Genomic DNA, 132,318 nt, shown 5'->3' on the forward strand with positions numbered 1-132,318 from the left:
AATTATCGGCTTATTGGTATCATGTAAAAATGTAAATATTGGTGCATCCTTACTAAAAAAAATGTATATGTAGATTTTCTAATATTAATAAGTACTGATCATTTTGGACATACAAGTAACTCATAAATAAAAAAGAATATACAGTTATTCCACCATCCTGGCCAATCAGATAAGATCTAGCTGGATCACAAGATTTCTTGGCAGTTTTGTGTGCAATTTGCATCTGATGGTCAGAGAACGGACTGTTAGCGGCCCGTCTGAGGTTAAGAGCAGGTCCTACAGGACTCTGTGTGGCAGCAGCTTTTTGATTATGAGCTGTGAGACACACATACAGAATTCCAGATTTTACGTAATCAGATATTCAGATGCGACCCTACGGAAGCAAAGCAGTTCTCTGTCAGTCTACAGGTCACCAAATTCCCCAAAGCTCAGTTCAGCAGACACCACCAGACTTAATCATAAAGCTTTACAGCTTGAGGAACAAAGTTCATACAGTTCCTGTATACAGCTGTGAAGCTGAAAAAGTTGGTAACACTTTATAATAAAGTTTCATTTGTTAAAGGGGACCTATTATGCCCCTTTTCACAAGATGTAATATGTCTCTGGTGTCCCCAGAATGTGTCTGTGAAGTTTCAGCTCAAAATAGACCACAGATTATTTAATATAGCTTGTCAAATTTGCAGTCAAATGAGCTTCTGCTCCCGGCCCCCTTTTCAGAAGAGGGCGGAGCTTTAACAGCTCACGCTTCGGATACTCAACAACAACAAAGCTGGAGAATCTCACGCAGTCAAAATGACGATCGTCAGTAACGGTGTTCAGCCTTACGTTGTTCAAACCGGAGTCGGACACTGATGGAGAGACTCAGGAAGTAGTTACAACTTTTAGAATGAAACTGGATGTTTCTGAATGGTTAGTGGATAAATTTATGTAGTTGCTGTGGAGTTGATTCAACTCATCGACTAGCATGTACCGTCATGTTTATCTTTTGTGAAAATAGGTCCCCTTTAATATTAGTTGAACAATACTTCTACAGCATTTGTAATCTTAGGGGCTGTTTACACGACACCATTTTCAACTAAAAACTGAAAACTTGTGTGTTCGTGTTTTGGCAGTTAATTTACACAACAACGGCATTTTAGGCGCCTGAAAACGGGTTTCAAAGTGCAAGTTTTTGAAAACTATACCGTAATCATCTTTGTGTAAACTACAAAAATACGCATTTGTGAAAAAGGTAACGCCATGCGCATACCTATTAAATGTTCAGTCTATAGGCTTGTAATGTTTCTTTACAAAGGTATGTTGCCAACTACTGGCCTGGCAACATAATACAGTGTTTTTAGTCATTTTCACAGATCCGTGTGAATGGGGAACGTTTTGACAACATTGTTGTCTGTACGAGAAAAATGCAAAGGAAAAACGTTTCCGTTTTAGTACATCATTTAATACAATCCATGTACCTTCTTCTCTGAGGTGAATATATCCATTGTGTTCGTCGTAACAAGAAATTATTGCGTTCACATCTGTCAACGGTCATTCCGACTGTCATCAGACAAACAGAATTCCGGTTCGGAGACATTTAACTCGGTAAAGAAAGTACACGGATACTTTTTTTAGGATTTCTAGGCATTGTATTTAGTGTTAAGCTTTTGTTAATCTTGATTTCTCACAACTTGTGTGCTTTTTCTGGGCTAGACGGAGTGAATTGTGGTGCTAAAGGAGTCACACAAACGCGCATGTTGCGTATTCATGCACTAAAGACCAACGGCCAAGGTCAGGATTTAGATTTACATTAAATAATACATTAAATTTCGTATTGTATACCCCCAGAACACTTGGAATATACAACACGTGTTGCATGGGATCATTCTGATACTTTCTTCAGAGACATTACATCACATCAAATTGCCACATCCACAATGGCCCTGAGGTTATTTTAATTTGTACTTATTTTAGAAAGATATAAAAGCATAATTGATAGTTTCATCAAATGCATCATAAATAAAACCATCACAAACCCATAAGTCAACCACTGACCCAGCATTACCACACCAGATGCTCCAACGAAAAACAACAGATTTCAATGACAGTAATTAAAGAGGGCTATCAAGACATAGCCAGCACAGACTTGATCTTTGTCCACCAGAAGCGCCCACACAGACAGATTAGAATATCATTAGCATCTACAATAACCAGACTCACATACACAAACAAGCTACTAAGAGACTTCTTTAGGCATTTCCTCAAAAATCCTGCTTCATATTCCACAATAATCACATTCCTTTGAGTCATTCAGAACAGGCCCATCACTCAAAGCAAATGCTCTGATGTTAACATATGATTCCTCACAAGCCATCCCATAACCGCAGTTCTTCAAGTCACGATGGATCTGTTACAAATCAGTATGTAAATGCTAATGTGAATGTGTATGAGAATCTGAAAGCATCTGTGTTCTTCTTTTCCACACTTCCTTCAGTGTGATCGAGAGTAGCGTAACCCTTCAGTTTTGGTGATTAGATTTGATGTACTATCCTTTGTTATTGGAAATCAGGGGGGTTTGCGTAAAGCACTTGCGCCAGTTAAATCATTCACATACATCCTGTCCTGTGTCAAACAAAAGAAGTCATTATCTCTTTCAGACATGTCTTCCTGTTGAAAATGGCAAGGTAACACTCTGGTGTGACCGCCTGACTAGGGCAGAGCACACACACGCATCATGGACCTGATGTTAACATCGCATCTGTCGCCCTATTCTAAAAGGGACAGTTCAGTCAAAAAAAACAAACAAAAAATTGGCATTTATTCACCCTCATGTTGTTCCACTTCCAAACCTATAGGACTTTCTTGTGAGGAAAAAAATATTTTGATGAACGATGAACAATGAGACCCTACTGACTGCGGGGCCATTTACACGACACCTTTTTCAAATAAAAAAGGAAACTAGCTGTTCATTTACACAACAACAGCATTTTGGGGGCCTGAAAACGCAAACTTTTGAAAATGGGATTCAAAGTGCATGTTTTTGAAATTGATACCGTTATCGTGTAAACTACAAAAACGTGAATTTGTGAAAACTGTGATGCCATGCACATGCATATTACATGTTCAGTCTACAGGCACGAAGTGTTTTTAATCATTTTCGTGGATCCGTGTGAACAGGGATTGTTTGTCGTCTGTACGTGAAAAACGCAAAGGAAAAACTTTTCCATTTTTAGTGCATTGTTGTCATAAAAACAGGCCCTTACATTGTATGGACAGAAACATCATTCAAAAGTTTTGGTGAAATATCCATTTAAGTGTATTTGCATGAACTTCAGTCTTCAGAGCATTAGATAAATTCAGATGGTTTACAGTGTTATTCCCAGAAAGTTCATTCCCAACTTCATTAGGGTTTTGGGAGGTTGAGCAATCAGGAAGCTTTACACCTGGGAAGTTCAATGTAAACACACCACACATACACTCCTGTTCAAAACTCTGGATTCAATAAGATTAAAGATAAAGTTCAATAAGATTTAAAAGATACTTTTATTGAGCAAGGGTGCATTAAATTGATCAAAAGTGGCAGTAAAGACATTTATAATGTTACAAAAGATTTCTATTTTAACAAATGCTGTTCTTTTGAACATTTTATTAATCAAAAAAATGATTTCCACAACAATATTAAGCAGCACAACTGTTTTCAACAATGATAATGATATGTTTCTTTATGAGCACCAAGTCAGCATAATGATTTCTGAAGGATCATGTGACACTGAAGACAAAAATAGAATAAAAAATAGAAAAGTTATTTTAAATGGCAATAATATTTTACAATATTAATTTTTACTGCATTTTTGATCAAATAAATGCAACCTTGGTGAGCAACATAAGAGACTTCTTTCAAAAACCTGCCCGAACTTTTGAACTGTAGTGTATATGATCTTTTTAATTAGTACTATACATACTAAATTATGAATGCAAGCAAGCTTAAACTCACCTTCTTGACGCTATTATGTCTCCCTATGACACACTGTGAAGCAGTACAGTGCGGCTGCATGACTTTTGGAAGAGCAAAACAGATCCTTCAAACTCAGTATTAAAACAGATTCTTTATAAATCCATTTAAAACCGTATCTCTCAATGGCAGACACACACTTGAGCAGAAGAGATGCAGTGTATTTCTACATGCGTGTGTGTGTGTACGCAGCTGTACTGGTGTGAGGCTTCATGCTTCAGCCTGTTTCCATGACACTGAGCTTTCCATGAGCTTTTAAGACTTACAAAAGCCTGAATTCTCCGACATCAGGAGAGTTAAAACGAGCCTGCTGCTTTTGAGTCCCATTCACACCAGCTCTAACTGCAGACCCTCTTGCCCTTCAACGTCTGATGGACTTTCCCGACAGGTATGATCGTCAGAAACAGGAAGCTACTTTTTGTCTGCTTAATTTCCTGCCTCACTCCAGGCCCTCTCCTTAAGTGACCAAAAGGACTAAATGCAACTGAGAGCAACAGTGATTGTCCATTTTAAGCAGTGAATTGTTTTCCCCATTCATTTTCTACACCTTTAATACATTTTATAATCCATGAATCAAACCAACGTTGTTGGAGATGAATCAACATTACAAACTGAAAATGAACTGTGAACAGCCCATGAAGAATTGCAAATTTTATGATAAAAAAAATAACAATTATTGACTTGTAGTAATTGATTGAAGAAGCCTAAAATGCAACATAATTAAATGTAAAATATGCAACAATTTAAAATATTTTAAATGTATTAAAATGTATTGTAAAATATTTAAGTACGTAAGTTGTTTGAGATTGTATGGATACTGACTATGATTATGATTATGACATTCGCAATGCTTCATGGAAGTGGGAAGCTCTTTTGGTGCAGTTCTCATTTCCATGGTAACAGCGAATTCCCCGATTGGTTGATCCAAGGAGAATCTGAATCTCTCTTCAAGATTATGAGTAGTTTTTTTCCACAGGGAATATTAAACAACTTGAAAACTGAAACTTGAAACTTGACTTCTAAAGAGAAATATGCTCATTTACCAATCTCTGAGCTCATGGAAAGTTTGTCTTAAAAGGTTGACGTTATCATTGAAACTATTTCTCTATGGAGAAAATGAATGGGATTTGTTTGTAATTCTGAGAAACCTACCATTACACGCCACTGCAATACTAAAAGATGCAAATAGTTCTGCATCTAAAAGAGGTGAAATATTTTATCTTCTACACAGCATTTAAAAATTCAAGACACTTCTTTAAAAAAAAAAAAAAAATTAAAAACATCTTCACTCCAAACCTTTGAATAGTGATCAACCGATATTGATTTTTTTAGAACAGATACCGATAATTTGTGTTTATGTGCCGATAACCGATATACAGAACTGATATTTATTTACTGTTATACTTCTGTTTTTGACACAATTACAACACCACTGAACTGAACAAACCAATTTATTTATAACAATCACTCCCTCCTAGCATAGAAAACAAAACAAATCTTATTTATACACCAATAAATAGAGGGTCTGAAAGTTCAAAAAATAAAAAGCTGCACTGTTACTAAACTGTTTTTGTTGAAAATTAGTAGTCTTTCATGTTAATTTTAATCTTCATATTAAAAAAATTATTTTATTTATAAAAAGCATCAGCAGCAACACTAATGTTAACAATAAGCAAAATAAATGTACAATGTCTAATGTTTTCAAATGAAGAAAATAAATTAAAGACAGGAGTCATATCAACTTTGCAGAAATGTAATACTTCCTTTTAAACTAGAGTTTTAGTAGATTTGTAAGAATAATTCGCTGGATAATGTTAAATAACTGAATAATATTCTCTGGAATATTGGAATATAACAAACAAAACATCGTATTTTATTGCATTTCTCAACTGGTATGTTATATCAGAATTATTAATAATGTTTTTGTCGTTCTAGATTATGAAATATCTGCTGACAAAACGCTGTTTATCTATGCATTTACACAGAACTATACTCAAACTGCGATCGCTCGTGGAGATAACAAATTAATTAATTTCTATAGAGTTGTGTTTACTTGGATGTTTATAAGCGAATTAATGGTTATATAGTAAATGTTTATATAATTACGGTGTTTTAAACAAGTGAATCTTGTTAAAAGTTACATGCGCCGTGGAACATTTCCGGAGCATTTCCTGAGCATCAACCCGCTGAGTGAACAGCAAAATGCAGACGACTTCACGAGACTAATGATGAGCATAGACGACGGAGAGAGAATTAAATTCAGCGCTTTTATTTCCAACATGTGCTCATTCATGGCTGTATTATTTAATTCATGCAAAGTTACATATTTATTGTGAGAGGACTTGACGGATTATCTTATGTGACTCCGTGAGCTTGTCTCTATTTCTTAGAGACAAGCTGCATAAACTAGCTACATTTCAGGCATTTATGTAACATCTAATTTGTGCATTGATGGCTGGTATGTTAAATAAAGTTTACTAATTACAGCAAAGCAGGTAAGTATACTTTACCTGTGTGTTTTTTTTTTTTTTAAACAGTGTCCTGTAAATGGCCCCTAAGTCTTTTGGAACAACGTGATAAAGGTGATGCCAGTATGTGATTTGATAATAATATGACAACAGCACTTGGGATGCAACAATATTGTACATTTTCCATTCACAAACAACTCATTCCTCATGAGATCCAATGCTTCTCACCTCAGATTTTGAGACTAGAAACTCTCATTAACTCCAGCATGACATTAACAAGAAAATGAACGCTGTTTCTATTCAAGGACTCATGCATGATTCAAAAGTCTGAAAATAGAGAGACATTTAGTCATTGTACAGCTGATTAGACAGAGCAGAACAGCAGTGACATATTGAAGAATGGCTAAAACGACTTTGGGAAGTTTCTGTGGGAAATCATCCAAAAGGTTTGATGGATCCGCCGCACAGAGGAAGGGTTTACTTTCCCATGGATGAAACAAGCCCTTTGTATTCCCACTCCTCCGGTGGGCCCTCTGTGGATTTTTCTGAGATAATGTGAGCAAAGACAACCTCATTTATCTCTCTTCTTATGCTGCTTTTGTTTTGGCACCTTCTCACCTGCTCTGGGAAACAACAATCTCACAGTTTGGATGTTAAACATGGTTGGTTGTTGTGGAGAGCTCATAATGACGGTACCTGACGTAGATGCCATAGAACAAGCGAAATATGATACGAAGACCGTATTTGTGACTGAATGTTACTGCTGACACCAGAATAATCAGGCAATGATTTCTCAGGAGACCTGAAATGGCTTGTTATGAACAAGTCTAGAGTCTGAGCTTGGGCCTAGAGAAGATGAAAGACATCAACATCCAACACCCTCCATCTGGTTGCTCCTGTCTCTTGCTCAAGCATTTTGCCCTGCTGTTAGTCTTATCTCTCTTGGACATTTCCTGAGGAGCGGTCTGCACCACTTCCCTCAACAACATTCAGCCCAAACCTTTTGAAGCTTTAGAGAAATTATCTGCTCTCATTAGATTCTGACAGCATCATAAACAATTGGCAGTCCAAAAGCCACTGAGAGTATATGAGGGGTATGAAACACAAAAATCTAAGCCTAAACTTCATCTTTTTTTTTAACTCAAAGGACAGTTGCTGATGGTCAGTATACCAGGGCTAGTTGTCACAGAGACAATATATCAATAATCTATTAAGTGAAAACTCATTTTTGCAAATTCTGTTCTCCAAACTAAAATAGCAATATTATTATCATATCTTTCTATAGCTGTTGTGAAACAATTGAACACAATAAACCACATCAGACAAGAGTCAACAATATAATCAAGGTAGATTTTAACTAAATAGTTTAACTTGTTCTGATTATTCTCCAAACAAGATTGCTCTCAAAACAAGATAATTTTTTTTCCGAAATGTCAGGTCGAGGAACATGGGACAAGATGTCAAGTGTTTAGCAATTAGAAATGTATTTGTTCTTTAACTTGTTTTATTTTGTTTATTTATTTAGCTATTTTGCTTTGTTCACATTCATCGCTTCGTATGTAATGTTAAAAACTATAAAAATTTGAAAATGTACAGCTTAAATATTGCTGAAAAGCCAATAGGAATATTCTATAGTGACAGGCCCATACTGTGTGACAACATGCCCCACTTTAGAGTAAAAAAACAAAAACTGACAACTTGCCCCAGTCTCTGCTATATGTAAACAGATACTATACATTGAGTAATTATAACTTTAAGTGAAGAGTAACTCAGACATACTTAATGAAGCTTTAAGTAAACACTAACTACCTAAAAGCACCATGGTTGTAGTTTGTACCATGGTATGTTTTCTGGTCATTTGTACATAAATACGTACTATCAGTACAAAAATGCAAAGCCATGGAATAGCCTATCAAAGTGTTATGGTATTGCCATCTAATATCGTACAATCACATACTTTTTAAGGGAACTCAGTTATATAAAGATAAACAGAAGTTTTAAATAAACTAAACGGGGCTTCGTTTACTTATTGTATATTGCTGCAATACATTCATCACATATAAATCAAATGACTAAATGTAAAGACGTACTACGTTTGCATGTGATAGTAAACACGCTTAAGGCTACTTATCCAGACTCCTTCTCCTTCTTACCTTCTCGTCGGCAAGGTGATCAGCGCAGGTAGTTCAGTAGCCTACTTTCTCTAAAGTATTCTCCTCTTAAGTTGTGTTGTCGTTTGTCTGTCTCTTTCTTTAAACGTTAAACAGCCCTTCAACACACTCAACGCATCAAGGTGTGTGACATTACTGGAAATAAACTATATTAAAGTTTCTGAAGCGCGCAGCGCTTTAAATCCAATCTGACTGGCACTGGCACGAGCTCCAGCAAGATGGTTCATATAAATATTTTACTACAACGCGTTTTCACGTTATGTTTGGAGGATTGTGATTCACCGAAGACATTCAGTACAGATCGGGCGAGTAAATCCATCCGATCCAAAAGCCCGTGGGAGGAGCTGCGCGCCTCCTCTTCCTCCTCCTCTTGATCAAGCGTCATCAACGCGCTCCTAATAATTAACAGCCCAGAGTATTCGTGATTAGTGCTGTATTTAAGTTCATAAAAGCGATATCTGTTAATTAAGTTTAAACTATAAATGTTTAAATAAAAAACAAACAAAAAAAAAAAAAAACAAGCATCTCAACAGCTCCAGCTTATCAGCAAAGAAAACACTTGAGGTATTTGATTCACCTCAGTGACTCGAATCTTATGAATTTGTTTACTAAAAAGATTCATTTACTGATTCGTTAGGTGTGTTCGTCTGTGTTCATTCACTATTCCCTACATTAGTACACTAATATAGTTTACTTGAGGGAGTGAATGAAAACGAGTGAGCGAATTCGGACTGAGTGTGCTGGAAGGGCTGCCACTTTTGCTAGTGCTTGCTGTTTAATAATCATTTGAAACTTAGCAAACTGGCAGCTCCAGATAAAAAGATTTATCTTAAACTCTGTCATGGAAACTATTTATAAACCTTAATTAAACAATTTAATAATAAATTAAAAAGTAATTTATCCATTAACCTACGCTGTAGCCAGATTGGACCAGCGATTTGGAAAATGGATGGATGGAAAATTCAGCTGCGGGCGACAAGGGAATTCATTCAGCGCACGACTCTCACAGTGCATTATGGGTATTCTCTAGCCATTGAGCGTACATCGGTTTCACACTCGTTATTGCGGTGCATTGTGGGATTGAATGAGTGCATTTTGGACCCCACTACAAATGGCTGTGCCCTCAAATAGTGCTCTATTTAAGGGTATAGGGGGCGATTTTGGACACAGCCTTAGGCGTGAAATGGAGCTGCACAGACAGATCAGTGTATGACATCAACGTACTGCAAGAGCGATTAGAAAGCCCAAAGTATACTTCGGAGTCCGCGTTCTGCGACGGTCCACACACTGTCCATGTGACATCATTTTCGTCATCAGGAGGGTCTGTGGATGTCTGCGCACACTGTCTGTGTGCAGACTGGAGCACTTGAAAACAAAGTCTACTAGATAGAGTGCAGGTGCTGAACACGTCTTTCCGCGCTTACTGCAAAAGGAGTACTGTATATTTTGAAAGGCTCACACGCTCAACTGTGCGCGAGACGGAGCGGAACGTGGAAAATGAAGTATACCCGGGCCTTAATATGTGGCCCTAGCTTTCTGCAGGTTACGTCATTATCCCAGTAGGTGGCGACAAGTGAGTGTCTTATGAATGAGTCATTGATTCATTCAGTCAACTGATTTGTCAAAAAAGTCAATCAGAACTGAAACTTTATTATTAAAAATAAGTTTTTCTATAAATCAGCTGAGATGTGTCAAAAAGGAGTTTAACTAACGATGTGAACGAAATGTTTCGTTCGTTCATTTCGTTCACAAACGAATTCCACTTCATTTAGTTGTTATAAGTGGAGGGTTACTTTAAGTCATGAGTCTTTGATATTAATGATTTGTTGCAAATTATTATTAATAATTAACATTGTTACTAAATATTCAATATTACTAATATATACTAATTGTTGCTAGCGGGGCAAAAGGTGGTGGCGATTCTAGGTGCCCCCAGCCTTAGGAGGGCCCCGCGATTTAATCCGAGGAGGACACCCCAAAGGCCCCCCCACTCCCGAACGTGATTTGAACCGAGAGGGAAACCCCTTCCTCAACCACCACCACCACCACCACCCACCTCGAAACGCAATTTCAACCAAGGGGGAAGAACGGGATTTCAAGGGGGCCCACAGCAACAACCTGCACTGGGGCCCCAGATACCCCAGCTACGGCTTGTACTTACCAGCTAATACTTGACCATGAAAACCCAAATGGAAACTCTTAAAAACAATTTAATGGTTGCTGTGTCTCTGTCCCTCAGCTCTGTCAGTCTTCCTGAACAAAGAGTTTTGTGAAGTAGTGTTTGGAGAGGCCACCTCTGTCAGGCACAGCGGCTACTTATCCAGACTGCATCAGGCAGAGAGCCAGAGCAGAGCATCCACTGCTTCTATTCCAGGATGACAGTGAGAGATTAACCTCTGGCCTGAGCCAAGCTTGCATCACATCCTAATCTATAACAACCTACTGGCGGACTGAAGCCGTCCTTCAGCAAGCGTGACTTTGAGTTAGACACACAAGCCGGGCACAGCTGTATGGGTCACATGTGTATTCTTTTGTGGTATTTTTTTGATGTGTTGAGATGTCAGGATGATCATTCTGCCCATATCAGCTCCAGTCTGCTATGCAAGTCTAGTTTTAAATGGACAAGAACATTCATTCAACAACATTAATTGCTGTCTTGTATATATTATATTATAATATATATATATATATATATATATATATATATATATATATAAGATACATAAAATTATAAGAATAGAATAGAATCGCTTTATATAATATTTGTATTATTGGAATGATGATACCACGTTACATTTATTTATCAAATATAAATAATCATTTGTTTGTTAATTACAACCCTTACATTGTGAAATATCTGTGTAGGAAACCATCAAAACTGGAATAAGCAAAAAAGAAACCATTTCCTCTGTAGATTTTGCGCATGTTTAGACGTGTGAAACTAGCAGCACCTAGTGGTCACATTCGTAGTTGCAGGACCATGCGGTTAAACTCAGAAACTCGTGCAAAACAAAAGTGAGCTGACATTTTCATACTTGTCCACAAGACTTGTTTCGTCTATAGTAGTCAACATTTGAAGTGGATCAAAAAAGTTCATCAAAGTTGTCCTAAGAACTAAGCTGTTCTAAGAAGAAGGTTTTAGGACAACTTTGATGAAAGGTTTTGATCCACTTCAAATGTTGAATACTGTATTTTTACTGTATTTTTGTCTCTCTCACAAGATTGTGACCTGTACAAAGTACTACTGGGTCTTTTAGAATAAATAAAGATTACTGTGATATAAAAAAGCTGTTTCTATTAGCTTAAACTGCTTTACAAAATACTATAGTGTTTACCATAGTAGTCACAACAGAGTATCAGATTCCAATGACTCCTCACAATCATTTATAGTTGGACTATACAGAGATCAGTGACACCATTAAGGTAGAATTTGTTTAAGTTTACAGTTAAGACACAGACCAGACTCCGCCACGACATAGCGATCATATCTGCTCTGGATTTGCTCTGCCTCCAGAGTACAAAGAACAGACAAAATCTTTAACGTGTTGAGAGCGAATTCCTTCTGTGTGACGGAAAAGCTCACAATAGCTGGGCAGCTTCCACTGATCTGAAACTCTGATACAGTAGTCATATACTGCAGAACATTCATTCATAACCTGAAATATCCCACCCAACAGACATAGAGCTACAATGAACAGAAACCCAACTACAATAGTTAAAATGTAGTCAAAATGGAGGTTGGTTTTGATTAAAGTATGTGATTTTGGCAGGCTGGACCCTGGTAATGGGTTATTTATGGATACGTGGATGTAAACAGGACTACAGGAAGAGCATCCTGTCATTTCCCCGGTGCTCATTGTCTATATACATATGAATTCTACATTATTTTTATATATAGGTATACACAAGTTTGGGGTCAGTAAGATTTTTTTTAAAGACATTAATACTTTAATTCAGCAAAGATACATTCAATTGATCAAAAGTGACAGTAAAGACTTTTACCATGTTATACAATTTTGATTTCAAATAAATATGTTCTTTTGAACTTCCTATTCATCAAAGAATCCTGAAAAAACGCCTCAGAAGCAAATAAAAGGGCATAAATGTAGTTGTATCAGTGTCTATAGTGATGAAATAACTCTCTCCTTTTCCCTTTTGTTCACAGCAGTTAATCAGTGACTGTCAGTCTGGGTTAAACCACAAGCTATGCGGATCTAACAACATAATGAGACAAAAAGAAACCCTGACAAGTGAAGCGAGCAGCATTCTTTCAACATTCTGAAGCCTCAGGAATGCCACCGCCATCAGCTGTGTTTTCACTGATCTTTACAAAGTGGCCTGAAGGTGTATACTTTGAAAGCTGTGCTGTTAATGGTTTGTATCTTTGAACAGTGTCATGTTAGATGTTAATGAGGAGCAGCAGCCCGTTCAGCCCACATGCAGATAATGAGATCTGTTTCATGACACACATTTTGAGATCACATCTTAACAATGTCACAAAACCAAATTATCTGAGATTTGCTGTTCAGATTAAAGGTACACTATGTAACTTTTTTGTTCAAAAATAACAAAATTCAAATAATGAGTCAATAGATCATCAATCCTTCTTCCAAAATGGGGTTTTGTCTTACCATGATTACTAGTGTTTATATTTTAGACCTGACGGGATGGTTTTCACGGGAAAATGCGTACATGCGTCACTCGCCCGTGCATGTCTCGTCATATCCGTAAATAAAGAAAAGTTGCTCCGGCTACTTTGACGCGTGTATGTTGAAAAAATGGCATAGTTGTCGCAAGAAGCGAGAAAGGTTGACATGGAGCTTGCTAAATTTCAAACATCCGGGGAATCAAACAGCAAACAGAGGAGAGTCTGCTAGAAAAAAGAAAACACGACAATGCTCGCAATAAAACAAGAATCAACACTGACTGTTCGGAGATTGCGAGAACTGAGGGATTTGAAATGCTGTAAAAGAGATTTTTTTTTTTATTACAACCAAAACAATGTTCTTCTGCAAAATGCATACGGTTTTGTTTTTAACCACTAGAGAGTCAAAGGTTGTAAACAGTTGTCAAAAAATCAGTAGTCTATATTTATTTCTCCTTAGATATTAAATCATTTATATCCTTGATTTTGATTGGTCAATAGCTGTGTTTTATTCACAATAATACAAGGCTATGACCGCTACACACAACAGTTCTGTGTATCACTACACAACACCCTTAGCAACCACTCTTAGCAACGTAAACTGTTTGTTCTCAGTTGATATTGTTAGTTGAAGCTTACTGTATTATGTAGAAGAGTATTGTGAGAAAGAGATCGAGTGAGCGAGTTTATTACCTGCATTCAGATTTAGCATTTTCCTTCAGGTCAGTCCTATGTTCATAATAAAAAATCTGTTTAAATGTCCAATATATTATCTTGTCTTTTTAACAGTTAAGGGGTTTTCCCGTGACTGACAGCACTAGTCAAAGCATTTGTCTTGTTCCGTGTTCACAACAATTCAGTCTTTTCAATGTAAAAGTCTTCGCTACTGACTGACTCACTCATAAAGGCAGTCTTTGCTGCCATCTAATGGGGTAATAATGTAACTTCTGTTGCTGTTCACGGTCAGGGACTATTTTTTTCCCGCGGAAGGAAGGCTTTAGTTAAAGTTTACTTCAGGAAAGCTGAATTAATACATATTTTTGGCTTTAATATTTGTATTGTGTGGTAACCGTTTTATAGAAGAAATATGGTACTCGAGGCTAGTGCTGTATCGTGAATAAGTCACGGCTGAATGGGTTGCAGGCACTCCGCTTCGAGTCGCGCCTAACAACGCCCTTCAGCCGTGACTTATTCACAATACAGCACAGCCTCTCGTACCTTATTGCTTACATATAGGCATTAGGCATATATATATATATATATATACACACATACACACATATACACAAAACATTCTCTAAAATCACACCTTATTTTATTTTATATTATACTATTATATTTAGACAATAAAGACAAAAAACAGTGATTAAGACAATTGTAATATGTGTTTTTTTTACGAGAAGCCAAAGGAGATTTTCCACATTGGTGGACAATAAAGTCAAAGTCAATTCAAATACAAAACATAGAAGTATCCTAAGCTTTGAAAGAGCAACTTCTAAGCTATAAAATGTTCCTCTGGGAATCTTTATGCATTCCAGTGCCTCATGTTTGTAGAACAGGATTCCTGGTGCTATATAAAGAAGAAGATAAATAGTTTATTAGTTTGGAGCATAAAGAACATTTTAAAATAGATGTTGTTTTCTTAAATGGGCACAAATATGAACTATAAAGCATTCTTCACTCTCAAAGTTAGATAAAATCTCTGTCCTGTTTTGTCTGCTGTCCGCTTGCAGGCCTAGACACGATCCACTACTAACGTGGCACACAGAAGAGAGAGGGAGGAGAGATGGACAGGGTGGGGGTGGAAGTAGAATAACCTCTCGTCTTAACCTTACAGATGAAACATGTCTTTTTAGTTACTTTTATAATATAATTGTTAAACTCTCCTTACCAATTAAATACAAATAATAAATAATAAAACCAGATCACCAGATTTTAAACTAAATTACATTTTGCTTCTTGCTAGAATATTTTTATATAGTATAATCAGTTAATCTGTCCCTTTTTTCATATTCACCATTTTCCTTGCATGAAAAAGCACTTTATAGTCATTGTGTGAGCAGGAAAAGGGTCAGTTCCTGCTGCCTTTAGGACCTTGAGGAGAGAGTCCAGTTCCCACAGTAACTGGATCTGGGGGAGGTCTCATAGAACACAGGAACCATTATAATACTCCTTTCCCAACTTCCAGAAGTTTCTTTTCCAGACTATAAAGTCTGCATGAAGGATTTGATGTCAGGGGAAGCCAACAGATCCGAGAGGTTGCAAAAGTTTTCGGAAGCTCTGAGAGGTGAGTAATAGATGCCATTACAGCTGTGATAACATTTTGCATTTAGGCTTCATCAACAGCATGAAAATTTAAAAAAAATATGCAGTATTCCATAATAGAATCCTAACAAAATAACATAACAGAATCCATAACGGAATTCATTCAAAATGTTGAAATGTAAAATAAATGTTTGCATGAGACTTTTATAGTTTTCCTCAAAGATAAGTGTTCATAAGCAGCTAAGTGCTTTGATTTACTGTTTTTGTGTAATGGCTTTTTGCATATGTAACAGTCTCAACTTGCTCCTTCAAGCTTTGACTCGCCCATATAGGCATAATAAAAGTGCATTTTGGTGCGTTTTGCATGGCTGAAGGCAACATTTTGGGCTGTTCATTTGGTAGAAGGGTGGGGGAAAGCAGCACAAACTATTACATGTCTGAAGTCTGATGTTCCCACACTAGTGGAACTTCCTGCCATCCTGGCAGTGCTGATTGGATAACGGTTACCCAGTGTAAGATGACTCCAGGAGCCATGAAATCTGTATATGTGGCTGTTACAGATTTCCCCCCATGAATATATATTTGCATTTTGGGTACATGTGATATTATACATGACTGTTCAAAAGGTTTTGATAAAAAAAAAAAAAAAAAAAAAAAAATTATTCATTAAGGATGCATTCAATTGATCAAAAGTGACAGTAAAGACATTTATAATGTTACAAAAGATTTATATTTCAAATAAATGCTATATTAAGCAGCACATCTGTTTTCAACATTGATAATAATAATAATAAATGTTTCTTAAGCACCAAATCAGCATATTAGAATGATTTCTGAAGGACACTGTGACACTGAAGACTGGAGTAATGATGCTGAAAATTCACCTTTGTCTTCACAGGAATAAATTATATTTTAAAATATAATTTGAAATTGTAATAATTTTCACAATGGACTATATGCACGGAGCGTTATGCAATAATATAAGCCAGCTGGAACACTTCCGGTGAAATGTCACTTGTTGGTGTGCTGAGCATCAATAGTGTAATACTTAGTTTATAATCAGAATATAGTCACTTAAATTGTCAGGCCTAGCATTAATTTAGTTATTTAAACGCAAGACGACATTAAAAAAATAAAGACGTACCTCAGTGTTCCTCCTCTGCAAAATTCAATTCGACCATCAGTTTTCACACTTGAAAACACTAAATGACAGCTTCAGTGATTACAAAGTGAGAGCACGGTGCTCGCTTTCTGTGTAATTCATTCACAAGAAAAGTTATTGTTTTTCATGAGATTTTCTGAGTTTTTCATACTTCACCTTGACAAAATGTATTTTTAAACCTAGTGATTTCATAATGTTCATTATAAAAGGTAATATTATATGTGGTAGCCTAATATTTATTCAAAAGTGAAAAACTATTACAGGAAATGTCTAATATATGCGCAAATAAATGCTCCTCTGCCGCCATCTGCTGGTTATAGTGGTTATATTTTATTTTTAAATAAAAGTGTTTTTTATCAAATGTTGGATTTCCTACATCTTGAAACATTCGGTTTTACAAATGAGGGCAATCTCAGAAGGATGAACAAATAATATTTTTGGTCATCCAATTAAAAATAGCACTTGAAGTGCTGGAAAAATGTTGCGTGTGCGTGTCTAATTACAGACAGCGCGTTTCTTATTCAAACGCTCCCATTAGCTTCATCTTTATTGCAATCAGTAAAACTGGTTTATTGGCAAATTAGGCAAGTGTGATAAAATATTAAAATATAAATACAACATTAAAAGTCAACCATTGATGGTTTTGTGTCGATGTACAGTTAGTACAGAATTACAGTTAACTGGTGCTGTGCCGAATTTCGACCCCCTGCCAGATTATTACCCCCTAGAATTGGTAGGTTTAGGAGTAGGTGTGGGGGAGGGGTTAGGATTAGGGGTGGGGTTAAGATTAGGCAATCAGGTAGCGACTTCAACGAGGGGGGTAATAATTTGGGAGGGGGTCGAAATTTGACACAACACCAGAAATGCCCAAGCTGGCTTAACGAAAACCAATCATATGGTCAACTGAACTGTATTTTAGAATCTCAAATGGTGAGAATAAAAGACGTCTTTCAAAAACATTAAAAATCTTACAGACTCCAAACTTTTGAATGGTAGTGTAAACATTCTTCAAAATATCTATATTTCTCATTTTTAAGCAAAAATATGTTGTGATGAAGGATATTCTGAGAGCGAGTTTGTAGTGAGGTTACAACTGTGCACGTGGCAGTTATGTAACATTTCTGCCTTAAATGTTTTCTGGACTTCCTTTAGCATAGCAGGCCTGTCATTAAAAGTCTATGGAAATTACAGCTTGAAATTACAGCTGTAATATATCTTGCCGCTGCTCTCAGTTCTGTCGTCAGGAACTAAAACAGTCCGCAGCTCTACACATATAGAAAATCATCTCATATAAAATTAACTTCATTGACTAGTTGTTTGCTACCCTTACAGGCTGTAAACTTACCACCTCTAAAATCATGTTGGTGTCAAGCGTGGTTCTTCTGTGCCTATTCGCCACTGTGAGTGCAGACAAGACCCTCAGCAGCCATGCCACCATGTTGGCAGACAACAGCGCCACTTTTGCCTTCAAGCTGTACCAGAACATGGCCAAGGAGAAGGACGTCGAGAACATCTTGATCTCCCCCGTGGTAGTGGCCTCCTCGCTGGGTTTGGTGGCTCTTGGAGGGAAATCCAACACTGCTTCTCAGGTCAAAACCGTCCTGAGTGCCACTACGGTGAAGGATGAGCAGCTACACTCTGGGCTGTCTGAACTTCTCACTGAGGTCAGTAACTCAACGGCACGTAACGTCACCTGGAAGATCAGCAACCGTTTCTACGGGCCCAGCTCTGTTAGCTTCGTCGACGACTTTTTGAAGAGCAGCAAGAAGCATTATAACTACGAGCACTCCAAAATAAACTTCCGTGACAAGCGCAGCGCAGTGAAAGCCATCAACGAATGGGCATCGAAGTCCACCGACGGAAAGCTGCCTGAGGTGACCAAAGATGTAGAGAAGACAGATGGAGCCATGATCATCAACGCCATGTTTTATAAACGTAAGTCTTCTTGATCACCTTTAGAATGGGAAGCAATTTGTAGATTCTTTAAAAACTAAAATGAGACTCTGTTTTGTCTCCAGCACACTGGGATGAGCAGTTCCATCACAAGATGGTAGACAATCGTGGTTTCTTAGTGCACCGCTCCTACACCGTCTCTGTACCCATGATGCATCGCACAGGTGAGGCCGTGGTTAAAGCAGATGTGATCCTGAAACACAAAATGAGACACAAACTTAGTGGTTTAAAACACATTACGGAGAATTAATTATTGTACAATACTACAGTACTGGTTAATTTTTATACAATTTTTTTTTTTTGTCATAGTTCTTGTTTTAAGGGAAATATTCTTTAGTCAATATTTAGTCATTTCATACTCTTTAATTTTAGTCAATAAAATACATTTCCTCACTGTTTTTAACAAAATATTTTACATTTATAAAATATATCAGCAAAAAACTCAAAAATCTGTTTTCAAAACTCACTTACCTTTAGTTACTACAGTAAGCCAATCATTAATATCCAAAACTGCTGTTTGATTTGACAGGAAATTTCAGGCTTTCGTCATTTGCCCTTGCATGTTTACATCATACATTTATGCTGTCTTTCAGGCATTTATGGCTTCTTTGACGACACAACCAACAAGCTTTTAATTCTGGACATGCCGCTGGCGCATAAGATGTCATCTGTGGTGTTTATCATGCCGTACCACGTAGAAGCCCTGGAGAGAGTGGAGAAACTGTTGACACGTCAACAACTGAACACCTGGATCGGTAAGATGGAACAGAGGGCGGTTGCGGTGTCGCTGCCAAAGGTCAGCATGGAAGTCAGCCACAACCTGCAGGTACGAACAGTCTGCAATTTCAGCAAGTGTTTGTGATAAACTCACCTGTAAATTCAGTTACTTATATAACACCACGCGTTCTCGCAGAAACATCTTGCTGAGCTGGGTCTGACCGAAGCTGTGGACAAGACCAAAGCAGATCTGTCCAACATCTCAGGGAAGAAAGACCTCTACCTGTCCAATGTCTTCCATGCCTCCGCCATGGAGTGGGACACAGAGGGAAATCCACCCGATACGAGCATCTTTGGTACCGACAAGCTCAAAAACCCCAAACTCTTCTACGCTGACCATCCCTTCATCTTCTTGGTGAAGGACAACAAGACAAACTCCATTCTTTTCATGGGCAGGCTGGTCCGACCGAAGGGTGAAAAAATGAGGGATGAATTGTAGATTGTTAATTTAAATGTGAGTGTATGTGGTTAATGTGTGTGTGTGTGTGAGCAGATCTGTGGATGTGTGTAAATGGTACACCTGAGTTCGTTCCATTAGATCAGTGGACCACCATGTGCTATCCGTTACGTTTACTTTGAAAATTGATCTTTAGGTGCCTCATAATGTTTTATGTTATAAACAACGCAAGTGTACTAGACAAAGTATCGTAAATTCACACCTGAATCGGTTTCTGAGAAGCGCAGCATGCTTATATTAAGTATGATCTCTATGAAATTTGTTTTAGATCCACACGAACAGCATTTTTGCTCAGGGGTTACTCTTCTTTATTTGCATTTCGACGGCTTGAGTGAATAACTCACTATGCCGAGTGTTTGATTTCCCAAAAAGTCTGTGGATTTTGTTGCACAAAGTGCCTAAAAATTTTACCACTCCATGCTGTAACATTCCTCTCAGAAGTGCACACTTGTGTCTGCACTGAATACTGCGTCTGCACTATACAGCGTGTGATATGAGCCCATGTCTGTACCACGTTAAAGGGATAGTTCACCCAAAAATGAAAATTCTTTCATCATTTACACACCCTTAGTTGTTCCAAACCTGTGTGAATTTATTTCTTCTGTTGAACACAAAAGAAGACATTTTGAAGAATGTCGGTAATTAAACAGTTGATGGACCCCATTGACTTCCATAGTATTTTTTTTTCCATATGGAAGTCAATGGGGTCCATCAACTGTTTGATTACTCATATTCTTCAAAATATCTTCTTTTGTGTTCAGCGGAAGGTTTGGAACAACTTGAAGGTGATTAAATGATGACAGAATTTTCATTTTTGGGTGAACTATCCCTTTAAAGCTTGTATTTACATTGTACCAAAACACAGTTGTCTGAAATGTTGGATTGTTCCTTGATTTTTCAATAAAATCAGCATCACTGAGAACATGTGTGAGTTTTATGTATGCTGTACTTCTTTTAAGGTCAAAGTAAGGTTTGTGGTTATGGTCGGATCTGCATACCATACTACATTTCTGATGTATACAGTAAGTATGATGTGCGCAGTATGCAGATTTTAGTCGCATTTGCCAAAATATTAAGTATACAATAGTGCTTACTGTGTGGAATCATATATCCCATAATGCATTGCGCATGACCTGACTTTGAATTTCACGTGTGATGAATGAATTAGAAATAATGGCTGCATCCAAAATCATACTTCCCTACAATATAGTAGGCGAAAAACAGTATGTGACTAGAGTGGTATGTCCAAATTCACAGTAGGCTACTTATAAGAGTAGGCAAAAAGTACCTGGATGACCTACTTCTTCCGGCAAGATTCTGAAGTGTGCATACAATGGACGCTTTACTATCCCATAAGGCCACGGGAGAGGATTTGTGGTAGGTCACATGACAATGACAACATGGTGAATGTAGACATCCTGATTACATTCATATTACACACATGCATACTATATAGAATGTACTTTTTAGCAGTCGCTAAGTACTTATTTAAAATAAGTACCTACTCAAGAGAGTATGCGATTTCAGACGCAGCCAAAGTCAGACATTTTTAACAGCTTTTTCTTAACCCATTATTTGTTTGTTTTTACACAAAATTTAATTAAAAGTAAAACCTAGCTATTTTTATTTCTAAAAAAACACACAACAGGATGGCACTTTCTGAATTATACATATGCCGTCTGCAATGAAATAAGGCCACGTCACAATTTAGTATAGTACTGTTTGAAACCAAAGGTTTATATTTTTGTCTGCACAAAGCTTTGGCGACATCTAGCGTGATTCACTGGAATTACATCAACGCTCACTGATAATGGCCTGTGAAGCAGCAAAAATACTTGTGATCTGGATGTATCTGATTAGAAAGAAAATCTGTTCCGCCGTAAAAAGAAAGTTGTTTATCGTTCCTCCATCAAGTCCATGGAGAGACTGACTATTCAAAAGAAACAGGTTTGTCTGTGTTCTCACATGTGTAAACTCTGTTATCTGATCAGAGGAGAATGTGTTCAACTTCAACCGACAAAAAAGAATACATGTCACGGTGAAAAATTGCATTGTGGGTAAAAATGGGGGAAAATATCGCTAATTTTCAAGGGGAAACAGCTAAATAATCCCTCTATAATCCCATATAAATATCCCATGATGGACAAACTATTTCTAAAAAAAATTACAATAAGGTCCCATTAGTTAACATTAGTAAATGCATAAACTAACATTTACCAACAATAAGCAATACATTTGTTACAGTATTTATTAATCTTTGTTAATGTTAGCTCAGGTCTGTTAACTAATATTAACAGACACAACTTTTGTTTTTAATAATGCATTAGTAAATGTTGAAAATAACTTTAACTCAGATTAATAATTGCTTTAGTATAAAGCATTTTTAATTGTTAGTTAATGTTAACTAATGTAGTCAAATATTGTAAACAAATGAAACATTATTTTAAAGTGTTAACAAAATATCTGAACAAAAAATAATGCGAAATAAATTCACAGCCAATATAAAATATGTGTAATTAGCACATTTTCTCAGTTCACCTACTATGGTAAAATGCTAATTTTAAACTGTGGGTTAAGTTATTTGTTGGTTTGTTGTTTGTTTGTTACAAAGATATTAATGAAATATAGCAACACTACGTCATCACAAATTATATAATTCTTCATAGATCAATAGTTAATGAACACATGTACATTACAATTAATCAAAATATAATGTACATTAACTATTGATCTTTGAAGCTAATATAATATTGTATATGTGTATGCATTTTTTATATAATAGCAGGCTACACTGTCCTTTCAAAGTGTACTAAATTAGAACAACGAGCACTTCGTTGTATTGAGTTACAGAAGGCTATTGTTTACAGTGCAACTGTATCACACGTAGGCCCGTTCAGATTGGATGGAGCGCTGAATCCGTTACCGTACAGGCAACTCCTCCCTCCGCCCGTCCGACCTATCTGATCTCTCTCTCATCATGGCTCCGGCGGCGGACAGGCCGGGCTACTGGGGAACACCGACCTCAACTCTGGACTGGTGCGAGGAGAATTATGTGGTCTCGTATTACATCGCAGAATTCTGTAAGTACGTTTAAATGCAAAGCTTGTGTTCGGGACACACGGTTTATGGTTGTTTAGAGCGGTAAACACGGATGTTAAAACGGTGAGAGGAATATTGTCGAATCCTACTATGAGAAGGCGTGATTCTTAATATTCATGAGGCAATTATACGCTATTGGACGCTTACGACGCATCGTCAGCACAGCGTAATTAATATTGATGAATCAGTTCTTTCCATTGGAAGGTTTTGAAGCAACGTCAAAATTACGTAATTAATATTAAAAAGCCAAGCCTTGTTCATAGCGAAGTTACCCTTCAACGTCAGCGTAACCTAATTCAAATTCATAAGCAATTGCCATAGTAGGATTCGTAACTGCAGCCGAGGCCAGCGACTCTCTGTCCGCGTTGAACTCGTATCAGAAAGCCCATAACACATAGGAACATCATACGAATGACCGGAAAGAGAATGAATGAAAGCCAGTGTGTGGCGACATTTGGGGAAGAGCATGAGCCGACGATACTGATTTTCAGCGAGTATGAATAGAAAAAACATTCTTTATTTCCCACCACGTAGATGTTTTCTTATGTTAAACGTTATTTAGTTTGCTTTAATCAAAAACTGGCTTTAAGTATGGTCTCAAAATGTGAGAAGTGACTCGAATCAGAGCTGCTAGATTGAAAATCAGTCAGTTGAACGTAGTTATAAAGGACTAACAGTGTAACCAACAACATAACTTTTAACGTTACTGTAATTATGCATGCGAGTTATTAGTGCACTATGATACTTAATAATACTACTTATAGGTAATTTAATTGGATTTTTTTGGTCACTGCTGAAATAAAAACAACATTAAACCAGCCCCTAAGATGATTTGGTGGTCTAGTAACATTAGTCTGCTAAATGATTAAATGTAAATGTAGTTGGTTTTCCAGCCAGATCAGCTGTAAGTACCATTTATTACCATCAGTATTTTTTGTAAGTATAATACACTAATTTGTATATTTCCAAACAGAAAACTAGTAAAGCTAATAAACCACTACTTTCACCATGGCTACAGAGATTTAACTGGAGAAGTTCTAGCTAGATTTCTGTGATTGCTTTGATGCTAACTTTTCTTGACTGCTGATTATATCCCGGATATGAAAGTATGGAAGGACACAATGTACGTAGCCATTGATTAGATCTTTATGTTGTTTGCTCAAGTATGTTTCAGGTCACTTTGATAAGATGCTCAAAGGGCACAAAGTGACAGTTAACGCATTCACACACACTAATACTAATAGAGCTTGAATTCCCTCAGCAATTCACTATGGGTTTTTTGGTTAGTCTGATTATTTGAGTTGGACTTTACAACACACAGTCATATCTCAAACATAAGTTTTAAATGCTTGCTAGAACCAGCTGGAATTTCAGTGCCATTGAGATCAGAGTGGTCTTTAGTGTCCAGCGGAAACCTGTTCCCTCGTGAAGGAATGTGCCAGTGTTCGGTATGATGAGCTGTATATCCAATGAAACAATAGGCCTGTATACACCATGTTAGTTCTTTCTAACATAGGTTTAGTTTTCTTGGACTCAGCAAAGAGGCACAATAGCAGTCTGCCAGCTGCTGGTGGTGCTAAGAGGCCAGTTTGGATGAAGTTCACTCAACTATTGTTCACATCAATTCAAGTGGAAGACTGCTGCAGTTTTTGCTGTTTTTGTTTATTGAGTAACTCAAATACGGCCTAAAGTCGGGATGAAATTGAAGTTAGTCTTTTCTTCCCTATTGTGATGTATATCCAAGTGAAGCATCTTCTCAAACAAGAAAAAATGTAGGGCGTGGCTTGATTTTGACTGTCGGGAATTGATTGGATTGGTTGTGGTTTGCTATTGGTCGATCTCATGTGAGTGACAGGTTGTCCCGCCCTCACACCAGTAAACGTGTCATCAGAGAAGAGAAGAGCTGCAAGAGGGAGGGGAATGATTAAAAAATTAATTATGTGCCCAGATAAATAATTTATAACTTATAATTTATTTGTTTTTTTTTTGCTTTCTCCAGGGAATACCGTCAGTAACCTGATAATGATCCTACCTCCCATTTATGGAGCCATTCAGACGTGTAAAGATGGTTTGGAAATACGCTATGTGTGGTCATTTTTAGGACTCGCTGGTATGAACTGATCCATCATTCACATTATTTTATATATATATATATATATATATGCACAAATCTCAGTTTTTCAAAAGGAGTGACCTTTCCCCCAGATGTGTTTCCTATACAAATAGAGATAAAAAGTTGTTTTAATATTGTCGCTCTTTTCGTCACAGCCGTGGGCATTGGTTCATGGAGCTTTCACATGACACTACAGTATGAAATGCAGGTAAGGTTGAGTTCTCTTCTTCAGCCTTTCAAAGTGTGCATCTTGTTCCCAAGCACATGAAAATCTTATTTCACTTTCATTCTCGTAGCCACAAAGCTGCTTCTCTAACTGTACATGCCCAAAGCAATAGCAGTAATTCACAAGTGACACACAAAAGCTGTCAGTCTCTGCGTTGTTTTTGCTTTTAGTTACTGGATGAGCTGCCGATGATCTACAGCTGCTGCGTCTTTGTCTACTGTCTGTAAGTTGACCTTTCTTACACCTGCAAAGTCACACAGTCTGCTTTCAGTTTTGACCTCTGAATGCTTGTCTTGAGCTTAATGAGGATCAGACATTGTATTTGACAGAAAATGTTTGTTATCATTAAGATTTTTTGGATTTGAAAGAAGCCTTTTATGCTCACCAAGGCTGCATTTATTTGATCGTATATAGTAGGAACAGTAATATTGTATAATAACGGTTTTCTATTTTCATATATTTTAAAATGTAATTTATTCCTGTGATGGCAAAGCTGAATTTTCAGCATCATTGCTCCAGTCTTCAGTGTCACATGATCCTTCAGAAATCATTCTAATATGCCGATTTGCTGCTTATGAAACATTTCTTATTATTATCAATGTTGAAAATGGTGGAGTTGTTTAATATTGTTGTGCTACACTGTTAGGATCAGGATTTCAGGATTCTTTGATGAATAGAAAGTTCAAAAGAACAGCATTTATTTGAAGTAGAACATTTTCTAACATAATAAATGTATTTATTGTCACTTTTGTTTAATTTAATATGTAAAATTTAAAAAGTTTTGATTTCTTAAAAAAACAAAACAAAAAACATACTGACCCCAAACTTTTGAACTTTGAATGATAGTGTATGATTGTAGGTCATTTATTGTGGATGCTTTTCCTCTGAGTTTTTTTTGTGGCTGATCTGAATACATATCTTACATTACAGATACGAGTGCTTCAAGCAAGAGCGTGCTGTTAACTATGTCTCAATTACACTTTTGCTGACCTTCAGTATTATTGTTAGTGTGGTAAGTTTTTCTTTGCTCTTTTACATTTTCTAAAAAATATCCAGTACAGTAGGGCCCAAAAGCAAAAAAAAGAGAAAAAATTAAGTATAAACTTTTTTATTTCAAATAGCATGATGGTAACACTTTACTTAAAGACTCTATGTATAATCAAAGACTTTAGATATACAAAGACGGTGCACTCACATTACTATGAATGGGAGAAAGTGCAACATGCAATAATTAGTCCGCCTTCTTAATAAAAGAGCCAATCGCCAATTGGTAAGTCATTGTGTCACTGCAGCTGCCGTTAGAAGATCTGATTGCCATTGAAACAGGCAATGTTCTGAGATGCATGCATTGGCTGGTCCAGCCTGAAAAATTCCCTTTTTTATCACGATTTGAGCATTTAGAAAAAAAATTTATGAGACAGTTGATTTCATTGGTGATTTCAAATATGAAATTGAATCATAAGCTTGGAAAAAAGCTTTGGAGAATTTGATATTACCCCATTCAAAGAGATAGGAGCTATACTAGCATGACTGAAATAGCTGCCTGAGAGGCATTTCAAAGATGGTTGTCGAGTGAAATGACTTGTCTCAAAGGGACTTTGGTATAATGCATTATAATTATATAGGTATTTATAATGTACATTACAATGTATTATATCTTAAGTATTATAATGTATTATAACTGTGGTTACAGTTATTCATGAGACCATACAATGCATTATAATGTGCATTACAATGCATAATGCATTAAAAATACTTTTATAATGCATTATATAAAAAGGCTTTAAGTAAAGCATTACTAAAGTTATTAACATAATTTGAACTGAAATAAAAAATGATTTAAAAATTAAATAAAAAAACTATACAACATTGTTTATGCCCTTTTTTTAAATGAATAAGACCCCAGATTTTCAATACAGTCTCAGACCCCACTGTATATGTATATATTTATTTTTATTTTTAATTATTATTTCTCATCTCATTTTTCTTTTGCAGGTTTACCTGATATGGAAAGAGCCTGTCTTTCATCAGGTGAGACTCTCACATTAAAGGGATAGTTCAAAATGAAAATTCTGTCATCATTTACTCACCCTGAATTTCTTTCTTCTGCTGAACACAAAAGAAGATATCCAGAAGAATATGGGATTACCAACATTTTTCAAAATATCTTCTTGTGTTCAGCAGAAGAAAGAAATTCATACAGGTTTGGAACAACTTGTGGGTGAGTAATTGATGACAGAGTTTTTATTTTTGGGTGAACTATCCCTTTAAGAACCTCTTTAGTTTGGGTTATCCTACTTAACCATGTCAGGTTTCTTTGAGAGCATAAAAGTGTTGTGTCAAAACAGCTCTTCTGCAGGCAGTGTTTGTTGTCCGTTTCTGTTGTTTAAGGGCATGGCAGTTAGGTGTGGCTCTGTTCATGCTCAGGGTATTGAGTGGTACTTGAGCTTCTGTAAACACACTGCTGTGATGTCTTTTGTTTAGGGGATTTGTTCACTTTCAAATGAAAATAAGCCCAAGCTTTACTCACCCTCAAGCCATCCTAGGTGTATATGACTTTCTTCTTTCTGATGAACACAATCAGAGATATTTTAATAAATATCCTGACGCATCCGAGCAGTGAACAGGGGTCACGAGTATAAGCTGAAGAAACTGCTTCCATCCACATCCATTCATCATATACGTGTACTCCACATGGCTCCAGGGGGTTAATAAAGTCCTTCTGAAGCGAAGCGATGTGTTTGTGTAAAAAAAAAAATCCATATTTAACAAGTTATGAAGTAAAATATCTAGCTTTCGCCAGACCGCCTTCCGTATTCAGCGTACAAAGAAAGTGTAAAAGTCTTGCAGTTTAAAAAGCTTATGCTACATCCTACACCTTCCCTATTCAACTTAAGGAAAAAGTGTAACTGACATGATGCCAGTTTACACTTTCTTCGTAACTTCAATACGGAAGCCGGTTGCTTTCGAAACGCATCGCTTCTCTTCCGAAGGCCTTTATTACCCCCCCGGAGCCGTGTGGAGTACACGTTGGATGGATGTGGATGGATGCACTTTCTTGTGCATCCATCCACATGCCCTGTTCTCTGCCATTATAAAGCTTGGATGCGTCAGGATATTTATTAAAATATCTCCGACTGTAAGTCATATACACCTAGGATGGCTTGAGGGTGAGTAAAGCTTGGGGTAATTTTCATTTGAAAGTGAACGAATTTTAAAACTGCCAGCACAACACATTCACATTAAAAAAAAAAAAAAAAAAAATCACCATTTAAACAATCATATTGGTTACATATCAGACAGTGATGTTAAATATACAGGTTAACAGCTGTTTTATCATTTCCCCAAGGTCATGTATGCCATACTAGTGGCTTTCTTGGTGATTCGCTCAGTTTTCATAGTCACATGGTGAGTGAATGAATCTGTATTTGCTACCCATTTTACTTTCCACAATGTGATGTATTTCTGAGTAAAATAGGATATTTATCAAGACAAAAAGTGGTGGGACTGAATTTAACATTTTCAGCCCACTGAAAAAATAAAATTAAGTTAATACAATTTTTGAAATGGATTATAAACTTTTCCCGCCCAATTTGTAAACAGCCTTGTTCCAAAACAAAAGTATTTTTTCCATTCATTTTTCTCAGAGAGATTTTTAAAAAGTCTTCATTAAAGCGTTAAGTCATGAATGAAACCAAACAGCCATTACACATTTTAATTTGAGGCAAAAAATTATTTAAAAATCAGACAAAAAGGTACAAGACTGTGTACTTAATGGCTTTAATGAGGGAAAGAATTACAAAAAACAACAAATGGCTTGTTTAACAACCTTGTAACTCACAGTTGGTCTTTCAAGGTAAGTTATTGTTTAAAATCAATTCCCCTATGGAGAAAATGAATGGAATTTTTACTTCTGTTGATTGGATTGTGAAAAGTGAGCTTTTCTTATCAGAATAGAGTCAGACTTGAATGCAAGTTTGCTAAAACAATGTCTGTATTATGAAGTTGTGATTGTGTATTAAGGAAGGAAATGCTTTAACATCATGTCTGTGCTTTGCAGGGTCTATCCGTGGCTCAGAGCCCTCGGCTTTACGTCATTAACCGTCTTCCTGTTGGGATTTGTATTATGGAACATTGATAATATCCTGTGTGACTCTCTAAGGTAGTTCTACAGTTACATTGCATTTACATTTAACAGTATATTCATTTGTTTTCACTTACAAGAAAGTGCAAAATTAAACAAAATATTCAAATATTTTATATATTTTATAGTTTTAAAAATCACTATGTAATAATTAATAACATTTTCTAAATACATAAAATGTATAACATTTTGACAAAATTGATACTCTGAAATAGATTGTAATTTTAGTCAACAAAATAACATTTTTGTTTACAAAAAATAAATTAGTTTGCAAGAAAGTGCAAAATTAAAGTAAATATTCATATATTTTATATTTGTATACATATTTTGTAGATTTTTAAAATCTATATTTAATCATTAATATTAAATATTATTAAATTATATATATATTTTGCTCTGAAATGGAATTACATTTTAGTCAACAAAAATCAAATTTTACTTTACAAAAAGTGCAAAATTAAACTAAATATTTTATATATTAATATTACTTAGAATATTATTTAGATCTACTATGTTCATTGTGAGTAACTTTGTTGTTGGCCAAGCAAAATGACAGCAGAAAATGAGAACTGAAGAGCTGATTATTTGTCATTGTTTCATTCAGAGCCACACGCCAGCGACTGCCTCCTGTGATTGGGGCAGTTACGCAACTTCACGCCTGGTGGCACATCCTAACAGGCCTGGGGTCGTATTTACACATACTCCTCAGGTACAAATCTGAGAAAAATGAATGGATTGAATGGATGATGTATGTAAATATGGTTATAATGATTTTTTATTTTTTACCATAGCCTCCAGATTCGGTCAACCTACCTCAAGCACAGACCAAAAGTGACGTTTTTATGTGGTGTTTGGCCGATGCTGCACATTGAATCTCAGAAGGCGAGTTGAAAGGGACCTGAGAAGAGGAAGATGGACCAATCACAGACCTCAGACAGAAAGAGGTCCAGCCAATGAGCTTCAACGGCAGCAGGAAGTGACCAGTGGCTGTCGGTTTGGTTCCCCTGTTCCCCTTCCTGCTCCGTTCGCCAAGTGCATTAATGAGAAAGCTGCCAAACGAAGGAAAGATTTTGTCTTTATTATTGGTTAGATGAAAGTTTTGTAGTGGTCTTGTGATTTTGCACAATGTAACATGTACATAAGTTGTCCTATAAATCGGAGGGTCTAATTAGCGAGAAAGAAGCGGCCAAAATTAGGATTATGTTCTGGTATTTCTTTCTGCCTTCATGAGGGAAAATAATATAGCTTTGTTGGATCATATCTAGTCATATCTATTCATATTTTGTACTTGAACTTAATGTAACTATCTTGAGATTATGCAAAATTTTACTTATCTCTACACTTTTAGAGATTATGAAGGTCAAATGAAACCGATCAGAAAAATGAATGTTAATAAGTAAGATCTTCATCCTGAAGAGGCATTTAGGGATGAGATACATGCACATTTTACTGTAATATGGTCATTTTACTGTGTTTCAGAGATACAATAGCATGTTACATAATTTCATCCATGTTACACATATTACATATTAATATTTGTAATTACAGTAAAACAGATTACCAATAGTCATAAGCTGCTCTGCAAGCAGTCAATAATTCAGTGACTCCCTTGTTTACTTCCAGAATGAATCAGCGTTTTTGAATGAATCGGTTCAATTAATAATTTAGTGACTCACTTGTAAAGACAGTCTCGTTTTTGTTCCTGAATTAATCAGTGTTTTTGAACGAATCAATTGAATGAGTGACTCAAAACACAGATGATTCAAGGAGGTCACTGAACTAACCGCTGTGTAAAATATTTAAGCCTGATCCAGCTTGCCCCTCAAACATTTCAAGCCCCTCATGTGACCAATATGCAATCGAATTGATTTAATTTATTATCATTTTTGGTTAAAAAAAAAAAAAGTGTTGAACATTTTATGAAGGAATTATCATGTATGCTAATTAACACTGAGCTGAGATACTTAAATGTTATACTTGCTGTTACTCAGTCGGGAGTAAATTGATTAAAATCAAGTAAAACCTTGCTAGCGTTAGCAAATGTTCTCATAAACTACATTATATTCTCATCTCTAATTTTGACTACTTGAACTGCCACTGGCCGTGCTTGCTGTCAAAAAGGGAACAGTGAAGGGTGGTTACGAATGAAGTCGTGTATTAATATTGATTCGTCATTTGTTTATTGTGCCAAGTTAATGGTTCACTAAGAACACAGTCATCTCTATGTGAAGCACAGTTGAGAAAGAGAAAAAAAAAAAAAAAAAAAAAAAAACGTATATAATCGGTGAGACGTGAGGTGAGGCACATGTTTCAGATAAAGCGCTGCTGTTGGTTTGGAGTCGTGTTTGTATACCACTGAGGATGCCTTAGATTAAACTATGGTTTATTCCTTGTTGCCTTGATGTCCATTATATCAAATAATTATGAATTACATATCCCATCAAAAATAAAGAGGTCAACATTTTCGCTCATGAGAGTACAAATGAACAAAACAGGAAAATTACTGCCACTATCACAGTTTAGTGCTTAAATCCACTGACGCAGTTGTTTAGATATTAGGCACTACATTTTTGGACCTCTAATCTTGCTTATGACTGAAATGGTGAGTTATAATATGGAATGTTGTGGCTAACCTTCCCAGCACTGCCCTGTAAAGGTCATTGTCCTGTGTAATGATTTATGTACGTTATGTGTGTTTTGTGATTTTTTTTTTTTTTTTTTTTTGCCTCATTAAAATCTCTGTTGCCAATATTGTTAATATTGTTTTACCTTAAAAGGGTTTGTGTTGGTAATCATTTTTAATCAGTAACATTTCCATTTTTGTAAGTCATTGCGTCACTGCAACTGCCGTTAGAGGCTCCGGTTCCTGAAAAATAAGCTTTTTTAATGCTATTCGAGCATTAGAAACAAATTTTGTTGCTGGTTTGAAATATGTTATTTAATTGTGAGTTCGCCAAGCAGTTTTTGAGATTTCAGGATTCCCCCATTCAAACAGATAGGACTTGGTCTTGGATGCCAGAAATAGCTGCCCGGAGGCGTTGCAAATATGGCAGGCAAGTGAACAGACTTTCCTTGAAAGGGACTTTGATGTAGCTACAAACGACGGATGCAGCCTATTACAGCATCTAAAACATAAAAGTATTTATGTATAGATACACAGCTTTAGAAACAAAATTTTTTAAAATATAATTCCATAGTTACATTTTACTATTAGCTTAATATCTTTGGGACCCTGAGCTTAAGCATTTCTCAATAATAATAATAAAAATAATAGGCAGAATAATAGGTATATACAGTGACATTAGTTTTAATTAGCCATTACTATTAAATATAGTTATTTTTAATAATTCATTCAACAAATTTAATGTAGTCTAATCGATTAAATACAATAAAATAATCCCTTTTCCTTAATTCCTCAATTTATTCACTTAATGTAATATGATAAATTCCTCATTTTGTGAACCTGAATGAATTCGGAAACATTTGCACGTGTCTAAAGTTGTTCATAAGCGATAATGCTGTCACGTATCCATTCAGTGTTTATGCAAACATATGAAAATGTAGTCTATGTGTGCAAGAACCACACTTTAAATATGAATACCTACAATTAATGAGTTCAGGTTGGAATGGTAAAACACACCTGGGGCCCGTTTCAGTAAGGAGGTTCAACCAACTCTGAGTTAAAACTTGAACTCTGAGTTGACTTTGAGATGGGAAACTCTGAGTTTTCTGTTTCAGAACAGCTGAATTTAGTTCAATCGACTCTGAGTAGGTTGACTCTGAGTTAAGCGCGTGCACCACGACTATTAAAAGCCATGATCAAAAGGAGCTCCGATATTACGATTCACCATAGCAACAGCACCCAACAAAAAGACGTCTGCATACTTCAGAGTCAATAAAAGTTAAATTCTTATCAATGATATAATTTCAGAGGTGAAAACTGGCAGAACGGTAGGTTAATGAACTAATATTCATTTTCATGGTATCCCACGGCGGGCAACAAAAAATGTAAAATAGGCCTATTAATAATAATTGAAATACATTTTTGTTACTTTGCAAGTTCTTTGCAATAAGTATAAATAGTAATTAGATGTTACTTATACTTTATACTGACACATATATATATTATTTGCACCTCAGTATTGTTGTACATTAACAGGATGCAATAACAACACAGTGTAAATGATTAAATTTATTAAAATTATAAATACTTTTATCATTATTAAACACTTGTTAGGCACTTTACTTCCACTTTTAGAACATTTTCTTCATTTTTACTGAAAATAAATGCCTTTCTGATGCACTGTAAAAAAAAAAAAAAAAAAAAAAAGGGTTTGCTTTTAGGTTTGCTTATCGATAATAAACTTTCATGGGAAGTGCACGTGGATAATCTGTGTCGAAAGGTGCAACAACAAAGAATGTAATTTTTACGGAGGCTCAGACTTTTGTGTCACTCAGAGAGTCATGTTGCTGTTTTATGATGCCTGTATTGAATCCATCTTATTGTATGGTATAGCTGCCTGGTTTGGTAATTTGACAGTTACCCTTAGATCACAGTTGAATTGGCTGGTGCATATGGCAATGAAAGTGGTTGGTCTGGGGTTTACCCCAATCTTCAGTCTATATTCAAAAAAACTGCTTTTAAACAGGCAAGGAAAATGACTCTGGACCCATCTCATGTGCTTTATCCTGAATTTGAACTACTTCCATCTGGTCGACAGTTTCGTACTGCAAGGTTTAGATATAATCGCTATAGAAATTCTTTTGTTCCTTTGGCTACAAGGCTGCTGAACTCTAATTCAAAGGACATGACTGTGTGAATATGTTATTGATGTGGGTGTCTTGTTGTGCAGCTTCACCTCCAAATAAAGTATAAAGTAAAGTACCTACACCACTGAAGCCGTTAGTCATGCTCCTAGTTTTTAACCTTGTGTGACACTGGTGGGCAGAGCTAGTGTAAATTTGCACTTAGTAATAGACACTCCCAATAATCTTGTTAATTTAGATCCCCCCCAGAAAACAAAACTAAATATCTTATACTGTATAATTTTCTTATATAGAAAATGCATCCTGATTTAAGAATTTTTAAAGCAAAAATACTCAGTAAGAAAAGCATTTTTGCAGCGCGAATGAATGAATGAATTATTTAAACATTGCTTGCACTTTAAAAAGGGGGAGGAGAACGAAAGAAACTCTGGGTTTACCGAAGAAAACCTGCTCCTGACCAAGTTAGGTTCACAGAGTAAGTTACCATGGTAATTGCATAAAAGCATAAGTTAAAAGCATAAGTTACCTCTCTTTTAGAAACGGGCTTGACTTACCCTGCTTTCTCGGGTTTGACATACCTCCCATTCTGAAACGGAAAACCCAGAGTTTCCCTCATGTCAGGGTTAACAACTCAGAGTTTTCACTTAACCTCCTTTCTGAAACGGACCCCTGGCTATCTCAAAACAAAAACAAACAAACAAAAAAAACTGGCTGCAGATCATTGTTGTAACAGTAGAGAGCGCCACCACAGTGAATTTTATTCCACACATCTCCAAGTGTGGGTATCTGCAGGTTGGAATAATGGGCCTGACCAAAGGTTGGGGCGTGGAGAAAGGTCTTTATCATTGGTTGTGAAAGCTGTCTCAGGGTGTGGGGAAGGGTTAGTTTCCGTTGTCGGAGTTCACCTTTCGGCAAGCCTCCTTTCAGCAGGCCCATTACTCCGACCTGCAGCTGTCCCTGTCTCCACACTATTGACATGCACACCTGCAGCTGTCTGTCACTGAGTCATTTCCTGGTCTGGAAAATAAGCATGCTTGAACCTGGAGTCTCAGGTAAGCAGGGAATTCTCCATGACGTCAGATAATTTAGGTGAACGCACGTCTTCCGCTGATTAAAGGGATTCTGAATGTATCAAAATAGGAAACTCCTTGACATCATCAGAGTTGTTCTTCAGGCATCCTGGGTAAAAAATAACCCAAAACATATCCAAACATGCATAACTGACAAGTTACAGCAGTATGACATGTTATTCATTTTAAATCATACATTTATTTTTGAATCACATTTTTTTATGCACGCACTGCTAAAGTGACCTGAAAAAAAGTCTAAAAGTGGTGAGAACTTCATCAGTGACAAGTTAAAATATACATTTCCCCCCTCGTATATTCAGGTTCTGTTGTTTGTCATTTAGTTATCCACATCAGAACAGGTACATAGGTAAATCTGTATTTGAGTGGCTTTATACGTGCATACATGCACACACTGTACACAATAAATCTTTATTATTTATTTAGTAAATATAGTATTTATTTTAGGAATGAATAATGATCCCTGAGGGGGAAAAAAATTCCCTGACTCCATCCTGAACCAACAAACTGTCAGCGCCAAGATTTACTGTATGTGTCACCAACACTATTGATAAAACCGATTACATAATAGCAGATGTAGAGGTGTTGGTGCTTGCATCTGTAGGCAAAGGAAGTGATGACCACCTTATTTATAGACAAGCTGTTTCCAATTATTTTGCTGAGATTAGACAATCAGTGAAGTTTGGGGGGTGGGGGGTTAATTTGCAGTATTTCCAGAATCCCTGAATCAGTGGAAGCACTTCTGATAAACAGCTGTTGCTCATGTTTGTGCTATTTTTGAGGGAGAATCAGCAGAATTCTGTATAATACATTATGGTGAAATGTCTTATTTTGGAGCTGGAAGTACATGATTAGTAACCAAAGTATTTAATAAACAAGCACACATGGCGTTGGTGGAACTTTGTGGCTTATGAAAGTTACAATTGTTCTACAGCATCTAGGCTTGGCTATGACTCTGCCCTAGGGCACTACCAGGTTTTTATGACATGTGTTAACTAGATAATTTGGTGAGATATCATGTGAGTCATCTAAATAACCTGTTTCCTATTTCCAAAATCAGATATACAGGCTAAAGGCAACAGTGTCTAGCCTCAACTGTATTTGTGCCTGTTCACACCAGTGTTAAATTTGGCAGCCATTTTTGATTTAGTCTTAGACTTTATCTTCAGACGAAAATGCTCCTTAGTCTTAGTCACATTTTAGTCATTCTTGTCTTTCATATTTTAGTTTAGTCAGCGAAAAGTCACTACTTTTAGTCAAGCTCAGTTACCGACATTAATTTTGATAGCTATTTTATATGTAGTCTTTAGACAAAATAGTCATAATTTTTCTCTTTAGACCAACTCATTTAAGCTTATGAAAAATTTGAATCAAGGTAATAGGCTGTATTGACATTGCACTCGTAGCAGTAGCACTTGTACAGTTCTACATATCCCTTTTCAGTGGTTCTCAAACTTTTTAGAGTGTGGTACCCCCTGAGGGATTTAAAGGGTTAGTTCACCCAAAAATGAAAATTCTGTCATTTATTACTCGCCCTCATGGCGGTCCACACCCGTAAGACCTTCATTAATCTTCGGAACACAAATTAAGATATTTTTGTTTAAATCCGATGGCTCAGTGAGGCCTCCATAGCCAGCAATGACATTTCCTCTCTCAAGATCCATTAATGTACTAAAAACATATTTAAATCAGTTCATGTGAGTACAGTGGTTCAATATTAATATTATAAAGCGACGAGAATATTTTTGGTGCGGCAAAAAAAAACCAAAATAACAACTTATAGTGATAGCCGATTTCAAAACACTGCTTCTGGAAGCTTCGGAGCGTTATGAATCAGCGTATCGAATCAGCAGTTCGGAGCGCCAAAGTCACGTGATTTCAGCAGTTTGGCGGTTTGACACGCGATCCGAATCATGATTCGATACGCTGATTCATAACGCTCCGAAGCTTCCTGAAGCAGTGTTTTGAAATCGGCCATCACTATAATAAGTCGTTATTTTGTTTTTTTGGCGCACCAAAAATATTCTCGTCGCTTTATAATATTAATATTGAACCACTGTACTCACATGAACTGATTTAAATATGATTTAGTACATTAATGGATCTTGAGAGAGGAAATGTCATGGAGGCCTCACTGAGCCATCGGATTTAATCAAAAATATCTTAATTTGTGTTCTGAAGATTAACAAAGGTCTTACGGGTGTGGAACGGCATGAGGGTGAGTAATAAATGACATTATTTTCATTTTTGGGTGAACTAACCCTTTAACATCCTTCTGTGCACCCTCTCATATCCACTTACTGCAGTTACACCTTTTCCATTAAGGGACAATATTTGCCCTCTTAAATCGATTTTTCCAGTGCATTTTTTTACCTTTATAAATACCTTTATAAAATAAATAATGCTTAAAAAAAATTATACCGTAGGTGGCGGTAAGTCACTGTTTTTATGAGTGAATCATCGAGTCATTCATTCTTTCAGTATCAAAGCAAGCGGCTGTATTCATGAATGGGTCATTGAATCATTGACGATTCGTTCAAAGCCGCAGATTCGTTCATGAAACAGTTTGTGTGCTGCAGTTCTGCTGTGGCTTTCGTTGCAAAATAGAGCAAAAATACTGACAATACTGTTTAAAATGTACATCACTTAATATGACCCTTTTGTTTGTTTATTTTGTATCAATGTCACATTTGAAATCGTGTGGATATTCGGGAAACATTGCATTCTTACTCATATAATATGATCAACAAAAACAATAACTCACAGAAGGGTATGTGTTTGTATCGAAGAGAGTTTTAATCTTAAATCTATAGGCTATGCAGTCTGTGTCTATATTTGTTCTTCATGCTAGTAAGTGCTAAATCCCCACTTTGCAGTAGCGGGATTTGCTGGCGTGGATGCAGTCAGTTTTGACCGCGAAAGATGAGGTAATTTGACTGAATGTCGTGTATTTACGGCATTTTACCTGCTAGAAACACATGCTCAGTTTTTATGTTATTTTAAGGTGGAGTAGAATAAAATGTACGGCAAAACTCAGCATTTTGTTAGCGCAATATAGAAAAACTTTAATTTAAGTAGAAAATCTGAAATGAAGATCGCTGAACTGCAGCTTACTTGTCTGTTTTCAGATCATCCGCGCTTTTTCCTCAGTGTAGAGAGAGCTCGTGCGCGTGGTTGCCAGATTGCAAAGATTAAGTAAAACCTGTTCTTTTAACAGAAAAGCTCTGATAGGGGGTTGCTCTGGCAACTGTAAACATGGACGCTCGTAAAAACAGTCTGTAATGTTTTGTTTTTGTCCTTTATTCGACAAAAACAAAAAGTGATTTCAAAAGTAAAGTAAAGTTTTTAGTCTTTTAGCCACATTTCAGTCTCGTCTTTTTTCGTCAACGATATTGCATGTGTTGTTTTAGTCACGTTATCGTTAAATGACACTGGTGTCGTCTCTCATCGTCTAGTCTTAGTCATGGAAAAAAAGGTCGTCAAAGAACATTTTTTGGTCATAGTTTCCGTTAACGAAATTAACACTGGTTCACACAGAACACGTTTTTGCTGTTAAAAATGCTAGATAGGACAGTGTAACAAACAATACGGCAAGCCAAAAGGGTCAAAATTACACTATAGATGTATCACGCTTACATTCAAAACGCCATATTTGATGGCTTCTAAAAATTTTTAGTGCCGAATTTGGACCCTTGTGGCTTTCGATAGTCTTGTGGCAAGCCAAACGGCGTAAAAAGCAGCACTTTTCACAAACACTAAAATGCAATCAAATATAGTGTTTTGGCGATTCACGCACATTTTTTTTTTTTGTCATTTGGAATGAGAACGCCGTATTTGATGGTGCTAAAACCGTCTTAAATGGCATCAAGTACGGCGTTTTGGATGTGAACGCGATTCATCTACAGCGTAATTCTGACCCTTTTGTCTTGCTATAGGAAAACAAAGGAAAGTAGCACAGTGGAATTAACAAACACGTTCTGTGTGAACCTATAAACTGTGAGACAAGCCAAAATTATTTTATTTCTGTTTTAACAGAATATTTAATTCCTTTAAAGGGGAACAGATTGGGTGTGAATGTAGCCTGTTAAAGGATTAGTCCACTTTCAAATAAAGATTTCCTGATAATTTACTCACCCCCATGTCATCCAAGATGTCCATGTCCTTTTTTCTTCAGTTGAAAAGAATTAAAATTACAGTTTCAGTGCAGCTTCACTTTCGGTCATTTTCTAAAAAAAATAAAAATGTATATGCTTTATAAACTACAACTTACGGAACGAAGGCTGCGCCAGTTCCGTTTTTTCCGTAAGTAGAATAGGGAAGGTGTAGGACATACAGCGTAAGCTTTTTGAAGAATACGGAAGGCGGTTTGGTGGAAGCACTTGCGAGGCGATCATTTGTGTTTATAAAGCATATACATTTTTTATTTAGAAAATGACCAATCGTTTCACTAGATAAGACCCTTATTCCTCGTCTGGTATCGTTTAAAGCCCTTTGAAGCTGCACGGAAACTGTAATTTTGACCTTCAACCGTTTGGGGCCAATTGAAGTCCACTATAAGGAGAATAATCCTGGAATGTTTTCATCAAAATACTTAATTTCTTTTCGACTGAAGAAAGAAGGACATGGACATCTTGGATGACATGGGGGTGGACTAATCCTTTAGTCACATAATATTAGTAATATGAAGGATGTTGAGTGCCTGGAGTCTGAGACTGACTTTCTGGTCCATAGTCCATTTAAACCATTGGAGGAATTCAGGGAGTACAGGAAGTAGATGAGGGCTGAGATAGATCTGTAATGCAAGGAGTTGAGTTTATTCATCCGAGAACTATTTTTCAAATATGTGTCTGAGAAGATCAAGGGATATTTGTTTTGTGGACAACTTTTTTGTTTTGTGGACTATATGTAAACTTCTGTTATGTGAAATAGCTTATTCAGGACAGTACTAAATAAAAAAAATAACATGCATTTTATTTGATCCCTCTTATTTTAAAAAAAATAAATAAATAAATAACACTTTGCAGATTCTACAAGGTATATGTAAACTTATGACTTCAACTGTACCTTACACCTCTGCCCTATTTACAGACATAATATCTGCTTTTATGGCCCTGATTTATGGTATTATAAACTATGTTCTCACATCTCATTCTAATAATTTATTTAATGAAACAGATGCATGAACTTTAGTGAAAAAGCAAAACACCTGTAAGGTTCCTGCACAGTGTGTTGAGAGATTCCTCACTGTGTGCTTGTAACAACTATACTAAAAGAAGAAGAAAAAAAGAAAGAAACTCCTCCTGTACCCCACAACACTGCAGGGTCAAATCTTTATATGCACATTTTGGCTTAAACTTTTGCATAGTTCATATACCATGTAATCAGTGTTAGAAACCACAGTGTGCTGCTTGTTTTGACTTGAGCTCGCATTTAATGAAGGTAGTCTGTTTCATGTTTGGATGTCAGGACAGTCTCTGAGAGGGCTGAGTGCACAGCAGACATGGGGAATCTCTGGCTGGGGCTCTTGACTCTGCTGCAGCCTGCTGTTCTGTACGCCTCCCCGCTGCGGCCTGTAGGACTGTCCAGTGATGGCCATCTGGAGTTTGCAGAGGTAATTAGAAAAGAAAAACCACCCATAGATCTTCAAAATATTCAAATCTAGTTTTAAGAAGAAAATCTGGTTGGTGCTTGTCTGTGCAAAACTCACCAGGACAATGCTGGGGTGTTGTGAGTGGTTGCCAGGGTGTTGCTATGTGGATATTAGAGTGTTCCAGGTGTTTGCAGGGTCTCTCCAAGTTAACTATGGATAAAAGCATCTAAATGACTTGTCACTTTTGGATTATTTATTTATTTATTTATTGCATACAAGTCATGCAAAAAAAAAAAAAAAAAAGTCTTGATCTTCTGCTTTGTAATGCAGGAAGATATGTCACATGATGTTTCAAAACAAGTATTTTGTGACTTCATGCTTCACCACAGCATCCCTAAACACAAAGGGAAGTTACTATAGTGTGAAATCAGTGGGAACTTACGTTATTCAAGTATATCTACAGCAGCTGTGTTTGCTGTGTGAAAATGCGGAGGTGGTGTTTTGCGTAAACACATTGAGCTATCGATGATGGTGACTTTTTTTATGAGTGTGTATTACACAAAGAGGATGATTCAAAATACACTGATGTAGTAGTACTGTGCACATGCTAGAATGGGCAGACTATCAAAGTTTTCTGTGTTTGTCTTAAAATCATTTTCAAGTCTATACATTTAGTTTGGCTGAAGGGTATGTTTTCTCAGCATAAAATAAAAGCAGCATCTGTGTATGTGGCATTGTCTCTTCCTGCACTGCGGTGGAATTCTTGAAACAATTATAGTAAACAGCCCTCTGGGCAACAGATTTTTTTGTGAGTGATATTATGTAATTCAAATCATTTTAAAACCTCTCAACTTTAATTTCGGCAATCCATGAAAGCCAAATCTTAAACAGAACAATGAACCTATGACGTGGATGTGACCTTGTGGTTAAACATCATTACTAGCTTAAATATGTTGTTTTATATATTGCTAGGCAGTTGCTAGGGTGTTCTGAGTGGTTGCTACAATCAAAACCCCACATGAGAAAATACCATAGTAAATGTATTTTTTTTTTTTTTTTTATCATTGATAATAATAAGAAGAATTTTTTTCTTGAGCACCAAATCAGCCTAATGATTTCTGAATGATCATTTAACACTGAAGACTGGAGTAAAATTCAGCTTTGCATCACAGGAATAAATTACATTTTAAAATATATTCAAATCGAAAACAGTTATTTTAATTCATAATAATATTTCGCAATATTACTGTTTTTACTGTAGTTTTGATTAAATAAATGCAGCCTTGGTGAGCAGAAGAAACTTCTTTCAAAAACATTAAAATTGTAATGTTTCCAAACTTTTGACAGGTATATATAAAACTAAAGTATAGGCTACTACAGTTTAGCAATTCACTATAGTTAATACAGTATATACTGTGTTATACATTATATGCTAGTATTTAGAAGTGTAAAAAAAACAATGGAGATATAATTAATTTTAAAGTTTTATTAAGTGTTAACAATGAGATTATGTGGTTTTTATAATCAATTAACGCTGCTTTTGTCATTTTTTACAAGATGGACAACATTTGTCACCAAAAAAGTCATTCGGTTTAACCAAAATTCCGGTTTTACCGAATGACACTTTTGGTTATGCCGAATGACGATATTTTCAAACAATGCTAACAGTCTGATATCTAGCTACCTAGTTACCTTGCTAGCTAGCTAACAAAAGGACAATCAAACATTTTTTATTTAGTACAAGTTTTTAAAATATTCTACACCAACAAGTGTAGTAAATACTATAATTTACTACAGTTTAGTATAGTTACAGTATTTATCATGTAAGACAATTTACATAACAGTTGAAATAGTGTGTAGTACAGTTTTGAATCTGTGAATTGTTTTTATTTGTTAATTTCTTCATGAACCACCCAAACGAACCGACTGACTAGAATGAGTTGGATTTTCTAATGCTATATTCATTGTGAGGATTTTATTTGATTCAAGTGATTTTTTTTGGAGTTTATTTAACTGATTCGTTCAGTTCCTCATGTAAGCCTGTAGGTGGTCACAAGCGACTGTCTTATAGAGTTATAAGTGCATAAACGTAGGCCCATTGAATCATTGAATCACTCAAGCAACTCTTAAAAATTTTGTGTTGAACCTGGCAGAAATAAGTCATATTATCTTTTATTAAAACACAAAATCTAGAGACTCCAGAAGCATCAGACAAGTTTTTCCTATAAATGGCAACAAATCACATCTATAATTTTGCCAACCTGTGTTTGACTTTATCAACATAAAAACATCAAATAAATTAATTCAGGCACAAGTCAAGGCACCTTGCATGTAGGAGCGACTTCAATGAATGAAACAAATCAGTGTGTGGAAGCGAGGGAGGATGATTCGTTTACTTTAAGATTTAAAAGATTAAGTTGGAATTTGTTGTCTTGGAGTTTATGCAAAGGCCGCAGAATGTCTGTTTATTTAAATGGATTTGGATGAAACAGGTTTACTTGGGAAAATTCTACAACTATAAACCTGTAACTGGCCGACGGAGGCGTGCAGCAGAACCTGACCCGTTCCAGGCCAAACTGAGGGAGATGCAACACTTCTTTGGCTTGGAAGAGAGTGGAGCTGTGGACCCACAGACCGTAGCAGCCATGAGAAGAGCTCGCTGTGGTCTATCTGATGTTGAGAAGTTCAGAAAGACGATGCGATGGACAAACAGAACACTAACATACAGGTGAGGTTCAGTAATACTCCCGCCAGCAGAACCCACAGCATGATGATGGCTCATATTTTCATATGTTTGTGCTCAGAATCTCCAGATACAGCTCAAAGATGACATCTGTCCAGGTCAAGACAGCATTCAGACAGGCATGGAAACTTTGGGCTCAAGCAGTGCCCTTGAAATTCCACCAGAAGAAAAGGAGTGATGCTGACATCGTCATTTCCTTTAATAACAAAGGTGGGGAAGAAAAGCTGAACTTTGAGTTATGGAGCTGAGTAATAGTCATATGTGTGTGTGTGTGCGTGTACGTGTGTGTGTGCATGTACGTGTGTGGTCCTGGTATTCCCTACGTTATGGGAACCCAATTTCCTCACAAGGATAGTAATACCAGAATTTTTTTTTTTTACTTTTTTGGTCCCCATGAAGAAAACAGCTTATCGTAGGGTTTAGGGTTAGCGGATAGAATATACAATTTTATACAGTATAAAAATCATTATGTCTATGGAAAGTCCCCATAAAGTGTGTGTGTGTGTTTGTGTGTTCAGGAAGCCTAATTTAAAATAAAGTAGTTACTAAAGTTATAGTAATATTTGTGTCATTTAGTCACAATGGACTGATACCATAATTATATAGTAAAAATATTTTTTATATATTGTGTGGCACTTATGGTAGATCATGAAGATGGGTCACCGTTTGATGGTGAGGGAGGCATCCTGGCGCATGCCTTCTTCCCTGGGCCTGGCATTGGAGGTGATGTGCACTTCGATGATGAGGAGACCTGGACAATGAATGCCACTGGTAAAGATGAAGAAGACAGTCGCAACATCTTTTGTTGCAACTCACGTCAATGTTACATGTGTGATAAAGTCCTGACACAATCATGTGAATGTATTTACTCAGTAAATTACAGGTGTGAGCTATACCTTCAAGAGTCTACAATTCAAGGGTTTCTGCTCTGTTAATGTATAATCAAAATGTTTTCTGTGCCGATGTGACATAACACATGATGGGTGATGACACCTGTGCATCTCCTAAAGGCCGAAACCTCCTCACTGTGGCGGTGCATGAGTTTGGACACGCTCTCGGCCTTCCACATTCATCAGATCCTGGAGCAATCATGTTCCCAGCCTATAATTTTGGCTTGCACTCTGTTTTGCAGCTGTCTTTCCAGGACGTCAATGACATACAGGAAATGTACGGTATGGTATGTCTGTGAATATTGTGTCACATTTGAGATATTGAGAAAGAAATGTAAGAACATGCGCAACTCTATTTTCAGTGTCTGGAACACTTTATGTTAAAGGGTTAGTTCACCCAAAAATGCAAATTCTGTCATTAATTTATTTGCCCTCATGTCATTCCACACCCGTAAGACCTTCGTTCATCTTTGTAACACAAATTAAGATATTTTTGATAAAATCTAAGAGGTTTCTGATCCCCCATAGAAAGTACCACATTCAAGGTCTAGAAAGGTAGTAAATACATTGTTAAAATAGTCCATGTGACTATAGTGGTTCAACCTTAATGTTATGAAGTGACGCAAATACTTTTTGTGCGCAAAAACAAAACAAAAATAACGACATTATTCAACAATTTTTTCTCTTACCTGTCATTCTCCTATGCTGTTTACGTTGTAGACACAGTGCAGCGCTTCCGGATTCTACGTCAGAACGCCATTGGGCGACGCTGTACACTTTAGCTGACGCAGGAGCCGGCCAATATTGAGTCTGCGTTCTGACAAAGAACCTGGAAGCGCTGCACTGTGTCTACAACATAAACAGCGCAAAGCATGTTTACATTAAAATACAATGGAAAAGTAGCGCAGTGGAAAGGAGAAACACGTTCTGTGTTTACCTTTTCTGTTTTGCCAAAGGTAAGAGGGCAATAAGTCTGGACAGACTTCCTCCGAAAACACCAGATAAATGTGATCCTACGCTGTCATTTGACGCGGTGACAGGCATGCAACAGGAGCTAGTTTTCTTTAAAAACAGGTAGTGTGGCTCCATATGTGTACATTGATTTTAGAACTCACTAATCTAACGTTAGTTGCACTACAGTGTCTAACTTGACTAGTACGCTTGTTGCAGGTTTATTTGGCGGGTACATCCCAGCTTTGAGCAAATAGGAATCACACTAATAACAAGTTTGTGGCCTGAACTTCCAGCTCACATAGATGCTGCCTATGAGAACACAAACCAAAACAGCATGCTATTTTTCAAAGGTGAGGCTTTCATAGCTCAACATCATAAAGAACTGTTTCACCTAAAACATTAGTAATAGTTCTATCCATATTGTGTCTCACACAGGCTCTCAATACTGGGAAGTGAGCTCTCTCAAAGTAAAGCATGGCTATCCAAGAAACATCTCAGAATTTGCATTCCCATCAACTGTTAGGAGCATCGATGCAGCCTTGTATTTCAGAGAAACACGTCTCACTGATTTCTTCATTGGAGGAGAATGCTGGAGGTACAAGAAATTGAAAAAATTCTCGCTAACAGCTATTGATAATTAACACTGGCTTTTGACAAGCACTTAAATCTCTATTTGAAGGATGTGTTTGTGTTTTCTGCTTTGTGAAGGTTTAATGAAGATGCAGGACAGATGATGGAAGGTTTTCCCAAACCTATTGATCATGAATGGCCAGGAATTGACTCACCTGTGGATGCTGCAGTAGCCCATAATGGTTGGTATCACCTGTGGAACCAATCCCACACAAGCTCAGTTTGACAAATTTAGGGTACGTTTACATGACAATGATGTACTTGACAAGGAAAAGTTTTCCTTTGTGTTTTTCGTGTACAGGCGACAATGTTGTCAAAACGATCCCTGTTCACATGGATCCGCAAAAACGACTAAAAACACTGTATTATGCTGCCAGGCCAGTAGATGGCAATGTCACTTTGTAAATAAACACTACATGCCTATATACTGAACGCGTAATATGCATGTGCATGGCGTCACAGTTTTCACAATTATTTTTTTTTTACATGGAGGCAATAACAATATCATATTCAAAAATCTGCACTTTGAAATCTGTTTACAAAAGTTGCATTTTCAGGCCCCCAAAACGCCATTGTCATGTAAATGAATGTTTCCACAAGTTTCCACAACAGAATCAAAAAAATTAAGTTTTTTTTTCCTCAAAATTGCAAGTTTATAACTTTATAACGCACAATTGTGAATTTATATATAAACTTGATATAAACAATATCCTCAGTGACTCAAATCTGCAAATAATAAGTTGGTCTAGATATTGTCTTTTTTTTTTACTCTTTATAAAATAAAATGTATCTATAAGAATTTTTAGATATTTTACAAATTTGCAAAATTATAAAAAAAAAATACTCAGAAATACTTAACCTTATTTGTTTTGCAATATGCAGTAGATAGATTTTTTTTAAATAACATGTTTAATACTGAAGTGTAAGAAAAATAAAGAAATGTGATGATAATAAAAAAAGAATTGCATATATCTTTATTGTTTTATTATTTCATTATTCAAAATACACCATGAGAGTAAAATTTAACTTTCTATTAAAAAAATGATTTGGTGACCCATATGTGCAAATAATTAGTCATGATATATAGTGCTTTTTTCGAGTGAAAAACAATGAGAATTTAAAACAAAATAGCAGCAAAATTAATTTAGCATTTCTCTGTATTAACCTGCAATATTAAGCCAAACCGAGGCCATATTTTCAGACCTTTGAATAATTTTCTTTATTGTTTTCTAGGACGTGTATATTTCTTCGTAGGACCTCAACAACTGGAATTTGACCCCAAAATCAGACAAGTAACTAAGAGAATGGCTGCAAACACATGGCTTCAGTGCTGAGAAATAACAGGCGGTTGATCAACAACACCACATCATCTATGGTGATGGGAACCAAATTGTAAATTATTTTGTTGCGTCTGCTGTGTCTGTCTTGAGAATTTCCTGTTGCATGACTCCCATTTATTCAAATTTCTCATTAAATGCTTTTGAAATAAATTGCCTCAGCGGCGTATGAAACACACACCCATTTGAGTGATGATGAAAGCCTGTATGTATACACATTCGGTTTATTGTGTCTTTTTTTGTGTGTCTGAATCCCCAAAAGATACAGTGTTGTCTTTCTTAGTGCATGCCGTATATTGCCCTATAAGTTGCAAATGAGTACATACTTCTAACAAATGCTTTTAAGTAGAGTCCATTAGAACCAAAAACATTCTAAACAGCCTGATGTAGTTTTGTACATCAATCTAGTTTATTTTAGTTTAGTTTTAGTACATTATGAATCTGCAAAGAGAGCACAGTACTGCCAAACTGCCAATGATAAAAAATGTGCTAATGTACTAAAATTAAACTAAAATAATGAACTTGCTTGATGAATAAAACTACATCAGGCTGTTCAGAATGTTTTTGGTTCTAATGGACCATTTATTTTTAAGCGTGTGCTTAAAAAAATTCATAGTGATATTTCACTGTAATGAACTGAAGAAGCTACTCCGATCACCAGTAATAATCTTTATATAAAATAAATAAAATATACCCACAAGACATTTAGTGTTGCCTTAATAGGCAGAAACACTGTCAAGAAATAGTTTCAAACCAGTCTATTCTGGTCCAGTTCACAAATGACTAACACAGAGCTGTCACAACTCATCTGCTCATGTCACACATCTCATTACAACACTAAAGGACAAAGAGGATGTTTTGAAGAGATTGGGCTTCCCCTGCTCAAAATGATGCATGAGAAAAAGTTGGATTTTTGTAACAAACGCACCTAAAAAAAAAAAATGGACCAAGTGTTGATGTACAGTAAATAAGTCAGAATCAATGTTGTATACAAAGTTTACTTGTCACTTAACTGAAATCTCTTTGTTTTATTTGACTTTGAAACATTTGATTTATCCTAAATAAAGTAAAAGATGGCAGTCATAGTTTCTAAATTTTACTGTTTAGTTTATAGAAAACATGAATACATTGATTTAATGAAGAGACATACAGTGGGTACGGAAAGTATTCAGACCCCCTTAAATTTTTCACTCTTTGTTATATTGCAGCCATTTGCTAAAATCATTTAAGTTCATTTTTTTTTTTCCTCATTAATGAAGTTTTACCTTCCAACAAGACAATGACCCTAAGCACACAGCTAAAATAACGAAGGAGTGGCTTCACAACAACTCCGTGACTGTTCTTGAATGGCCCAGCCAGAGCCCTGACTTAAACCCAATTGAGCATCTCTGGAGAGACCTAAAAATGGCTGTCCACCAACGTTTACCATCCAACCTGACAGAACTGGAGAGGATCTGCAAATCCAGGTGTGAAAAACTTGTTGCATCTTTCCCAAAAAGACTCATGGCTGTATTAGATCAAAAGGGTGCTTCTACTGAATACTGAGCAAAGGGTCTGAATACTTAGGACCATGTGATATTTCAGTTTTTCTTTTTTAATAAATCTGCAAAAAATGTCAACAATTCTGTGTTTTTCTGTCAATATGGGATGCTGTGTGTACATTAATGAGGGAAAAAAATGAACTTTAGATGATTTTAGCAAATGGCTGCAATATAACAAAGAGTGAAAAATGTAAGGGTGTCTGAATACTTTCCGTACCCACTGTAAATAGTTTTATCTGTGCTTACTATGGTCTAACCACAAAAACCACAGTTCTTACAGTTGCAGTTACTATGCAAGAATTATGGTGAGTTTGTGTAAGACTCCACGTGACCATTGTTACACAATTCTGAGAAAATGCATTTACAGTTTTTTTTTTCAGTTTCTCTGTAAGTTTTATAAAATTTCAAATTCTTGGAATGAAGGAAGATAATACTTTTTATACATTTTGCAATACACTTTGGTGTCTGGTTTGATAAAAAAAAAAATTTAATAACAGAAATGTCTTTAAAAATACATTCAAAAATTCTGTATAAATTCTAAATATAATTTTTATCTATATTTTTTTTCTAAAGTTATATATCAGATTGATGCTTCTATAGAGTATGACATAGAATAAAACCATTTAAACTTAAATCTCAAATGAAATGGCACAATGATCGTTAATTCCATTAATAAAAGTTAGTGTTGATGGGAAAAAAATTATTTATCTAGCATTTTTATATTCTCATATATTGTTAAAATAAGAAAATGTGAATATTATATTATCTGCTCAAATATACAGTATTATTATCAGCTGCAAAATGGAATAATATTTTAGGGAGTCTCTGGGTTGGTCAAGAGTTGTCTACTCCTACACTGTAAAAAATTATTGTTGGTTCAACTTAAAAAAGTTTGTTAGCTGGTTGAATTAAACTTTTGAGTTCGTTGAAATTAAAAATTTGAGTTAATACTACAAAGGAGATTGGTTTAATAAATAGAAACTCAAAATATTGTTATCCAAACCACATTAATTATCTAAGTTAATTTGACAAAAGAAAAAAAAGTTGTGATAACAAATCATGAAAATAATTTTTTACAGTGTAGTGTAAATATTTTTTATATAAATTATTTTTTAATGTAAATGACACAAGGAGATTTAATTATAGGCATTGAAATATTTCCTTTATAGTTTACATGATTTCAATATTAAGTAGAAACTATTGCTAAAACATCTGTGTTTGGAGGTATGTCATTCCCTGATTCCCCTTTTCTGTGGCGGAAGGTGCGATATGTGACTCAATCTCGTATTGCACAACCAGTCCCTTTGTGGAGTATTTAAGAGGGGAGCAAAACACAGACAGCATTCGGTTCTTGAAGGAGAAGCAACATGAAGAGCTTCTACAAGCTGTGCGTTCTTATCGCTTTGGCGGTTTCTGGTTACACCAACCCAATAGCGCCACCTGCTGATAAAGACCAAGAGACCATTGCTGAGGTAATTTGCACACTGAATGTACTGTTAACTAGTTTGTCATCTCTATAAGATACAGTTTGCAAACTAACTTTGATTAATTTTTTTTTTTTTTTTCAGAATTACCTGAATAGATTATATGGCCTGCCAAAGCAGACCTCTTCTGACACTGAAAGACGCTCCAGTGCCATGAGTTTGAGGTTGAAAGAGATGCAGCAGTTTTTTGGACTCACAGTAACAGGCAAGCTGAATGAAGAGACGCTGGATGTGATGAAGAAGTCACGCTGTGGAGTTCCAGATGTTGCGGCATACTCCACTTTTGCAGGGGACTACAAGTGGAAAAAACATGATCTGACCTACAGGTAAGACCTGCTAACACTCGTTTAACACAAAACCATTTAAAAAGGACTTGAAACATTTATTTTGCTGTCTTTTTTCCTAGGATTGAGAACTACACTCCTGACATGTCAGTAGCAGAAGTGGATGATTCCATCAAAAAGGCCCTGCAAGTGTGGGCAGATGTCACTCCTCTGAGATTCACCCGTATCTACAGCGGCACAGCTGACATCATGGTCTCCTTTGTTGTTGGAGGTCAGTTTTTTTTTAAACTAATCATTAGCGAGATGATAGTAAAGATGATGCATGAGAAAAAGTGGGATTTTTTGTAGAAAATACACCTAAAAATAATGGACTAAATGTGGATGTAGAGTACATGAAAGATGTATAAAAATTTTACTGTCACTTCACTGAAATCTCTTATTTTTTGTAACTTTGAAAAATTAGTCTTAAAAAAGTCTTATTTTCCAGTTAAAATATCAAAAAAAATAATTGAAGCGAGATAAATGTACCATTAAGACTTGTTTTCAGAGAATGTGTTTGTAGTGTGAGATTTTGTCTTTTTGCACTGGTAGGTTTCTTTACTTCTTTTTGAATATAAAACAGTTAAGAAACAAGTGAAAAAGTCTGCCAATGCAGTAAGACAAAATCTATGAAATCAAATTTTAATATAGCACAAAACAAGTCTATTTTGTTTAAGGATTTTTAAGATATTTTAACTTTGAAATTATACAAATATACTATACTTAAAAGCATATGTGTGTGTATGTATATAAATATGTATATATATGAAAGTATATTTATATTGTAATATGTTTTATCAGCTGCTCACAATAAATGTTTTATTTTTACATTTATTATTAAGAGTGCTTTTAAAACTAATCTCCTCTTCTTTCCAGATCATCGGGATGGTTACCCCTTTGACGGACCAAATGGTTTTCTGGCTCATGCCTTCCCTCCATATGAGGGCCTCGGTGGTGACGCCCATTTTGACGATGATGAGACGTTCTTGTACAGATCTCCTGAAGGTTAGGGTTCATCTGGAAAAGTCTACAATTTGTACCAATGCTTAAAATAAAAACCAACTGTATTCACAATCCCACTTACTGTATTCCTCAGGCTACAATTTGTTCCTGGTTGCTGCCCATGAGTTCGGACACTCTCTAGGTCTTGAACATTCCCGGGATCCGGGTGCACTGATGTATCCTACCTACGTTTACAGAGACGTCGATACCTTCTCCCTCCCTCAAGATGATGTCAACGGAATCCAGTCTCTTTATGGTAAAATATTACAAATTACAAATACTGGTGATGGCTTAAAAGACCTTGAAAGTGGTGTTTGTAATGATTTGACATTTTTATCAAACAGGACGAAACCCTGATATCAACCCTGATGATACAAAACCCACACCACCAGTTACCCCAAACACATGTGATCCCAATCTGGTCCTGGACGCTGTCACCATGCTCCGCGGAGAGATTATGTTCTTCAAGGGCAGGTAAACAGAAACAGAAATGCTTTCTGATGTGGATGTGAGCTTATGATAGTTATGATGCTTATGATACTTAAGACGAGTCGGATCTGACCCGCTGGTGTCTTTATTTTGCAGCTTCTTCTGGCGCAGTTATCCCCTGAGCACAACCGCTGAACTACATCTCATTAAAAGCTTCTGGCCTGAGATTCCAGAATATATCGATGCAGCATTTGAGAGTCCACTGGAGGACAAAGTCTTCCTTATCGAAGGTAAAATCCATATGAATAAAAAAAACTGAAACACTCTTTCAAAAGAAGTTCCAAATGTGGGTTTTCACAGCGATGCCATAGAAGAAACTTAATGGGTTCCCCAAAGAACTGTTTACTGAAAAGAACCATTTTAGGAACATTTTAATAATCGAAAGAACCTTTTTCCGCTGTAAAGAAACTTTTGTCCATTGGAAAGGTTCCTTGAGTGTTAAAGGTTCTTCATGGAACCATAGATGCCAATAAAGAACCTTTATTTTTTTAGAGTGAAGATAAATACATGTCATATGAGAAATGAAATATAATTTGAACATGTTGTCGCACCTCAGGAGAGAAGGTCTGGGCTCTCTATGGTTATGATGTGGCACAGGGTTATCCCCAGAGTCTCAGCATGTTCCGTTTGCCAAAAAAAGTGAAGAAAATCAACGCAGTCCTCTATGATGAGACCAGCTACAAAATCCTGTTTTTCGTTGACGGACAGATTTATAGGTCAGTAAATCAGTCCGATCGAGTTAGCCTGGTCATTTTTTTCAGAATCTTCAAGTAACGAGAATTTATTTTGTGCAGTTATGATGAGGAACAACGCAGAATGGAGAAAGGTTATCCCAAACCGGTGGAAGTTGTTTTCCCTGGAATGACAGGGAAGGTGACCGCAGCCTTCCAGTACAAAGGTGAGGGTTTTACAAAATGTAAAAAGAGAAAATCTAAAATAAAATTCCATCTAACTCTGTCTTTCATGATCATTTTTAGGTTTCAACTATCTCTTCAGCGGATCAAAGGTTTTCGAGTTTGGCTCCCACAACAACAAGCTGTTCCGTGTTCTGAACAACAATTATTTCCTGCCATGTTAATCAGTTAATGTTGAGTTTTTCTTTAAAGCTCATTAATATACTGCCTGTCTGAAGGAAAATCTGAACCGTCAGTATTTTAAGTAAATTATTGAGTAACTTATTAACTTTTTAATGTATTTTTACTGAAAAATTTATAGATCGTCTTGTATCGTTTAAAAGAGTGTATGTGCAACAAGTGCAAAAACTTTTGTTCTGATTGATGCAATTTCAAAATAAAGATTTGATCAGTTTGAAAAACAATCTGAACAATCTTGTTTATGTTATTTATTATTTTTGCCTGTTTATTCATTTTGCCTGACACCAAATGTGGGAGTGTAAAGTAGGGGAGACTGAGACACAGGATTGGTTATCCAATTAAATATTATCTGCAGTACAATTATCTACAGTGTAAAAATACACGGAAATGACAGAACAAAAAAAATTTCAGTTAAATTTTTTTTTTTTTTTAATTTGATTTGTGGTCATGTTGATGGATGTTGAATTAGCAGATTCTCTTGTCTCTTAGATATAACATCTAATTATAACATCTGATTTAAAACTTCCACCAAAATATTTTTAATAATGTTTTACACACACAAATTAAAAATGTTTATACAACATATACTGTCCCTTGTATATTCACATAATTTTTTTGTCATATTGTTTGTCAACATGTTTAAGGCAGGAAACATTTCCTACACACCTAAAAAGAAAAAAACTCTTGTGTTTGGGATAAGAACAAAGGACATATCAGCTGTTTTCAAGGGCGATGTCAATGTAACATTAATTTAATGACAGTTTAAGATGTTTACTGCAACATTCTCCATATATATGTCATCCAAATCCAGAATCACCTCTTTGGTGTCCTACTGACTCATTCGAACCTCCATGTTCTATATTTCCACCACCCATAATTTTCTTTTTAGCTCATGTCAATGCAGGAGATTTTTTGTTCTCCTCCCAGGCTGTTTTTGTAAATAAGAATTCGATCTTAAAGGGATAGTTCACCCAAAAATGAAAATTTACTCATTTACTCATTTCATTTACTCACCCTCAAGTTGTTCCAAACCTGTATGAATTTCTCTCTTCTGCTGAACACAAAAGAAGATATTTTGACGAATGTCAGTAACCAAACAGTTGATGGGCTCCACTGACTTTCATATTATTTTTTCTATTTTTTCCAACTGTTTGGCTACCCATAAATGTTAAATAATAATAGTAATAAAAAGAGTCTTCGCATGCACCCACCATAGACCCTCACATTTTGTATTGTGTATAAAATATAAAAGTTATACAGACCTGTTAAAGGGATAGTTCAGCCAAAAAAGAAAATTCTGTTCCATATATCGGAAAGAAATTCTATGGCAGTCAATGGCTACTGTCAACTGTTTGGTTACCAGATTTCTTGAAAATATCTTCTTTTGTGTTCAACATATGAAAGAAACTCATACAGGTTTGGAACAACTTGAGGGTGAGTAAATGATGACAGAATTTTCATTTTTGGCTGAACTATAACTAAGTGTTAAACTAACTTGTGGATGCATGTCTCTGCAATTCAACACAGTTGGCGTCCCACTTGCTGTTGAATGATTGGCATAAATTTTAATCTGTTCCCAATACAGAATTTTCATAAGGCTTCAGAAGAATTGAAATACACTGCACAAGTCATATGGACCACTTTCATGATATGGTGCTTATATAATAAAGCCTCAGTCATCATTATAAAATATTACTCATTCGTCTGACAATAAAGAGTGACAACGGTTGCCATTATAGCAAGCACACTTCACTGTCTTTGCACATACCTGCCAAGCTTTTTTCTCTAATTTGGGGATTTCCCATTGATTTCCTTTGTTCTGAAATTAAGCAAAGTGCAATTAGTACAAACCAACTCTAATGGAAACCCTAACCCTAAAAAATACAACTTTTACTATTTTATAAGTAAATAAAGTCACCATTTTCCTTTTGAGGATATGAGAGGAGGTGGTTTAATTGTAAATATTTCAGCAATTTATAACTAACTTTCTTACTGGTTAAATGTAAGTTATATTACCATTTACAGTAATTAATAATATAAGATTTTTCATTCTATTTTTTACCTAGGTAAAAAATGTTTAAACTATGTTTTTATGAGTAAAAAGTATAAATAGCCATTGCCAAAATTCGCTGCAAAAACCATTACATTTATTTAAATTTTATTTAAAAACTACTTTCTTCCTGATTTTGCTATACGCACTGGGGGTTTTATATTGGACTTAGTTAATTTAAGTTGAATAAGACCATCCTGTAAAGCATTTTTAAAAACATTATTACCATGTTGCCCTTGTTTGTGTTTATAATACATAGAAACACATAGAAATGTTGCCGTTAAATAAAGGCTTAAGAAAGACAAAAAATACAAATATCTGGGCGAGGTTGTTATTGTCTTGCCTGTCAGTTTGATGGGTTACTCACAGAAGTTTGTGACTGATCATTTCACATGTGCCTCAACACCTCACCATTTTAAGAATATATAAGTCTTCATCAGACACTTGTCCGTCAGAAGAAAAGCACAAGAGCGTAAGAAACAACTCACAACATGAGGAGGATTCACCGCCAGCTGTGTTTTTTTGCAAGCCTGGTGCTTGTTATTCACGCAGGACCGATTGAACAGCCTGCTAATGATTATGACATTGCAAAGGTTTGGGGTTAATATATATATATATATATATTTGCTTGTTTTGTCTTTGGTCATAGGCCTATTTCTTCTATTTTCTTCTTTTTGTGTTCATTAGGATTACCTGAAGAGCTTCTACAATCTGAAATATAACACTCATGTTGTTGAAGGCAAACAGCCGGAGATAAATCCACTGCCCGAGAAATTGAAAGAGATGCAGAGGTTTTTTGGGCTCAATGTCACTGGAACGCTGGACATAGAAACACTGGAGGTGATGAAGAAGCCCCGGTGTGGAGTTCCAGATGTTGCTGCGTACTCCACGTTTGAAGGCAGACCTAAATGGCAGACCAACATGCTCACTTACAGGTATAATATCAGCTCCTTTGGCTTCACAGAAAAAAGATGCAGATACAGACTATGGGCCTTTTCCACAGGATTGAGAACTACACCCCTGACATGTCAGTAGCAGAGGTGGATGATTCCATCAGAAGGGCCCTACAAGTGTGGGCAGATGTCAGTCCTCTGAGATTCACCCGAATCTACAACGGCACAGCTGACATCATGATCTCCTTTGCTACAAAAGGTAAGTTTCATCTATCCATTTATCTGTTCATATATTGTTTATTAACTATGTGCTTTTCATTTTGATTGATTATTTTAACTAAATTTAAACTTGGCAATATTTTGGATTCTAACTCACAGTTGTAATAATAATATATGAAACATTGATCAGTAAAATTATTATAGAAGGGATGTGAATATTTGGGCTAACAGTGAATCACTTCCATTAAAAAGAGAATTTTGCAAATTTATACATATAAAACTCCTAAATGTAAAACTATAACACTTTCCTACAGATCATGGTGATGCTTACCCATTTGATGGACCACAAGGCACTTTGGCTCATGCTTTTGCTCCCTCCCCTGGAATTGGTGGAGATGCACATTTCGATGATGATGAGGTTTTCACCTTCCGCTCATCAGGAGGTCATTTTTTTGTTTTCAGAGCTTCAACTTTGGCACTACTTTGATTTCATGTAACAAAGCGTCAATTAAACTTTTTAATTTGTACCTAAACTGTTCTACTTGATTCCTCAGCAAGTTATATCCTGTTCTTGGTGGCAGCCCATGAATTTGGTCACTCTTTGGGTCTTTTTCATTCCAATGTTCCTGGCTCTCTGATGTTTCCCATATACAGCTTCACTGATCCGGATCGTTTCTCTCTGCACTCTGATGACATCACAGGGATTCAGTCAATCTGTAAGCATATGATCTTTAAGTGTACATCTATAATCTTTGAGTCAAATATAATCAATTGTTTGTTTACTATGTGGTATTCCCATCAGATCCACCTGTTCAAACGACTACTAAAGCATGTAACTTTAACCTGATCTTGGATGCAGTTACAACTTTTAGGGGAGAAACAATGTTCTTCAAGGATAGGTAATACACCAAAACATAACAATCCTGTGTGTGTGTATATATATATATATACACCTAAAAAAATTAAATGGATTGACTTAATGTGTCTCTGTGCAGCTTTTTCTGGCGTAGTTCTCCGAGCAGAAGTGTGTCGCAACTTCAGATCAAGAGTTTCTGGCCAAATGCCCCGGATAATATAGATGCTGCTTATGAGGATCCAGTGCAAGATAAAGTTTTCTTTTTCAAAGGTATCTTTCTTAAAAAATTTGGCAACTACAAATTCCATTTTCCAATCTCTGTATTCCATTTACAAACTCTCATTGTGGCCTGTATTTATTTATAGGAAGACAAGTCTGGGCTTTTAATGGAAACAATGTTGAACCTGGCTATCCCAAGACTCTCAGCAGCTTTGGTCTGCCACCATCTGTGAAAAAAGTTAGTGCTGCCGTCCACGACAAAAACTCAGGAAAAACACTGCTCTTCTTTGACATATATTACTATAGGTGGGTCAAATGCTGTATCATAAAGAGAAGCCCTTAAAATTTGTTCCGAAAAGACATAAGAATGTAAAATTTCCCTTTTTCGGTAGCTATGATGAGATGATGAAGAAGATGGACAAAGGGTATCCCAAACGACTAAAAGTTGGATTTCGAGGGGTGACTGCAGAGGTTACAGCAGCCCATCTATTCAATGGTAGGTGTTTCTAACTTCCTCTTCTACAAATCTGTAACAATCCAAAGACTCAATTCTGGCATGAAAGTACAATTTCATAAAGTTCACTGACTTCTTTTCTTCCAGGGAACATTTATCTCTTCAGTGGGACAAAGGTGTTTGAGTTCAGCAGGAGCAGGAATCTCCTCCGTGTGCTGAATAATAATTACTTCCTTCCCTGTTAGTCAAGTTTCCTCGAAATAAGAAATTAATGGAGCGTAACTACAGTACTTACTTAAATGCATAAAAAAAAAGAACTAATTGTTCATTGTATTTCTGGATTCTTCTGATCAAAATTGTCATTGGACTTCTATTTTACTATTGTTAACATTTAAAAGAATGTCTATAATGTTTAATGTTATTGACTATTTTCAAATAAATGAAAGTGCATAATTCAATTGAAGAGCATGTGAACAAGTTATTTTTAAAAGGGACATACATTTAACATTAACTCTGACCCTTTCAGAATAAGATAATAGCTATTGTAAAACCAATATATTATATTATAATTTATATTATTAGACTTTGTAGAAACTGGCAGATCAAATAATCTAAATCCCCAACAATAAACACACCTTTTTTATAAAAGGTCAGATCAGCAAGTCACAGCACTTGTCGCGATTGATATAGTATGGTGTTTCTGAGAAATGGATGACTACGTGTCTTGTCACCAGAGATGGCAAAAGTACACTTTTTACTTTTACTTTTTTCAGTAATTTTTTTGTACCTGTCACTTTTTCGTCAGAATGTCTACTGTTGTGAACAGAACTGTCTTCACTTTGTTGGAAAACAACCACCTCATTGTAATTTGTTTGCACATAATATTTTATTTTAATTACATTTGAAGTATTACATTAGGACAATGTGTTACTGTTTTATCTTAAAATAACTTAAAAATTTACATTTAACAAAACAATATTTTCTAAATTGCCTAAATGTCAAAAATAATAGAATAATAACTACATCATGACAATATCTTTATAAAAAAACACTGAACGTTGTTGCATTATCATGAGTCATATTCTTACGAAAATTAACCATGGTTTTATTATAGTAAAAGTAAAGTTTGCAAGTTTTTTTTAGCGGATTGATTACCATTTGTATAATTATAGTTTTACTGTTACCATGGTTTAACTATAGTAATCATGTTTTTTGTTTTTTCATGTAGTAAAACCATCGTTAATTTTCATAAGGGTTGTGTTGTCTGCCATAGCTCCCTCTAAACCTATTATAAAACCCTGTGATTATTTGTCTGCTAAATTACTACTACTACGTACCGTCGCAATGGGAACACCTACAGTGTGACAAATGTCTGATGCCCTTATACCATCACGCCATTTATTGACCAGTAGCGCTTAGCACTGCCCCAAGAAATACGTCACGCATGCTCATATCAGCGTGCTATGAGCGATTTCATCAGATTTAATTTCCTTCAGGAAATTAGCATTTTTGTTGTGTTCTTTGCTACTTTTCAGAGCAGTTTCCACTCCTCTCAAGCGGACACGATGAGTTATAGGAGATGCACTGATCCATGCAACAGGTTCATTGCAGGAGGAGACACTCATGACAGGTGCGTGCAATGTTTGGGCCTTCAGCATGCTCAGACTGTCAACACTGTGATAGCCTGCGTTTGAAAGTTTTGCGCTTGACACGTGTACAACCCCCGCCATTACGTTTCTGCAGTTGCCGAGACAGCTCACGATACGGACACTTGGGGTAACGTTTGCGAGCCGGAACACATGGAGAGTGAGCAGACGGAATTTTCTCCCTTTTTCTCACTCTCTCCGGGCCACCTGCAAGCATTAAGCCCCGGGTATACTTCACTTTCCGTTTTTTTCTATACTCTTTACCAGACATCGTGTCATCAACGGGACATTCGCTGGGCAGGATCGGAGAAGAAAAATAGTGCATCCACCATTGCAACATAGTTCAGAAGATACACCAAGAGAACAGGAATCAAAAACGATGGAGAAGGCATGCTTCTGAGCTTACTCGTCTTGTTTTTCAATTGCTCTTTACACACTCTTCTTCGACAACTGCACATTGTGCTCAGTACTGTGCATATTGCCACCCAGTGGACTCTTCTGTCCTGCTTGCGCATGCGCTGTTACACCGTCCGCGCGGTCTTGAAATTTGGGCTGCACGCGGACGGTGTGTGCGGACAGCTGCGAGCCCTCCGCATGATGAAAATTACACCATGCGGACGGTGCACGAACGCGGACGGCCGAAGTATAACCGTGGCTTTAGACAAGAGCTGCGCGGACTACTTGTCTTTGTTGATGATTTGCGGCCTATCCCGGAAGCTCGTAATGTGATTTCTTTTGGTTGTGAACCGTTCAATGATGATGTGCTGTCTACAGCGGGCTCTGATTCTGAGGAGCTTATGGGTGACTTGTGCAGTTCTCTCCCTCCAAGTGGACAGGAGAAACGTACTTCCCCATCCTATAACGAGTTGTTGGATGTAATTACTCATGCTGTAGACAAGCTGGGGCTAGAATGTTACCGCGAGCCGACTCTAAATCAGGCCCAGTCGAAATGGGATGACCGATTTTTGAATACTACACCCCAGCCCAGCCCTGTAAGCCTCTCCCCTTCTTCCAAGACCTCCACAAAAGGGCTTTTCACAATGCGGTTAACCCCGGATTATCGTCATTCTAAACCACTTTTAACCCCGGGTAAAGGAGCGTTTCAGATTTGTAATTTAGATGCGGGGTTAGCACCACTTTTTACCCAGGGTTATGAAACCCTGCTCTGGAGCAGGGTTAGCACTGCTTTTGTGCAGTGTGAAACGATGCAGTGTTAGAATGTTACAACTAGATGTTTAGCAACCGGCAACCAATCGCGTGCCCTATATTCACGTGCTTTGGGCAGTCATGGAAACATAGGAAAAATGTCAAACGCCGATGGAAATCACAACAATTGGAGTGAAGAAGAGACCGTCATTCTTACCTTTATAGTTCAAAAAGTTCACAAAAATTGATATTACAGTCAGCAATGTGTAATATGAGGACGCGCAATGCTAGAGCCTTTATGTAAACAGGTCACGTGCTGCGTTTGTCCAGGCAGTGACACTGACACTGCAAATATGCAGATAAGGACTTTAACCAGGGTTTTGGAATGTGCAGTGTGAAACGGTAGCTTATGAATACCCAGGATTAGCTGTTAACCCCAGGTAAAGTATGAGCAGTGTGAAACATGAATAAAGATAACCCAGGATTCCATTTACTAGAGGTTTAGAATGACTCGGTGTTAACTATTTCAAGTGTAAAAAGCCCTAAAGAGCATTATTCAGGAAATCTTACATGGCCGCTGGATAGGCGGGGGCCACTCTTCATTCTATGGCTGTGCTCCAAGCTAATCAAGCAGACGTACTTAAAGAGTTGAATGAGGGAGAGGGCTTGACTCCAGAGGCTGTTAAGAAGCTCAGATAGGAGCTACTGACTTGGCACTTAGAGCTACCAAGCATACTGCCTGGGCAATAGGCAGCTCCATGGCGGGAATGATGGCAGTTGAGCACCATCTTTGGCTTACTCTAACTGACATCAAAGAAAAGGAAAAAAGCTTTTCTTTTAGATGCCCCTATGTCCAAGGATGGTTTGTTTGGAGATTCGGTTACTGCTGTGGTGGAAAAATTTTGGGTAGCGAAGCAGCAGTCTGCTGTTTTTTGCTAGCTCATTCCATGCAGGTCTAGGGACGTCGAGCGGCAACCACCTGCAGTTTATTCACACTTGTCTTCTTTACAGCACCCCCATGAGGTGCAGCAGAGTGAGCCATCGCCGGGGGGGGGGGGGTGTTCTATTCCACCAGTTCGCTGCAACGCGGCAACGCAAACGGATAGACCTGAGTTTGACGGCCAAGGCCTCCTCCTTCTCAGGCCCCCAGCAGCAGTTCCTGATCCCTTCGCTTATCCTCCTTTGGAGAGTTTGGACGAACCTTATTCGCGAATTTCATTGTGGCCTCCCAGATCCGGTCTTAACTGTCTCGCTGCATATTGCACCTCGGGGGGTTTTAGGCTGAGCTCTCATGACAAGCACTGTGTTAGACACTCCGCGCCTTCCTGCCTTCGGAGTTAATGGAAAAGCCCTTTGGTCATGCGTGCATGCTCCGTTTATGATGGTGTTCAAAGCCCCCACTGTCAATGTGGCGGGCCAGCTCAATCGGGCGATTGGACAGTTTCCTGTTTTAGAGGTTCCCGCCACTCATGTGCCTCAAAGCCCTATGCAGGGAGATCTGTCTATAACAATGAATTTGTTGAGTGCGGTCCATCTGCATGCGCTTCCTGTTTTCACAGACGCCAGAGGTTCCCTGCAGTCAGAGGATGTATCGGCACCTGTGGTTCGGCAGGTTCCAAAAATCAAGTGGTTTAGGCCCCTGGCCAAACTATTGGGCTGCGTGGTGACATCTGCCCGAGATCTCACAATAAGTACTATGTACCATTTGGCATGGTTACTACTAGTCAGGCTTCTACAGACGTTATTTTGTTGTGCCCAAAAAGGATGGTGGTTTGCGTCCGATTTTGGACTTGCATCACCTAAATCTTTTGCTCAGAGTGAGCAAATTCAAGATACTGACGTTAAAGTCCATTTTGTCTCATATTCGATCAGGAGCTTGGTTTGTGACTATCGACCTAAAGGACGCATACTTCCACATCCAGATTGTCAAGACATGCAGGAAGTTCCTCAGGTTCGGTTTCGAGGTTCGGACTCTGGCTCCTCGAACGCTCATGAAATGTATGGACGTGGCTCTGGCCCCATTGCGGCTTCAGGGCGTCAGGATTTTGAATTACCTGGACGATTGACTGATATTAGCTAAATCACAGGATTTTGCGATACCTTATTGAGACTTGGTACTTGATCATTTGAGGAGCATAGGATTATGCATAAACCTTTAAAAGAGTGTATTGCTGCCACATCAGCAAACAACTTTTCTGGGCGTGGACTTGGATTCTGTCTCCCGCGCATGTTCAGTCATTACAGACCTGTCTGACTCAGTTCAGAACAGGGAGTCTAGTCCACTTAGGTTTATGTCGCAGATTGATGGGTCTTATGGCAGAAGCGTCCCCTGTGGTTTAGTTGTACCTGACCCACATGAGACCATTCCAGTGGTGGCAGAGGCTTTCGTGCACTGCGTCCATGGACGAGGCTCCATTTCCTTCACAGAGGAGTCCAGCTTGGGGTGTTTTGTCATCGCAAGACTATCACGACAGACGTAACCCTCAGAGGCTGGCAGGCAGTCTATCAGAGACACCTGACTTTTGGAGCTTGGACACAGGTGCATCGGGACTGGCACATAAATCATTTGGAGATGCTGGCAGTGTTTCTGGCACTCAGTTCTTACCCTCCCTGAGGGGTTATCACATATTGGTCAGAACGGACAACATGATAGGCAAGCATTTGGATGTCCTGCCCAATGTACTGTACTTTACCACATAGACCAGCTGCTAATCATCTGTCCGTCACAGACTACGTGACTTCGCCACTTCCTGTGAATTTTTTTTTTCCCTGCGACTAATAAGATTTTGGTTATTAAGCCTCTACTGGTCGAGTAACGGTTAGTTGACTATTAGGGGGCAGCCCTAGTAGTTTCATACCTGAATCGCCAAGGGGACTAGGTTCTTGCCCTCCGTGCAGACTGGCAAGGCATGTTCTTCTTTGGGCACAGACCAAGTTTCTCTCAGTCAGAGCGGTTCATGTCCCAGGTCATCTGAACCTGGGAGCTGACCAACTCTCAAGGCAGGACCTGGAGCCCGGAGAATGGAGGTTACATCCTCAGGTGGTGAGCCTCGTATGGCAGACTTATTACGTATTGCCCACTCTGGTTCTCCCCGTCTCCTCCATCGACTCTGCGACTGGATGCTCTGGCTCAAGAGTGGTCCAGGACCAGACTTTATGCCTTCCAGCTGATCCATTTGCTCTAAGTGGTTTTGCTCAGAGTACAGGCGGACGAAGTGGAACATCCGTTGCTGGTGGCCCTGTTCTGACCCACTCAGATGTGGTTCTCAGACCTGGTCAGTCTACTAGCCGGCCCTCCTTGGGAGGTTCCCCTCAGGCACGACCTGCTGAGTCATGATTTGGCATCCCCATCCGGATTTATGGAAACTATGAGTGTGGCCCCTGAGTGGAGTGCGTTAATGTTTTCTGGTCTCTCAGCTGAAATTACCAACAATACTCTTAACTTCAGGGCCCCCTCTACAAGGTGCCTGTATGCCCTTAAGTGGAAGCTTTTTGCCTCTTGTAGGCAACGTGACCTAGACCCAGTTCATTGCCCTTTAGGTTCAATACTGGAGTTCCTGCAGAGTCGTTTTTTGAAGGGGGCAGCCCCTGCCATTCTTAAGGTTTATGTGGAAGCCATATCTGCTGAGCATGTGCCCACGGGAGGTGTTTCTATTTGACATCACCCCCCTGGTTTCCCATTTCAAGCAGGGATCGAGACGGCTTAGGCCTTTCCGCCCTGTGCGAATTCCTTCATGAGATTTATCTATCGCTCTTGAAGGTCTAGCAGGCCATCCATTTGAGCTATTGGAGTCGGTGAAGTTTTTGACCCTGAAGACAGTCGTTTTGGTGGCTCTATCCTCTCTTAAGACAATAGGGGATCTGCAGGCTCTTTCAATCAGCCCTTCTTGTATGGACTTTGCCCCGGGGCTAGTGAAAGTTTTGCTGCGACCTAGGCCTGGGTATGTTCCTAAGGTTGCATCAAAAAGGTTGCGGGCAGTGGAATAGGAAAAAAACGCAAGGTCTCGAGACTTGTTTTTTAAAAGTTGAACTGATTTGAACTTGAGTGCCGTGTTTTTAGAACGGCGTGTCATGCACAAAATGCTGCAAAAGACACAAGATGTGAGCGCAACGGTCATATACACGTCCGTCTATCGCCTATTTACATAGAAAAACAATGGAAAAGTAGCACATTGGAATGGAAAATCGCATTCTGTGTGAACGGCCCCATATTTGTTCTATTTGTTGACGTCATCATTGACTAGTCGACGTTGACTTGACTTTAATTCAACCCCTAGCATCAACTCCTTTTTGCTTCCAGCAGGTGGTCTTGGAGGCTTTTTCCCCTCTTGATTTGGGGACTGAGAATGACATATTACTTCTTGGTCTATGCCTGGTGAGGGCTTTGAAGATCTATGTTGACTAAACACTCCAGTGATAATTGGCAGATCCACAGTCCATCTGGCCAAATGTTTGTATGTTTTAGCAGCAAAAACAAAGGAGCTGCCGTCACCAAACAGAGAATGTCTCATTGAGTGGTTGAGGCTATTTCTGCGGCCTATAGGGCGCGTGGCACGGCTTCACCAGTTGTGCACACTCATTCCACCAGAGGAATGTCTTTTTCTCAGGCTCTTTTTAAAGGCTCTTCGTTGGAAGATATCTGGGTTGCGACAGGATGGTCCTCTCTGAACACCTTTATCAAGTTCTACAGTGAAGATGGCTCCCGGCTCCCAGGTTTGTTTTATCTGCTTGAGTGGACTCTTTTCTTGGTCTTCCAGCTATCTTCAGGTATGTGAAGGTGTTATGGTATATTGTTCCCATAGCGACAGTACGCAGCATTGAGGGAACCCATGAAAGGGAACGTCTTGGTTACGTATGTAACCTTGGTTCTCTGAATAGGGAACAGTGGTGGAAAGAGTACTAAACAATTGTACTTAAGTAAAAGTATTGCTACTTAAGAAATAATTTACTTGAGTACAAGTAGAAGTACTGAAAAATAATATGACTCAAGTAAGAGTAAATAAGTAGTTTGCTGAAAAACTACTCAAGTTACTACGTAACAAAGTACTTTAGTATTATTTTTCTATTTTTATATTAAACTTCTGACAAAATAACACCGTTACAATCAAACCTGTGTTTGCACTGCCGCTGAGCCAGAAAGAGCAGTTGTCATGTACAGCTTAGGTATCAAACAGCTTCAAAAACAGTCTTTTCAACCACTCAGTATCATCATTTCTGTTACAAATATTCATATATCTCAGAAGTACTGGGGACAAAAAGTTTACAGTTTGGATATAAAAACAACAGTTGTGAGCAAAATAGAGCAAAAACACAATTTGAATGCAACTTGTATCAATTACATTGTTACACCACTAGGTGGTGACAGCTGACTGTTAAATGTATTTATTGAACATTTGACATTGAATGATCTATTCTGTTATCCCTTAATGCTTTTCTCCTGCATATGATCCCATTAGGGTCCATTCTCAGGAAATATGACATTTCATTTCACTGTTATGCAAATGACACACAAATTTATCTGCCACTGAAACGGAAAGATGCCAGTCCTTTAAAACTTCTGTTTGACTGCCTCAAAGACATTAAAGATTGGATGGCCCTAATTTTTACATTTTAATGAGAGCAAGACTGAAAGCATGATATGATAGGTACCCTCTGTAAATCAAGAAAACGAGATTTAAACTATAAGACTTACTGCCCTGCAAACAAGCCTGCACTGGCCCTTTACAGGCCTACTTAGGGCTGCCCGTGCAGGGCCCCTGAGAATTTTCTCATTGGCAAAATGTTGGCCCCCTTAGCGCTGGGCCTGCATGGTCAGCCCTTACTTAGCCTCCAGGAAGCTTTAGCGCTGTTTTATTGAAAATAATAAAGTTTGAAGTCACCATTATGGAGGTAAGCGCTTACTTTAGTTGGGCACTTGACCCTTGATTTCTTAACTTTGACGTATGTTATTTAGATACCCCTTATAGTACATTTGAACCCATAGTGTACTCCAAGTGGTAACTAAATACATTTTTTTAAATACAGAGATAGTATATTAAAAGTACATTTTAGTTTATATTTTACTGGTGTTTCAAAATAGCTCTGTTGAGTACACTTAGATGTTCTTAAGATTATCTTAAGAAGTACTAAAGAAGAATTTTAGTATATTAAGCACAAAGTTAGTGTGCAAAAATAGAGCACTTGAAGTACATTATAGAAGTGTACTTTTTTTTTCACCTGGGATAGCTTTGAGCAACAGACAGACAGAGACAAGAAACCAGTGTCTTTCAGTAGAGGACAGTGGACCTCTCTTTTTACCCCTACTGGTGAAAAATGTAATTGCATGTCCAAAATTCAATTTATTTTTGTAATAACTTTCTTCAGCAGGAAGATAGAAACATGAAACAAGTGCCAATCAATAGAGGGGGACAGTGGACAACTTTCACAACCTTTCAGTTCACCATAGTGGCTGATTAGGGAATTGCATGTTCAAAATAGCTTTTTCTATTAGGGAGACAGAGATATGAAACCTGTGTAAATTAATAGAGGAGGACAATGGACAACTTTCACAACCTTTATTGTTTACCCCTGCTGGTGGAAAAGGTAATAACATGTCAAATTAACTTTCTGTTTTGTAATAGCTTTGACCATTAGGGAGACAGAGACATAAAACCAGTGGACATTTTTCTCATCCTTTCATTTTACCCCTACTGGTGGAAAAGGGAATTGTGTGTCCAAAATTAATTTAATTTTTGTAATAGCTTTTTCCATCAGGGACACAGAGACATTAAACCAGTGTCAATCAATAGAGAGGGACAGTTGACATCTTTTACAACCGCTATTTTTACCCCTACTGGTGGAAAAGGGAATTGCATGTCAAAAATTAACTTTCTCTTTTTAATAGCTTTGTGCAACAGAAAGACAGGAATTGCATGTTCAAAATTAACATTTTTGTAATAGCTTTTGCATCAGGGAGATAGAGACATGAAACCAGTGCCAATCACAGGGGACAGTTGACATATTTCACAACCTCTCTTTTTTACCCTTGTGGCTGATAAGGGAACTGCTTGTTCAAAATGAACTTTCTTTTTGTAATAGCTTTTTCAACCCTCAAGTATTTCCAAACCTGTATGAATTTCTTTGTTCTGTTGTACGCAAAGAAAGATATATGGAAGAATGTCAGTAACCAAACAGATCTCGCCCCCCATTTACTACCATAGTAGGGAAAATAAATACTATGGTAGTCAATGGGGGCAATATCTGTTTGGCTTGGTTCACTTGCTGTGCGCTCTCTTGTCTTGTGTGTTTTGTGAGCGCTTGGTTTATGTTTTCATTGGCCAGGCGTTCTTGTGTTGCGTTCTGTGTAGCATGCAGCTCTTGTTTTATCTGCTGCGTGTTTTCATGTCACGTTTTGTGTGAACACGTGGCTTGTGAGTGTTCTCATTAGCTGTTTGTGTCTTGTTTTGTTTGAGCAAATTGCTTGTGATTTGTGTTTGCTGGCCAAGTGCTCTCATGTCTATTGTCTTGACCACGCCCACGCCTTGTTACCTGATTATTGGTTAATTTGCCCCATGGCTCTCCCTTGTTTGCTACCCTATTTATTCTCCTTGTGTTTGCAGTCCTGTGTGAGTTTGTTGTCTGATGTTACCAGTCGTGTACCTTGTCTGATCCTGTCCTGCCTTGCCCAGTCCAGTTTCCAGTTGTATTTTCCCCCACAGGGTAGTTTTTGTTGTTGGTTTTTGTTTTTTTACTAATAAAAAGTCAATTTCCTTCCTGAGATTAGGTCCTCGCCTCATCCCTTACCTCAAACCTGAAATATATAATGTATTTCATAGTAGAACAAAAACACGGTCAATGGTTTATTTTTACATTTATATTTAAAAATGCATTTTAAAACAAATCTCCTCTTCTTTCCAGATCATCGGGATGGTTACCCTTTTTTACGGACCAAATGGTTTTCTGGCTTATGCCTTCCCTTCATTTGAAGGCATCAGTGGTGACGCCCCTTTTTGTCGATGAGATGTTCTTGTACAGATCTCCTGAAGGTTAGGGTTCATCTGGAAAAGTTTCCAGTTTGTACCAATGCTTAAAATAAAAACCAACTGTATTCACATTCCCACTTACTGTATTCCTCAGGCTACAATTTGTTCCTGGTTGCTGCCCATGAGTTTGGACACTCTACCTACGTTTACAGAGATGTTGATACCTTCTCCCTTCCTCAAGATGATGTCAGTGAAATCCAGTCTTTTTTATGGTAAGATATTACAAATTACATCATGTTGAACATGATTGTTCAAAAGACCCTGAAAGTGGCGTTTGTAATGATTTGACTTATCGAACAGGCCCAAACCCTGATGTCAACCCTGATGATACAAAACCCACACCACACATGTGATCCCAATCTGGTCCTGGACGCAGGTTACTATGCTCTGCAGAGAGATTATGTTCTTCAAGGACAGTTAAACAGAAACAGAAATGCTTTCTGATGTCGACGTGAGCTTATGATAGTTATGTGACCTGTCGGATCTGAAGTCTCGATGACTATCGGGTTTCTGGCTTTATTCGCAGCTTCTTCTGGCGCAGTTATCCCCTGAGCACAACCTCTGAACTACATCTCATTAAAAGCTTCTGGCCTGAGATTCCAGAACATATCGATGCAGCATTTGAGAGTCCACTGGAGGACAAAGCCTTCTTTTTCAAAGGTAAAAAACAATTGAATATAAGAAACTAAAATACTCTTCCAAAAGAAGTTCCAAATGTGGGTTTTCACAGTGATGCCATAGAAGAAACTTAATGGGTTCCCCAAAGAACTGTTCACTGAGAAGAACCATTTTAAGAACATTTTAATAATCGAAAGAACCTTTTTCCGTTATAAAGAAACTTTTGTCCATTGGAAAGGTTCCTTGAGTGTTAAAGGTTCTTCATGGAACCATAGATGCCAATAAAGAACCTTTATTTTTTAGAATGAAGATAGCTATATGTCATATGAGAAATTAAGGTCTGGGCTCTCTATGGTTATGATGTGGCACAGGGTTATCCCCAGAGTCTCAGCATGTTCCGTTTGCCAAGAAATTAAGATCAGCGCAGTCCTCTACGATAAGACCAGCTACAAAATCCTGTTTTTCATTGAAAGCCTGATTTATAGGTCAGTAAATCAGTCTGATCAAGTTAGCCTTGTCAACTTTTTCAGGAATCTTCAAGTAACGAGAATTTATTTTGTGCAGTGCTGATGAGGAACAACGCAGAATGGAGAAAGTTATCCCAAACCGGTGGAAGTTGTTTTCCCTGGAATGACAGGGAAGGTGACCGCAGCCTTCCAGTACAAAGGTGAGGGTTTTACAAAATGTAACAAGAGAAAATCTAAAATAAAATCCCATCTAACTCTGTCTTTCATGATCATTTTTATGTTTCAACTATCTCGGATCAAAGGTTTTCGAATTTGGCTCCCACAACAACAAGCTGTTCCGTGTTCTGAACAACAATTATTTCCTGCCATGTTAATCAGTTAATGTTGAGTTTTTTTTCAAAGCTCAGGATAAAAATGTCTATACAACATACACTGTAGTTTGTATATTCACATAATTTTTGCAAATTAAAATTTTATGTTTGTCAACATGTTTAAGGCAGGAAACATTTCCTACACACCTAAAAAGAAAAAAACTCTTGAGTTTGGGATAAGAATAAAGGACATATCAGCTGTTTTCAAGGGCGATGTCTATATAACATTAATTTAATGACAGTTTAAGATGTTTACTGCAATATTCTCCATATATCTATGTCACCCAAATCCAGAATCACCTCTTAGTTGTCCTACTGACTCATTTGAGCCTCCACCTAATCCTTTTAAGGATATGAGAGGAGGTGGTTTAAGTGTGTGTATTTGATTAATTTATAAAAAAAAAACTGTGAGTAAAACATATAAATGGCCAAATTCCCTGCAAAAACCATCGCATTTATTTAAATTTTATTTTAAAAAAGTTACTTTCTTCCTGATTTTGTTATTAGCTATGCGCACTGGTTGGTTTTATATTGGACTTTATACTATTTATTTAATTTAAGTTGAAAAAGACCATCCTGTAAAGCTTTTTTAAAAACATTATTACCATGTTGCCCGTGTTTGTTTTCATAATACACAGAATTGCATAGAAATGCTAATAAATAAAGGCATGAGAAAAAATATAATACAGATATCTGGGCGAGGAGAAAAGGCTGTGTCAATAAAGTTGAAAATCCTGCTGTTATTGTCTTGCTGTCAGTTTGATGGTTTACTCACAGAAGTTTGTGGCGGATAATTTCACCTGTTGCTCAACCTCAACACCTCACTGTTTTAAGAGTATATAAGTCTTTATCGGACTCTTGTCAATCAGAAGCTCAAGCTCGTAAGAAGCAACTCACAACATGAGGATTCAGCTGTGTTTTCTTGCAAGCCTGGTGCTTGTTATTCATGCAGGACCGATTGCACAGCCCATTGATGATTATGACATTGCAAAGGTTTGGGGTTTATATTATATATATATATATATATATATATATATATATTTTTTTTTTTCCCTTGTTTTGTCTTTGGTCGTGGGCCTAATTCCTCCAATAATTCTGTTTTTGTATTCTTTAGAATTACCTGATAAGATTCTACAATCTGGAATATAATCCTCCTAATCCTTCAGCCCTAAAGCCGGATCCACTGCCCGAGAAATTGAAAGAGATGCAGAGGTTTTTTGGGCTCAAGGTCACTGGAACGGTGGACAAAGAAACACTGGAGGTGATGAAGAAGCCCCGCTGTGGAGTTCCAGATGTTACTGCATACTCCACTTTTGGAGGCGGATCCAAATGGCAGACCAACAAGCTCACTTACAGGTGTGTATAATATAATTTCTCTTGGTGTCACAGGAAAAAAAGATGCAGATACGGACTATGATCTTTTTCCACAGGATTGTGAACTACACTCCTGACATGTCAGTTGCTGAAGTAGATGAATCCATTGAGAAAGCCCTGCAGGTCTGGGCAGGTCAAGTCACTCCTCTGAGATTCACCCGTATGTACAGTGGCACAGCTGACATCATGATCCTCTTTGCTACAAAAAGTAAGTTTTCCCTATCCATTTATTAGGGGTTCAAGTGCAAAGCGCTGAAACCCTATTGTAATTGTTAAAATTTCCAAGGATCAGCATTCGTCCCTAAAAGTGATCGGGCAGACCCAACTGTAAGGTGTAGAGACTTTAAATTTTGAGGGCTGGTAGTACTCACACTGCCTACAACGTCAGCAGGGCTCGCCCCGATCGGCCTGACAGGGGCACTACAGCGGTCAAAAGTATGAAACGGCTTGTAACTCCTGAACCGTTAGGCGTAGGCTCAGGGCCGTGAGTCAAACAGGCCCAGCAAGTTTCTTTCTGATCGGCCTCCGTTAACCTTGTATGATAGCTGATCAAATGGCCGATGGCGGCCATGTTTTTTGAGATACATCAATGTCCTCATAGACAATCATGGCACCTCAGACAAAGACACTGCCAATTTTCAAGTCAATCGGACTAATGGTGAAGTAGTTATAGCCGGTTTTTTTGCTGTTATAGCACCACTCATATATAGCACTGGCCAGTCGCTGCATCCTTTTTCACGCGAACACAGAATGAGCTCATACATAGGTGTGCTGAGTTTGGTGAAAATTTTTTTTCGGGTATTTTGGATTTTTTGAAAAACCTACTTTTGTGAACTAGTCCTGGGTTTTAGCCTAATCGGAACCAAACCAGTGCAGCGAGATTCTCTGGAGTCTGATTGTCAATAATTATCAAAAAAAATTCCGATTCACGGTCGCCGAAACGTTCGAGTGGAGCTACTTTTACCAAAATGTCTATAACTACGAACGGAATGAGGTATTTTCACCAAACTCAGCACACCTATGTATGAGCTTATTCTGTGGTCGCGTGAAAAAGGATGCAGCGACTGGCCACTTAGTGGTGCTATAACAGCAAAAAAACATGAAAACGGCTATAACTACTTCACCATTAGTCCGATTGACTTGAAAATTTGCATGCAGTGTCTTTGTCTGAGGTGACATGATTGTCTATGAGGACATTGATGTATCTCAAAAAACATGTCCGCCATCGGCCATTTGATCAACTATCAGACAAGGTTAACGGAGGCCGATCAGAAGGAAACTTGCTGGGCTTGTTTGACTCACGGCCCTTAGAGGCCTGTGAGAAATTTGAAAGAAATCGGCCACCGGGGCGATTTTTCGCACACGCCCACGACATTCGTACTACATGGTAGAACTCCTCATTCTGAGCAACTTTGCCTCTGTTGTCCATCAAATTGTTCGTTAAATATAGGAGATTATTTCAAAAAACAACTTTGGCGAACTAGTCCTAGGTTTTTTCTAAACCTCGATAACTGTTAAAAAGCTTTAAAAACTATATATTTCTTATGGTAAATTGCCTGTATTGGCTGTAAATGGTCTTTTCCATTTATGATTGAGATGGCTACAGGCTTGCTAAATAAAACATACCTTTTTACACACGTGCTTAAAGGTCTTAAAGCGCTTGAACCCTGATAATTGCTGCTCGCAGCTATATTTTATGTTTATGTTTTGTTTATTAACCATGTGATTAATCCATTTTGATGCATTCTTTTGAACTAAATTTAAACTGGTGATATTTTATGAATAACTTGTGGATTCTAACTTACTGCTGTAATAATAATATATGAATCTTTGTTCATTAAAAATGAACATTATATGAACATTGTTTAATAAAATAATTATGGCAGCAAGGGCTGTGAATCTTTTGGCTGGCAGCGAATCAATTCACTGGGTTTCTGATTCAAGACAAAAGAGAATTGAGCAAATTCATAACAGTTCAGTTTGATTCTATGCACAATTTAATATTTTAAAATATATTTATAGAATTCTCTACATATTTGCCGTAATGTATCTTATAAGATCAACTAGATAAACTATTTTGGACTATGTATTACAACAAAATTATCACAACCTGAAACTAATATAATCCGATTGCTTTTATTTTGCCTGAAGGCCACGTATGCAAATGTATCTTAGATTAAATAATGGTGAAGTTTCCATTTAATTAAAGTATTTTCATTTTTATTTCGGAAATCTGGAAAATGCTTCCATGAATGATCATGCGGAACAAAAAAACGATCACACACCACGCAATCACGTGATCGATTGTTGGCCCAACACAAACGATTCAAGATTTAAAAGTCATAGAAGAAAACGAGTGAATCATTATATCCTTAAAGGTGCAGTAAGCGTTTTCTGAGAAACACTGTTAATATTTGAAATCACCAAAACAAACACACCCCTACCCATAGGGGTGTTGAAATGAATAATTGGTAACACTTTACAATATGGGTGCACTAATATGCAATAATTCATGCTTAACTAATACACAGATAATCATGTTTTAATGTATGACTCATGAAGAACTAAACCATTAATTAATTACTGCATCAGCAACTAATAAAGAGTCTATATGATTAATAGATTAAGTAATATATGAATTATTAATTAAATGTGTCATAATGTATTAATTCCTTAATAACTTATTTTATTAACTAAGTGTAAGTTAATGTTAATTACCACAATGGGTTGAAGCCATGTACTTCAACTTCCAGCTGTCTGCTTTAATTAATCATTAACTAATGATCTGCAAATGTATCATTATGTTATGACTTGTTGAGGCACATGATTATTAATTAATTGTTAAGTAATATGTCATTATGGTTTTGACATCTACACTAAGCCATGGATTTCAATTTCCAACTATCTACAACCGTGATTCCACTGTACCAGATGAACTGCTGCATCTAGAACCTTGTTGTTCATGGCACAGGAATGTGTCAGGTTAAGCTTGAGGTCTAGGATTCAAAGGTGGAACACTGAGAACATGCAGCCGGGCACTGCTATTTCGTAACACTGTGTCAAGACCGGACAAAGAGAATAGAACCCATTATAATCAGTGATAGTGATACTACACTGGATGCGGCACGACGCAACACAACACAACAAACGTCACTTCTGTTATGAAGGACAAATGAACTTGCAGTAGTCTGTCATGTCCTGTGTAAACAGCTGTTACGGCATGACTCGATAATGATCGCATCCAGTTTAAACACAGTGCAACATCAATCTGAAGTTCGGGTTCTGGTGTGCTGATATTTGTGTGCAGCCCAACTTACCCATCCTTCAAACACATTCTCTGACATTACACTCACTGCATGTGCAACTGGCAAAACCCATTAATTACATATTACTTAACAATTAATTAATAATCATGAGCCTCAACAAGTAAAGTCATAACATAATGATACATTTTCAAATCATTAGTTAATGATTAATTAAAGCAGACAACTGGAAGTTGAAGTACATGGCTTCAACCCATTGTGGTAATTAACATTAACTTACAATTTTAGTTAATAAAATGTGTTATCAAGGAATTAATACATTGACACATTTAATTAATAACAATTCATATAGTTAATCATATAGAAACTTTATTAGTTGCTGATGCAGTAATCATTCATTAATGGTTTGGTTCTTCATGAGTCATACATTAAAACATGATTATCTGTGCATTAGTTAAGCATGAATTAATGCATATTAGTGCACCCGTATTGTAAAGTGTTACCGAATATTTCTACGATGCATCGCGATGCGGACGTGGGCGATTCTGGATCAATGCAGTAATAGACGCATACGTGATTTAAAATGGTGTAGGAGGTGAAACATAAAAGCGAGTAATAAAAAATGCACCCACTATTTTAACATTTACATCATGTGAGCGTGTGTGTGTGAGAGAGAACGTGTGTGTATGAGTGTGTGAGAGAGCGTGTGCTTGCGAGTGTGTGTGTGTGTGTGTGTGTGAGCGTTATTGTAACTCAAGTACACTACTTGACAATTTCTTTCAGTATTTACTAGTGTTTATTCGTATGCTGTGTTCAGACTTAAGTTTTGCTTGATGTTTGCTACATTCAGAAAGTGTACTGTCTTGGAGCAGAAAGTACTCATATATCTGACTACTTGTATTCATTAACGAAAATGTAGCCATGTGCAGTAATATTTAAAATTGAGGATGCAATGCATTGCAATGCATCGTGGAATCGAATCGAATATTTGACACGATAATCATAATTGAATTGAATAATGAGACCAGTGACGATTCACACCCCTACCTACCCAAAATGATCACATCCCAATCTTGATAGCACCGCCCCCAAGTTCACACACAGGCTATGAAACACAGGCACCTCCCCCCTAATGAGTGTATACGCCCTTACTGTTGATTGGCTACAAGTGTGTTTTTGTGCTCGGTCAGATTCACTTTTAACAGCGTTTCTCAGAAATCGCTTACTGCACCTTTAATTGCAACCAAAATTTCTTTAAAATAAAGCACTGGTTCCTTTGATTTCTAAAATCAAATTATATTGAAAATTCAACGTAAAGCCAAATCTTTCCTACAGGTCATGGCGATGCATTCCCATTTGATGGACGAAATGGTGTTTTGGCTCATGCATTTGCTCCTTCCCCTGGAATTGGTGGAGATGCACATTTCGATGATGATGAGTTTTTCACTTTCCGCTCAAAAAGGGGTGAGTTGTGCTAAATGTAGATTTCAGAGATTCATCTTCCATGGCACTTTGATTTCAGGTAAAAGTCTAAAGTGGCAATTAAACGTTTGTACCTAAATTATACTACATGATTTTTTTTTTTCGCAGGTTTTGTCTTGTTCTTGGTGGCAGCCCATGAATTTGGTCACTCTTTGGGTCTTACTCATTCCAGTGTTCCTGACGCTCTGATGTTTCCCACTTACAGCTTCACTGATCCGGATCGATTCTCCCTGCACACTGATGACATCAGAGGGATTCAATCGCTCTATGGTAATAAGATCTTCAAGAGTACATCTATAATGTTTGAGTCAAACATATTCAGTCGTTTATTTACTATGTAGTATTTCCTTCAGGAGCCCCCATCCAACCTGATCCAGTATTACCAACAACTCCTAAATATTGTAATCTGGTCTTGGATGCAGTTACAACTTTTAGGGGAGAAACGATGTTCTTCAAGGACAAGTAATAGATAAAAACAAATTCCTGTGTGTGTGTGTGTGAGTGTGTGTGTGTGTGTGTGTGTATTATATATATATATATTTATAAATAAAATACTTAAATCAAATGAATTCATGTGCCTCTGTGCAGCCTTGTCTGGCATAGTCCTCCGAGCGGAAGTGTGGCGCAACATCTAATCAAGAATTTGTGGCCCAACGCCCCGGATAATATAGATTCTGCTTACGAGCATCCAGTGGAAAAACTTTTCCTATTCAAAGGTGTCTTGTCTAACAATTTGGGAATGCTGAAACCACAGTCACACTTACAATCTCTGTAAAATCCTCAGAAAAAAACTTATGGCCTGTATTTATTTATAGGTAAACAAGTCTGGGCTTTTATTCGCAACAGTCTTGAGCCGGGCTATCCCAAGACTCTCAGCAGCTTTGGTCTGCCACGATCTGTGACAAAAGTTAGTGCTGCCGTCCATGACAAAAACTCAGGAAAAACACTGCTCTTCTTTAACAAGTATTACTATAGGTGGGTCAAATGCTGTATCATAAACAAAAGCCCTTAAAATTTGTTTTCCGAAAAGACATAAGAATGTAAAATTTCCCTTTTTTGGTAGCTATGATGAGAAGATGAAGAAGATGGACAAAGGGTATCCCAAACGACTGGAAGATGGATTTCGAGGGGTGACTGCAGAGGTTACAGCAGCCCATCTGTCTAACAGTAGGTGTTTCTAACTTCCTTTCCTACAGATCTGTAACAATACAACGACTCAATTCTGGCATGAATGTACAATTTCATAAAGTTCACTGACTTCTTTTCTTCCAGGGAACATTTATCTCTTCAGTGGGACAAAGGTGTTTGAGTTCAGCAGGAGCAGGAAGCTCCTCCGTGTGCTGAATAATAATTACTTCCTGTCCTGTTATGGAGTGTAATTACAGTACTTAATGCATGTGCATAGGAAACTTAAATTAAAATGAATTAATTGCTCATTGTATTTCTGCAATCTGCTGATCAAAATTGTCACTGGACTTCTATTTTACTACTGTTAACTTTTTAAAAGAAAGTGTATTTATTAGTGCTGTCAAAATTAGCACGTCAACGCATGCGATTAATTTTTTCAGTTTAACGCGTTAAAAATATTTAACACAGTTAACGCATTTTATGTCATAATTTAGGTAGCGTTACATTATATGATCACGCTCTTATTCACGCAAATGCTTTTAAACCATTCAAGCGCCACAAGACAGGCGCTGTCTGTGATATGGAAGGTCAAATCGTTCAAAAATGCATGAATTTTAACACGTCAACAACACATAAATAGGATTTCACACATGATTAACATCACATAAATTAGATTTCACACATGATTAATGCGTATTTCATGCGACAAATACGCATTGTTTGCGTGTGAACAATCAGCGTGTTAAATACATGTGAATTGTATTTTATGTGTTGGTGACGTGTTAAAAATCACGTGTTTTTGAACCTTCTGGCCTTCCATACTGTGAATGTCGTGTCTGTGTGAACACACACACGACTCGTGTGCACAGAAAGACACGCTTCAGTATCGAGTTCTCTTTCGTGCTTGAACAAACAATAACACACAGAATTATGCCAAAATGCCCAATTTGTCAAGTATTCTCATAAGTGCAGTCTTAAATGAGTTAAATAATATATTAAAAGACCTTAAAGAGTTGTGAGAAAATGAGATCCGCATCATGTTCGGCAGCAGCAGGTCTTAAAGTGACAGCAGCCTAATAAACCAGTTGCTGTGATGTCTGTCATTAATGTTAATCAAAGAACAAAGGTAACGGCTTTAATAAAGATTAATCTATATTTAATTTATAATTTATGCAGTGAAGACTGTAAAGTGTTTGATAACTTTATTAATTTCTGTATATTTCCTGTTAGACAGGTAGGAAGGCCACAGATAAATATGACATTTATTACAATGGTTTATGGGAAGTTTATGGGAAGATTCTTTTAAGTTCGCTTAAATTAAAAGTTATTTTTTAAAGCCTAATAAATGTTGAAATTGATAGCTTTCAGTTATACTGTAATGTTGAATGTCTATAATTAATGTTTTTTTTTAAAATCAATTTCATAAATGCATAAGTACCAGTATTAGTATCAATGATACTGGCCTTCATTCATAAAAAAAGATGCCATTAAACAAATATTTAGAATACTGTGTATAAGATGTTTCTACATTAATTTGGGGAGTAACTGTGAAATTATTACAATATAAAAAAATTAAAAACTCCAATGTTTTTAATCGCGATTAATGGTGATCAAGTGCCTAATTCAGTTGAAGAGCATGTTCATTTTGGAAGCAAGAATTGTTTTTGCAAGGCAAGTACTTTTAATGTTAACTCAGAGCCTTTCAGACTCAGATAATAATAATTAATAATTAATTAATAATAATTGATAGCTATATTATTAAACTTTGTAAAAACTGACAGATCAAGTCATCTAAACATCCAACAATAAATAATACACCTTTTTATAAAAGGTCAGATCAGCAAATCACAGCACTTGTTGCGATTGATATAGTATGAAGCGTTTCTGCGTATCAGCTTCTGAGAAATGGATGACTATGGATGAGTATAGTTCATTACTCATTTGAGTATAGTTAACTCATTGTCATGTTCAAGAAACCAGTTTGAGATGATTTGGGCTTTGTGACATGGTGTGTTATCCTGCTGGAAGTAGCCATCAGAAGATGAGTACACTGTGTTCATATAGGGATGGACATGGTCAGCAACAATACTCAGGTAGGCTGTGGTGTTTAAATGATCAATTGGTATTAAGAAGCCCAAAGTGTGCCAAGAAAATATCCCCCACCCCATTACACGACCAGCACCAACCTGAGACTCATCAGACCAGGCAATAGGCCAAAAATGACAAAATATTTAGTGGTCTTTTAATGGTCTAAAAGGGTTAGTTCACCCAAAAATGAAAATTGTGTCATTAATTACTCACCCTCATGTCGTTCCACACCCGTAAGACCTTCGTTCATCTTCGGAACACAAATATTATTGAGATATTTTTGATAAAATCTGATGGCTCAGTGAGGCCTGCATTCCCAGTTAATTTAGACTTTCAAATGCCCAGAAAGGTCCTAAAGATATATTTAAAACAGTTCATGTGACTACAGTGGTTCAACATTAATGTTATAAAGCGATGAGAATACTTTTTGTGCCCCAAAAAAACAAAATAATGACTTTATTCAACAATATCTAGGGAAGGGCAATTTCAAAACACTGCTTTATGAATCTTTTGTTTAGAATCAGTGGTTCGGAGCGCGTATCAAACTGCCAAAATCACATGATCTCAGTAAACGAGGCTTCGTTACGTCATAAGTGTTTTGAAATTTCAATGGTTCACGTGACTTTGGCAGTTTGATACTCGCTCTGAATCACTGATTCGAAACAAAAGATTTGTAAAGCTTCAAAGTTTCATGAAGCAGTGTTTTGAAATCACTCATCACTAGATATTGTTAAATAAAGTCGGTATTTTTTTTTTTTTTGGCGCACAAAAAGTATTCTCGTCGCTTTATAATATTAAGGTTGAACCACTGTAGTCACATGAACTGTTTTAAATTTGTCTTTAGTAGCTTTCTTGACATTGAAAAAGGAAATTATCTTGCTGGCAATGCAGGCCTCACTGAGCCATCGGATTTTATCAAAAATATCCTAATTTGTGTTGATGAAGGTGAACGAAGGTCTTACAGGTGTTGAACGACATGAGGGTGAGTAATTAATGACTGAATTTTCATTTTTGGGTGAACTAACCCTTTAATGTGAGACCAAATATTCACTATAGGGTTCAAATCACCCTTTCTCCATGTTTCGCTGTTGTAGAGATGCATTTATTATTATATTTCTCAGCAGATTTTCATCACCATGAACTTGTTTTTCAATGTGATTCATCACTCCACACACAACTTCCCATATTCTGCCAAAAATGTCATTCAGTCTTTGATGTTATTCTGAGACAATGGCTTTTTATAGTGCATTTGCTTACATTTCCTGACCAATAATGACACTTAGTAGTGTTTAGCCATTTTGGGCTTGGCCCATTTTTTTTTTTTTTTTTACTATTTGCCCAGGAGTGTATATTGAAATATACTGCACAAGTATGGACCACTTTCATTATAGTTTGGTTCCTATGCATTATTTTAAAAGTGTCTCAGAACTGTTGGCATTACTTGTATATCTTCCATAACACCTCACACAAAGACGCATATATAGGCTACTGTACATGCACAGCCTTGGATTTCCCTTTGACTTAAAGGGTTAGTTCACCCAAAAATGAAAATTTCTGTCATTAATTACTCATCCTCAAGTCGTTCCACACCCATAAGACCCTTATTCATCTTCAGAACACAAATTAAGATATTTTTGATGAAATCCAATGGCTCAGTGAGGCCTCTATTGCCAGCAAGATAATTAACACTTTCAATGCCCAGAAAACTACTAAAGACATATTTAAAACAGTTCAGATGAGTACAGTGGTTCAACCTTAATGTTATGAAGTGACGAGAATACTTTTTGTGCGCCAAAAAACTAAATAATGATTTTTCAACAATATCTAGTGAAGGCGATTTCAAAACACTGCTTCATGAAGCTTTACAAATCTTTTGTTTCGAATCAGTGATCAAACTGCCAGAGTTACGTGAACCATTGAAATTTCGAAACACTTATGATGTAACGAAGCCCCGTTTGCTGCAATCATGTGAATTTGGCACTCCGAACCACTGATTCGAAACAAAAGATTTGTAAAGCATCAAAGTAGTGTTTTGAAATCGCCCATTATAGATATTGTTGAAGAGTCATTATTTTGTTTTTTTTGGCACACAAAAGTATTCTCTTCGCTTTATAACATTAGGTTGAATCACTGTACTCACATGAACTGTTTTAAATATGTCTTTAGTAGCTTTCTGGGCATCTGAAAGTGTTAATTGTCTTGCTAGCAATGCAGGCCTCACTGAGCCATCAGATTTTATCAAAAATATCTTAATTTGTGTTCTGAACATGAACGAAGGTCTTATGGGTGTGGAACGACATAAGGGTGAGTAATTAATGACAGAATTTTAATTTTTGGGTGAACTAACCCTTTAATTTCTTCTGAAATTGTACAAATTACTTTTAGTACAATTTAACTGAAACTCTAACGCTAAAAATGCAACTTTTGCCAATTTATAAGTGAATAGACACAGTTTTCCTTTTGAAGACATAAGAGGTGTTTCAGGTTTGTTTGGATGTGTGTCTGTATTTCAGTCCACCATAAACACTAACCTGCACACACACAAACACAGTGGCAGTGGGTGTCTCAGCTGTTGTTGAATGATCGACGCCACAGCAGTGAATCACAACCAGAGATCACAATGATTCGGGAACTTCCTCTAAGGCCAAGTCTGACATGTCCATATATGTCTATAGTTTTTTTTTTTTCGAGGTTCTCATTTTGAAAAGGGAACAATGGTTGCATTATTTTAGTAGTATCAGAGTAAATATTAACTGCACCAAGCTTCACTTCTGCATTTGAGGTCTTACTGGAATGTACTGTAGCTGACGTACCCATAAAAATGTTAGCAATTTTATATATAACTTAAATGGCTAGTTCACCAAAAAATGAAAATTCTGTCATTTATTACTCACCCTCATGGCGTTCCACACCCGCAAGACCTTCGTTGATCTTCGGAACACAAATTAAGATATTTTTGTTGAAATCTGATGGCTCAGTGAGGCCTCCATAGCCAGCAATGACATTTCCTCTCTCGAGATCCATTAATGTACTAAAAACATATTTAAATCAGTTCATGTGAGTACAGTGGTTCAATATTAATATTATAAAGCGACAAGAATATTTTTAGTGTGCCAAAAAAAACAAAATAACGACTTATATTATAGTGATGGCCGATTTCAAAACACTGCTTCAGGAAGCTTCGGAGCATTATGAATCAGCATGTCGGATCAGCGGTTCGGAGCGCCAAAGTCACGTGATTTCAGCAGTTTGGCGGTTTGACACGCGATCCGAATCATGATTCGATACGCTGATTCATAACGCTCCGAAGTTTCCTGAAGCAGTGTTTTGAAATCGGCCATCACTATAATAAATCGTTATTTTGTTTTTTTGGCGCACCAAAAATATTCTCGTCGCTTTATAATATTAATATTGAACCACTGTACTCACATGAACTGATTTAAATATGTTTTTAGTACATTAATAGATCTTGAGAGAGGAAATGTAATGGCTGGCTATGCAGGCCTCACTGAGCCATCGGATTTAATCAAAAATATCTTAATTTGTGTTCCTGTGATGGGTGTCTGAGGCTGGAATTGAACTCTGGTCTTCTAGTTAACTGAACTGCCTCTTTACCACTGAACTATGGTGGATGACAAATAACAGATGGACCCAAGGGCAGAAGAATAACATGCAGGCTTAGATGACTGAACGAAAAGTGTTTTACTGAAGAGTCCAAGTTCAATAGTACAACAAAAAGAAAGCTGTGCTTCCGCAGAAAAAATACAAGAAACAAAAGATGAGTAAAAGACAAATCCAAAACCTCAACAGACTTCGCTTTCTTGGCAAGGATACGCATGCATAGTAGGCTCAAGACTGAACACAACTGAAAGAAAGAGGCGTGCTTAAATAGGCAAACACAAACAAGATAATGACCCACAGGTGGGAGAAATCAAGTCCTAATGAGTAGCAATACAATGAATTCCACAAAAGCTGGGGCCATCTAGTGGCTGGGAGAGTCATTACATGGCATAAGTGTCAGTGCCAGCTAGTGGTTGGGAGAATCATTACAAGCTGGAGCCTTACAGTTCCGAAGATTAACGAAGGTCTAACGGGTGTGAAACGGCATGAGGGTGAGTAATAAATGACATTATTTTCATTTTTGGGTGAACTAACCCTTTAAGTTACCATATATGATTAAAAAAAATACATATAGTTTCAAATACTGTAAAAAAAACAAAACAAAAAAAACACTGAAAATGTAAAACACACAGCCACAACGTAACATCATCACCGTATTTTAAAGTTCTGGAAAGCTGGCAGTTTATTAGTTTAAATTTAAGCAAAAATGTTCGCAGTATTGCCTTTGTTTGTGTTTATAATAAATGAAAATGTTATAATATAGGCTACTCCATAAGAAAAACTCATGTTAAAGGAAGCTGAAAATCCTGTAATCATTGTCTTGTCTCAGTTTAATGGTTTACTCACAGAAACCTGTGGCTGATGACTTCACCTGTTGCTCAATACCTCACAGTTCTAAGAGTATATAAGCCTCCATCAGACACTTGCGAATCAGAGCGTAAGAAGCAACTCACAACATGAGGAAGATTCACCGCCAGCTGTGTTTTCTTGCAAGCCTGGTGCTTGTTATTCACGCAGGACCGATTGCACAGCCTGCTGACAAAGATGAAGCCACTGCAGAGGTATGATGTTTTTTTTAGGCCTAATACTAGCTTCCCTGTTTTATTTGTCATACTCATAATTCCTTCAATAATTCCATGTTTTTCCCCCTTTTAGCATTACCTGAAGAGTTTTTACAATCTAACAGATGTAACAAATGTAAAAACTGCCTTCCGACAAGGGTCCAGTCTGACTGAGAAGATGAAAGAGATGCAGATATTTTTTGGGCTCAAGATCACTGGAACGCTGGACAAAGAAACAATGGAGGTGATGAAGAAGCCCCGCTGTGGAGTTCCAGATGTTGCTGAGTACTCCACGTTTGGAGGCAGACCCAAATGGCAGACCAACAAGCTCACTTACAGGTGTGTAAATTACAGTTCTCTTGGTGTCACAGGAAAAAAGACAGAGGGTAAGAAGCAGATAGAGACTATGGTCCTTTTTTTTTTTTTTTGCCAGGATTGAGAACTACACCCCTGACATGTCAGTAGCAGAGGTGGAGGATTCCATCAAAAGGGCCCTACAAGTGTGGGCAGATGTCACTCCTCTCAGATTCACCCGAATCTACAGCGGCATAGCTGACATCATGATCTCCTTTGGTTCAAAATGTAAGATCGATCGATCGATCGATCGATCGATCTATCTATCTATCTATCTATCTATCTATCTATCTATCTATCTATCTATCTATCTATCTATCTATCTATCTATCTATCTATCTATCTATCTATCTATCTATCTATCTATCTATCTATCTATCTATCTATCTATCTATCTATCTATCTATCTATCTATCTATCTATCTATCTAATCTCTAGACCTAATTGCAGACCAATTAGTCCTCATATTCTGTCAAAATAATACTAGGCTTGTGGGCTGTGAATATTTGGGCTGTTATCTCAAGGCCAGATATGCAAATAAAAGAGAAAATCAATATCATGTTAATAAGCATGTATCAAATGATGCTCATAAAATAATTTTTATCTTAGAAAAAAATAATAGTGAAGTTTAAATTCAATTACAGCACTTTAATTTTCCTCAGAAAACTGTTGAAGGTCAAGCCACACGCTAACTCTACCCATAAATCTAATTAAGTCAAGCTCCGCCCATTACTTCGAGAGAGGGGGAGCTGGACGTCATGTGACTCTGCAATAAGCACCACTTGGAAGCGGGCGCGAGCATATGAAGTGCGCCAAGTCACCAGCGCATCTGCGAGGGGGCACTCAATGACGGCATTAATTTGCACTTTATTAATAATTTATTGAAAACGCATTTGTTTTAAATCCTGTAAAGTAATTTGTTGACTTATGAATTTGGCATTCCAAATGGTTAAATAGCTTAAAATTCACGATTTAACAGTCATATCAAGATCGATGTATTGGCAGGATTATTAATCGATGCATCGAGTGAATCAAATTACAACTAATATTTCTTTAAAGTACACTATCTGAAGCCCAGGTTCTTTGATTTTTATACTGTCTTCGAATTTTATACTGTCTCTTTAATTAGAAGACCTAAATTCTTTATTGAACTCTAAATATAAAACCTATTTCCTACAGATCATGGTGATGCTTACCCATTTGATGGACCACGAGGCACTTTGGCTCATGCTTTCGCTCCCTCACCTGGAATTGGTGGAGATGCACATTTCGATGATGATGAGTTTTTCACCTTCCGCTCATCAAGAGGTGAGTTTTGCTAAATGTAGTTTTGAGGTTTTTTCATTTATTTATTTTTTAGTAGATGAAAAGTGCAATGAAATCCACCACTTTGATTTTACCCCAAAATGTGTTTTTAATTGGTACCTAAACTGTTCTACTTGATTTGTCCACAGGTTTTGTCTTGTTCTTGGTGGCAGCCCATGAATTTGGTCACTCTTTGGGTCTTTCTCATTCCAACGTTCCTGGCGCTCTGATGTTTCCCACTTACAGCTTCACTGATCCGGATCGTTTCTCTCTGCCCTCTGATGACATCAGAGGGATTCAGTCACTCTATGGTAAATGTGTGATCTTAAGGAGTACATCTATACTATTTGAGTCAAACATATTCAGTCATTTGTTTAATGTGTGGTATTTCCTTAAGGCCCAAACAGTGACAGAACCCCCATCCAACCTGATCCAAAATTACCGACTCCTTGTGACCCTAACCTGATCTTGGATGCAGTTACAACTCTTAGGGGAGAAACAATGTTCTTCAAGGACAGGTATTACACAAAAACTTGTGGATTTTTATATACAGAGCTAAAATGTTTAAATGAAATGACTTAATGTGTCTCTGTGCAGCTTTTTCTGGCGTAGTTCACCAAGCAGACGTGTGTCTCAACTTCAGATCAAGAGTTTCTGGTCAAATGCCCCAGATAATATAGATGCTGCTTATGAAAATCCAGGGCAAGATAAAGTTTTCTTTTTCAAAGGTATCTTCTCAAACAATCTGGGAATGCTTCAACCACAATCACACTTATAATCTCTGCATCCATGCTCAGAAAACCAAACCTCTATGCATCACCTGTCTTTGTTTACAGGTAGACAAGTCTGGGCTTTCAATGGAATAAACATTGAGCCGGGCTATCCCAAGACTCTCAGCCGCTTTGGTCTTCCATCATTCATAAAAAAAATTAGTGCTGCCGTCCACGACAAAATCTCAGGAAAAACACTGCTCTTCGTTGACAGGATGTACTACAGGTTGGTCAAGTGCCAAATCATAAACAAAAACCATTGAAATTTACTCTGAAAAACTGTTGGAATATTAAATTTCTTTTTTTTTTTTTTTTTTGGTAGCTTTGATGAGAGGGCGAAGAAGATGGACACAGGGTATCCCATACGAGTGGAAAAAGGATTTCCAGGGATGACTGGAGAGGTTACAGCAGCCCATCTGTCCAAAGGTAGGTGTTTTTAACTGATTTTCTACAAGCATTAAAGTACAATGATTATACCTCATTAAGATAATTATTTTTTTCTTCCAGGTTACATTTATCTCTACAGTGGGACTAAAGTGTTTGAGTTCAGTTCCAACAGTAAGAGGCTCCTCCGTGTGCTGAAGAACAATTACTTCCTGCCCTGTTAGTCAGGCTTAATAAAACATTGGTTATTTTAAAACTACAGCACTTTTTTTTTTAAATGCATGGGCATATTTAAACAAATTCATTGTTTATTGAATCTTCTGTCTGCTGTTCAACGTTGTCATTAGATTTCTAATATAACTGTTAACTAATTTTAAAAGAATGTATATTTACAGAATCTGTTTAATGTTATTTTTAAATAAACTAAAATGCCTATAAGCTCAAGAGCATGTGCATGTTTCAATTTGGAAGCAAGAATTGTTTTTGACAGCTTCATTTTGAATTTAACATTTTAAAAAGACTCAGAGCCGACTTACTGAGCAGACTCAGAAAATATCTATTGTAAACCCAATATCAATAATCAGCTTTGAATATAAAACCATCTAAACTCTCAATAATAAATAAAACTCTTAAGCTTTATAAAAGGTCAGAATTTTGTCAAAGCATGTAGATGCTTGTTGAAGTTGATGAAGTATTAGGCGTTTCTGTGTATGAGCTTTTTAGGGATGGATTAGCCTTGTCATCTCTACGTGTATGTGCTGTACAATAAAAACAAGTATTTGTTACGTAAAAGGGTTGCTCAGACATATATGGACAAACTTCCTGTGGTTACATTTTAGGGCATGAATAAGGGCGTTCTGGAGTACGTCTGTTAAACAGCCTCAGGGTTGTGTTTTTGAATTTGTGTCTTTCATTCATGTCAGGATTTAGGTAACTCATATAGGCCATGGACATGCCCTGCAAGGGAATTCCAGTGGTTATGTAAAACTTCAATCAAAGCCTTGTAGTTAAAAAAAAAAAAAAGGAAAGAAAAAAAAACTTGAATAGACTAAAATAGACTATAAACATTTAATGCCTATTTAAATTTTTTAGCATTTTTGGGCCACAAGCTCTGCCCACTTTACCTGAAAAGAAATGTTTATTGATATATACCTTGCAAATAACACATTATACGGACTGTATTTAAATTGAAATATAATCTTAAAGTTAACTAAATTAATAAAGAAAAGAAAGAAACATCTAGGTATCTAAATTATACACATTTAACAAAAAAGTGGCGCACATGCATTCACCAATATACAGTCAAACCAAAATGTATTCAGACACCTTGAACATTTTATTCATTAATACAATTTATTCACTATAGTTTAAAAAAATGGTAATAAAATATGACAAGATCTCAGAGTTAAACTGTGTCAGAAAAATTTAATCTTAATTATGTCAGATAACACTTAAGCAAAACATGGTCAGGTCAAAGTGTCTGAATAATTTTTGGTTCCAAATATTTATCAGTTTTACTGGTAGTCCACTGTATGAAGATTTTTGGGTATAATATGTCACAGTTTACTTCATTTTGCTATCCTCACTTACATAAATCAACTATAGTGTCCTGCACCCACTAGTAAAAATATATCAAAAATATAAAAAATGTCTGAATAATTTTTGGTTTGACTGTATATACAGTATATATATATCACTAACACTGATCAAAGTGTGTGGGATAGAAATACTCTTGAGATAAATACACAAAACTTGATACACAAAACTCTTGAGATAAATTTGGTCAAATTTATTTTCATTCACTTAATTATTAAGGCTGAGATGTTTCTTGGCTGACATTCTACATGACAATATAATTTAATATTTTAACGGCAATTAAATTGCATATAAAAGAGCATTCCTTCTTGTGAAAATCCAAAATTCCATTTATTTGTGTCAGAACCTTACGAGAACCCCGTCAAGATATTTTTCCACCCTCACTCCCAGTGTTATGACTGCTGATTGGTAGAGATAAACACTCAGCAAGCCCCTTCATAAACTAGAATTTATCTTGGTCGCTTTTGCACAAGGTTAACAAGTAAGTGATATCTTTTCAAACTTATAGTACACAACTTCAAACTGACAATTGCAACACAGCTCATTAGCTATGTCATTAGCCATCCACTTATGTTTGTGTGCAAAAAAATGCTGATTGTATAACTGGACTAACCAGGGGACCAATTTCATTGCACAGCATCTCAAATGTTGGTTTGATCATTCTGAAATGCCTGAACCAAAGCCTGTTTGATTTGGTATACTTCCAGAACTGTCTCACATGATTGCATTTCTAAACACCAGGCATCTGCCTCTGAACGTAAGACAATGACAGTGTTCATTGCACTTCGTCTGCACGTTCTGAGACAAAAGTCATTCATGATGTAGGATAAAAAATAACACACAATGGCTTCCTCGATTGCAGCAACTTCCATTTTTATTACAGATATTTTTTGCCATTTTTCCAGGAAGTGACTATATTTTTCTCTTGAAGGGATGGAAACGGTGCTTTATTTGCAAATGTTTTATGCAATAAGTTGAATTCGCAACTTTGAATGGAAACATTTTGTGTTCCACTGTAGGCTACTGCATGGCCTACCCTGCAGATTTCTTGGCAAATGTTTTTACAGAATTTTCATTTTTGGGTGAACTAATCCTTTAACTAATTTAAATAAATTTAAACAATTAATCTATTGATGATAAATGTATTTAAAGAATTTATAGGCCCCATGAGGGATCAAGATAAGTTATCAAAGGAACATGAAAAGCCAGCACATCCAACAGTGTCTCAAATCCAGGTGCATGGCAAAAAAAGTACATAAAAAAGCAAAACAAACTCAGCACACTGTGGCTCCCACTAGTCTGAACAAGAGCTGATTTGCTCAAAACATCACATTATAGTAGCCTATTCTGGTGAGTTTACATTCTTTTGCGAGGGTAACAGTGTGCTGACTTTATTTTGCATTAAGATAAGCTGTCAAACATTTTTAACATACTTCAACCATCTCTCCTGACAAATTTGTAGTATCTTTATTCCATTTTTGTAAATTGTAGCGTCACGCACGTAGGCTGCTTGCAATGCTGAAAAGAAAATGTGTGACAGAAGATAAAATAAAAATCAGTTAGACCTAAAGTTATAACATAATATTAATTACTTCCACTCAGAAGCAAAAAAGCTAGAAAAACTATCTAGTGTCGGAAATTGGAAATGCATCCCGTCTAACCAGAAACACGGATAAAACATAACCCCTCTGGGGATGAAAATGACTAGAAGGAAGGAGATCAAAAGCAGAAGCAGTGAATACAAAAGCTAAAATCTTCCTGAAGAGGTCTATTCAGTTGCGTCATCAGCAAGTCATCAGCAACAAAAACTTCTGTCTGACATGTTCAGACAGGAGCCAAAACCCCCTGAAACCCTGACAGTTTCCCACTCCCACTCCCACTGCTGATTGGAAATGATAAAACACTGGACAAGCCCCTTTTTAGACTATCTAGACTTATAAAAGACACAAACAGAGACTCTGGGGGTCACTTTTCTTTCCCTGCAGAGGAAGAGACTGCAGTATGGGGCACTTGACAGCTCTTTTTCTGACCCTTGTGGTGTATTTGGCTCTTTGTGACGGCGCCCCCACGACTGCATCACCAGAAGACCATCAAATAGCAGAGGTCAGTACCCATATGGCTTATATGAACTCTTATGTTTCTTATCTATATCCAGTCTATACATCTAATGTATTAATTATTTTTTTGATATGATATTTATCAGTGATATGTTTAATCACTTGATCCTTCCTCTTTCTCCTCAGGCATATCTGTCACAGTTCTACAGGGACACTAATGCAACTAAATCCCGCGGCAGAATGATGTTCCTTCCAGATCTAGAAAGTGAACTGAAGGCCATGCAGACGTTTTTTGGACTGGAGGTCACGGGCAAGCTGGACTCAAACACTCTTGAGACAATGAAGCTGCCACGCTGTGGAGTCACTGATGTTGCCAAATACGGCCACTTCCAGGGGAGTCCCAGGTGGAAGGAGAGTGTTGTAACATATAGGTAGGTTTAGTACATGTGACATCCTGTAGCTCAATCAGTAAAGCCGAAAGTCATGGGTTCGATTCCCAGGGAAAGCAAAAAGTCAAAATGTGTACCTTGAGTGTAATGTAAGTCATTTTGGATAAAAGCATCTCCCAAATGCGTAAATGTGAAATGTTTAACTCCTTAATGAAATAACAAATAAGACAATTTTGTTCCCAGAAATTCAACCAATCATACCATATATAGAAATGCTTTCCAATTTTCTGTGCAAAATGCACGAGACTGTCAATGAAGGGACTTTGAGGGCCAAAAGTAGTTTTAGAAAAAAAAGGAAGTTGCAATACTCTTCTCTATTGTGACGTATATCTGAGTAAAACTGCTTCTCGAACAAGAAAAAATGTAGGGCGGGTTTGGATGGTTGTGGTTTGCTATTGGTCGATCTCATGTGAGTGACAGGTTGTCCCGCCCTCACACCAGTAAACATGTCATCAAAGAAGAGAAGAGATGTCGCTGCAAGAGGGAGGGGGAGATATTTTGATTAAAGATTATGAGGGCACATGAATTTTAAAAAAAAAATAATGGTGTGCATGGATAAATAATTTATAATAAACGTAATATTGAATTGTCAGTCAACCCTTTGCCAGGAGTTTGATTGACAGGCAATCTAACCAATCATAACGCCGAATCCGCCATTTTGTCCGACAAAGCAGTCAGGGCAGGGAGTTAGCAGATTAACGTCTGTGGACTTGAACTTGAAAAATGCTGTGTACTGACGTATTTCCGCGGTTGAAACAACATTCCTTATGATGTTCATTCATGTTTATTTGATGCTATAAATAAATTAGTAGAAAGAGATGATTGGTTCATGAACTGCTTGAACTGAGGCACTACAGCGATCTGTCACGACTCATTAAAGAGCCACAAAACGGTATTTATTGTTTACGTTTCTTTAAAAGTGACAAAATTTGAAATTTAAGACTTTGTTTCATATTAAAAGTAACCTGCGTTGTCCGTGTCCTCTTTGCTCCGCGATGTATTTTTCACTGCGTGAGAACATGATGTGTTGCGAGAGATCGGCATGGCTTGTCGGACATAGCAACAGTAACTAAAGGGGGCGGGACTTTGCGAACGGTCAGTTGATGTCATGGTGACTTTAAAGTTGATACTAAACATGATTTGCTTCTTCCTCTCTTAGAATTACTGAATATACATCACAGTTGAGCCAGAGAGATGTGGATGCTGTTATTGCCAAAGCTTTCCAGCTCTACAGTGATGTTATTCCACTCGATTTCAAACAGATCTACAGTGGCACAGCTGATATCATGATTCTCTTCAAGGCTGGATGTAGGTTCTAAACACACATACATTCCCTCATTTCCAAATATATGAATGATAAATATATGCATATTTGTGGCAGTCATGGCCTAATGGTTAGAGAGTCAGACTGGTAACCTGAAGGTTGTGGGTGCCTACTCCTAATGTGTGTGCACTAACTAACTAGATGGGTTAAATGCAGAAGACAAATTTTGAGTAGTCATCATACTTGGCCTTCACATGTCACTTTCATATACATATAATGTGTGTGTGTTTCCTTTTAGATCATGGAGATTTTTACCCATTTGATGGGCCTAATGGGGTTCTGGCTCATGCCAACTCACCCGGTCCGGAGCAAGGAGGAGACACACACTTTGATGATGATGAGACGTGGACCCTAAGTTCACGAGGTGAATGCACAAATCACGTAGAATCACATGCATGTGTGTATGTAAATTATTACATTTTAATAAAAAAAAAATTGCTTTAGGTATAAACCTGCTTTTGGTGGCTGCTCATGAATTCGGACATGCACTGGGACTAGATCACTCCAATGACCCTTCTGCTCTCATGTATCCAACTTACAAATACGTCAACACGAATGGCTATACACTTCCCCGTGATGACCGACTTGGGGTCCAGGCCCTGTATGGTAAATGTTTTTTGCAATACCAATAAATTAAATACAATAGATCATACTGTATGGTCAGTAGTGAGCTTAGTCAATTATAAAACAATTGATAAATATGTGTTTTCCACCAATTTTCTATAATGTTTCAGGTGTTCGAACGTCAACAGATCAACCTAAACCTGACCCAAAACCAAATCCTGGACCAAGCCCACCAGAACCATGCAAGCGTGACTTAGTATTTGATGCAGCAACCAGCATTCGTGGAGAATTGTACTTCTTTAAAAATGGGTAAGAATACACACACACACACACACACATGGAAATGCTGAAAAAATAAATAATCACAAATTTTAAACCTAATGTGGTTTTGGCAAGGTCATCAGTGCAAGTTCATGTAAAAATTTGATTTAAAAACTGTCATTTTTCATGCCTGCATGTCCATCAGGTATTACTGGAAAAAGGGTTACTACAGTGGACTTTCAATGCATGAAATAAAATCTACCTGGCCATCCATCGACTCTGTTGATGCCGCTTATGAGTTCAATGGCAGAGACATTAGCTTCCTTTTCAAAGGTAAAGTCTTATTTCCTAAAGAGTCTTGAAGTGGTGTATAAAAAGGCTTCAGTAAATGTAGTTGTGTGCTCTTTTACATACAGGTCAGCAGTACTGGGCAGTAAAAGGCAGCACTACTTTGCCTGGATATCCCAAACCCATATCCAAATTCGGGTTTCCCACAAATGTGAAAAAGATTGATGCAGCTGTATATGTGAAATCAACCGGCCGCACTTTGTTCTTTGTTGGAAGCAAATACTGGAGGTGAGAAAAAATATATAACATTGTGTTAATTATAATCGATCAAAATAACATCAAAACTAACATAATTTTAACAATGGTGTAGCTTCAATGAAAGAACAGCTCAGATGGACAGAGGCTTTCCTAAAACTATTCAACGTCATTTTCCTGGCATTGGTTCACAGGTGGACGCTGCTTTTGAAAATTACGGTGAGCTTAAACACTACAAAACAAAAACATTAACAATTCAATCATTCATTATTTAATGCTGTTCCATTTTGTATTTTTCCCTAAAATGTATTTTTTCCCTCCTTTTTAGGTTATCTGTATTTCTCAGAAGGTCCAAGGCAAACGGAGTATGATTTCACCTCAAGACAAGTGAAACGTGTTCTGTTGAACTATGGATGGCTGAACTGCTACTAAACATTGAATTGAAAATGTAGACATTTTCTCATCAGTATTCCTATGTACCTATATTTTATATTTTGTACAGACAAAGCCACAATGTATGATTTTTTTTTTTTTTTTTTTTTTACAAATATATAAAACTAATATTCACAAAAACTTGTTCTAAGTCATCTTCTAATATAATAAATTAAAAAAAAAAATGAAAAAGCAATTTTCTATATGTAAATTAGTGGTATTGCAATCAATATAATTTATTTACCTGTTCAAAAATACATTAAAATACTCTTTTATAATGAATATGTTTCAGTTTCTGAATCTAAGACACTGTGGAGTGTAAAGTCAAAAATGTCTAGGTGCTGTAACTGTAAGATTATAAAAAATGGTATTTATTAAAGTCTCTTATTAAATAGTGGTATACATAGTTTGGCATATTTAGGCCTAATCTTTTACTAATTCTTAACAAACAATAAGCAGTGAAGCAATTTTGTTTTATATTATTAATATCTGTTTTTTTTTTTTCTTTCTGTCAAATCAAAGTTAGAGAGGACTGTGTGTCAAAACCAAAAAGCATATTTAAACCTTTTATGAAAAGGCACATTTTGTTCAGGTGAAATGAAGTAGGCTAAATCAAAGAAAACTTATAAAAACCTTTGTAAGATGTATGAAACCAACATGGAGACAAATATTACATTTCTTAGAACTTTATACAAGTGTGTTTAACTAAATTTCACCTATAAAACCTTTTTCACCCATGTCATGTTCTCTTTTCACGTTTTACAACAACTATGACATAAACTACACCACCCATAATGCTTCGGGCCGTCGCCATGTGACGCAGACACACCTCTTACTGTGATTGGCTGCTCACTGCAAGAGTTCGTTCCACTCACTCGGAGGGTTGAAGGTGAAAATTGCTCTTCGGTGTATGCAGTTTTCCATCGCGATAATGACATCCAGTGCACTTTACAGTACACGCACAAACCTGTGCAGACATCTGGTGAGTTTGAACTAAATAAATCGACATCGATAGCCGAACTTTTTCGCGAGACTCACGGCACATGCAGCAGTTTAACTGCAGGCCTGTTTCATTATTTACCTTTTAAAACACTGCTCTTCACTTCATGAACTGTAGGTCGTTGGTCTTTGTTGATATACATGCTATAACCAGTTATTATGTCAGTGGACACCCATTTTATGAATCTGTCTTTGCAGGCACATAAATATTTGAGTAGGACCTACAGCACAAGACCATCTCTAAATGTGAGTAAAATGTTATGCGATTATATCACTTCATGGACCCAGAACTGTTTCTGTCAGGTGTGCATTCAGTGAATATGATCTTCTTTTCTCAATTGTCTCTGGACAGGAAGTTGTCATCGTCAGTGCAGTTAGGACCCCAATGGGGTCTTTTAAAGGAAGCCTTTCCACAGTACCTGCCACCAAACTCGGTTCCATTGCTATTAAAGGAGCCATCGAGAAAGCAGGTAGAGATCTATCTATCTATCTATCTATCTATCTATCATAAAAAATGTTGTATTTTATTAAAAAAACAATTATTTATTATAAATAAATATAATTTAAGTATATTATTACATTTTATTATTGTTACTTAAAAAAAAAAAAAAAAAAGTGTGGGGTCTGAGCAAATAAAAGAATACTTTTATTTATCAAGGATGCATTAAATTGACCATAAAGACATGTATAATGCTATAAAAGATTTTTATTTCAAATAAATTGTTCTTTTGAACATTGTATTCATCAAAGAATCCTGAAAAAAATGTATTCAGTTTTATAAAAATATTAAGCAGCACAGTTGTTTTCAAAATTGATAATGATAATAAATTGATAATGATAATCAATAATGATTTCTGAATGATCATGTGACACAGAAAACTGGAGTAATGATGCTGAAAACTCAGCTTTGAATCACAGGAATAAATTACGTTTTAAATACATTAAAATAGAAAACAGTTATTTGAAATTAACATTTCACAATATTACTGTAAATTTACTGTATTTTTGATCAAATAAATGCAGCCTTGGTTAACAGAAGAGACTTCTTTTGAAAAAATTATTATATGCATATGTAATCATGTAAAATATATATAATAATAAAAAACTGAGTAACAAACTTCTTTAAATCAGAAAGTTGTGCTATTTGCCTGTACAATAAATGCCACTTAGTTCGATATTTTGTTATTTAATGCAGTTATATTCATGAAATAATTGTCATTAAATCTACATTTTTTAGTCTTATTTGTTCTAGCTGTCCGTATGATATATGACCTCATATATTAGGAGGTTTGCATGTCATCTACAGGAATTCCTTTGGAGGAGGTGAAGGAAGTTTACATGGGCAATGTGTTGCAAGCAGGAGAAGGACAAGCACCAACCAGACAAGCTCTTCTGGGTGCAGGTGAATAATTTATAATACATATTTTTTTCTGCAACTTCTCAAAGAGAAGTTTTAGCATTTAGTGTTAGTGTTGGTTCTGCTGAGCATTGTGTGTGATGTTTGTTGTCTTCCTCATGCAGGTCTCCCTCTGTCCACTGAGGCAACTACCATCAATAAAGTGTGTGCCTCTGGGATGAAGTCCATCATGATGGCCGCTCAGAGTCTCATGTGTGGCCATCAGGTAGTGTGGAAGACACGTTACCAGAGATTCAGAAAGTGTTGTGTTTGAGTGAGCCTTTAGCGTGCTAATAATGCGAAATTAGTAAATCTACATGATGTCTCCCAGGACGTGATGGTTGCTGGTGGAATGGAAAGCATGTCTCAGGTTCCGTATGTCATGGCCAGAGAAGCGCCCCCTTATGGTGGAGTGAAGATGGAGGATCTGATTGTTAAGGATGGCTTGACAGACGTCTATAACAAATTCCACATGGTATGTATGTTTATTATGAGCCAGTAAGACCGAATGCATTTTATTTGCACAATAGCGTAGTCTGGTAATAAGTATTGAGTGAACAAAGGAAGTGAATGAAGTTGTGTGGAAACTTTGGACAGCAAATGTACTGTACATATAACACTGGAAAGGCCATGATTGTGTACATCGCCTCCGTGTTTCCCCATTTTAGGGAAACTGTGCTGAAAACACCGCCAAGAACAGCAGCATCACCAGGGAGGAGCAGGACGCATTTGCCATCAACTCCTACAGCCGCAGCAAAGCAGCGTGGGAGTCTGGCATCATGGCCAAGGAAGTGGTTCCTGTGAGCATCCCTCAGAGAGGTTGGTTTCACTACTGTAGCTGTTCAATTCCTTATCATTCCTAAATAATTCGCTAATATGAACTAAAATATGTAGGGGTGTGACCATAAACTTATCTCACAAGACGAGATACATGATATTGGGTTCACGAGAGTGAGACGATATTTTAACGCCATGTTTAAGAAATTCAATGACAAAATATATATGAATGGAAAAAAATAGTCTTTTATTTGACTGAAAGTCAAAAAATGCAAACAATGCTGGTGCATTTTGAAATGTTTTAACTAATCTAGTGCTGTCGCTAACGATTATTTTGGTAATCGAGTAATCAGTCGATTATTTTGATGATTAATCGAGTAATCAGATTTTTTTTGTGGTAATGAAAATAAACCTAAGTGAACAATAGCCTTTAAAATTATTTAAAATACATATATAATAACAATGAGGCAATAATAATTGGTTCATGGTTTTATTGAACAACACTTTTAAAGTACATGATGTAATATATACAATATAACCAACAACTATTGGCCAAACAATATTTAATTCAAATGTCCACTTAATCTTTAATATTTGGCTGCTTCTTTTACGATAGAAATGCAACCACTGTAATTTCTTGAACAAGAGCACCTCAGTTGTGGGTAATAGAGGAAGAGTTCATTCATTTCCTACATTTTGGTACTGAGACTCGAACCCGCGACCTTTGGGTTACAAGTCCGACTCTAACCATTAGGCCACAACTGCTCCTACAAAGGCAAGCGATTTATGTGATAATGAAGAGAAACTCAAGCTTTGAAAATCTGGTGAAGTGGTGCACGTTGTGTTCCCAGATGCACGTTCTTGGAAACTCAAACAAACAGCAAGGTTTTGCCACAAACACTGTCATGCTGGTATCACAAGACAGCTTTTCACCTCGACAAAAAATATTGTCACATTTTAATATTGTGAGATCTCGAGGCATGAGATTTTGTCACACCACTAAAAATACGCTAATACACACACACACACACACTCACACTCACACTCACACTCACTCACTCACTCTCACACGCATATATACACACACAGTACTGTGCAAAAGTCTTATATATATGCACCATAATTGCGATTAAAATATGCTCTCTTGCTGCTCAGGAAAACCAGACATTGTTGTGAAGGAAGATGAAGAATATAGAAAGGTTGACTTCAGCAAAGTCCCCAAACTGAAGGCTGTGTTCCAGAAAGAGAACGGTACTTTCACTTTCACTTCATTAGCCCTTGTGAAAAAGTCTGCATAATTGTACTGATTTGTACTTTGTGTTCTTCAAATCTTAAAAGTATATTTAAAAAACAAACGAACAAAAAAAAACCCTGTACTTTTCATGTAGATTTTTTTTAAAGTGTCCATTGTAATATGTAATATACATTGTAATATTGTCAAACTTAAAAGTTATGCTCTAAAGTACATTTTCAATCATTGTTTTAATAATGCTTTAAAAAAGTACACTTATTTTGATGTTCACTAACATACTAAAGCACATGATTATAATTTTAACTGTAGTATGTTAATTTATATTAGATTTAAAGTTAATATATTTTAAATGTACTAAATTGCAACTTTATCATTACAAATATGTGTAGTTTCAAATATTTTTAGTTAACCATAAATGCTTGTGCATAAATGCCATATTGCAAAGACAATAGAATTATGAAAGTACATATAAAGAAGTAGGCCAAAAAAGCACTATTTAGTTCACTTAATTGCATTCATTATACTATTATTATATTATTATAAGTGTTTGAAAACATTACATACTGTTTGCACTTATGTATATTATTTTGAAGTATATTAGTTCTTAATAAGTACTCTTTTTAAAAGTATGCTTTGAGGATAATAAAGAAGTGTTTTCAGTTCAAAAGGCAAGCAGACCTTTGTTTTTGCAGGCACGGTGACGGCAGCCAACGCTAGTACGCTGAATGATGGAGCGGCTGCTCTTGTGCTCATGACAGCAGATGCAGCAAAGAGGCTCAACGTCACACCGCTTGCAAAGATTGTTGGTGAGGCAATTCACACCTGTTTAAATAATGTTATGGTGAATTCTGTTCATTGTAACCACAAGATTTTTCTAACCACAACATTGTGTTCATGTTTCATGAATGACTCAGTTTCTTTAGCTATTAGCCAATGCTTTATGTCTGATACATCCACCTGAATTCTTTCCTGAACAACTTTACCATGTTAAAGGCACTTTAATAATTTAATGTTATTTAAATGAAGTTAAGCTACCGTCAAACTACTTTTGATGAAGTAGAAAGTGCTAAAAAACGCTAAAAGCAAATGGTTGCTTACTATTTTGGCATATTTTTTAAATATCTGAAAATAGTTTTATTATTATTACTGAAGTGAGGCACTTCAAAAAATGAAAGTGTAAAAAAGTGATTTAAGTTTACTGTAAAACAAATGTACTGTTCTAAACGTTTTTTATTTTATACAAAATATATATTTTACAAAATACAATTTACTCTAAAACTGCTATAAAATGAAAGCCATATGTCTAACCAAGTTGTGTTCCAAATTTAAAGTTTATGAGTTATTTATTTAAATGTAAAGTTTATAAAGTTTATGAGTTTATGAGTTTATGAGTTATTGTTTAGGCGCTATACCAAAAATAGCCACCGGGTGACACCCACATTACATTGAATTTTTTTGAATGTGTTCTCCTGTAACAAATTAATACATTTCTATCACAATATCACTTTTATCACAAAACAGTCGCCAAATATGTAACCTTGAGTTTCAGACCTTTCAGACGATATGTGTTTTGTCAAGATTAGAAACGTTTTGATTATAAAATAGTTAAAATAATTTTTGTAATATGAAACATGACACTGTCCGCTAGGGGGAGGAGCTGGCTGAAAGGGTTTAAAGTACCATTTCCATAGTAATGCAATGTCCAAAATTTAAAATGGTTTTCACAGGATGTATTTTGAGTTTTTAGGCTTTTGAATGATACCTAATTTATGGTGATACTAAAATATGTGTTAGGAAAAAAAGGCGATTAAAAAAAGACTGCCAGCGGGGCGGTGACAGTTAAGTAAATACATGAAATTCTGAATTAAACTAAAGCATATAATATTATGTTATAAATATTACAAAATAGAAGCAATTCAATTTTAAGTGTTCTTTAAATAATTTAATTGTCTCTCAACATCTTTCTTGAAATAAAGAAGGTATTTTCTTTGAAAATGTACATTTACGAATGTAAAATTTTCAAGAAATAGTAATAAAATAATTATAAACTTAATATGATAAGGGTCTATTTTCAAAGAATCACACATTTTTAGTTAATACAAAAGTTTGAGGATAGTTACAAATAATTAAAGCTAATTGAAGGGCAGTAATGTTTCTTTTTAGCATTTTTAATAAGCTACATTACTATTTTTTTTGGGGGGGGGGGGGGGGGGGTGGCTTTTTACTGGGAGAACTACACTGTTTTGAGTGTATATGAGTTTGTTGCATTATCACTAATAGTTAGTTACTCATATGACAAATTTTGTCAGATAATGCATGTTTATTGGCTTTTTCTTCACATCTGGACCACAATTTTATCTTAATTTTCAGCTTTTGCTGATGCTGCTGTCGCCCCCATTGACTTCCCTATCGCTCCAGCCTTTGCCGTCCCTAAGGTGAGTTAAATTTATGTGTTAATTGCTAAGCTGAAGTGTTTTTGAAGTCACTCAGTTTAGTAACATCTATGTTGTGCAGATCCTGAAGGCGGCAGGTTTAAAAAAAGAAGACATTGCCATGTGGGAGATCAATGAAGCCTTCAGTGTCGTGGTGCTGGCCAACATCAAGATGTTAGACATCGACCCCAACAAAGTCAATATCAACGGAGGAGCGGTTTCTCTCGGACATCCAATTGGGTAATACAAGCATCAACCTTCTCATACATCACTGTTCACTGCATTGACATACTGGAATTAGATTTGCGTGATAATTAATGTGCCGGTTTTGTGATTTTCTAGAATGTCAGGGGCGAGAATCGTAGGACACATGGTGCACAATCTGAAATCGGGACAGTACGGACTGGCCGGAATCTGCAATGGAGGAGGCGGCGCTTCCTCCATTCTGATCCAGAAGTATTAGGACTTGAGATTGCACTTAAATTCATTACAGAATTTGTGTAGGATTTGGACTTTTGACCAGATTCTTCATGCATATATCCTTAATGTGAGTGTGCTCTCTTGTTCTCCCTCCAGAAAAGGTCACTGTTGTTTTTTAATTAAAATAAGGAAAAAAAGGTATCAAAGCTCATACAATACAAAGTTTTCAAATGGTAATTTATTCTGTGCACTCACTGCATATATCATTACGTGGTGCCATTCTCAAAATAGTGTTAATAATGTTGTAATGAAAGGGTTTCGAATGTTACAATCTGTTACTGCAATAAAAAAGACTATAGATTGTTTTTGTTGATGCTGAATGTGATGATTAATACTCATAAGACATAATGCAATTCACCGGAATGAACACCAGATAGAGAACCTGCTTTAAGCTCTGCTTGCTGCTGCATGCGTTTCTGCAAATAAGTAACATCGTAAACTATAGAAGTTTACATATGATGACTTCAGTTTCTGAGAACCCCGGAAATGTGAAAGGGTCCATTGAGACAGTTTTGACCTGAAACTAATTTATGTAATTGTAAATTGAACAAACAGTTATTACTTTATGATTGTTGAAAGCAGATAAGCATGAGTGGTAATATGGCCAACGCATAAGTGACGTTTTTGGTTGGGTTTTGACTTAAATGTTCACTTTCCACAATATTTTGGAGCTTCACCCCCTCCCAAAAACCCCATCTAAATTAATAATAATAATTATGATGATAATACAATTAATAACAACTCACATTTCATTTTTATGATATTAATATTGTTTAGTATCTTTCAAGACTAAGTTTAATATAACGTCTGTTTAACTTATATTATTAACCTTACTTTCTTGTTATAAGTTAGTTTTCCTCAAATTAGGGTGATGTAAAAATGAGTACACCCCACAACAAAAACTACTACATCTAGTACTTTGTATGGCCTCCATGATTTTTAATGACAGCACCAAGTCTTCTAGGCATGGAATGAACAAGTTGGTGACATTTTGCAAGTAAAGCTTTGCTGATCTTCTTGTAGCCCTCACCTTTCTGGTGTAAAGAAATTATTTTCTTTCTCAGGTCTTGTGACATTTCTCTTCCATGTGGTGCCATTGCTGACAGCATGAAATGGGAAGGGGTTTTAACAACTTTTATAGTCAGCTGTCTGCTGGACACCTGTGTAATGAATAATTAGACTAATCTGTGGTTGAATTCTTGTTAAATTAGATATTTGTAGTCTAAAATTTAGTTTTGCTCCAGAGACTTTCAGTGGGGTGTACTCATTTTTGCATCACCCTAATTTGAGTAAAACTGAAAATTTTGTTCTCTAAGTTATATTATTAACCTTACTTTCATGTTAGAAGTTAAACAGATGTTATGTAAAACTTAGTCTTGTCAACATTTTGGAAATTGTTTTTGTGTTCATTGAGATATTGTTTAAAATGTTACTTTTCAAAGGGGGTGTACTCATTTACGCTGAGCACTGTGTGTGTGTGTGTGTGTGTGTGTATATATATATATATATACACACACACACACACACACAAAATATACAAAAATTTAAATTACTTGCTTCAACTGGAAATGGAAAATTTAAATGCTGTGCACTGTATACTACACTATATACTGCAGAAATAACAGTGTGGTAGTATGTTGTTCTGAACAGACAGTTTTCAGTCACTTTACCTCAAAGACACCTGTTAACTTGTCCCAGTGATTCTCTGGGATGAAACCAGGATTTCTGTGCAGCAAAATCCTTCACCTTGAGAAAACATATCTGGCTCCACCTTCAGACGCCACACTTGTCACGTCACATAATGTTAGTTTTGCTAAGTACACAGAGCCTCTGTTTATTATTTTAAGTTTCTTCTCTCTGTTTGTCATTGAAAAGTTATTGTGCTTCTATCTAAGCGATAGATGATTGAGTCAAATATTAACAGGATGTTGTGAGAGCACTTGCAACATCATAAGTCAAAGTATCGGCCCAGTGACTCAGTTACTGAATAACAGCAGGGTCGAAATTGGCCCTGTGTGATAGCTGAGCCTGGGAAACCGCACTTACAGTAGCCTACAGTTTATCTTTATAGCTGGTTTTTTAATGTAATGATTTCTCAATATGTGAACCGTCTTTCTAGAAATTGAACAGGAAGAGGAAGTCTGGTTACGTCTTAATCTTTCATCACATAAGCCTTGTAATGGTTTTATAGCTTTCTATTATTCAGGTGATTCTTGAGAAATTTACAAAATGATTTCTTGTACTCCGGATGGTGATTTTATGATGCTTACAGTTAGTTGCCCTAATTAATATTCATTTCGAAATGAGGGGAGGTAACCCCCCAATAACTAAAACTAGCAAGTACCCCAACATTTAAATTCTATTGATAAGTTAAAATTTTAAAACTATAGAGAAAGTCAAACATGATCTAAAACAGCCACATAAACTAGTAATAAGACTGATGAAAAGAGGGCAAAACGTCATCTTGCACCAACATAAATTAGAAAGCTTTTTAAACAACTCATGACCACCCCTACAAGAATTTATCACGTTTTATTGTATTTTTTGTGATACATTTTGTCTAACTTGTAATCTGTTAATTAAATATAGGCTATTTATAGAGTTATAATACAACGGGGTTAATAAAGGCCTTCTGAAGTGAAGCGATTCGTTTGTATTAAAAAAAAATATCCATATTTAACAAGTTATGAAGTAAAATATCTAGCTTCCGCCAGACCGCCTTCTGTATTCTACTTACGAAGAAAGTGTAAAACTCTAGCAGTTCAAAAAGCTTATGGTACGCCCTACGCCTTCCCTATTCAACTTACGGAAAAAGTGTAACTTTCTTCGTAACTTAAATACTGAAGGCGGTCTGGCGGAAGCTTTTTTTTTTTTTTATTAAATTTTCAAATAACGATTTGTCTGGCGGAAGCTAGATATTTACTTAATAACTTGTTAAATATGTTTTTTTTTTGTTTTGTTTTGTTTTTACACAAACGCATCGTTTCGCTTCAGAAGGCCTTTATTAACCTCCCGGAGCCGTGTGGAATATGTTTAAGATGGATGGATGTGGATAGAGACACTTTCTTCAGCTCATACTCGTTTGGTAACGCTTACTGCCATAAAGCTCGGATGCGTCAAGATATTTATTAATATTTCTCCGATTGTGCTCATCAGAAAGAAGAAAGTCATATACACCTAGGATGGCTTGAGGGTGAGTAAAGCTTAGGGTAATTTTCATTTGGAAGTGAACTAATCCTTTAAAGTCCAAACAATCAGTTTCCCGCATGTGTTAAATGTGTTTCTGTTTGATGATGGCTAATATTAGGAAAAACCTGGCCATCGGATATTCCAAGAGATGACAGCCAAAATCATTAAGATCCTGATGAACTGTTAAGGAGTTGGACATAATTTCAATATAAGAAAATTTTAAGTAAAGTTTGTTTGACTTCCCATTCCACTTGGAAGTAGAAAATTCTGTCAAACTGAGAAGGTTCCAGATGCTTTAATAATATAAAATACATTATATGCTATATGTAATCAAGTAGGCTAATCGTTAACTATGCTATACATTTTTAAGAAACATGGAAGTTGAAAAAGTGCACTTGCATTTGCAAGCCTAGAAAACAATGTATTTTTAAAGAAGAAAAACAAAACATAATCTCTTATATTGCTATTAAACCATGTGTTCAAAGCTGTGAACATAACGTGAGTCAGAAGAAAACTCCTTTATGAGGCAGAATGTTCTCCATGTTTATTTTCCTATTTTTGTGTCTCCTCATTTGGTTGGTAAATTTACGTGCAAAGCTGTGTTATCTACACCTGTAGCCTATAGTATTGTAAAGTAAGACATCGGAATGCTCTGAATATGTTTTGTATTTGCATTCACCTTACTGGGGAGTGTTACAGCTAGTTTACCAAGCAAAGGTGTGGCGTTGGCTGCTCATTACACATACAGACAGCAGACGCAGAGTCCGCTGCAGCTCAAACACTATAGGAGAACCTTCTGTCAGGTAAGTTTTAGTATATATAATTGTAATTTATAATATATTATAATATGTATCAGTCAAGTCAGATAGAATCTGTGGAAATCATTTCATACAGATCAGTTTCGGTTTCTAAAACTAATGTTTGTTTTGCTGTATGTTCAGTCAGCAGAACATAGTTTGAGCTTGAAGTTCGAGAGTTTTTTGGATTGAGTTTTACAGTCCAAACAAAGGCTAAAGATGAACGATAAGGATACGGTAATGGCATAATTCATTATTTTTCTCTTTTAATTTCTATCTGAAAATGTTTATCCTCTTCTGCCACATTTGGATCTTTCAGTCACCAATGTCATTCGATTGTTATTGATTTCATGAAGCAGCATTTTTTGTCAGATACTGTCAGTCAACAACTGCGTCAAACACATTTGTAAAGCATTAACTATCCTAACTATCCTGACCAAAGGAGAACCTAATGAATGATTCACAAAGGTCATTTAATCCTTTTTTAAAAAAGGAAAGAAAGTTAGATTTGAATGCATGAAAAACACTGTAAAGATAACATCGAAATGCATTAGCGACACAATGGTTATGGGCCTGATTAAAGTGTTTGGCCATGTAAGTTTCTGTTTTGTCTGTGGCAGCAATGTGCTGTTTAATAAGTCATTTTCATAGAGTAGTGTTTTCTGAATAGACCATAGGGAACTAATTATCGTGAAATTGAAATTAAAATGAAATCAAAATGGACTATCATTTAACTCATTCAGTACTGAGATGGGAAACTTTTTAAATGAATAATGTTAATTGCTAAATATATAGATAGAAGCACAGGTCCTTAATACCTGCGAGGCATTTCTGCCTGTCGCACCTCCGCTTATTTATTATTGTTATATTGTTATTAATAATATTAGTTGTTGTTATTTTGGTATTTTATATTCAGCAATTAACATTGTTAAACAAGTAATGTATTTATTTTTTCTCTGGCGAGAACTACAGTATATAATATTCAATGTCAACATTTTAATATTCAGTGTTCATGTTTTACCAGTGTTGTAAGATAAAAGCAACTAAAGCTCATTTTCCTGTGTCTACTGCATGTAAAATGTTGAACTGACTGAATTATTGAATTACTATTAAGGCATGTTAAATACCTCAGTTAGTCTGTTTAATATCATTAAAGTAAAAAAGTGAGTATTATGACTCAAATATTGAATGTTCATTTAATATGTAATTATTTCCTGGAACAGTTTAAACATTGTTATTGTTAGTCATACTGTAATTAATTAACATGGACACTGTTGTCTAAAATGGTCTTTTCATTATGCACTTCCTCATGCATGTTAAATGTCCTTTTCACAATGAATTACATCACAATATGGAAGCAAAATGGTTTTCGAATGCCTTTTGCTCATGAGAAACTGACAATAATTTCTAATTTCTTTCAGATCTACAACAATCTTTCTCGCGTGAACCATGGTTTCCAACATGAGGAGCAGCGGCCTCCTCCATATGCGCCTTCTGGAATATACCCTGCTTTACCTCAGTACCCTGTTCCCCAAAACCCCCAACACCCGAATCCCTCCCCACCATACCCTTCAGAGAGATACTCACCTGCTCAGAGTCTGCATCAGTATGCTCCTCAAACAGCACCTGTTAATACCTTCAACACAACCGCAACTGGACTCCAACGTGACGCTAGACTAGTTCACAAAGGTATTTAATGCTTTTTAAGGCACCGAATGGCTTTTCTGAGGGAAATGTAACGTTATGCCACATATTGATTACAATAGTGACGTCTTTCCGTGCTTTAAACACTAATTGAATGATTGCATGAGACATGATATCGAATTCAAGTAAGTTTCTTTCAACATACCTTCTGATGTTCATTCATATTTATTTTGTGCTATAACTAGTAGTAAAGATGATGAGATTATAAGTTCACGTGCGCTACACGCTACCGCTTCGCTTCAACTGAGGCATTACCAGGGTGCTACAGCGATCTGTCACATCACATTAAAGAGCGCCAAAACCAGGCTCTGCTCCACACCAAATAATAACCAGATTTTGAGGGAGATCATGCAATTCGGCCACTTGGTATATCAGAAATCCGTTTGTTCATGAAAAATTATCTGAACAAAATTAACCAGTTATTAACTATTTTACAGCTTGTAATAACATTTTACACTTACTAGTAAGAAATAAAAGTTTGTTCCGTTTGTTTTTATTAAGTTATGCAAAGCAAAAACATTTTTTTGGTTTTTGCTCTTTTAACCATTTTAATCCCTGCCACCATCAGATATAAAAGAACATAAGCTAATTATTCATAAATTTATAATGTTAATAGTAGACATGTGAGCTTAATTTTGAAACATTATAGAAAAATGCATCATTGAATTTGTGGCAGAATTTTATAAAATGAGCAGGAAGCTAAACAAAAGCATAAAACAAGTAATTTATGCTTATGGAAATAGTGTAGCAGTGTTACTAATAAATCCTTGCAAAACCTGCCCCTTTTGTTATAAATCTGAAATTACAAAATTAATACAACATTTGTAATCAGGAAAAAATATAAAAAATGTCAAAAAAAAAAAAAAAAAAATGCACCTAGTTAACAGAACACCTCCGGCCCACCAGGAATATCACTTGGTCCAACTTGCATCTCAAAGCTGGAGTCAGGTCTGGCCAAAATGGTATTTATAGTTTGAATTTCGTTATAAAATGACTAAGCTAAGACATTGTTTCTTATCAAAAGTAACAAAGCTTAATGCAATTTATTGGATGGGAGGCGTGCTACAAATAATGCTTATTAAAGTTTTGATCACGCATCAACTGAAAACAGCACAGACTAAAAGATTGATTCATGGGATTTAAGAATCGATAGTGGTTCATCAAAAATGAGAATTGTTTAAAATCGAGAAATCTCTATTTTTAACCCAGCCCTAATATTTAATGAATTTTAAAGGGTGTTTAAGCTATTTAATGGTTTTTGTAAAAAAGTTTTTTTTTGTTTTGTTTTTTTATTTTGTAAAAAAAATATATATAAATTCTGAAATTTGATTCTCCGGCAGCTTCCAGAAGAAAAAAATGGCCATGGATCATTGGCACACTCGCCATGCTGCTGGTCATTGCTGGGATCATAGCTGCGGTGCTTTGGTTTTATGGTAAGAAACTCCCTCATTGGGTTTCATACAATACATCCACTCATTTGTTTCTTGTTCTGATGTTCTCTGTTTGCACCAACAGGTGTGTTTGATTGTTTGCAAGGGCGGCGCTGTAAAGCAGATAACAAATGCATCAGCTATTCGCAGTGGTGTGACGGTGTGCTAGACTGTCCATCAGGAGGAGATGAAGCTCATTGCTGTAAGAATACCTTACGCATATGATCCGTCATGTTGAACCGTGACCGTGATACCATTCAATGATGCCCTCTTTAGTAAACCCAGTATACAGTTATGAATGTGCCTGCTGTGTCTTTACTGTTCTTTCTTTGTTGTTGTTTTTGCAGTTCGTCTGTATGAATCTAATTCCCTTCTTCAGATGTACTCAAATGTGAACCAAAATTGGGAGTATGTGTGTTCAGATAGATGGAATGACAACCTCGGAAAGCAAGCATGTGAGGAGATCGGATATGAGAGGTAATGATAGTGTGATTCATCTCTAAGAGATGAAGAGCAGCATTCATTTTTCTCTAAGAAATGAACACTGTTGCTAAGCAAGGATGCATTAAAATGATTAAAAGTTACAGTAAAGAAACTTGTAATGTTACAAAAGTTTTCTATTTCAAATAAATGCTGTTCATGTGACACTGTTTTAATGAATTGTAGTATGTGCTGTGTGTTTGTTTGTGGTTTATCTCTCAGGAACACCTATGTGGGTTATGAGGAAATTTACTCTAGAGCATCACTGGACTATGTGGTGATGAAGACAGATTCTCTCAGCTCTTCTAATCTTAATATGTCCAGTAGTTTTCTCAGTAAAAGGTGTGTCACAGAGTTCGTTTATACAGAATTTTTATACAGACTGTTAATACCGTCCTTCACGCTGTTTAGGTTTTACATCGTTGGTTACTGTATTACAGTTTACATTTAATTCGTGGTTAATAATGTTTTTTTCTCATAATCAGCTTGTTTTAAAAAATCTTTTTATATTTCTCTTATGATAATTTAGTTCAGACTGTCCATCTAACAAAGCAGTGGCACTCAAATGTATTGGTAAGATAAAAGTTTTGCATCTCTATTATTTTTCTTTTTTTTGGTGAAATAAATATTTAGGGTTTTTTATTATTTTATGTTTGATGGTGTTGTCCTTATTTTGTATGCATGCTATTTAATAAAATATTTAATGCTTTTTAGTAAAAGCTACAAACTACTTTGGTTGGTTAGGTTAGTTTGACTGTGGTTAAATTACTTGCAATGAATAATTCATCCCAATCCTTATTGTTATTGTTAACTATAACTAAAACCTATTCTAAAACTATTAAAAATAGTTTCATATAACTGAAAATAAGCTGAAAAAATATATAAATATTAGTTATAACAATATAAGAAAAAAAATTATGTAAGAAAAACTTAATCTTAAACTTAAAAAAAAAACATAAATTTAGAAATACCTTGGCATCTCACTGAAATTAATAAGTTTAAGTACTAAAATAACTAAAACTGAAATAAAAATAAAGCTAATAAAAAGGAAACCTAAAACAATGACGAAAGCACATAAAATCATTATTATAACTAAAATTAAAATGAAAACTGAAAATACAAAATTAAAAGCTAATTCAAAATATAAATATAATATAAAAGAGTATATAAATCGTATTAAAATAACACTGATGCCATTGTCTTTTACTCACTCTCATGTGAGAATTTTCATTTTTGGGTGAACTATATGAGTATAGTTTGTAGCTAGGAAAATGACATTTTCACATATACTGATGCTGTTTTCTGAATTCTGTTCTAGAATGTGGACAGAGCAGCGAGAGCCGAATCGTGGGTGGAAGCACAGTGACCTCGAAGGGGGTGTGGCCATGGCAGGTCAGCCTGCAAGCTTTCGGAAGGCATTTGTGTGGCGGGTCTATCATTACCCCGTACTGGGTCGTCACTGCAGCTCACTGTGTTCATGAGTAAGTGCTCTCATTTAGTCCATCTCATTTAACAAGCTATTATGAACTCCAATAAATGACAAACTTGTGTAGGATTTCAAATGCAAGGGATTGGACCGTGTATGCTGGATATCTGACTCGTAGTGAGATGCGGTCCGCCACCGGCAATTCTGTAAGCCGAATTGTCATGCACGACTTTGACCCAAGAACCAACGAAAATGACATTGCACTGATGAAGCTAAACCGTCCACTCACGATTACGTGTAAGACTGAATTTTCATGTTTATTTCCCAGCCAATAAGAAAATTTCATTATAATGTAATAATACTGACAAATAAATTAAATATTTAGTAATGTTATATGTGTTATTTTAATATTATTTATGTACTATTATAGTATTTATTACTATTTTGAATTAGGTTTTATGTTTATATGTTTAGTTTTCATTTTAATTTTAGTTTAATTTTAGTAACTATGTTATGTGCTATTGTCATTTTTATTTTACATATTTCCGTTTTGTTCTTTTTCCATTTTAGTACTTTATTGTAAGTTTATTTTATTTCAGTTAGTCACCATGTCAACATTTTCGATTTTCATACTTTTTTAAAGTTTTATGTTTTTTCATCAAAAATTTGTTTTTTATTTTATTTCAGCTTTTAATTTTTTTTTTTTTTAAGTTTTAGTTTTAGTTAACAATGAAGTTGTTTCAAGCTTGCCCTAAAAAAAATTCCTCAAAAGCTGAGTATTACATGAAAGTTTCAGTTTTAAAGACACAGTTCACCCAAAAATTATCATTTACTCACCATCAGGTTGTTCAGGATTTTCTTTCTTCGGTGGAACCCAAAGGGAGATATTGTGCAGAATAGTCAAGCTGCTCTTCCATACAAGATTTTCAGCATATAACGATTATATATCAGTCCGTTCTTTGCACAAATTACTTCTAGTAATAATAAGTTTAGGAATGAGTTGTATGGACCACTTTTACAATGCTTTTTTTGGGCTTAAAGGGGACCTATAATGCCCATATTACAAGATGTAATATAAGTCTCTGGTGTCAACAGAATGCGTCTGTGAAGATTCAGCTCAAAATACCCCACAGATCATTTATTATAGCTTGTCAAACTTGCCCCTATTTGGTTGTGAGCAAAAACACGTCATTTTTGTGTGTGTCCCTTTAAATGCAAATGAGCTGCTGCTCCCGGCCCCCTTTCCAGAAGAGGGCGGAGCTTTAACAGCTCACGCTTTGGTTGCTTAACAACAACAAAGCTGGAGAATCTCACGCAGCCAAAATGACGATCGTCAGTAACGGTGTTCAGCCTTACATTGTTCAAACCGGAGTCGGACACTGATGGAGAGACTCAGGAAGAAGTTACAACTTTTAGAATGAAACTGGACATTTCTGAATGGTTAGTAGATAAATTTATGTAGTTCCTGTGGAGTTGATTCAACTCATCAACTAGCATGTGCCGTCATGTTAATCTTTTGTGCAAATCCAGCATTGAATTGATCCTCATTTGTGAAGCAGTCCGGCGTAAAATAACGGCATGTTTTTTTTTTTTAAGATGGAAGAATACAACTAAGTTACTCTTCCTCTTCTCTAAAGCAGCCCAACATGGCCTCACCCCCTTTGTTGCATGTTCCCGGAGGCAGGGTTTATGTAAATATTGGGGTTTGTGATGTCACTAACCCGGGAAGAAGCTCATTGTAGTTCCTACCAGCCGTTTGTTGTAGTCCTTAAAAAGCGATTTCTGTAGAAAATATCTCCCTTTGCATTGAACTTTGAGCGTCGTAACTTTGCTGATGTTGTTTATGCTCAAACAGCAACATAACACACTAACTAAAGTTAAAAAAGTGAAATCATAATTAAGGACCCCTTTAACAGTGTGAATGACCATTTCTGTTGTGTGGAAAAGAGCAGCTTGAACATTCTGCAAAATATCATCTTTTGTGTTTACAGAAGAAAGGTTCGGATGATGACCATTTCCATTTTGTTTTGTGTGTATCTTGTTTCAGCGAACATCAGGCCAGTGTGTTTGCCCAATAAAGGCATGTACTTCTCTGCTCCGCGGGAATGTTACGTCACCGGATGGGGTGCACTGTATAGTGGAGGTTTGAAACTTTTTTTGAAGAGCAAATCACAACAGGACTGTACTAAAACACACACAGATCCAAATGCATGTGCAGTGAATAATACCGCACAGAAAACAAGTCATTTCAGCTCTCTAAAATCTCAGAAATTGAAAAGTTTGACAAGCAAATTTGATGTTTTCTTAAAGGACCTGCCTCAGAAACCCTACAAGAAGCCAAAATTCAACTAATCGACAGAACGACCTGTAACAGCCGACAGGTGTATGACGGACAAATAACAGACACCATGATCTGTGCTGGCAAGCTGCAGGGTGGCGTGGACTCCTGTCAGGTCAGAAACACACTGTTTAAACACAATTAGATGCTGCTCGATCATTCGAAGAAGTAAATCGGAGTACTGTAAATGTAATATATGTGCTAAAGGCCAAATTCAATAAGTGCTGTTCCACGCAGGGGGACAGTGGGGGTCCTCTGGTCATAAAGGAGAATTCTCTATGGTGGCTGGTTGGGGACACTAGCTGGGGTGATGGATGTGCTTTCAGAAACAAGCCCGGAGTCTACGGAAATGTGACCTACTTCCTTGACTGGATATATGAACAAATGCAGGTAAGAATTCAAATAAAAATCCAAACTGTGTCATGGAAAATGTTTTATTATTGTTATTATTAATGTATTACTTTATAAATATACAATTAATTTATAATATTTATTATTATTATTATTGAAACACCTCTTTGTATTCTTTTTCAGAAATATTAGCTTTTTTTAAAAATATATATATAAAGAAGTTTTGAGAAGAGAAACTGATCCAAACCAATGAAACTGTGACTGTGTCCAGGAGACTTTTTTTGTATTCTATTTTTGCTTTTTGTATTATTTTTACTTTTTTTTTTCATAATGTTTTCACATAAATCCATTTATTTATTTTCACTAGTGCCAATGAAATGAATTGCACTGTATCCTACAATATGCACTTTTCTAAATTTTTTTTATGTATGTTTTATTTAAAGAACACAATTGTACAAATGACTTCATAAAAATCCGTACCTGATGATGCTGTCCTACATCACTGGAAAAATGTCTGTCATCTGGGTTTCTTTGCTATTGCAACAGTTCATATTTACATTCTTACAGTATTTGACAATATAACAGGGTGTGATAGGGCAATATAACCACTCCCATCAGCACTGTGCACCAACAGACTGTATTGCAAATTAAGATTTTTAGGTTAAAATTTATATAAATGTATAAGGGAAAGTATATATCCTAGGTCCTCTGACTGGATACCATTTCTGAATTACAATGAGATCATAAAAGCTGCATGTATAATAATTATAAAAGCAAAATGCTCTTTAAAACATTTTAAATGAAGGATAACACATCACACCGCAGGACGTCAATTTTCCAAAAATGTTTCATGTCTACAACCCATATATAAACTTACTTAAAATACTGTCACTTATTTCATGCTACACAATTGAACTTTATAATATTTTTTATTTATATGTGACATTATTTATTATATTTTACTAAGATTCTTATATATGAACTTTGATATCATTATGTATTCCTCAAAATATATTCATATCAAAAATCATATATAAATTTGTAAAAAAAAAAGTAATCTCTAAGTTCATTTATAGATAAATTTTTAAATGTAAAAATGTCAAATATAAACATTTATATAGTTATATGTATATATATATTATAATATAATATATAATATAATGTAATATACATATATATATATATATTACAAATTTATATATGACTTTGAGTATTATTATTTTTGATCCATTTAATACATATTGTAATATTAAAGTTTATATATAAACTCTTATAAAATATCAAAGTCAAAGTCATTATCAAAGTCCAAATATAAATATAAAAACATAATAAAGTTCAAATGTGTAGCATGAAATATGTGACACATTATTCAAGTTTGTGTAGTTGACAAGAAACATGGATATTACTAAATCTTTGTTTTTTTTTTTGTTTTTTTATATGAACTTGAATATTAATATATTTTGAGGACAATATATATTATACTGTATATTTTATTATATTATTTATTGTCCGTGACTGTAAACGAATGGATTATTTGAATGATTCCAGGTAACTCTGAGAACCTCCTATTAGATATTTTTTATGGCTTTATGAAGCATTAAGGTTCACAATCAGCTGACCAAACCACAGGAGTAAAACTCCTATGACCCATTTTCCTCAGCTTTTCTTCACGCCTAAAAAAATGAATTTACACCAACCCACAGAGCCCTCACGGTTCCTGGCTCTCAGTTAATCACCATTATGAAGTGTTATAGCATATTGAGCAGCGGTATTTAAACCTCTCCTTTGCCATTTTAGCAGGACCTTTAATCACCGCTCATTGAATTTGCGACTCTAATCGGCAGATGCTCAGTGGAGGAGATCAGCGTCTGCTACCTGTTTGTACCAATTAGCAGATGCGTGACACTCGGCTGACGGCTCTTCAGAGGGTTAACAGATGTGGCAATTACGGCCTCATTTGAATGAATGCTCAAGGGGTTCAACATAAGGGCTGTGCAATTACACGGCAGCCTGGGAACCCATTTCATCTTCAGCTTTATTCTCGGGCTCTGTAAGAGGGAAGTGTTGGCAGGGAACCCACGGTGTGTTGACAAACAAACCTGCTTCCTGTGATTTTTTTTTTTTTTTTTTTCACCGGGGAAAATATGCTGAGAGGTCCATAAACCCAAAAATGTCATGCTGATTTAGTCCACTCTGGCCTGACTCGGGCTGCACGAGAGCTTGGTTACAAGAATGAATGAATGAATGAGATTTTAAAGGATATATTATTGCCAAGGAAATGATTTTATTCAGATAGGAAATGGATTTATTCAGCTTAGGTTCTCATTCATTCTTATCAATCATTCTTATTATTATACAAGTCAGAGGGAAAAAAGACATTTTGTTTTTGTGTAAAAGAGGTTTTGAAAACAGAAACTAATCAAAACCACTGACACTGATTTTGACGGGGATTTTAAAACTATTTTTAAATGATTTATTTTATTTTATTGTCTTCCGGAGCACAAGTGAATAAATTGTACATAGTGAATAAATACATTAGATTAAAATAAATAAATTAATGAATAAATATTTCATTCATTTTGTTTAAAAATGTGTAAAAGAGGTTTTGAGAACAGTAACTAATCCAAACCACTGACACTGATTTTGACAGTGTCAAATGGATTTTATTTTATTTTATTTTATTTTATTTATCTTCTGGAACATTAATAAGTAAATAAATTATACACAGTGAATAAATAAATTAGATTAAAATAAATAAAAGTATAATGTGATTAAAAAGTATTACTTAGTCTACTAAATAGATTAAATTAATCAGTTTTATTATTTATTTTAATTTAATGTAAATAAAAATTTGATTAAAATTAAATAAAACAAATAAATAATATGTTTAATAGTACATTACTATAGTGAGTAGAAAAAATATAATAATGTAATATAGAAACTAATTTTAGATTTATAATATTAATTTTCTAGTGTATGAATTGGGTGTTTATAAAAGAAAGATGCCTTTTAAACTTTAACATCCAGGTTCTTAAAGGATAAAAATGGAACGGAAATGTTTTTCTCTTCTGTGGGAATTCTGGGAAACAACCTTAAGATAAGTACCAACTGATTACTTCTATACAATAAAAGTGAATAACGGGCTATAAGGACCATAAATGTATAAAAATGGTCAAACAGCAGATAGAAGCTACCAGAGAACCAATATGATTGACTGATGTGAAGCCTAAAGTAATATCACGGCATGTTCAAATGTGTGCGAATGAAATTTGATAGCTAATTTTCAATCATATTATGTCTTCACAAGACTTGAAGTTTTGTTGCACTTTGTTTTAAGGTGCTTTTGTGTCGCAGTCAAAGCTGGCATCCCCAGTACCCATTCACTTCCACTGTATGGAAAAGAGCAGCCATGATATTCTGCCTAACATCTACTTTTGTGTTAAAGGGAAGATAGATAGCATTAAAGGGACCTTGCGTGAATAAATAATGACAGAATTTTCATTTTTAGTGAACTATCGCTTTAAGGAGTCACCCAGGTGTGAGCAGGGCACAGATTCTCCAGAAAGGACAGATGCTGAGGTCTACTGTTCGCTCTCACATGAGGTTTAGTGTCCGTAGATCAAGCAGAGTGTGTCATTTAGTCTGAGGGCCTGATCAAATACACTTGCCTCTGCAGCCAATGAGGGGGGAGAGCTTGTTACTGGGCAGTTATGGGTTTAGTCTCTCTCTCTCTCTCTCTCTCTCTCTCTCTCTCTCTCTTTCTCTCTCTCCTCTTGAGGTCGATGTCATACATCAGCGTTCATAGATTCCCTGTGCTGCTGTGTGCGATTCTCCTGAACATCAGCAGTCTGTGCTGCTTTTAAGATCAGCTAATAGCATCAACTATCAGCTCACCTCAGCAACACGAGCAATATTAGGCTTATTAGAGGAACACTACCTGCTGACTTCAAATTATTTCTGTATATAGGGAATGTCAAAGGATATATTCATATGTTTTATTGCTTACTAGTCTTTTCTTTTTTACTCTGCACCAGCGTCTTTGCCTTAACGTTTGTTGAATCCTAAACAGGCTATTTATGTTTTGAAAACGCCTTTAGGCCAGCTAAAATCAAATATTTTAGACTGCTATAGACTTCTTTTTTTTTTATCTAAAATTAAGCTGCTTTTAATTTAAAACTGGTGAGATTTACATACTGATAATTTTTTTATGCTAAAACGGAATAATAAAAGCGAAAAGTCTCATGCGCCAGTGTATTTATGTAGTTCTCCTGACAAACAGAAGGGGGCGTCACTGTCAGGATAAATAAACCACTGACAATAAACATACCACCTCAGAAAGTAGTTGTGGGGGTTCCCTTCGTTCTCTCTCACGTCATCTTAAAAAATTGAAAAATTTGAAAGCTTCACAAGATTTAATATGATAAATCAAGCTAATTAAGAAATCTTTAGTACTTATAACAAAGAGTTTTCGACAAAATTAGCTACTAGCTATAGAATGGTAGCTAATATTGCTACCATTCATAACCCATGTACCAGTTCTTGTAATCTTAGTAATTATATACCATTTCTGACAAGAGTTTTGATTAAATGAACCTTCAGGAAAGATTTTCTGTACCTTTTGAATACATGTAAGTACAAATTTTTGTATATTTAGGTTTCAAACTTGTTTTCCAGGATTTTGAGTACTATATATTTGTGATGAATAAATGTATCGGTGTATAATATTATGTAAATTGATGAAACGACACTCTCAGAAAAAATGTGTAAAAATGGTACCTTCAGGAGTACAACAGCTTGTCACTGGGGCAGTACCCTTAAAAGGACATCTTTGTACCTTATTTCCTAAAAGGTTCATAGTAGTACCTTAATTGCTACTCTAAGGTACAATTACGCACATTTTAAGGGTAAAAAAAAAGGTACAAAGATGTCCTTTCAAGGGTACTGCCCCAGTGACAAGCTGTTGTCCCCCTAAAGGTACAATATTTACACATTTTTTCTCAGAGTGTTGAAACCTAATATAAATAGCAATGATTGCATTTTACTTATCCTGTATGCAGTATAAATAGAAGTGTATGTTTTGGATAATCCATTTATGTGAGTCTAAAGACAGAGTATTCTTTGCAATTCTCTTCAGCTTGTTCTGTGTTGGTCAGTCTTTCTGTTGACAGTTTTGTATTTAGGTCACACAGGAGCCCTCGGGCAGCAGTAAAGCATGTCCTCTACAGGAGTGATTGACACCTTCTCTGATGGCGAATGAAGTCTCCAGCTTCTCTGGGCTCCAGCCACAATAATAAACCAGCGCTGCACACTGACGGTTGGTCCTCGTCTCATATTTTTAATTTAATGTTTTATGTGATGCATTGTAATTGAGGCAAATAAATTGAGACAGTTGTAGAATAACACAATTAGTGTTTAATTTTTTTTCTCTAGGATGCAATCATCTTTTATTTCCCATTAATGGGAAACACCTCATTTTATGGCCTACTGAACCGAACAGCATGGATTGTGAATTAAATTGAGGTAAATAAATAAAAACAAGAATATCTTGCATCGCATATTTACACTGCTACAGCCTGGCATGTGTAACAGCCACGTAAACGACCTTTAAATCTAAATTAGAGCTGACTTCACCAGAATTCTTCATCATATGCCTTTCAACTTACACCATTCTTATCAACTATAATCCCAAAATAGATTTAACAGGGCTCCATTAAACCCATAATACCTGTCTTAGAAGTTTGGGATCTGTTAGAATTATCATGCACTATATTCAGCTACAAATACCTGAAAGCCTTTTAGGACTATAGAACAATAGACTTTCTGTTGCAAAATGTATTTTCCTGTCTAGAGAGACTAGCTTGGATTTGAATGGCCTTTTAATGTTGATCTGAAGTCCGTCTGTGTTGCTTTAAGATGAAAGGGAAGAAGAATTTGGTTTCGGATCAGAGTAAAAGCTGTGGCGTTGCATGTCAATCTCACTATCCCAGTGTTTCTGTGAGAAAGAAAAATCGTACAAGAGCTTTTCAAGCTCTCATTGTGTCTCTTAGACAGCAATGAGATTAAATGGAGAGAGTGTGAGACTTTTGTCTTCTACTTCTCAACTGTTCCCCAACTTCCTCCTGAGAAATAGATAATATATATATATAAGGAAGGAAGCATTATATATATATATAATGCTTCCTTCCTTCCATCTATATAATATATAATTTCCTAAAGTGTCTGTCCTCTAGAGTTATGAAAATGTCAAGAAAATGTCTCACACTGTGCACAAATTGAATTCAGACACATTTTGAAGAACAAATTAGTTTTACAACTGCTTCGCATCATTTGTCTCATTTATTTTACTGATCAAAAGGTGTCTTTGATTTTTATTTGATATTATATTATTTATTAATATTAAAATAATAATACATCAGAAATTGTCATATAAATTCACAAACCCTTTCAAGGACAAATTAGTTTGTCTTTTGTCTTATTTATTTTATTTCATTTTACTGATCTAGAGGTGTCTTTTATCTTTATTTTATATATTACTTATTTAAATAATAATAATAATAAATCAGAAATTCATAATAATATGAATTCAAACACTTTCAAAAACAATTAGTTGTGCAAGTGCTTCGCATTATTTGTCTCATTTATTTTATTTTTTATGATTATATTTTACTTTTCTTAATTTGTATATATTATATTATATTATATTATATTTTATTCTATTATATTATATTATTTAATAATAATAACAAATCCGAAATTGCAATATGAATTTAAAAACATTCAATAACAAATTAGTTGTGCAACTGCTTCGCATTATTTGTCTCATTTATTTTATTACATTTTATTTTTCTTAATTTGTATGTTTTATATTATATTATATTATTTATTAATAATAATAATAATAATAAAAATAATAAATCCGAAATTGCAATATAAATTCAAACACTTTCAACAACTGCTTTGCATCTTTTGTCTCATTTATTTTATTTTACTGATCTAGAGGAGTTTTTTTTTTTTTTTTGCTTATAATTATGTCAGAGACACAAACTCTTCAAATTTCTCAATATATTTTTTTTCTAATCGAGTTAAAATTGGAGCATGTATGCAATCAAACTGAAAAATCACTAATTGTGCAGCATATTATGATGTTCATGAGGATAATTGGAGCATTATTTCTTCTGCTCAAGTTCACAGCTGAGACCGTCTATACTCAGCAGCACATGTAGCATCTGCACATAGCAAACCTAGCCCTGTACATTCATCTGTCTGTCATGTTGACAGGTCTTCAGCGGCAGCAATGTTAACGTCCCGTGGCTGTTCTCCAGTGATGAGTCCAGATGGAGGCTATGTTGGTACCTGCCCTCCCATTTCCATTGCCAGCTCACTCCCTCCAGCCCCCCGTACACCTCCTCACCATCTGTGCCAACCTGCCGTCTCTCCGTCAGACAGTTGCAGGTTCCGCCGTGCGTGGCAGGCCTACAGCTGTGCAGACAGCCAGCCCAACATCTGTGTGTCCTATGGGAAAGACGGGGGAATGTCCCGCTGATCTACTCAGCTGCTGCTGGCCTTAAACACAGCCATGGCCCGGCAGTTCTGCAGACAAGACGGGTTTTGCTATGTAAGTCTAAAACAGAAAGGCACTCCATTCAGTATTTCTTACTGAACTTTTCCCAACCTTGCAAAATTCTATTGCTTATATTATTATTATATTATTACATTTTAAAACTGTTTTCAATTTTAATATATTTAAAAATGAGTTATTCCTGTGATGCAAAGTTGAATTTTCAGCATCATTACTCCAGTCTTCAGTGTCACATGATCCTTCAGAAATTATTCTAATATGCTGATTTAGTGCTCAAGAAACATTTATTATTATCAATGTTGAAAATTATTGTGCTGCTTAATATTTGTGGAAACCGTGATACTTTTTTTCCAGGATTCTCTGATGAATCTATGATTTATCTATCATGTCCGTCCGTCCGTGTATTGTTATAATGTAGGTACAATATGTAAATGTTTACTCATTCTCCATGTTAAAGGTAGGGTAGGCAATTTCGGAGAGGCTAGCAATAGCAAGCTAGCTTTGAAAGCATTAGAGCCCACCCTCTCTTCTGAGCGCTCTCCAAAGCCATGCCTCCAAACCACATGAACGCACACAGCAGAGTCTGCAAAGCGGCACGAGATGAGAGACGGCGTTAAATTACCTCATGTCTCAAAGCACATAACATAATAATAATAATGAACGTAAAACAAATTACAGAGCTCTTACTTATATCACCTGACTGCTGCAGATTAATTTCAGCATTGATAGTGTTGACATAGAAATGCAAAAATCCAAGTCTGAGAACTGAACAGCTCTGAGTAAAACGTCACAAGTTGCCATCGTAATTACGGTTACGATATGGCATGAACGCAGCATAAGCTCATTGTTTTGGTTCAGGAGTAAAAAGTGTAACTGTAAAAGGTGGCTGCTGTTTGTTTGTGGCGCTCGGTGACTGTCTGTCTACAACTAAGGAACACGCTGATGACATGATGTTTGCGTGAGCAGGTGCGTGGAGGTATGGAAATACATATGTTGACAGGCAGGTAGGACATCGTATTGTTGCATTTGGACCGATACACAATGACTGGACGAACATTTTTTGGTCCTGAGACTTCCACAGAAGATATATGTACTATTATACCACTTCTATTATTGATTGCCATCACAATGTGAATTTCAAGAATTTCAAAAAGTATAACAAAATATGTTCATAAAAAACCTACCCTACCTTTAACTGGACAGAGAAATTCACTTTTATTCATCAGCAAAAGTCTGCCAGATGACACATTTGTGACAGCTCCAGGGATTTTGTGAAAACTACAGATTATGCTTATGCATTTTTGTATCCTCACCCACGGACTGTCGGATCGACAGAGGGTTATTAACAGACCAGTTATTGTAAGGGTTTATCACTGAAAATAGTATCGTACTTTGTCTACTCTTTAAACAGCACAGTGGTAAAAATTGAACACTATGGCAACAGCTTTCTTACCTGTACTCGACGGCGTTTTGCTTCGGGAGTTGGGTGGAACTGATGCAACGGCAGTTTTTTTCAGTTTTACTCCTCCGTTTGGCATAAAACACTGTGTTCATGGTCATCCAGTTTGAAATGTTGACTACAAACACAGAGGTTTTTCAGATTTTCCCTCACGGTGTTCTCTTCGTATTATACGAAGATATACGATTATAAGATATACGATTGTTTGCAGCCTTTAGCCAACACTATGGCTGTTGCCTACAATGCGCTGGATCCTTCACTGGAAACCGAAAGTTACTCACTCCCACTAAATGTTTGAATTCTTGCACCCCGGAACAATACAAGTCGACACAATTATGACAAAGTTTGCTAAGAAGTTTTTCCTACTAAAGCAAGGCGCTATTTGACTCTGGTGGGAGACTGATGGGAGTGGCCTTGGACGGTAAAATGCCCAGTGCATTATGGGTGTTGAAGTTTTCCTACCCATTTGGCAAAAGGGAAGACAACAGCCTTTTTTCTCTGTTTTCTCTAGTCAGGTAGCACTGATTAAAAAAAAAAAATTGCCTGTAGACAGCCAAGTTTTATTAAAAGCCCATTTTGCCAGCGGTGAAGTACCCCTATAATATAATATGAGCAGAAATTGTGTATATTATGCTTGTGTTCAAATTAGAGGTAAAGAAATGCAACAATAATATTCCGTAATAAATATGTATATAAAAATATAATCAGTCAATAATGATGTGCACACAGTGATTCTGCCTCTGGTGATACACAGCTGGAGAAAATGAAACAAAATAGAGAAATAAATAAATAAAAGATCTTCATACATTTTTATGACCACACATATAAGGTCAGCCATGTGCTTTCGTTACTAAGCAACACAGCAAGCCTATGTGAGGGTTTTGTCAGAAGTTGACTCAGATGTGTTGTACGGCTGTGAGAGTAACAATCAGGCTTTGATTACTGTGCAGCATCAAGCCCGACAGCAGCTGCCTATGAGCTTAGTCCTGTGTATGAATCTGTCTCCTCCTCAAAAATTCAGTAGAAGCTCACAAATTATTAAGGAATAGTGGACATCTCAACAGAATTTTTTTGATAATTTTTTCTGAACCAATCAAATAAATGTAACTTCCACCATATTATTTTTTGTGTTTAATAGTGTTCTCTGGCAGAAATTTTGGTAACACTTTATTTTACAGTGTCCTTATTATATGTACTTAATGTAGTAATAACAGTAAAATATGCATAATTACATTCAACTAACTCTAAACCAAACACTAATTATGTACATGTTGTTAATTAATATTACTTAAATGTATAGTTACACTAACAAGGACACCTTACAATAAAGTGTCCAGAATTTCTTTGCTTTGCTAAGACTAATTTCATAGCATTTAATGTATATTAAATAAAACATTTACTAGTTTTTCATACGTTTTGCATGAGACAGATGCTAGATAGAATGTGATATCATTATATCTTATATTATCTCAAATAAATATTGAAATGATTTGCACTCCTTGTTAAGATTAAAATAGTAGAAAATTAATATTTATATGATCAATTTCCAATTTTTTTTTTCTTCTTTAATTCTGTCATTTATTACTCACCCTCATGTCGTTCCACATCCGTATCAGGGCTCAACGCTAAGGATTTTTTCTACTGGCCCAGTCGGGCCAGTGGTTCAAATTTTTACTTGCCCTGCCAAAATTTTCACTGGCCCCACAATAAAAAAATACTAAAGTAAAAGAAAAGAAAATGGGCCTATAAAATAAGCCTAGTTATTGTTTTCGTTATTTTTGATACATGTAACTTTAATAAGTTATGACACCAAAAGCTATAGATTAACTCACGTAAATTTTAAATATTGTTAGACAAGTAAACAGTAAGTAATAGGAACAAATAATCAAATTACAAGTAATAGCACAAATAAATAGGCCTACAACAGAATAAACATAAATGAAATAAACAGTGCTTTTCAGGTTTTTATGTAGGCTTAAACAGGAGATTTTCAGGTAGCCTATAGAAATTGTAATCTAATGTATAACTATAGATTAAAGTTTATTAAAGTTAACTATTTATAAAATGAAAAGATACTTTAAGTGTGAAATTAAACCCGCCAGGAGGTGGCAGCAAGTCACTGTTAATGAGTGAGTCATTGAGATTCAACCGATTCATTCAAATGGCTGATTCATTCAGGAAGTGTTGCTCAGAGACACCAAACAATTCTGTGGACTTGCTTTGGAACTATTTTCGTTGGTGAAATAGAGCGAACCAGGCGATTTGGTGTCTAAAATGTAAGTTACTTAATATAAACTGCTTGTTTATTAAACTGTACGTTGTATAAAATCAATATCACATTTGTAATCATGCTTATATTTGAATAAAAATGGCGCTCTTCATGTAAGATTGGTTAACTATATTAAATTATATAAATATAAAAGACATACAGGGGGATTTTTGCCCCTTATCTTGAATTCTGGGGGTATTATAAATGCATTTTAATAGACTAAATCACGCAGTGAAATCCTACACTCTAAATATGCACGCGCACTAGTCTAACCTACTAGACTACATCACGTATTGTATGGATGCACTCAATGGGTGTGTTATTGTTTGGTTTTTTGTAAAGTGAGGGACATACTCAATAATGTCAGGTCGTTAAATCAACAATTACGATATCATAGACGATATTTAACGCACACCCTACAGCACCGGCCCGATCGGCAAGTGACAGTTCCGTCTACTGTCTCGAGCGTCGTTCACACTGGCCCCGGGCCATCGGGCAGTCCTTATTGTCGAGCCCTGCGTATGACCTTTGTTCATCTTCGGAACACAAATTAAGATCTTTTTGATGAAGTCTGAGAGGTTTCTGTCCCTCCATAGAGATCCAACGCAACTACCACTTTCAAGGTCCAGAAAGGTAGGAATGACATCATTAAAGTACTCCATGTGACTCCAGTGGCTTAAACTCAATTTTATGAAGTGATGTGAGTGCTTTGTTTGTGCAAAAAAACAAAACAAACATAATTTACCACTTTATTTACAAAATAATATCATCCAAGGCGCAACGTCAGCTCTCGCGTGAACATAAAATGCATGTGTCGTGATGCTCTCGTGAACACTTGCGCATGTGCGTTGAGTTGAGGCGCGAGTCTGAACACAAAACACATGCATCGTGATGCTCTCGTGAATCAGTATTTTTGTAAGTAAAGTGGTAAATTATGTTCTTTTTGCACAAACAAAGCACTCGCGTCACATCATAAAATGAGGTTAAACCACTGGAGTCACATGGAGTACTTTAATGATGTCATTCCTACCTTTCTGGACCTTGAAAGTGGTAGTTGCGTTGGATCTCTATGGAGGGACGGAAAACTCTCAGACTTCATCAAAAAGATCTTAATTTGTGTTCCGAAGATGAACGAAGGTCTTACGGAAGTAGAAAAACATGAGGGTGAGTAATTAATGACAGAATTTTCATTTTTAGGTGAACTAACCCTTATCTGAATAGCAAAAATAAATGATGCAGGCATGGTTTGTTGAAATCTGTTTAATAAAAATTTAAAAAATCAATCAAATAAAATAAAAAAACCTGTTAAATAAAATTTTTAAAAAATCAATAAAATAAAATAAAAAAATCTGTTAAATAAGAATCAACCCCTGCAACATAATAGTGCACTTATATATTCGCAACTTCACATTTATATTTCAATGTTTCTATTTGCTTTATGTTCTGCGTTTGAAACAGCACTGGAAACGTGAAGCCTATGTCACAAAATGAAATTGTTACTGCAATGACGTATCAAAGGTCCTATTATGATGCTTTTTAATGCCTCTTTCATTCAATGGCTCCTTTCATTCTCTCTCTCTCCTACAGCCCTGTTTTATTGCATTGCGACTGAAGAGTCCTGCTGGGCGTGGATCAGTGTGGAGAGCCAATCGCAGGCTGGCAGGCGGGTGGCGGTCAGTGGCCAATGAGGCAGGGTGGGGTTACTGTGTCATAATCAGAATAAAGGAAAGGGTCAGCAGTTCTTTATTCATACACAGAAAACACTCAAAATAATCATAAAAATAATTATAAACAGGCAAAACGACAGACCTTAGTAGGTTTTTTTCACTTTTTCCTTTGAACAGAGATCAAAGAAGATGCATTTTACAGATGAAAGTGGTTTTATTCAGTGCTGCACTGGTGCTGCTTGAGAGGATGAGATCTGGATGAAGACGCTGCTGCATTGAGCCTTTAGACTTTGAGCATTCAATATGTGTGATCAATACATGGATTCCCAACAGCAGGTCATTAAGACTGTTCAGCCCAATCAAGCGCTTATTCTCCTGTGTGGGAGAGATTCGCCGTTTCATTTAGCTTTCAGTGATTCATGGGAGTTACCTTATTAGGCAGGACCTCTCCTGTAAAATGAGCTCATTCACATGAGCACCCGGCTGCTTGTATTAATGAAGTCAAACACACGTCACATCTAAAGCATTTTAGACCAGAAAGTGAAAAAGAAATCATTTTGTATGTTACATATTCTTAGTTTGATCATATTCTCAGATAATATTGGTTAATATGCTCTTAAAATTAAAGGTTCCAAAAGGGGGTTTTTACAGCAATACCATAGAAAAGAACCATTTTCGGTTTCCCAAAGAACCTTTCAGTGAACAGTTCTCAAAAAATCATTTTTTCTTACATTTTAATAATCTAAAGCACCTTTCTCCACTTTAAAGTACCTTTTGCGGAATGGAAAGGTTCCATGGATGTCAAATGTTCTTCATGGAACCATCAGTTCCAATAAAAAACCTTTATATTTAAGTGTACCAGCACATAACATACAAAAGTACAGACTGTAGCCACCATTTACAGTCATCTGAGCATGATTTCACCATTTCTTTGTTCAAAAGACATGTAATCTCAATAAAATTCAATGTATGTGACACTGAAATATTCCCTAAAAAGTGTAACTTAGAATCATGAAATTTTCCTGGAGTATTTTCTACTTTTTATTTAATTTAATTAATTAATTTATTTATTTATTTTGATTTATGTAGAACTATAGAATATTATTGATAATATATAGTAAAGTATTCCAACTCATTGGAAAAAAAGTGTAACTGAGAATCCTGATTTAATAATTTTGTTAAATTTAATTTATATAAAACTTTAGAATGTTATTGATAATATATAGTAAAATATAGACTATTACTGCATGATTTCTGCAATTTCTGGAAATATTAAAACATTTAGAGATCCATATTGACTAAAATGTATTGCATTTAATTATAATTTAGAATATGTCAGTATGTTTTTAAGAGGAAGAATATCTGACAATTAGATTAAATAATATTATGTTTCCTAAAAAGTATCTATATGTGTAGTATCTGTTTAGCAAAATTGCATTTCTTATAGATTTTCAAATGTTTTTATATATAGACAAATGTTTTTCTTTTTCAGTTTTCCAACTATATGGTTTTTTTTTTTCTACTTTGGTGGTTGGATTAGATTCTAACTCCTTTGTTCTTTCTTTCTCTATTGTCACAGATAACATTCATTGTACATGCAGAGGAACATCCGGACATCCGGTAAGATTCTGTCATTTATTGTAAGCCACATTCTAGATGAAATAAAGCAGCATGTGAGAAGAGTCCGGGGAGAGCTGCAGGCATGTGTGCTTTTGTAAGGGATTCTCCGGCCCAACAGCTGAAACAGCTGCAAGAGCGGCAGCTCTGGTGCTGATGCTCTGGCACAGAAATGCTTGTTAGGGCAGAATATAGCCAGAGCTCCAGGGACCATCCAGACACAGTGACTATTCATAACTGTAATGGGTATCAACCACGTCGACAAAAAAAAAAAAAAAAAAAGCAAGAGACGTGTAAGAAAACAAGAGATGTGCTGAAAATACAAATTTATGGGAAACACTTATTGTATCAAAACTAAAAAAAATCCTGACCAAAAGCATCATTCTAAACCATTGCATACAAATAATATCACGTCAAGAGGTTTATCATTGTTGCTGTACTACAGAACAAGTGCAAAATAGGAACTAAGGTACTTAAGAGCACGTTTTAATGCATAAAACAGTTTATGAAACAAAACACATGCAAATATTGTACCAAACCCCTGAGGATCCTGAAATGTTTCCTGAAATATTTTCTACTTTATTCTATATATTTTTTTATTCTAGATTTTATTTTATTTAAATGTAAATCATATAGAACTATAGAATGTATAGCAAATATATATATATATTGTTTTCTTTCATATATTCTTTTCTTTCTGTGATTTCTGATAGCCAGAAAATAGTTTTTATTTTATTTTATTTTAAATGCATAAAACAGTTTACGAAACTAAAACACATGCAAACATCATCCCACATCCCTCCTGACCACTGCCTGTCCTGCTCATAATTAGCTGTTCTGTTTTAATCCGTTCCCTGAGGTTCTCTCCCATCCTCTAGGCTGGAGTCACTCCGAGAGAGCAAACCGCAGGAGACGTGTCCATGGGCAACGCCTATCCATGGACACAACATCCTCGGCGTGCCTGGTGCACATGACTCGCCCCCTGAGAAAGAACAGCGAGAGCCGCCCTGATATCTGCTCTGTGATAGCAGCCAACACGACTCCCCTCGGCTAAACCCGCCGTACGAACTGCGGCTGTCTCGCGTGGGCTGTGCAAACCGAGCGCCAACATTGTTATTGGCTACAAAAGCAAACGAAACCATAGCTTTTTCTCTGTTTCGCATCTTGTGACAAAAGCCTGCCTTGGTCAGAGCGGATGCTCTGTGAATCAATGGCTGCTTTAGACAAGCTTACACTGCACAACATGCATGTGGAAACTCAGTTATGCTGCAGTGAAGCGGCTTATGCATGGAGAGAATCAGAATGAATGTGTTGCCATTTAAAGTAGAGCACAAGTCTAGTCATTTATGTATAAAATAAATAGATAAATGATATTGACGTGTCTTAAGAAATAAGACAAGATAAAATGGCACCTAAAGGGAATCCTGAGGAAAAAAGAAAATCTCTAATTCAGTAAATGGTGCAGAGGTTGTGCTGGGCGGTGGGTGGGGGGATAGGAAGATCCGAGGGGAATGTAATGACTTGTGCAGCTCACGTGAAGACAGCAGGCAGCCGTGGAAAAAAACACTACCGGATACTGTGAACGGGAACAATACGGGCACTTTAAAAATCACAGGTCTATTTGAGAAGAGATTGGACCGTCTCAGATTCTTGGCTTTATTTGCCACCGGAATTTGTATTTCATGCCGCCTGTTAAGTTAATCATACCAGCACACTTTCTAGTAAGTTGCGTCTGTCGAGGGGATTTCTGTAAATGTATCAGGATAAACGAGCGTGCAGAGCTCGGGAAAAGCAGACTGGAGCTTTGGGTTAGTCGTGTCGCGGTGGCTGAGTCTAATGATGTGCTGTGGTTTTGGCAGTGACGAGTGACAGCTCCTGTATTCTGCAGCATGCAAAGATCTGTGCTGAATCTGAAAAGCACAGGCAGAGCCTGTACAGACAAGAAAAGGAGCAAATTGTCTACAAATCACACTGCTGATAGAAGATCACTAGTTAAAGAAATATAGAAATGCTATTGTAATATTATTATAATTCTACAACAATCAACAATGGTTGATTATGGTTTAGTGGACATTATACAAAATTAATTTTACCATTCAGAATGAAGTATTTCAGAAAGCAGTTTCATAAATAATAAATAAATAAAATAAAAATACATGTATATATTATATAAAAATATTTAACAATTAAATATGTGTGTGTGTGTGAATTTAAAAATCATTTATCATGTTTGTGTGTGTGTATAAATACATCTATGAGCCAAAACATTATGACCACCTGCCTAATATGCGTTGGTCCTCCACGTGCTGCCAAAACAGCAATGACCCGCCAAGGAATGGACTCTACAAGACCCCTAAAGGTGTCCTGTGTTATCTGGCAACAAGACGTTAGTGCAGATCCTTCAAGTCCTGTAGGTTGCGAGGTGGAGCCACCATGGATCGAACTTGTTGGTCTAACGCATCCCACAGATGCTCAATTGGATTGACATCTGGGGAATTTTTGAGGCCAGGGCAACATCTTGAACTCAAAACCATTCCTGAATGTGTGCAGTGTGGCATGGTGCATTATCCTGCTGAATGAGGCCAGTTGCACCAGGGAACACCTTTGTCATTAAGGGGTGTACCTGATCTGCAGCAGTGATTAGGTAGGTGTCAAATTTACATCCACATGAATGGCCGGACCCAGAGTTTTCCAGCAGAACATTGCCCCACAGTGCATCCTGGTGCCATCATTTCCCCAAATGGCACACACATACACGGGAGACATCGGACCAGTCGACCTACTTCCACTGCTCCAAGGTCCAGTTCCGACACTCACGTACCCACTGTAGGCGCTTTCGGTGGTGGACGGGTCATCGTAGGCACTCTGAGTGGTCTGTAGCTACACAGCCCCATACACAGCAGAGTGCGATGCACTGTGTGTTGTGACACATTCCTCCCATAACCATCATTAAAATTTTGTGCCACAGTAGACCTTTTGTTGGCTCAGACCAGATAGGATAACCTTCATTGCCCTCATGCATTGATGAGCCTTGGGCGTCCAACAGACTGTCGCCGGTTTGCGGTTTGTCCCTACTCGGAACACTGTTGGTAAATTCTCACCACTGCTGACCGGGATCAACTCACAAGCCTTGCTGTTTCAGAGATGCTATGACCCAGTCGCTTTGCCATAACAATTTGACCCTTGTCAAAGTCACTCTTTGTTCCCGCCCATTTCTCCTGCATCCAACATGTTGATTATGAGAACTGATTGCTTACCAACTAATCTACCCAGACCTTAATATGTGGCCTTGTTAGGAGATGATCAAAGATATTCGCTCCACCTTTGACTGGTCATAACATTTTGGCTCATCAGTGTGTATAATTTATATATATCAGGGGATATATATCAGTGCCTCCTCAAAAAAAAAAAAAAAAAAAAAAAAAAAATGCAAATATTACAAAATGTGACATTAAAAAGTGTATAAATCACTTGTTTTTTCTTAAGTAACACTGTCCAGCTGCGACACCCACAGATAAAGTTACAGCGGGACACCGCGTCTCTCGTGCCTCCCCTGAGCCCATTGACTTTAAACAGACCCCCTAAAGCATGCCGTGGGTTTATTGGGGGGTAATTGAGAATGAATGGGTGAAAGTCATGTGAGAGGAGGCAATGCCTCCACCATGCTATGATTGGATGTGATTGGTTATGATTGCCAGTGATTGGTTCACGCGATAAATCCTGCCTCTTGTTTTCGTGTTTTGTTCCGTATTACTGCCATTAGTTGTTATTTGGAATAAATGTGAAAATGCTTAAAACATTAACTGGATGAGATTTGTACTTGGTTTTAGTAAAAAGAACATTAATTATATTGTTAATGTAAAAATACAAAATAGAATTGTATTTGGTTTCTTTTTTTTTTTTTTTTTTGATGTAGGCTAATGTAATGTTTATTTAACCAGGAAAATGTCACAACACAATTATCTAGTTAATAATAATAAATATCACATTAGTTTATTTGTATATTATTAATATAATAAATAAATTAAGTGTTATATACATACACACAAATATATAATACTTTAAACAATATTATTAGTAGTAGTAGCAGCAGTAGTAATTGTCTAGTTAATAATAATAAATGTCATGAATATATGAAATATATATATAATTCAATATAATATATAATACGTAAAAAATATTATTAATTGTGTAGGTTATAATAATAAATACCACATTCATTTATTTTTTTATTTTTAATGCTAAATGGTTCAAAAA

The 132,318-nt window shown here is 36.3% G+C and overlaps 10 protein-coding genes and 1 pseudogene across 14 annotated transcripts in view; 10 read left to right on the plus strand and 1 right to left on the minus strand.

The window, feature by feature from the left end:
* gdpd5a (glycerophosphodiester phosphodiesterase domain containing 5a) overlaps window positions 1-9,026 on the minus strand; it is a 31,964-nt gene extending 22,938 nt beyond the window's left edge. Inside the window, exon 1 of one of the 2 annotated variants that reach the window (XM_051910309.1) lies at window positions 8,613-9,026. The gene's annotated coding sequence lies outside the window, so the exon portion shown is untranslated. The remainder of the gene's footprint in view (window positions 1-8,612) is intronic. The other variant, XM_051910310.1, reaches the window with a different exon arrangement.
* A 6,363-nt stretch (window positions 9,027-15,389) lies between these two features.
* On the plus strand, window positions 15,390-20,811 carry serpinh1a (serpin peptidase inhibitor, clade H (heat shock protein 47), member 1a). Its single transcript, XM_051910317.1, has 5 exons — window positions 15,390-15,562; window positions 18,035-18,637; window positions 18,721-18,819; window positions 19,249-19,481; window positions 19,569-20,811. The coding sequence occupies exons 1-5, from the start codon at window positions 15,493-15,495 to the stop codon at window positions 19,869-19,871; spliced, it is 1,308 nt and encodes a 435-aa protein (XP_051766277.1). The 5' UTR covers window positions 15,390-15,492; the 3' UTR covers window positions 19,872-20,811.
* A 1,996-nt stretch (window positions 20,812-22,807) lies between these two features.
* Window positions 22,808-32,224, plus strand: acer3 (alkaline ceramidase 3). Of its 2 annotated transcripts, none has more exons than XM_051910322.1 (10): window positions 22,808-22,969; window positions 24,988-25,098; window positions 25,257-25,309; window positions 25,498-25,550; window positions 26,258-26,339; window positions 27,323-27,358; window positions 28,677-28,735; window positions 29,388-29,489; window positions 30,076-30,180; window positions 30,263-32,224. In XM_051910322.1, exons 1-10 carry the CDS (start codon window positions 22,867-22,869, stop codon window positions 30,360-30,362), a joined length of 804 nt encoding a protein of 267 aa, XP_051766282.1. In that variant the 5' UTR covers window positions 22,808-22,866; the 3' UTR covers window positions 30,363-32,224. The 2 variants fall into 2 exon arrangements, with proteins under 2 accessions (XP_051766282.1, XP_051766283.1); XM_051910323.1 differs by lacking the exon at window positions 22,808-22,969 and adding an exon at window positions 23,318-23,482.
* A 2,930-nt stretch (window positions 32,225-35,154) lies between these two features.
* LOC127521217 (matrix metalloproteinase-18) lies at window positions 35,155-47,646 on the plus strand. Its single transcript, XM_051910316.1, has 11 exons — window positions 35,155-35,290; window positions 40,793-40,937; window positions 43,409-43,644; window positions 43,721-43,869; window positions 44,305-44,430; window positions 44,670-44,831; window positions 45,506-45,623; window positions 45,720-45,853; window positions 45,939-46,098; window positions 46,212-46,315; window positions 47,367-47,646. The coding sequence occupies exons 2-11, from the start codon at window positions 40,827-40,829 to the stop codon at window positions 47,465-47,467; spliced, it is 1,401 nt and encodes a 466-aa protein (XP_051766276.1). The 5' UTR covers window positions 35,155-35,290; window positions 40,793-40,826; the 3' UTR covers window positions 47,468-47,646.
* A 2,603-nt stretch (window positions 47,647-50,249) lies between these two features.
* On the plus strand, window positions 50,250-53,627 carry mmp13a (matrix metallopeptidase 13a). Its single transcript, XM_051910314.1, has 10 exons — window positions 50,250-50,483; window positions 50,580-50,821; window positions 50,902-51,050; window positions 51,695-51,823; window positions 51,915-52,076; window positions 52,165-52,294; window positions 52,406-52,539; window positions 52,866-53,025; window positions 53,104-53,207; window positions 53,287-53,627. The coding sequence occupies exons 1-10, from the start codon at window positions 50,379-50,381 to the stop codon at window positions 53,385-53,387; spliced, it is 1,416 nt and encodes a 471-aa protein (XP_051766274.1). The 5' UTR covers window positions 50,250-50,378; the 3' UTR covers window positions 53,388-53,627.
* Window positions 53,628-56,221: 2,594 nt separating this feature from the next.
* Window positions 56,222-58,339, plus strand: LOC127521222 (collagenase 3-like). Its single transcript, XM_051910324.1, has 9 exons — window positions 56,222-56,388; window positions 56,457-56,605; window positions 56,880-57,008; window positions 57,120-57,281; window positions 57,368-57,464; window positions 57,561-57,691; window positions 57,787-57,946; window positions 58,033-58,136; window positions 58,242-58,339. The coding sequence occupies exons 1-9, from the start codon at window positions 56,237-56,239 to the stop codon at window positions 58,337-58,339; spliced, it is 1,182 nt and encodes a 393-aa protein (XP_051766284.1). The 5' UTR covers window positions 56,222-56,236.
* Window positions 58,340-60,253: 1,914 nt separating this feature from the next.
* Window positions 60,254-70,390, plus strand: LOC127520330 (collagenase 3-like; annotated as a pseudogene).
* Window positions 70,391-71,397: 1,007 nt separating this feature from the next.
* Window positions 71,398-78,223, plus strand: LOC127521219 (collagenase 3-like). Its single transcript, XM_051910319.1, has 9 exons — window positions 71,398-71,719; window positions 71,794-71,945; window positions 76,336-76,464; window positions 76,591-76,752; window positions 76,836-76,944; window positions 77,071-77,198; window positions 77,298-77,457; window positions 77,546-77,649; window positions 77,755-78,223. Exons 1-9 carry the CDS (start codon window positions 71,568-71,570, stop codon window positions 77,859-77,861), a joined length of 1,203 nt encoding a protein of 400 aa, XP_051766279.1. The 5' UTR covers window positions 71,398-71,567; the 3' UTR covers window positions 77,862-78,223.
* A 5,993-nt stretch (window positions 78,224-84,216) lies between these two features.
* LOC127521216 (collagenase 3-like) lies at window positions 84,217-87,637 on the plus strand. Its single transcript, XM_051910315.1, has 10 exons — window positions 84,217-84,380; window positions 84,475-84,719; window positions 84,814-84,962; window positions 85,914-86,042; window positions 86,189-86,350; window positions 86,437-86,557; window positions 86,637-86,767; window positions 86,876-87,035; window positions 87,132-87,235; window positions 87,317-87,637. Exons 1-10 carry the CDS (start codon window positions 84,276-84,278, stop codon window positions 87,415-87,417), a joined length of 1,407 nt encoding a protein of 468 aa, XP_051766275.1. The 5' UTR covers window positions 84,217-84,275; the 3' UTR covers window positions 87,418-87,637.
* Window positions 87,638-90,668: 3,031 nt separating this feature from the next.
* On the plus strand, window positions 90,669-102,060 carry acat1 (acetyl-CoA acetyltransferase 1). 2 transcript variants are annotated; one of them, XM_051910313.1, is made up of 12 exons: window positions 95,229-95,401; window positions 95,617-95,664; window positions 95,771-95,888; window positions 96,725-96,820; window positions 96,940-97,040; window positions 97,146-97,289; window positions 97,483-97,633; window positions 98,747-98,842; window positions 99,536-99,649; window positions 101,214-101,278; window positions 101,358-101,515; window positions 101,618-102,060. In XM_051910313.1, exons 1-12 carry the CDS (start codon window positions 95,330-95,332, stop codon window positions 101,736-101,738), a joined length of 1,284 nt encoding a protein of 427 aa, XP_051766273.1. In that variant the 5' UTR covers window positions 95,229-95,329; the 3' UTR covers window positions 101,739-102,060. The 2 variants fall into 2 exon arrangements, 1 of the variants encoding a protein (XP_051766273.1); XR_007932312.1 differs by lacking the exons at window positions 95,771-95,888; window positions 96,725-96,820; window positions 96,940-97,040; ... (5 more) ...; window positions 101,358-101,515; window positions 101,618-102,060 and adding exons at window positions 90,669-90,892; window positions 91,033-91,277; window positions 92,455-92,603; ... (4 more) ...; window positions 93,861-94,020; window positions 94,103-94,206 and having other exon boundaries at window positions 94,316-95,401.
* Window positions 102,061-105,596: 3,536 nt separating this feature from the next.
* Window positions 105,597-113,954, plus strand: tmprss2 (transmembrane serine protease 2). Of its 2 annotated transcripts, none has more exons than XM_051910311.1 (14): window positions 105,597-105,747; window positions 105,886-105,978; window positions 107,163-107,430; window positions 108,786-108,878; window positions 108,961-109,077; window positions 109,223-109,352; window positions 109,542-109,697; window positions 109,885-109,928; window positions 110,674-110,836; window positions 110,909-111,078; window positions 112,829-112,924; window positions 113,092-113,234; window positions 113,357-113,509; window positions 113,654-113,954. In XM_051910311.1, the coding sequence occupies exons 2-14, from the start codon at window positions 105,961-105,963 to the stop codon at window positions 113,660-113,662; spliced, it is 1,560 nt and encodes a 519-aa protein (XP_051766271.1). In that variant the 5' UTR covers window positions 105,597-105,747; window positions 105,886-105,960; the 3' UTR covers window positions 113,663-113,954. The 2 variants fall into 2 exon arrangements, with proteins under 2 accessions (XP_051766271.1, XP_051766272.1); XM_051910312.1 differs by having other exon boundaries at window positions 105,598-105,747; window positions 109,578-109,697.
* Window positions 113,955-132,318: the final 18,364 nt, after the last annotated feature.

The sequence above is a fragment of the Ctenopharyngodon idella genome, chromosome 10 (genome assembly GCF_019924925.1).
Source record: "Ctenopharyngodon idella isolate HZGC_01 chromosome 10, HZGC01, whole genome shotgun sequence".
Taxonomy (NCBI): Eukaryota; Metazoa; Chordata; class Actinopteri; order Cypriniformes; family Xenocyprididae; genus Ctenopharyngodon; species Ctenopharyngodon idella.

Bases quoted from the DNA above. Each gene is read 5' to 3' on its own strand.
- serpinh1a (XM_051910317.1), top strand. From the start codon at position 15,493: ATGAAGGATTTGATGTCAGGGGAAGCCAACAGATCCGAGAGGTTGCAA. The intron at 18,638-18,720 runs GTAAGTCTTCTT...TTTTGTCTCCAG, and splicing joins CAACGCCATGTTTTATAAAC to CACACTGGGATGAGCAGTTC. The intron at 18,820-19,248 runs GTGAGGCCGTGG...GCTGTCTTTCAG, and splicing joins ACCCATGATGCATCGCACAG to GCATTTATGGCTTCTTTGAC.
- acer3 (XM_051910322.1), top strand. From the start codon at position 22,867: ATGGCTCCGGCGGCGGACAGGCCGGGCTACTGGGGAACACCGACCTCA. The intron at 25,310-25,497 runs GTAAGGTTGAGT...TTTTGCTTTTAG, and splicing joins CACTACAGTATGAAATGCAG to TTACTGGATGAGCTGCCGAT. The intron at 27,359-28,676 runs GTGAGACTCTCA...CATTTCCCCAAG, and splicing joins AAGAGCCTGTCTTTCATCAG to GTCATGTATGCCATACTAGT.
- LOC127521217 (XM_051910316.1), top strand. From the start codon at position 40,827: ATGGGGAATCTCTGGCTGGGGCTCTTGACTCTGCTGCAGCCTGCTGTT. The intron at 40,938-43,408 runs GTAATTAGAAAA...TGGATGAAACAG, and splicing joins GCCATCTGGAGTTTGCAGAG to GTTTACTTGGGAAAATTCTA. The intron at 45,854-45,938 runs GTGAGGCTTTCA...TGTCTCACACAG, and splicing joins CAGCATGCTATTTTTCAAAG to GCTCTCAATACTGGGAAGTG.
- mmp13a (XM_051910314.1), top strand. From the start codon at position 50,379: ATGAAGAGCTTCTACAAGCTGTGCGTTCTTATCGCTTTGGCGGTTTCT. The intron at 52,295-52,405 runs GTAAACAGAAAC...TTTATTTTGCAG, and splicing joins ATTATGTTCTTCAAGGGCAG to CTTCTTCTGGCGCAGTTATC. The intron at 53,026-53,103 runs GTCAGTAAATCA...TATTTTGTGCAG, and splicing joins GTTGACGGACAGATTTATAG to TTATGATGAGGAACAACGCA.
- LOC127521222 (XM_051910324.1), top strand. From the start codon at position 56,237: ATGCAGAGGTTTTTTGGGCTCAATGTCACTGGAACGCTGGACATAGAA. The intron at 57,009-57,119 runs GTCATTTTTTTG...TTGATTCCTCAG, and splicing joins CACCTTCCGCTCATCAGGAG to CAAGTTATATCCTGTTCTTG. The intron at 57,692-57,786 runs GTATCTTTCTTA...ATTTATTTATAG, and splicing joins TAAAGTTTTCTTTTTCAAAG to GAAGACAAGTCTGGGCTTTT.
- LOC127521219 (XM_051910319.1), top strand. From the start codon at position 71,568: ATGCAGAGGTTTTTTGGGCTCAAGGTCACTGGAACGGTGGACAAAGAA. The intron at 71,946-76,335 runs GTAAGTTTTCCC...TCTTTCCTACAG, and splicing joins GATCCTCTTTGCTACAAAAA to GTCATGGCGATGCATTCCCA. The intron at 77,199-77,297 runs GTGTCTTGTCTA...ATTTATTTATAG, and splicing joins AAAACTTTTCCTATTCAAAG to GTAAACAAGTCTGGGCTTTT.
- LOC127521216 (XM_051910315.1), top strand. From the start codon at position 84,276: ATGAGGAAGATTCACCGCCAGCTGTGTTTTCTTGCAAGCCTGGTGCTT. The intron at 86,558-86,636 runs GTATTACACAAA...GTCTCTGTGCAG, and splicing joins ACAATGTTCTTCAAGGACAG to CTTTTTCTGGCGTAGTTCAC. The intron at 87,236-87,316 runs GTAGGTGTTTTT...TTTTTCTTCCAG, and splicing joins AGCAGCCCATCTGTCCAAAG to GTTACATTTATCTCTACAGT.
- acat1 (XM_051910313.1), top strand. From the start codon at position 95,330: ATGCAGTTTTCCATCGCGATAATGACATCCAGTGCACTTTACAGTACA. The intron at 95,402-95,616 runs GTGAGTTTGAAC...CTGTCTTTGCAG, and splicing joins CAAACCTGTGCAGACATCTG to GCACATAAATATTTGAGTAG. The intron at 97,634-98,746 runs GTTGGTTTCACT...CTTGCTGCTCAG, and splicing joins TGTGAGCATCCCTCAGAGAG to GAAAACCAGACATTGTTGTG.
- tmprss2 (XM_051910311.1), top strand. The intron at 107,431-108,785 runs GTATTTAATGCT...ATTCTCCGGCAG, and splicing joins CGCTAGACTAGTTCACAAAG to CTTCCAGAAGAAAAAAATGG. The intron at 108,879-108,960 runs GTAAGAAACTCC...TTGCACCAACAG, and splicing joins TGCGGTGCTTTGGTTTTATG to GTGTGTTTGATTGTTTGCAA.